This window comes from Schistocerca americana, chromosome 6 (genome assembly GCF_021461395.2).
Source record: "Schistocerca americana isolate TAMUIC-IGC-003095 chromosome 6, iqSchAmer2.1, whole genome shotgun sequence".
Classification (NCBI taxonomy): Eukaryota; Metazoa; Arthropoda; class Insecta; order Orthoptera; family Acrididae; genus Schistocerca; species Schistocerca americana.
This window is the reverse complement of record NC_060124.1, coordinates 197,175,595-197,297,490: the sequence shown is the minus strand read 5'-3', so window position 1 is coordinate 197,297,490 and position 121,896 is coordinate 197,175,595. Positions and strand designations below refer to the sequence as shown.

At 40.1% G+C, this 121,896-nt stretch overlaps 2 protein-coding genes across 2 annotated transcripts; one reads left to right on the top strand and one right to left on the bottom strand.

Annotated features, from left to right (window-relative positions):
* Nucleotides 1–707: 707 nt before the first annotated feature.
* LOC124620369 (transmembrane protein 62-like) lies at nucleotides 708–71,907 on the bottom strand. The gene is made up of 14 exons (XM_047147039.1): nucleotides 71,599–71,907; nucleotides 71,404–71,515; nucleotides 71,190–71,327; nucleotides 61,848–62,062; nucleotides 61,276–61,514; nucleotides 47,940–48,095; nucleotides 47,711–47,858; nucleotides 32,441–32,563; nucleotides 32,257–32,338; nucleotides 24,357–24,485; nucleotides 7,466–7,584; nucleotides 7,312–7,367; nucleotides 7,006–7,227; nucleotides 708–2,382 (listed from the first exon to the last, which is right to left on the bottom strand). Exons 1-14 carry the CDS (start codon nucleotides 71,821–71,823, stop codon nucleotides 2,316–2,318), a joined length of 2,031 nt encoding a protein of 676 aa, XP_047002995.1. The 5' UTR covers nucleotides 71,824–71,907; the 3' UTR covers nucleotides 708–2,315.
* Nucleotides 71,908–72,015: 108 nt separating this feature from the next.
* On the top strand, nucleotides 72,016–73,303 carry LOC124620368 (gem-associated protein 6-like). The gene is made up of 2 exons (XM_047147038.1): nucleotides 72,016–72,400; nucleotides 72,475–73,303. Exons 1-2 carry the CDS (start codon nucleotides 72,249–72,251, stop codon nucleotides 72,830–72,832), a joined length of 510 nt encoding a protein of 169 aa, XP_047002994.1. The 5' UTR covers nucleotides 72,016–72,248; the 3' UTR covers nucleotides 72,833–73,303.
* The last annotated feature ends 48,593 nt before the right edge of the window (nucleotides 73,304–121,896 follow it).

The window sequence follows — 121,896 nt, the reverse complement described above, 5'->3', positions numbered from 1 at the left end:
TAAAACTGGCCAAAAATGGTTCACAGTCCATGTAACCAAAATGATTGGAAATGCTAAAAGAACACAGCCAGGACAGTCAAATTTTGTTCTTATTGAGAAAACTTTCCCCCAAGATGTTTGGAACAAAGATAAACTTTCAACAGCAAGTCAAGATGTTAGCAACAGGTTACATGGGCTAGGTTGAATTATAAATTACCAAGACTTTTGTCCAACATAAAACTATGAAATCTGGAAGTTCATGAAAACTGTGTCTTGCATAAGTGTGTGAATGTAGATGTTCCAACACAGATACATGGCTGGGAATTTTTACTGAAGACAAAGTAATTTAGTAAATTGTTTGATACTACAGCTTTTAATTTTTTGATCTGTTATTCAATAATAATTTTTCTCGTGTTTACTACATACGAACTAAACAATGAAGTATATAAAGAGGAAGGGAATAGAGCAAAAGATGGTAGTTTGGCATTGTTGGGTACTTGCTAAAAAATCTTAAGTACTCAGTACAGTCACAATCAGGTTCCCTCATGTTCAAGCATATTGTAAAGTGAAGTTTCCTTCCCTCACCTGTTTCTAAGAATGAACATTTCTTGTAAATATGTCAGGACTCCTGCTGTTACTAATTTCAAAATTAATCACCTTACAACTTCTGTAGTATTATGCTGAATTTCCACTGGTTTAAGATGAATGTTGCACAAATGACCAGAATGTCAAAAATATATACATATATAATTGTTACCAGCCAACACCCATGTACATAACATTTTAGTTCAATGACATTCAGTTTATGGAAACAGACAAAATATGATGAATTACAAACAGAAGTTATGTACAGCTACAATACATGCTCTCAGTAAAAGCACAATTTCCGCATGTGTCACGAGATAAGATGCACAGGCACTCATTTCACTGTCTACAATACTGATACAGTTCTCAGGATTTTATCTTCAAATGTACTTGGATTACATGTAAAATCTGATTTCATATACTTATGACTAATAACACACATTGAAAGCACAACAGTTTCATCACAGATAAGTACAACTACCATCAGTTTCACAATTATGAACAGCAGTAGCATTTGTTCAAATTTCTTAAAAAACAATTTGCAACTGAAGACAGTTCTCTGACTGAAGTCATGGTGTACACACAAAAAGTTAATATTTCACTGACATACCTGTCTGCTGTGTTCATGTAATTTGCAGTATGGAAAACACAATAACAAATAGTTAGATGGAGAAACCTAAAAACTCAGTTAACAAAGTGTAGTTGTTTGCAGAAGGTATATTTTTGGATGCTCAGCCAGGTTGAGACTCCATTTTTGTGCATAATAAAACGGATTACCTAATAATCTTTGAAAGGTGTTTCTGACTATGGTCTTACACACACCCTCTTTTTGACCTCGGATCAGATTGCACAATAATGGTATTGTCAACCTGGCTTGACATCAAGAAAAATATTGTCTATTAATTATACCATGGAACACCTCAAAAATCACTCAAAAGAGTTCTGTTATTAGAGTAACCAGAATACGATGAATGATAGTTACATAAAAACAAACAAGTACATTTAAGTGAATGCACAAAGCAGATGACATAAATATAGGTTAATGTTAGATAAGGATATACAAGACAGATACAATCCCACTAAATCATTAAAAATCAAAATTCTTCTATTTAATGTTGTAATATCTATCCTTTCTACTTCAACTAATGTAACTGGTGATGTCTTCCATTGCAATATGTGATCTGCTGATTGATCAACTGTCTTATGCAAATGAACAAATGTCACCAATTTAAGGTACATAGTTAGATATTATTTAGGGATACAAACAGTTTTCTACAAGAAGAGTACATTTGAAATGTGGTCCAACAAGTTTTCAAACAAAATAGACTTTATATATTCAGTACTTAGCGCAGTAAGACAGAACAGCAATAAATGTTTGGCACAAGTAGGAATGGAATCACTTTATAAATATAGTACTACATATTTCATTATTTTGTTAGAAAATATTTCATTATCCACAACATGCAGGAAAAAAATTAATAAAAATACAAAAATACATTCTTTCTTTAAATGCTATTCTTTGGAAGTACACAGAGCATCTATAGTGGATATAAACTACTTGTACAACACGGGAATGGATACAGATATACTTATTTCTTTTAAACAATTACTATAAAGGAACTTTTTAAAATGCATCTACTGTATACTCACTAAAAGCTTAACAATCACAGTCAGAAGTCTACACGGAGGAATAAATTAAACATTCTGGAGTGAACAGGTACATTTGCATGCAGTACAAGTAGTAACTAACTTCAGGTAGCACTTATTTCCCCAACTCCACTATGAATATTTCTTATATTCCACACTGAAGCAGCTTCCCTGCAAGATTTCAATGGATAAAAATTAATGCTTTGTTAAGAACTTCACCTTGAATTAACATGAGAGTGATTAGATTTAAATTAATTGTTTTTGTTTACAACTGAATATACACATGAAAGTGAGACAAAAGGTCAACAAACAAGCTAAAATAAAAATAATGAAACATTTAGTAAATGTACTGTCACAACTAAGAAGATTTATAAATATATGAAAAGCAATAAAAACACCTTTCCATTTTTACAACATATTACATGAAAAAAGGAAAATTATTACACAAGACAGTAACATTTATAGCAGACAATGATAATAGCTGGCAAAAGGTTTTCTTAACAAACTACCTACATGAATGAACGAAACCAATTAAACATTTTTTTTAAGTTACTCAGAGAGAAATATATATACAGTATAAACGAGTAGTTAAAATGAAACTAGTCACCACATAGTGGAGATGCTGAGTCGCAGATAGGCACAACAAAAAGACTCTCACAATTATAGCTTTCGGCCGTTAAGGCCTTTGTCTATAATACACACACACACACACACACACACACACACACGCACGCGCGCACGTGCATGCTCGCGTGAGCGCGCGCACGCACACACACACACACACAGGCACGCGCGCGTGCGCCCACACCCACCCACCCACCCACACACACACACACACACACACACACACACACACACACACACACACACAAACGACTGCAGTCTCAGAAAACTGAAACCACACTGCCAGTGGCAGAGTTGCCTGAGCCTGCAGTCGTGTGTGTGAGTTGCATTTGAGTGAGTGAGTGAGTGTGTGTGTGTGTGTGTGTGTGTGTGTATTGTAGACAAAGGCCTTAATGGCCGAAAGCTATAATTGTGAGAGTCTTTTTGTTGTGCCTATCTGCAACTCAGCATCTCTACTATATGGTGAGTTACATTCCATCCTGGATATTCCATTGTTTAATACGAAAGTAGATGTCAGGTGTTACATTGTAACAGAAAATGTGTAATAAACTCTTTACGTGTAGTCCTGTTTTCTTTTATTGCTCATATATAAATCCTTGAAGTAATCTTACATTTGTCTGCACATAAAACTGTATGGTGGACTCAATACTCACAGCTGAAAATTATCACCTAGAGTCCATGAGCAAAGAATAAATATGGAAATAAATGGAGCATAAAATATTTTGCAGAAGAAAAAAAATGTATGTAAGAAGAATAGTTCTTATGTACAGCCACAGTAAGTAATAAACAATGACACTATAAAATTTGTAGCGACCTGTGTAAGATACTGCAACCACCATATTCAGACAGCTGTATGGCACACCACAGAAGTCACAAACGCTAGTGATGGCAGAGGCATCCACTTTTGATTGCGAGCACAGCATTCTGTAGTGCACACTCTACAGGCCGGCCAAAGGCTTATAGAGTCGGGCCCGGCCCGCCTCCCTCTTAGTCATACGTTGGCATTTAGTCTGCGTGTCTCGGACTAGTAGTGCAGCCACTCCATAGCAAGTGTTTTCCTGTAGCAGTCTTCTTGAAGTAATGAACTGTTCTGTTTGACGTTACGTGTGTGCTCTTGTAGTCAGAACAAAATTCTTTCTGTTTTTTCATCATCAGGTGAGGGGATTCTTCTACTTTAGAATCAAATACTGTGTGATGAATGAAGCAAGGAAGATAAACACTGGTACGCAAAACTCAAGGACGAAAGTAACTTTTGCACACTTTGTCACTGCCAAGTAACAAAGCTCAGTGAAACTTGGACCACACTTAGAAAGAACTGCTACGGTATAGTACAGAATGTAACTGAAAGAAATACGCAATAAGACAAACAGAAATGACACTTTTACTCAAAGACAATAATTACCCTGAAGTCACTGTGATTTATGATGGTCCTCTGGACGATGATGAAGGTGGGACATGCTTCTTAATAATGTGTGTGATCATCACTAATGGTAACTTATTCTCTGCAGAGTCCTACCACACTGGCCAGAGGTTGGTAAGAAGGTCTTCTGGTAGGACATTCTATTCCTCCAAAAGGGTGGTTAACAAATGCTGGGTGGTTGCTGGTGCATGTGGCCGTGTTGCAGTACATCTCCCCAACACATCCCACATATGCTCGGTGGGATTTAAGTCAAGGGTAAGGGCAGGCCAGTCCATTTCCCAAATATCCCTCTTGCTCCAAGAGCTCCTCCATCTGTGCTGCTTGATGTGGTTGCACAAAGTCATACATAAAAATGAAGTCAGTGCTGAAACTATCTCTGAAAAGATACACACTGGGAAGGAGTATAGTGTCATAATAATGTTGACTGGTGAGTGTACTGTGTTCCAAGATTTGGATGTCAGTTTGTCCACACTGTAACACCTGGACCACCAAATCTATCGTGTACAAGGATGTTCCCCAGTGCATTGTGTGTTCCACCTCTCAACATGAAGGTACGTCCAGCATTGTTGAACATGATTGTTTTTGGTGGTCCAGGTGTTACGATGTGAAGAGACATTATGTTGCAATGATGTACTGACTTCTAAATCTTTGAACATGGTGCATTCACCAGACAACATTATTATGACACTACACTACTCCTCAGATGCGTCTTTTCAGGAGTGCATTTGGTCCACAGTTCATTTTTATGGATGACAAAGTGCAACCACATCAAACAGTAAAGGTAGAGCAGCTCTTGAAACTAGAGAATATACAGTGAATGGTCTGACCTGCCTCTTCCCCCAACTTAAATCCCATCGGGCATGTGCGGGTTGCATTCGGGAGAAATACCGCAGCATGTCCACATGCACCAATCACCATCCAACAGTTGTTAGCCATGTTCGTGGAGGATGGAATGCCCTAGCATAACAATTCCTTACCAATCTTGAGGCCAGCACAGGAGCACGTTGCAGAGCATGCACTGCTGTCACTGGTGATCACACATTCTATTAAAAACCATGTCCTACCTTTTACATTGTCCTGTGAACCATCAAGAATTCTGGAGACTTCAATGTAATTATTGTCCTTGAATAAAAGTCTCATATTTGTTCATCTCATTGCATATTTCTTTTATGCAGACTAGCACATACAAAAAGAGCATTTATCACATTTTTTTAAATTTTTATTCTATTTATTTGTTTATTTTTTTGGTAAAGGAAGTTTGCTATTATCAAATATAAGCCTTGAAAAAATTTGTGAGTACATTCAAATGGAGCACAGCATTGCATGGAAGTGAATCATGGACTGTAGGAAAGAAGAGAAACGAAGCATTTGAGATGTGGTGTTACAGAAGCATGCTGAGAATTATGTTGACTGACAAGGTACGAAATGGGGAAGTTCCCTGCAGAATGAACAAGGAAAGTAATATGTGGAAAATACTGGCTACAAGAAGGCGAGAGACGATAGGAGATGCATTAAGATATCCATAAATAACTTCCATTGTACTAGAGGGAGCCGTAGAGAAAAAACACTAAAGATTTTGGTTCCTGAAATGATCTATGGAACATGACTGATTGTGTAAATGAATGAATGTTAACACTTTCACACGAGCAAGCATGCCTCACACACACAGCCGCTATCTCTGGCTGCTCAGGCCTAAGCAGCCAGAGATAGTGGTCGTGTGGGTGAGGCATGCTTGCTTGGACGAATGAGTGTGTGTTTCTCTTTTCCAATGAAGGCTTTGGCCAATAGCTTAATATGTACATCTTTTTGTTCTGCCTGATTGCAACTCAGCATGTCATCTTTACAGTTAGTAGCAATCTATCCTTTCCATAATTGTTGATAATCCAACCTCGACTATCCATTGTTTGAATGAATGTTAATAAGGATAGATACATTTTATTACTTCTCTTAAAAATGGGCTGAACAATGATTGATTTTAATATTTTTGGAAAAAAATCGCTAAGACTGTAATGCATTACATATTTCAAAACTAATGTTTGTTACTACTTCTCAACACAACACTTTGGTATTCTAAAAATAACAGCAACACCAAATGAAAAGGAGAAAGGTACACCCTTTTTATGGACAAAATTGACTGACTCACTTATTTTTATCAAACTTATTTTTATTTTAAATAAAGTCATATTTATAACATGATGACAATCATACTGAATATGACAATGCTTTGTCTACCAAGTGCCATCCAAACTATAACATATAGAATAAACTATCTCTAATCTACAGCTGAAATTGGTAATGACTATTATCATATTATAAATGTGATTCGGACTAAAATTTAAAGAAGTGCACAACTTCACATGAGCTTTTATTTTTGAAAGAGTTGATTGTTTCAGGACTTATGATGAGGTACATTACTTTCAGCTCTTTCTTTCAAAAATCTGTAAAGCAGCAGAAATTTTCTACGTCTGTACAAAAGTGGTTCGTCCTCAGTACATGGAATTATTCCTTACCTAAAATTTCCACCTTTGCACTTCTCTTTCACCATGTGCTTAATCAAATAAATGACTTTTGTGATGACTTTTCTGCTATTACAAGTATTGTTTCATATATTGACATTGAAAATTTCCATATGGTTTATGACTTTTTTTGTCTGCTCTTAGGTTTATCACTAAACCAAGAGAAAAAACTGTAAACATCTCTTTTATCTCAGTTAAATATAAATTTCTTATATGAACTATGAATACACTTACCTTAGACAGTTGTCTGGAAGTTTTACAGCTAAACACCACAAAATTAGAGCCAAAATCACGGACCAAGTACGTAAAGGGCCCAAGAGAAAAGCCATTGTTCCATAGGCAAGCCAAAAGAAATATGCAAACATCATCTGCAATGTCGCTATCACAGCAAATGGGAAATGATGAAGAAATGTATGCATTATTGTGCACGATTTGTTTGCGACTTTATGATAAAGCCTGGAAATATAAAGAGCAGAAATTAAGGACTATCAACATGTGTATTACTCTCATCAATGAGAAGAACTCTTTTTAAAAATGTACCTTCTTTCCAGATAATGTGCAAGGAAGAGGGTAAGTGGAAGCTGAAAACTACACATCTGAAACATTAAAAAAGAAAAAAACAGTCTTCAGAACACAAGAAATTGTACACAGGCATTAAGAATATTGCCTTAATTAATTACAATGAGAAAAATACCTGCAAAAATCCATAAGCATAAGTGAAAGAGCCAGGGAGATAGCTCTTATTGATGAATATACCCCATGCAAAAATTACGCCAGTGTAGCCTTCTATCACTTCACCCACTGACCACGGACCTACACATTAGAAATAGAAAAAAATATTATGAGAACAGTAAGTCCTGGAGGGGCAAAAACACTTTCATCGTAAAGTATGGAGTAACTGCAAGTGTCTGGGGGGAGGGGGGAGGGGGAGGGAGCAGGGTTGAGATGGCTGCTGGGTCTTACAGGGTCTTTTCCTACATCTACATCTACATCCATACTCCGCAAGCCATCTGACGGTGTGTGGCGGGGGGTACTTTGAGTACTATCTCAACTAATCTTAAAGTCTCATTTTATTTAATGCCTTGTGGCATCTATATTAGCCACCCTAGAGAGAGAAAGCCATGTAATATCTAAAAGAGTAATTCAGAAATTTTTCATGTGATTATTTTTATTAGCAAAGTGGTGAAATTGGGGGAGAGGGGGACAATGGAATTAGTACAAATGAGTAAGTAAAGGATTGTTAAGTAATAGTTTAGTATTGATTTGCAATAATTATGTGTTGGTTGTTTTGTGTGGCAACCTTGAGAGTGGGTGCAGCAACAGACGGCTGTGGGAGAACTGTGTTCTGTTGAAGAGATGTAATGACTGAACTGCATCTGCCAGGCCAAAAGAGATGACAGGTTTGCAAAGGAGCTGAATTACAGGTAGTGGAAAAAGAGAGAGAGAGAGAGAAGGAAGAGGAAGAAGAAGAAGAAGAAAGAAAGAAATACCAGAAAGTAGTTGTTCGGTTATTCTCTTTTAGCCATACTGGAAGTTTCAAAGGTGTCAGCCAGTACATGCTCCATTAAAGAATATTCTATGGCACATAAAGCTTTATTAAATGTTAAGCTAAATATAAAGACTTAACTGGCCAAGTTGATCCCAGGTTCTGGGAGTCAGGCTTGTGCTGAGATTACTGTGGGTATAAATGTGCTGAGGTTTAATACCATTCATATGACTAGCCAAATACACAGAACACTGGAAGGATAGTGTACCACAGGTATGGTTGTCAGAGGCACTAAGTGATCCAAAGACATCAATATCTTGGCCTTGGTGTTTTTAAATCAAATCTTTGTTATTTTAAATCAAATCTTTATTATTATATCACACGCCCCACACAATCACAGATAGTGACATAGATTACTTGTCAATCCTAACACTATATAGAGACTAATAAAATTAATCTAGCGGTATATGATGTTTGATAATAAAAGTGAAGCATCCAGAAGAGGAGCAGGAAACTAAATGAAACTTTACACGGTTTCAGAGGGTAAATGATGTTATTTCAGTAATTATAAAATTAAGTCATATTTACAAAGAATTCAGCAGTACGAGGCCACGTATCAGTAAGAAGTAGCATCCACTTTCGCCTGTACGCTACACTGCTTCATTTGGAAAGGGTGTCACATAGCCGTTGGATCATCTCCTGAGACAAGCTGGCCCACAACTGCAGTAACTGGTCCTCAGTACATCATCTACTGGCACTGGGACAGAGTTGACGTATGAGCTGGTCCCACACATATCCTATCTGGGAAAGAGCTGGGGATCTCGCTAGCCACAAGAATACCTCAACATCATACAGACAGTTCATAGCGACACATGCCAAATGTGTACTAGCACTGTCCTGCCCCCAACACTTCTTGGAATGTACACTACCGCATTTTCAACAGTAAGGCTCTCCGTGATGTGCAACACCTCTCTCATAGCAACTGCCATTGGAGCTGGACATTTCCATAACTTTCAAGCCAACTAAATGATCACGTAACATAATGCACAGCTCTAACTGTTTGATTAATCCAACTTAGTAAGAGCCCTGGAATGATGAGCAATACTTAAGCAACCACTTTTTGAACAGTCACCTCGATTTTGTTTTTTTTTTTTTTTCCTTTGAAAATCTGTGTGAGGTCAGTGAGAAAAAAAGTGACTACTTTCACCAAGAAGTCAGAAGTGATGGAAATATGATACCAGAGCTGCTAGAATGCCAATATCATAAGATACTGATCACTCAAAGAGATATACAATTGGCAGTTTATTGAAGCAAAGGCTATATTAAATGTTTTTAGGGGAAGAGAGAAAAGAAGTATGAAACAATGGACACACAATTCCTTTGTAATAAAGAGGTGTTTTCACACTTATACCTCAAAAGTACCCACACCCGCAGAACCCAGCAGGAGCAGAGTTTTTCTACTTATACATAGGATTAAGTTTACTTTTTGTTCTCACATGCCTCCACTACGAAGTGAATTGTGTCTGCTTCTTGACTAGTACATACTACCGTATTCTAACTTTCTGAATGAATTTTAATGCATTTGCATTGTGTGAGCTAACTTTTTAGTGTGACTTTATATGCCGCCATTAGCACTACTGTCATCTGATCCACTTTGAGTCTCACGATCAATTAATACAATGGTTGCATAGTCAGTGTAGCCACAGCAGTGGAGCCCAGTGGACGCATTAGCAGCACAGTAGTTCCTGTTTATGCAAAGAATTTAATTTAGTTATTGGTCTTTGAATTGTATCTATGTTGCTTACTATGTTGAAATGTGTATACTAACTTACTCTAAATTTTTGCATAAATTTTAGAGCATTTGCACTATGTGAGCTAACTTTTGAGAGCAGTAGAAATTAGAAGTACTGTAGCAGCAATACTTTACATTGTGTCCAACAACTGCTTGGGTTAGTGTTGTATTCTCTGTGGTATAAAAAAAGTGATTAATCTGATTAATGACTGATGGGGAGTGTGCCTGTTGTTTACAGATGCAGGTGGAATTGGCCATGGACTGTAAACAGGTGGAAGCTGTGTTAGTTACAAAAAGCAAGATTCAGGCTGCTGCCCTGGAGTGCGGTGGCACTGGGACATCTGAGGCAAATACTTTGGCACCTCCAGAGCCTATACCACTGCCTGAGATTCCTGACTGTACAGTGCATTCCAGTTCACTCATCTTGGATGGTCAACATTAACTGGTGCTGAATGGTGAACAATGGTGGCCTGTGTACCAGGCAAAAGTGGGTACTAGGTCATATGGCTGTCCCCTACACCTCAAAAACAGGTTTGAGGTACTGCTCACTGTTGAAAGTACATCTGAGTGAGTATGAGATGCCTCGTCTATTGGAGCTGGGGCCGATCTCACTGAAAGATCTAAACGAGTGCACAGGGTGGGACAGTTTTTCATTGGGAGCTTCAAAATTAGGCGAATGGTGGATCCCCTTAGAGAAATAGAGGACAGGTCAGGAAAGTAGCCCAGTGTACACGATGTTTGCTTGCTAAGAGACACATGCAATCTATGGAGGAGGCTCTTCCAGCAGGAACTGAGTTCGTTGTGTGCACCTAGCTGCAAATCATGGCTAATGTCAGCACGAATGATACCTGCCATTTGTGTTCAGAGGCCTTCCTTGGTTCCTACACGTGGCTGCCTGCATTGGTAAAGACAACTAGCCTTACTCTTGGGGTGGAAGCAGAACTTGAATTTTGCAGCATTGTTCCCAGAACCAATCATGATCCTCTGGTTTGGACCAGGGTGGAGGGCTTAAACCAGGGCTCAAAAGGTCCTGTGATGATTTTAGATGTGTATTTCTCGGCTTCCGTTATCAGTTGGCAAATTGTAGAACCCTGCCTACTCTACCCCCCCCCCCCCCCGCCCCTCCTCCCTTCAATAGGTCAGGCATGCCCTACACCAAGGAAGAGGCTACAATGACAGCAACATACACGTAGCACTATATTGAGAAATCAGTCCACAGGCATGGTAAGATACATTCTGATTTTAGACAGGGACGAATACTATCCCTATTAATTAAAGAAAGCAGCATTCATGATGGAAGATGGGATAAAGAAAACCTTTATGTAGTATTAATTAGTTAATTGCTGGAGCATCTACAGAAAGGTTCCAGAACTAGTCTCACTTCTAATCAATAACAACGCCCGTACTGAGGACAGAAAGCTGGCTGAAATCAGACAGTAAAAGTAATGAAATTCTAAATTCTGACTGGAATATATGATAGTGTTGCCCACCAACAAAGGAGGTAGTTTATAAATCTCCCATTTGGCCAGTACTTGAATACTGCTTGTCTGTCTGGGATTCGTATCAGATAGGATTGATAGACGAAATTACCAAAGATCCGAAGGAGAGCAGCATCTTGTCACAGCTTTGTTTAGAAAGCATAAGAGCATCGTAAAGATACTCAACTCCAGTGGCAGACACTAAAATAGAGGCACTGTGCATCACAATGTGGTTTAATATTAAAATTCTTAGTGTGAATATTCCTAGAAGACTCAACCGATATATTACTTCCTCCTATGTATATCTCATGGAAAGACTTTGAAGGCGAAACTCAAGCTCTCACAGAGGCTTATCAAAAATTCTTCCCATGACTAACAGGAAAGTGTGGAAGTGATATTGGTACATAAAGTACCCGGTGTCACACATCATAACATGGCTTGTGGAAAATAGATATAGATGTAGAAAGAAACCTCTTTTCATACAGAATAAATCAATTACTTTCCATTCTGATTACATATGTTTGCCAATTTTCTAATCTATAATGAAATCACATTGTGACAAAAACTGTGAGTGATAGAAAAAAAAATTAAATCATCTATGGATTCAGTGACCATGAAATTGTAGCATCAAACAATTACCAAACAAAAATAGTGAACACATATTTTCTGTTAACTAGTGTTACTAATGAATATCGCTCCACCACGTCTAGCCCTCTTCCTACCGAGTTTCTCAGTTTTGCAGAGCCTTAGTACAATGACACACATAGATGGTGTAGAGGAAACTGTAGATGGAGCAATTGTTGCATGTGCATTTGCACATACAGGTGCACAAGCCACCATTAGGTGGTAAGGTTGGGTTGATGCATATTTTATATTGTCATCTAACCACCTTGCATTAGGTCATCACAATCCTTTCTTATCTCTTGGTTGATTTTCATTATAGTCATAATTACATCTTTCATCCCAGTCTATTCCCTAATCCACTGGTTTGTTTTCCTACAACTCCTAATAATTTTCAGCATGCATCCCTCCACTGAGTTTTGAATGTTTTCATATTAAAAATCTATGCATCACTGCCAGTAGTCAAAATTGGTAATACTCAGTGATTATCAGCTTTCCATTTCAGACACATCAGAATATTTGTTTTGGAAAACCTATTTTGCTTATTATATGCAGTCCATATTGTTCTTACCTGATTGTTTACTTACTTACATATTAATTTTCTGCTGCCAATCTAGTCTATAACTGACCTTAACAGAAACACACTACTATTGGTTCTATGTTAATTATAATTTTCTTTTTGAGGTGCTGATTGTACACTACTGTAGTTTAATTATAACTGATTTTCAAGCATGCTTTTTACAACAACTTTGTTAAATTCTTCCATGAATTGTAATGGTTTATCTGTGCTAGAGGCAATAGTACAATTTCAACAGAAAAACAAAGGTGTTGCAGATATGTCTCACTGACATGTACTTATTCTCCAGTTTCCCAGCTAAGGTTCCTCAAGTCTACCCTGAAACAAAAAGTCTCCACTCAGCAAAGTGACTTTTATCCACCTAATTAATCTCTGCAATACTGGAAAGTTCTCACTGCATGCTATTCACTCACTTTCTAACTGAGGTTTTGGGTGGCTGACAGGCACATAAAGAAGACTGACCTTCCTCAGAGCTAGCTAACAAAAGCACTAGGATAGAGATTGTGTCAAGTGAAGTTAGTGAGAGGAACAAGAAGAAAGATAGCAGAAGGGATGCAGACAACTGGGAAGGAGAGGCAACCAGGGAATGTTTGTTTCTTTTGTTTCAGGGCATAAAAACAACTGAGGTCGTATGTGCCCATGTCAGAACCGCAGAACACAAAGACAAAAAAAAAAAGGAGTTAAAAATGACTACACATTAAGCCCAATCAATGGATAGGAGGACAGCTAAAATCAGGCACTTAAGAGAAAGATGCGTATAATATGCCATAGAGAAACGGATGCCCTGGACTAAAGATTAAATGTCCTTCACCATATTGCTACGATGGATAAAAAGAAAAATGTGGTCAACAGCCCACAGGTTGTTCACTAAAACGGCCAATAATTCAGACGGCAAACATAAATGAGAATGTAAGTGGTTAAAAGAAGGGCATTCCGTCAGGAAATGGTGAACTGTCAAAGGTTGATGACAATAAGCACAAAGTGGTGGGGGAACACTACTTAACAGATGGGGGAGGGCAGGGAGGGGGGGAGGGGGAAGGTGAAAGCAGATCGGGAAGAAATGAGAGAGCTCGAAATTGTCACGAGGATGCAATTTTGTTTCCTAGGCGTAAAGAAAAAGATGGACGCTGCAATTCCAAGAGCAGCCGTAAGTCCTCTTTGTTGGACTGAATGTTGCAAGTGTTCCATTGGAGGAGAGTCACGATGAAGAAAGGGGAGGAGGGAAAAAATGAAGGGGTGTAATGGAGAGGATCCTCCAGCTTCTGCGCCAGCCTTTGAAGGCTCACTGTTACAAGTCACAGAGGCTGGAGGATCCTGGTCCATGAGATCTACAGAGGCATCGGTTTTCTCCTTCTGTTGATCTGTGGAGTACAGGGCAGAAAAATGGTTGGCGGTGTGCCCTAGTGACATGGAAGTTGTCCAGACGAGGGTATCACATAGTGACACCGTCAAAGAGGATCTCCCAGTCAGCAAAGGAGATGACCATTTGGCATTGTTGGATTTCTCCGGGCCTTGGCAGAAGAAGACTCACATGTTTGTTGGCTGGAGGGACATAAGAAGTATTTACGGGAGAGTTCCTTCTGTCCTTTCCTGCCTGCTGGTTGTGTAGCAGGTGACTTCGTCTCATGAGGCGAAAGTCTGGCGGCTTGTCGGACAGATGGAGGAGGAGACAGGGGTGCTACCATGACAATAGGCAATTTTACAACTGCAGTGCTGAATTTGAAATCACATGTCTGCATGGCTATGTCCTTCGTGAAGCAAGATGTAGCAAGAACAGTACTGTAAGTACTGGTTGGTAGAACACAGGGTTTCCAACTAACCAACAACCGGGTAAGGCACTTTTTCCTTTACCCGGCTCTCTTGGATGCTCATTGAGATACGCAGGACAATTTTGACAGGCGGCAGAATGGTCGCCAAAGCAGTTGATAGAGTGGGGAGAAGGAGGCGGACAATTGCCCTCGTGTGCATCCCTGCCACAGGTTACACATTTGGCTGGGTGTCGACAAGACATTTGAGTGTGGTTGAAACAATGACACTGGTAGCAGCTCATCAGGTTCGGAATGTATGGTCGGACTGTGGCAACATCATAGACTGCTTTGATCTTGAATGGGAGCACCACTCTATCAAAGGCGAGAAAAAGAGTGCGTGTGGGCACTACGGATGCAATGGACAGCAATGACACCCTGATCATGGATCATGTTTGGATTTCTGCCTCAGTCAGACCATCAAGCAGCCTAGAGCAAATAACACCATGAGAAGAATGCAGCATTAGATGGGCCTTGACACGAACACGATAGCAATGAAGGAGCGAAGTATAAGCAGCTGTTGTGCTTGAGAATCAGAAGTAGGCTCCAAAGGCATAGTGCCAGTGTGTAAATGAGGGCAGGATTTCACAGGGCCAGCAATTGTATCAATACCTTTCTGAATAATAAGGGAAGAGCAAAGTTGAACATACAATGGAAGAACATGTTGAGCACAACATGCTTGACTTCAGCCACTGCTTAACACAATTCATATCTCCCTATCCTCTCCACTCCCCTATACCACTATACCAGCTAGTTTGATTTACATAGATGGGGTTTGTTCTTACAGCACATTCTTTGATTCTGCAATCCTCCTGGCCTGAATTTCTGCCAGTTCCTGTTCCACATATATCTCCCCCAGTGTACTCATGATTCTCATTCCACTTGTTTAATCTCTATAACCACAGTCTCTCTCTTTCAAGAAAATCATTCAAGCAAGTTTGTCACAAGTTCTGAATTAAGTGTACCTTTCTTGTACCCTGTTATATTCATGACAGCTCCATAGATTGAGGGACCTTTGCATACACTGTCAACTTATCATTTACAGAAGAAGAGTTCCCAGATAGGTTGAAAATATCAAAACTGAAGTCATTATTAAAAATGGCAAGTATACGGCAGAAAAGTACTGGTTTTCTCCAAAATAGTAGAAAAATTGATGACGCACCAAATCAACAAATCCCTAAATGACCACAAGTTACTACACAGTAATCAGCATTGCTTTCAGACAACACATAAAATGAAAGACAATAGCATAGTAGGAGTTAATTTAGATCTCTCCAAAGCATTAGATACTATCAATCATGGGAGCCTTAAAAAAAAAAAACCAGAAGCACTAGCAAATCAAGGATCTGGCAAAAAGTGCTTTGAATTGCACCAACCAAGCTGAATACAGATTGTAGGACAGATATCACCTTACTACATTCACAAAATCAATTTAGTTTCAGACGGGAAAAAAAAAAGTCGAAACAGGAGCACCTCAATGCAATAGTCTAGGACCAATATTACTTCTTATCTGTAAAATGATGTACAGAGCCACACAGTGCCATCAGTAAAATGATGTACAGAGCCACACAGTGCCATCAATGCCATGCCATTCACATATGCTTGTGCCCCTGGATCGCACTCATCCTTACAAATTTTATTTTATATTTCAAATTATTTTCTGGGAAATATATACATAAGCTACTATTGACTATATCTTAATTAAACTGGCTCCAAAATTAATATTATGTAGCAGAAAGAGAGTTGACTTTTTCACTACATGGTTTGTGAGTATTAAGCAAAGTGTTTGAAGCACAAATAAGGTTTCTACTTTCTATTAAATATTTTTAGATTTCCATGAAACTTTTAGTTTCTGTATCTCGAAGCTGGTTTGATGCGGCTTTTTACTACAGCTGTCCAGCCCCTCTAATTACAGAAACATTTATGCTGATATGCTGGAGCAATTCCTGGAACCACAGATTCAACAAGAAGACACTGCTGACACTGATGTGTTGCATCAAGGTGGAGCACCCTCTCATTTTGCTCTCATATTAAGGGAGTATCTAATGGAAGATTCACAGACAGATGGACAGGCAGAGGTTTAGCAAAGACCAAGGCCATTGCATTCATCACTTGATTTAACATCCTAAAATTTCTTCACTTGAGTACATAAAGGCAATGGTGTGAAAAACAGAGGTAAGGCATTTCCTGGATCTAAGAGCTTCAATCTGGGATTCATTGTTGCCAATTTGACAAGATATACTACAGAATTAAATCAGTGCTTTTAAGTGATGGGGACAACAGTTTGAAATGAAGTTAGGCCATACTGAATTGTGATACAAATATATATACAGTGTAAACAGAAATTCATGCATATTGCATAAATGCATCAATTATTTCATAGAAATGGATCAATACTTTATGTCCATCCTGTACAACAGCAGCTTCCAATGTTATGAACAATCTTTTAATTTAAGCTTGATTCAGTAATTAACGAGTAAAAGTGAGCTGCAAATTATAATCTACTTGTGTGAACTATGTTATTTGATCATATTTAAATAATTTATCCAGAACATTTCAACTACATATTTTAGAGAAAGTTTTATAAGACATACAGGCTAATATATAGTACAAACAGCGAGTGTGACAAGACTGAAACCTGACCCTTATGACAGAGTAGTATAAAAAAGTTATAACTACATGTCATGTTCTATTTACTTTAATAATATTGTGTAAATTTTCTCCGTTTTGTACAAAATACAATTTATGGATTCTATTCAACAAGTAAATAATAATACACCTAAAGTAAAGGAGGACAAACATATACATCTAAGGCCAGAAACTGAAAAAGATGCTGGCATTACAGGTGTACTGCTGTACAGACTCCTAATACTGTGGCAGCTTCCAACATTAGGAACCATTTTGTAATCTTAGTTGGAATCAGTAATACATAATGGTGAGCTGTAATTTCATGATTGTATTTAATAAACTCTTCTGAACTTCCTGTGTATAGAATTTAAATGAAATATTATCTTTGACCTACCTACAGATGGAAGGAAAGAAGTTTATTTTACTGCCCTTCTTGTTATGTAATTTAATTAGAGATGGTGCACAAACTTGGATGAAACATGATGGGGCACTCACTAAATTGAAGGTTGGTTTAAAAAGAAACCATTCTAGCATTTACCTAAAAACATTTAGAACCACAGAGAATGTTAACCTGGATAGTCGGATTCACATTTGAACTCTCATCCTTCCCAATACAACTCCAGACCCATAGCCATTGCATTATTTTGACCGGTCATTTGACATTAGATGTAGTAATATTACTAGTACTACCACAATGTGAGGAATACATATGTCAATTAGTTCCAATTTGCTTTTCAATGTTTAGTCATCCATACTATTTTAGTGTCAGTACTTGTGGAGAAATCTTATTCCGAGACATTCTGATGTTTATTATAGGCCTGATGGAATGTTAGGTCACTATATTTGTGTCTAACTTTGAAGTAAAGGTGCCTGTGGACTTTTTTCGTTTATATAGCAGAGAGAAGGTCCTTGGATTTACAGGGTAATGATATACATTCTTAAATACAAAAGTATGAGGCGGAATGGTTGACAAGTATGAGGGGTACTCAAAGTATTAATCAACAATTTGAAACAATATAGTTACAAAATTAATTTTTTGTTTGTTTGCAGGTAAATGTCAGTAAACCAGGCACACACTGAAATCCCCATGCCACAGTACCACAGCATGAGGTAATTCGTTTTTGGCAGCAGCAGAAATCTTGTGGTTGTGTTACGCCATTCCCAACAGCTAAAAAAGTTATCTAGATTGATCTGATATAGTTTCCACATTTTCGGTATTGACAAGAAAGAATTGCCAAACAATACTCCACCTTACGAGTGGACTACGCCATTTTGTTTGACTTCTTTAGTGATATTCTGTGGTACTGTGGTACAGGAATTTCAGTCTGTTAGGACTGCAGACACATACCTGCACACAAACAAACAAATATAACATAACTAATGTGTTGAGATGATAATTGCAACTACAAATTGTACCTACCCCTCATACTTACATTCAGGGGGTCAAATTCTTAGTACTGCCAACAGATATACCGAAAAATGCAAGAAACTTGGATGCATTTTCACTCTGCAGCAGACTGTGTGCAGATTTGAAACTTCCTGACTGATTAAAATTGTGTGCAGGGCCAGGACTCAAACTAGGGACCTCTGCCTTTGAGAGCAAGTGTTCAACTGACTGAGCTACCCAAGCACAACTCATGACCCACACTCATAGTTTCAGTTCCACGAGTACGTCTCTCATTCCTTCCAAACTTCACGGTTATCTAGCGTACCTTGCAGTCCTGTATGAAAAAAGGGAAGTTTGAAAGGTAGGAAAGGTGTACTAGTGGAAGTAAACATGTGAAGCCAGGCTATAAATTGTACTTTGATAACTCAGTTGGATAAGCACTTGCTCACACAAAAGTCCCAAGTTCAAGTCCCAGTGCGGCACACAGTTGTAATCTGCCATGACATTAAGAAACTATCTTAGCATTCAGAACTATTAGTTCTTTCTTTGGAGATGAAAGAGGGAGTAGTCTGTGGAAGTTATGGAAGGAAGGGGAAGTCACTTAGATGCAGGATAAGGGATCGTGATTTTCCATTTTGCTGCTATCATCATCACAATGTTGGTTACTGTTTCTAGTATGCACAGGGTTGACGAATATGCGAAAAGTGCAAGACTTCATATTTCATACAAGCTGTGGCATATTTGCACTGGTGAGCAGGAGTGTCAGAACATGTACACAGATCATCCACTCTGTACTGTCACATCAATTTACTTCACACCTGCAGATAGGCAACTCAAAGAACAGACTGTCCAAATATTTTATTTATTTTGTTAGGTCCATTTTTTTCACCTGCTGAACAAAGAGTGCTCTGGCTGCTCTGTAAGATTGTCTGTTGTGAATGCTTATTGCTGAATGGCATGTGTTCACAAGAATGGTGACAAACAATGATGAAATTTAAGCTTTGGGTGCAATAAATCAGTCTGTGGTAGCGCAGAGAGATGATAAATACACCTTTTGTCTCAATGCTTCATATGCTGGGGTTGTGTTATCAGATTTAGTGTTTGGAGAGAACTTGGGCCACTTAATATGGCACTGTACATGAAAAGTAATTGTATCAGACTGCATGACATGTGCAACATAAAAATGATATTTTGGACAGACGTGAACTGGTGTCAGATTTTTGTAATATTATCAACATTTCAGAGGAAGTAGCTTCTGTGAACTTTGTCTTTGTATTCTTTCTCATTTTGTTGTGTGCTGCCCATTTACTGAAATAAATATTACATACCAAATGAAATACTGGCAAAAAGGTTCAATTTTACGGAAAGTAAACTACACTGCTACAAAGAATTAGGGGAATATGACTTTGGGCGTCTGCCATCCTACATTGAGCAATAATTGAGGACTGGATATGTTACCAACTTAGACCTTCATCTTTCACAAAGTAACTACACAATGGAACACCATTACATCCTCAATAGTTTATATAAATATGTCTGAAATGTCAGACAGGCGTCAAAAACAAAGTGCAATCAGTCATACCGTCACCCTGGGTGCTCTTCATTGAACATTGAAAGCTGCAATAATGTGTATGCTGTCTGTGAGTGTTTATCACTGCCTGACACCTACATGGCATGCTCCTTATAAGTATACAGAAGTCATCCTTTGGTATCCATTACCATTCTTCAATGAGAGCCCATGAGAGTTCGTGGAGAATCTGTGGTGGAACAGGACGACCACAAACATGTCTGTCACACATGTGCAAAATATGCACAGCGGAGTTTAGGTAGGGACTCACCACCATGCATTCCACTACTTCAATGTCCAGGCTTTGCAAGACATCCCTGCTGGCACCCACCACCTAGACTCTGGCATCAGAAGGAATTCAGGGCCATCACCACATGCAGTAGCCACCACATAGCCCACAAGGATCTGTTTATTGTACTGTCTGATGGTAAGGCGACCACAGACAACATGATCCATATGGCTGTCAACACTGGAGCCTCCCCACAATATCACAGAACCTTGGGAATATGTTGACTTCCTGGACAACGTTTGGCAGTTACTGCTCACTGTGGGCTTCCGCACATGAGCATGGCCATCACTTTGCATCCGAGGATATTGGGACCTGTCTGTAAATAATATGTTTCGCTAGTGATGAAGAAGCTGGCAGGTGACATGAAAACAGCAGAACTGAAGGTGAGCTGCAAGACATTTCTGTGTCGAGCAAGATCTTAAGATACTTTCTCATAATCTGTTCATTATAGGCTGATTGGATACATCTGCTCCAGTGGCCCTTCTGAGATTGCCTTTCAGTGCTCTGGTGGTATCTGTGCAACGCCAAAATGCAGAGATGGTTAGATATTGGTCTTCACATGGGATTTTAATGCATCGGCAACCTTGTCCAACTCGCACTGTGTTCTGACCTGTCTTCTGTAGCACGCCCACAGCCTATGGATGACACATAGGGAGGCATTGGCATTTGCAGCAAAATTACTGATAGTCCATCCTTTTTGGATCAAAAAGACTGCTCTTGCAACTTACACTGCATTAAGATATTGCCTTCCATGTGTTTGGCTTAATACAATGTCTGCAAACAACAACTGCCATCTGCCTACATCATTACAAGACACTAGGACACTGGTACTCACTTCCTCCCACCTGACAATGTAATGCAAAGTACAGCCAATAGATGGCAAATGATTTTAATTGTTCTCTACATTGAAAGCAGAGATCTCAAGCTGCTCCTGTACCAAAATAGATTAAACATAAAGGATGTTGCTACAAGTGTTCCCCTAATTGTTTTGAACTGTACAGTAACATGTGTTGGAATACGTGCCTACTGAATGTGAATAGACTTTGCTTGGGAAAATTTGTTGCTACAAGTGTTCCCCTAATTGTTTTGAACTGTACAGTAACATGTGTTGGAATACGTGCCTACTGAATGTGAATAGACTTTGCTTGGGAAAATTTGTGCCGACTGTTAATGAGGTTGAGAACTGTGGAAATTGTAGTGTGTTAAGGGACTATCACTCTATTTTGTGCAAGAATTTTCATAATGCATCAACATTATTTCCAATATTAGACTGGTTTCATTCATAGTAATATTTGCACTTTGCTGTTTCACATTTCCAAAGTTTTCAGTTTGATGAGATGGTACATGTTATTTAATTTTTCAGTATTGACTAACTTCATTACAAGGTAGTTAGCTTCTGTTGAGTGGCTTCTGACATGTTTAGTACAAGAACTGTTCAGAATATTAACATTTCTTATTACTGACATAAAATAATTACACTAGCCAACAATGTAAATGTTTCGGGCTCAAAAATAGTTAATTCTTATGTAGTTCCATCTACTGAATTAAAAAATCACCATAAAAACAACAGATTAGCTCTTGCTTTGGAGATAAAGTGACATTTCATTTTTATAGTCAACATTTTCAGTTTGGAAGAAAATTTGTTTTCGGAGTTGGTACACCTGTCTAATAACAAAACACAAATGCTCTTAAGCTGTTCGTAAGTCATCAACATAGATACTGTTGCTGTGACTGTGAGTTTCATATAGTTTCTGCTGCAATTAAAGCAGAATTTCTGGTTTGAGAGTGCTTTTGTAGTGGAAAATACATAAAAATGCCACGAAAATGTGTAAATAAGGTGAGTAATTTTTGTTACATTTGTGGTGAAGTAACATTTTCCTCACAGAAACACAACCTGGCGTCTCTTGTGAAGACTGCCTATCAGCATTATTTTGGTAAGGAAACAGGGGACCAGGATGAATCTTGGGCTCCACATATATGTTGCAACACATGTTCAGTTAGAGAATGGCTCAAAAATTAGAAACAATCTATGGCTTTTGTTGTGCCTATGGTTTGGCATAAGCCTACAAACCATACAGCTGACTGCTGTTTCTGCTTGATTCCACCTATAAAGGCAGGATTGTCTATGAAGACAAGAAGAACAGTTCAGTACTCCGATCTTTGATCTGCTAATCGAGCCATTCTGCTTTCGGATAGTTTACCAGTTCCTACTCCACCTGAAAATTGTGTGTTTGAAGTAGAAAATGAAGACAGTGTGGAACAAGAAGAAGAAGAACCAAACAAGCCTTCCAAATCCCATGACCCTGATTTTGAGGGCAAAAATGGTAAACCTCACAAACTGAGTCAAGCGGAATTGAGTGATTTAATTAGAGATCTGTCAAATGGAATCTTCTCAAAAGTGATGTCACAGTCACACAGTACAGAAAACGTCACATGGAACTGCTTCCCTTTTTGGAGAAGAAAAACAATCTTGTTGTTTGCTGCCACATTAATGGCTTGATAAAATCTTTGAGGATGAACCACGATCCAACTGAATGGAGGCTATTCATAGACTTCTCCAAGTTTACTTTGAAAGCTGTGTTACTTCACAATGGCAACCGTATTGCTTCTATTCCGGCTGGTCATGCAGTTCACATGAAGGAGACGTCTGCAAATATGACAATCCCCCTTGACTCAATCAAATATCATGAACACAAATGGAAAATGTGTGGTGATCCAAAAGTCACTGCCATACTATTAGGAATGCACCAGGGGCATGCAAAAAATTGCTGCTTCTTATGTTTGTGAGACAGTAGGGATAGGAAACCACATTACATTAAGCACAACGGCCTGCAAGAAATCTTAGCCCGAGTGAGAAAATGTCATTGTCGAGCCTCTCGTGGACTCAAAAGATGTTCTTCTTCTACCCCTGTATATCAAGCTGGATTTGATGAAAAATTTTGTCAAAGGTACAAACCAAGGAGGGCAAGCCTTTAAGTACACAAGGGAGAAATTTCTGAAATTAAGTGATGCAAAAGTTAAGGAAGCTATTTTTATCGGGCCACAAATTCGAGAACTTGTAAAGGATTCTGCATTGGATCAAGTTTTGGAGGGGAAAGAAAAGGAAGCTTGGGAAGCCTTCAAGGGAGTTGGTTCAAATGTCTCTGAGCACTATGGGACTTAACATCTGAGGTCGTTAGTTTCAAGAGAGTTGTTCGTGGGTTTTTTGGCGACAAAGGAGATGATAACTATGCTCAGATGCTGACAATGCTCCTGCAAAAATACCACAACGTTGGATGCAACATGTCCCTTAAAATCCATTTTCTCCACTCCCACCTAGACTTTTTCCCTTCTTGTTGTGGAGCTGTCAGTGATGAAGATGAACATGGAGAAAGATTCCATCAGGACATTTCTGTTATGGAAGAAAGATATCAGAGCCACTGCGACAAACCAATGATTGTAGATTACTGTTGGTCTTTCTGCAGGGATGCTCCAGGACTCCATTACAAGAGGCAAGCTAAAAGATGACGATCTCATTCAGCCACTACATGATTCTCTTCAGACCCAACTGTCTCTGAGGTATTCTTCCAGCAATTTAGAACTCTTAAAATGTAACTACCATTTTAAAAAAAATCAAATACACTTTCAAAGTTGTTACAATTTGTAATTAAAATCTATCTTTTTCTCTTAATCCATTAATAGTACTTCCACCTGGTGTGTAACACAGAAACTAGAGCTAAGGAAAATTTTTCATTGTCATATTCATTTTTCTCAACTCAAAATTAGTAGGAATTGACTCATGAAGTGTAGGAAACATTTAAAAAAAAAAAACTTTTTTTTGGCCAGTTTTATCATTATTAAATAATTACACTGCATCACTACAATGTACAGCAATAATGTTGTCTATTATATTTACAGAAAAAAATCTCATGAATCTATTGGCTTTTCCTACTTCAAGAAAAATACATGGACTTACCAACAGTTAAATACAGAGGATAAATCACCAAAGGATAGAATATTCGGTCTACAGTCGATAAAACCCATAACTTCTGTACCCATATACGCAAACACCATGCATTCCATGTGGGTTTACGCATTCTGCGAGCTGGAAAAGGTAAGCACACCATAAATACAGTTTGTGCTAATATTAAACAAAACACTGGAAATGTTAAAGGTTGGTTGGTTGGTTCGGGGAAGGAGACCAGACAACGTGGTCATTGGTCTCATCGGATTAGGGAAGGATGGGGAAGGAAGTCGGCCGTGCCCTCTCAGAGGAACCATCCCGGCATTTGCCTGGATTGATTTAGGGAAATCACGGAAAACCTAAATCAGGATGGCCGAACGCGGGGAAATGTTAAAGGGTATCAAGATTATCAATATTCTCACAGAAATTCCAGCCCTATAAACAAAATGATCACGAAGAAAGCAAAATATGAGGACTAAATAAACAAAAAGACTGACTCACTTGTTGTTAAAACTATTACCACGGTACCAGCACTTGGAGAAGAAGCTGATACAATACTACATAAAGTCAAGAAGTATAGATTTTTTTCACTGTATAAAGTAACAATACTAAGGATCATGGATTATGGGGTTTTAAGAGGAGCATAATAATAAGCACATTGTGCAAAATTATACGATCTACTCTGGCATTATCATCTTGGACTTTGGGGAGTGACTGGACATCTGCGAAGATCACTGCATAGCAGTGTAGGTGTGGTACTTCCACAAGATGTGGGCAACTGTCATGATGCCACAGGATGTATCTGTGAATCAGATTGGTGTGACCGATACAGAGGCAGAAACTGATTGTGGATTCATTTTGAGACACTCTAAGGGAAGACTGCCACTGATTGCACAACACCACTCAGGTTTGATGTATATGTATACTTTAGGTAATGGCAAGGTATTCAAAATGAGACATTAATAATGGAAGCGTACAGGCCACAGTCAGACTGGATTGTAACAATAGCAATGAAATCACTAATGACAAATAGTAGAATATCAGATTCAGTGTTAAACTGCAACATTTAACTTTTCAATACAATAACAGAACAGGGTCCAAGAGAAATGAAATATAAGAAAGACTAAAAAGAACGAAAGAGATATCACCAAAATGCATAAAATAAAATAAAAAAAGACTCATTGAGTAAGATAGGAATAAATAAGAGAAAGTGATGAAATGTAACAAAGAAAAATAGCGAAAGATATTACAAGAAAATAAATGATTTGAGTATGTGCAACAAGAACTGAGGTTGTGGAAGCAGGAAAGAAATATCCCATCCTATGCAGATTAGTTTGTATTGCCCTTCCTTTATTGGGAAGTTATCTATTTCTTTTCTCTTTTAATTTATATTTCTGTGCTATACATTATTGGTGTGTTTCTGATGTCTGGACAGCAGTACCTTAAAACTACAGTTTTATTCTGTAAATACTCTGCAATAAAATCACCTTGATGATTACATGTTTATGGAATTAAACAATGGGGTCCCTCCTTATCATGAGAGAAACATGTCAAAAGGTAAAAAGTGAAAACGATGGTGACTAGGCTGCTCAAACTATATAAGCAAGTCAAAAAGTTTAAAAGGGCATAACAGCAGTTGTACAACAGGTAAAAGAAAAGAGAGAAACAGTCAGCATCTTGCACAAAGGTGGCTAAAAGCACAACACAGTGAGAGGGGAAGACAGGAATCAGTGGTTGCTTGGTGGATACCTGCCACAGAGGAAGACTCTTGCCCCTCAACCACCCCTAATACTGGAAGTGGAAGAGTATTATAGGTCAGAGTAAAATACGCTCTTCCTCAAGAAATGCAACACTTTGGTAGTGGCTGTCATGTCATCAGCAAGCATCTGAGGTAGTGAGGTAGGGAAGCTGAGAGCGTGCTGCAGATAAACCAGGAGGGGACACTCGATAAGAACACGTGCTACAGTCAGTAGACTATTGCAGCTGCAGTGAGGAGGATCCTCCCGAGGAAGAAGAAATTCATGGCCAAGTCTCGTGTGGCCAATGAGTAGTCAGCACAACACAATGGCATCTTTCCGACAGGACTGCAAAGATGTGTGCCACACCTTAGTGGACCCTTTAATCACTCTCAACTTGTTTTGGGTCATAGTAGCCTACCATTACAATTCCCAGAGCTTCAAAATATTGTGTCGGAGTTGTAATCTTACGTCTGCGCCCGGTATTCCCACGTCAAGTTGATCTCCTGTAGTTGCGCCTTTATCTAGACAATCGGTGAGTTCATTTCCTGGAATGCCTATGTGGCTCTGTGTCAGATGAAGCTCACTGTCTTCCCAGAGCTGTAAAGGTCAGCAAGGTCCTAGATGTTTGCAGCCAAAAGATTTTTGGGATGGCACAGGATTGTGCCCTTTAAGCAACTCACCGAATCACTACAGATCAGAAAGTTTGTCTTGGCCTGGATTTGACATACTGCACAACCAATTCAGCAATGTATACATTGTAGGCAGCTGACAGAGAGTGCTTCTCATGTACCCTTGCATGTGCAAAAGCGTAACAGACCCTGATGTTGACTTTCAATCCATCCGTGTAGATGCATACCAAATTAGAATAACTGTGGAGGATTGAAAGAAATAGGTGTCAGAGAGGGTCCAAAAGAGGTCCATCCAGCGTACAGGGGAAGAGGAGAGGGAGCTCTAGGAATACAGACTAACGGAGGCTGTTAGAAGTCTTTCAGTATAAAACAGAGTCGGATCCCAGCTGGTCTTCCCAGTTTTGGGCAATGTGCAGCAGTCTGAACTGCTGGTTGTGTTGAATGACATGGGTGGGTAGGCATCTGATAGACTGTGACTGCATAAATTGCCAGGAGCTGCTGTTGTCTGACCTGCAGCGGTGGGACACCGGCTTCTGCCTGGCTACATCTTCAGACCACCATGGTACTGGCGGTCACTGGAATGAGCCAGAGGAGTAGGGTATCGTCGCTGCTGCTGCTGCATGAGTAATAGTATCAACGGTATCCTGTATCAATTTGTCGATATCTGTCACATGACGAGTTGCAAAAGTGGCTGCAGAGGAGAAAGCCTGCCAATCAGCTTTCTGAAGCGAGCAACGTGGAGCATGTTCTAGATATCTGTGAGTGGAGAGGGAGAGAACGATAGGAAAATGGTCACTGTCACAAAGATCCCCATGGACATGCCATTGAATCAGGGGTAAGATACTCGGGTTGCAAACTGTGAGATCAATAGCTGAAAATATTCCGTGGGCCACACTGAAATGGGCTGCAGCTCAAGTGTTGATCAAGCAGACATCCAATTCTGAAAGGTGTTCTAGTGCTTGGCCTCTGTGAGATATAGCGTTGCTGCCCCACAAAGGATTATGGGCATTAAAGTCCACCAATAAGAGGAAGAAGGCAGGGAGCCACTAACTCTAACAGCTCGTGATAATCTACTCTGGGGCTAGATAAACATTACACATTGTCATCTGAACTGACAGTTAGGTCACGTCTTCTAGAACAGTGGTTAAGGGGCACCTGCTCACTGAATATATCAGAGCTTATGAAGGCACAGACCCCACTGGACAGTCTCTCAACATTAACATGATTGGTACACTAGTGGTGGTGGTTTTCCAGAGCAGGGAGGTGTGTTGCCGTAAATCATGTTTCCTGAGGCGCTATGCCAATTACAGAATAAGCAACCATTAGATGACTGAGGTCATTCAAATGTCGATAGTAGCCATTACAGTTCCATTGAAGGAGCATTAGTGTCAGGTCTGAGAAATTGGCAAATGGAAAATATGGGTGTGATTATTTTGCTCCCAGATCGTGGTCCAGGATTTCTGGCCATACCAATGGTGCGGGAACCACCAGTGCTATAGGTGTAGGGGATGAAGGAGCTGATACTACCTCCCCCAACTTGAGGGCAGGCCCTGGAACACAACCAGGGTGTGGAGGTGTCTTGCGAGATGTTGGCATTGCGTGAGGTGTGGACTGTGACATGACAGTCGCAAAATTAGAGACCATAATAGTTGGAAGAAAGTCTTTCAAACTTTTTCCTTGCATCTTGGTAAGACAGACGGTCAAGAATCTTATACTCTTGAATTTTCTTTTCCCTCCTGAACATTGAGCATCATGGTGAATGAGGATGGTGCAGTTCTTGACAGCTGACACGCTGAGGGGGTGGGTCACAAGGGCTGCCCTCTCGGGATGCCCGTCCACATGCCCTACAGATAGCCTCATTAGAAAAGTGGCAGGACATGTGTCCAAACCTTTGGCACCTAAAACATCGCATTGGAGGAGGAAAGTAAGGCCTTAGGTCACACCTATAAATCATTCTCAGGCAAAATATTACCATCAAAGGCTAGGATAAGAGCTCCAATGTTCACTCTATTATCCTTGGGTCCCTTCTCGATGGAGCAAACGAAATGGACTCCACACCATGCCAGATTAGTATCCACCTCTTCATCAGTTTGAAGTGTTGTGTCCCAATGGAATTCTATCGAGCTTGTTATGAGGAGAAATGTTAACTGACAAATCACCTAACTTGGCATATGCCTGAAGTGCCCATGATTGGTCGGTGTGTGATGTTTTGATCAGCAAAGGTCCATTTCTCATCTTCCCTATTACCGCAACCTCCCCAAACTGATCTTCAATATTTTCAACGAAAAACATATGCTGCGTTGAGGCTAAAGAGCCACTGTCAGTACAGGAACAAAGCAAGATCTCGACAAACTGACTACTTTCATTTCTCCTTGCCTGGTTCTCATCTTGTGTGTGGTTATTGATGGAAATACCGTATGATTGTAAACTTGTGTATTAAAATCACTGTTCCTGACTGATGAGATGGCCATGTTGGTTCAGCCACCATTAAATTAGATCCGTTCTATTGCAGATGATCCATCCCGATGCCACACACTCTGATCGGAGGCTCTCCCCATGCCCCCTCCCCTTGCAGTCAACAGGCACCTACTCCTTGGCTGACATGGGGAGGTCACAACTTAGGCTTTGGCAGTGTGTGTTGTCTTGTGAGAGTACGGCATTGGTGGCCGGGAGACGCCTCGTGGGGCGGTTCGGCCGCCGCACAAGTTCTTCAACGACACTACGGCAACTTGCGAGTGAATGAGGATAAAATAATGATGGAAGACACACAACACCCAGTCATCTGGAGGCAGAGAAGATCCCCGACCCCGCCGGGAATCAAACCCGGGACCCCGTGCGCGGGAAGCGAGAACGCTACTGCAAGACCACGAGCTGCGGACTGCTTTGGCAGTGCAATCCCTGCATTGTCAGGGGGCTACCACCGAGAGGGTACATGAAAACATCCACCATGACAGACTGGCTACCATGCTGGATTTTGGATGCAGATGTAGATCCACTTCACTGGTAGCTGCAATAGGTAACAGCGCACATGGAGAGGTAGTACACCATAGTAAGGTGTCCTTCCCCAGACCGCCCACAATCGGTAAAATTTGGAAAGTGGAGATCAGAGCCAAAAAGGGGACCACAATTTAAAAAGTCAAAAAATGTGAGGAAAAAAGTGTTAAAAATAAAAAAGTCCAAAAGCAGTCACAAGACCAAGGTAAAAACTTGACCCAATAAAAGACTCCTATTAGCCGCCTCTTACAACAGGCAAGGAAGGCCCCAACACTGTAGGGGATAATAAAATCATCTTATCTTTATTATTTTCTCTTTATTCTAATTTAAGTTCATGTGTTACTTGCTCATTTTTCTTTATTTTCATATGTACATATTTTTTGACACTTATGTTGAATGAGGATGATTTCCACTATTAGTAAATATGACTACTTTTATTAAATACTCATGTTAACAAAAATGCACTAATAAAACAACATTCACAATAGAAACTATTTATTTCCAGGTGGGAGGTGATTTAAAGGAATAAAAACTTACAGATATAGCAAACTTTACACCTTGCAATTTATAAACGTTGAAAAGGGAAGAAGTTTTTAGGTACATATGGCTGTTGGATAATCAATTAATTTAAAACTTCCCCAGGACTTGTGTTTTATGGAACACTGTAGATGAGAGGGAAATCAATAGATGCTACAAATAATTAGATTTGGCAAGGAGGGTGAGATGTAATTGATGTGAAATAATGCAATCTTTCATACCAAAGTAATGTTTAGACTGAGTGAGAGTGTGTGTGTGTGTGATTTAAACATTTCTTTTACTTACGGTGTGAACCAAAGAAATTAAATTATATCATTAGATAATAATTACCAGACCATTCACATGTATGTCTGGTTTGGGATCTGAAAAAATATTTTTTTTTTATGCAGAAATCGCACATGCGCAATGATTTGCAGATAGATGGTGCCATATGCAAACACCCTCTGCCAAATATCGCACAGCAGCTCTCTTGCAAGTGCATTGTATGCTGTGTTTGCTAATAGTGCAGCCAGACGTTACTCACCAAAGACCATACTAGACTAATGTTATGATGGGTCTGTCATCGAAGAATCTTGATTTTCACATCATGATTTAATAGCAGCCAATGCTGGGTTTCAGGCCAATTCCTTGTCAATGTGGGGCAGCATATATAGGCCAGGCATGTCACACAGTACAAGAACACTGCAATGGACATCAGTGTCATACATGTCTTCGTCAACCACAAAAGTCAGCAATTGTGGAACAATGTCTGAATACAGACAGGATTTCATGATTTATGAAAAGAGGGAAGTTTTATCCGCAGCATTGCATCATTAAGGAAGCAATACATACCGTACAGCCAATAATCTCATCAACAGGGATGTGGAATTTCAACTGAGCACAGCCTGGAACCCTGCATTGGCTGCTATAAAATCACGATGCGAAAATCAAGATTCTTCGATAACAGACCCCTTCATAACATTGGTCTAGTATGGTCTTTGGTGAGTAACGTCTGGCTGCACTGTTTGCATACGCAGCATACAGTGCACGGACAAGAGAGCCGCTCTGCGATTTTTGGCAGAGGGCATTTACATATGGCACCATCTATCTGCAAATCATTGCACATGCACCATTTTCACACCTGCACATTCTTCGCTCACCTGTTCTAGAAACAGGGCGTCAACGTGCAGATACCATCCGTCGTACCTACCCACCAGCAATGCTGAACCACCTGAAGATGTCAGACAGTTGCTCCGAGGAAATATTGTGGAATTTGCACAACATGATCTGGCGGCAAACCCATGAAGACTATTTACAACAATGACATGATTCGCTAATGACATTACTATCCTCAGTGAAAGTGAGGAAGAATTACAGGATCTGTTAAATGGGATGAACACTGTAATGAGAACACACTATGGACTGAAAGTATATGGCAGTCAATTGTGTGGGAAAACCTGAAAAGAAGAGAATCATAGCATTTGACATGTGTTGCTATAGAAGGACGCTGAAAATTAGGTGGACAGATAAGATCAGAAATTAGGAGTTTGTTGCAGAATCACGAGGAGATGAACATGTGGAAAGCACTGCAAAAAAGGTACAGGGCATGTGCTAAGACACAGAGGAATAACCTCAGTGGTACTATAGAGAGCTGTGTAGGGTAAAAGCCGTAGGGAAAGACAGAGTCTGGCATGTATCCAACAAATAAAAGAGGACTCTGGGTGTAAGTGTTCCTGTGAGATGAAGAAGTTGGAAAAAAATTTAAAAAAATGAGGATGATGGACATAACCTTAATTCCTCTCCTGCACAATTGCACCAGAAAGAGTCTCTGAAAGGCTTTCAAGAAACAAAGTTCTTTAACTGACATAGTTTTGCAGACTTAATTCCTGTGTAGTCCTCATTTTCTGTAAGTAGGAACACACAATAGTCATATACACAATAGTCATATACACAATAGTCATATACACAATAGTCATATGTCTCAACAGCAACAGCAATAGCAATAGCATACTTTTTTGGCAAAAAGAAACTCACCTTTGACTAGAACATGTAAGATTTTCACAGCGCAGAGGGGAACAATACAAATCACTAGGCTGACTCCAAACAAGAACTGAAACTGAAGCAAAATCAAAACTCTGTTATCTTGTAATCTCACAGTCAATGAATTTTAAATTGCTTGTATCAACAACGCAACTATGCACAATGAAGTCAGTCTTACCACAACACTGACATTGCACATTAATGCTATTCTTGGAAGAAGTCTGAAACTGATGCGGGACCCATCCAATGAGAATGGCTGAGTTATCACTTTTTCTCTTCCTTCTGTGTCTCTAACGAAAACCTGGAGCAGAAAAATTGTAACTATAGTATGCAAAAAATAGCAACAAATTCTAGTTCACATGGCTTATGGGAGACACAGTGAACATCAGAAGCACACAATACAATGCTGTAAAATCTGGACCCAAGTAATACTTGTTCAACAAAATAATTTTAAAAGATGAGCTTCACTATCTTAAAGAATGCACTCTCTTTCTTCCAGGAATTATGAAAAGGCTGCTAATCTGTCCTTGTACCTCTCTAAACTAATGGAGATTGCAGATCACAATTGAGATAAGACTGCAATTAACTTCTAAACAGAACTGTTGGCCATTGCTTGTAGTCCAGGTTAGGTGCTCTCTAGCCTACTCTAAGCCCTATGTCATCTGAAACTGTGTAAATGGTTTGTATCCCACTGCCTGTTAACATACATCAAGACGCTTGAGAACCGTACCTGGAGATCCAGAATAGCTAATGTAAACCACATTTGTCTAATGTGGCATATCTCTCTCTCTCTCTCTCTCTCTCTCTCTCTCTCTCTCTCTCTCCCTCCCTCTCCCACTCCAATTCATGTGTATTAAGTACATACATAAATCAGGGCTTTTGGAACAGGTTTAATCTCATAGAATGTAGTGATTTTGCATCTCTCTCACCTAAAATAAAGTTCATGTAGCAAACATACAGTTCAGTACTGAACATCAACTACAGTGCGACTGGGCTTACCGAGCGACGTGGTGCAGTGCTTAGCATACTGGATCCGCATTCAAGAGGATGATGGTTCAAACCTGCGTCTGGCCATCCTGATTTAGGTTTTCCATGATTTCCCTAAATCACTTCAGACAAATGCTAGGATGGTTCCTTTGAAAGGGCGCAGCCAACTTCCTCCCCCATCCTTCCCTAATCCAATGGGACCGATGACATCGCTGTTTGGTTCCTTCCCCCAAATCAACCAACCAACCATGATTGGGCTTAGCATTTTCCCCAACGTATATTAAGAACAACACAGGCTGTCACTAATATTCAGCCAGGCACTGTTTTCAATAATTATCAAAGTCACCTCTGTGATTATATGTTCAACACACACAAATGTGATCCCAATCATTACAGAGAGTGTTTTTAAATAACAAAGTGTCACCGATTTCCTGTAAAAAGTTGACAAACATAGACATAAGACTTATTTGGGTACCTACATCACCTGTAGAAGTTACCTACCAAGAACAAGTGCTAATTTAGCACAGTGAAGAAAGGAAAGTCAAACCCATGGATAAATGAGAAACAACATTTTGTTAAACAAAAATAGATGTTACCTGAAACAACCAGTAAACATGACACAAAAATTGAGACAAATTTAGATTTTAAGTACCTAAAAGTAAGTTAACTGAATAAAAAGAATTAAAAATGATTCACCATAAAAACACCGAAGCATGTAGGAAGCTTTGCAATTGCTTACAGAAAACTGTTCAATCAGTATCTGTTTTGTATCGAAAGTAATATGTGGGAACTTTCATTAACTTATATTCTGGAAAAGTTAAAAAGGAAGTGAATGGCATCCATCTAGAAGCTGTTAGCTTTCATCCATATTCTTCTTTCAGCTTTCAAAGTTTAATTTCACCAAATGTCAGACATTTGATGAAGATTACCATTTTATGATAACAACATCACAGAAAGAAGATGAGCACCTACCAACCACCCACCGAAATAAGTCTTATTAGATAAGAGTGTGATTTGAAAAACATGATGAAATCTTGTCATTTATGACTCTCTTCTTGCACCTTCTGTCTCTCCTAATCTAGGATTTGAGGTGATCTCCCTCTTAATTCTTATTTTCTTTTTCTTCTTTACCTATGCAATGAAAGAACTATATACAGGTGGGCCATCAGTCAGTAGTCACTAGCAAGCCTTATACTTCGTTTAGTCTAGTGTAATGGTAGTCAGTTGTAAACTTGATTGATTTGCAATATCCATAAGTCAGTTGACTCCGTGTATTTGTTTTGCAAATACTGTGGAAACATGACTAACTATAGTGATACTTGTGATTCATTTGTGGAATATTTTCCAGACATCTATCCTCCATTTTGACATGGTCTCTGCAAATTAAATTTAAGATTTAAAGTGACTGGGTTGGTAGCGGAGCTTCATCGCCCAGGCAGACCAAAGTCTGTTACTCCAAGAGAGAATCTTAATGTTGTCACACAATGTTTTAGGCAGTCGCTGACTAAATCTCAAAGAAAAGTGTCCAGGGTGTATGGAATAGCAAGAACAAGCTCACAAAGGATTCAGAAAAAGCTGAAACTGAGACAATGTATGCCTACTTTACTTCAAGACCCAAATGGAGATGATCCAGACATGCATATGGAATGCTGCACATTGTACACAATCTGACAAGAAGCTTTTCAAAAGTTCTACAAAAACATTCTTCGGAATGATTAAATGACTATTAAGGCAAATGACAGGGTGAATATGCACATATGGGCAGGAATTTTCAGTGGTGGGCTAATCAGGCCTTATTTTTCAATGGGATTGTCAATTTTATAAATGACCTAGATAGGCTTCAAGAAGTGTTGTCAGAACTGGAAAACAGTCCACTTTTTTAACATATTCAGTCAGCTCAGGAAAAGTTGATACAACAACAAGATGGAGTTCCCCCACCATATGGCGTTATCAGCAGACAGGGCACTATTGAATGGTCTCCATAATCTTCAGATATCACACCCATGGATTTTTCACAGTTCAGCAGAGAAATTTAGCATCAGAATTTTAAAAAAATAATAATAATAAATCTTTGCTACTCAAGAAAGCAAATCATCAGCTGTATTGGGTGAAGTTCATGATGGCTAGAGATGACAAAGAACACTGTGAGAGCTGATGACGGCAGCATACATTCTGAGAGAGAGAGAGAGAGAGAGAGAGAGAGAGAGAGAGAGAGAGATTGTATATCAGACTTAGCAGCAAAAGTGTCACAGTTGTCACTGAAAAATAAATAAAGTTAGAGAAGTTAGTCTAAAAATCTGTGCACTATTCACTAAAATAAAATTACTAACCCTTAACTCATGAGGAGTGGTCTTTCAGACGGTAATGGAATTCCTTCTATAACCCCCTCCCCCACCTACCCTCCTTAAATCACCACCCCTACACATTTTTGCTGTCAGTTCCTCATGAACTACACAGCTGTTCTTCAATATACTACAGAAAGTGTTCGCAGGAATGTGTCAATTTTAATGATCCTAAATTTGATGAAATTATTCTTCGGTGGGAGGAGGAAGATGTCAGTGATATAGATCAAGAAATACACAAAAAAGATGGTGATTTTGCAGTAGCTGGTGATCACTAGCATGCAGCGGAAGAACTGAAGGACAATGGTGATGGGCACATTTCTGGTTCTCCAAGAAAACATTTAATGTCTTGGTTAAAATCAAATGTGCTTTGAATGGTTGTAAAGAAAAATGTAGACCTCATCACTGAAAGTCAGTTTTTCAGACTATCTTTTGTGGTCACGAGGCAGCCCTGACGCCAGCTACGAGCGCTTTTCACTTGCTGTATTACAAAATAAGTAATTCAGCTAGTAATTAATTATTTTTGCTGTCTATTCTATAGTATTTACATGCTTTAGTGTTAGACACACGTGATAAAGGTTTCAGTTTTTATTTGCGTCTGAATAAGATAAGCGAAGTTTCTATTTAGAATAGTTCCGGGAGTACGCAAACGTTTGTTTACATTCTTAACTGATGTTAAATACGCAGGATTATCAATTAATTCAGTGCACAATACCCAGTATTTGCGATTATTAGTGTCATTTAGGCTCGATACATTGAAGGCAGCAGTTTTTATACGTTTTATTAGGTTATTTTTCACATGAACATAAACGTTTATTTACATTATCAATACGAGGGTTAACCAGCTTAAGTTAGTGTACAATACTCAGTATTCACGTTTATTAGCATCATTTAGACTTGATACACTGAAGGTAGCAGTTTTTACACATTTTATTATGAATAGTGATACTGACAGTGATTTCTAACCTCACTTGTATACGTTTGACTAGCGCAACCCGCGATCGTTAACAGTTAAGGAAATGTAAAATACGTGGTAAATTAGTATTACACTACAATATCTGAGTAAATCAGTGTTACAATACAACTTCTGAGCCCTTCTTTAATACAGGTTAGTTAGCAGAAAGCTAAGACTCACTTTGCCATCTGCTTAAATACCTTAGCTTGTTGTGGGCTTTAGTGATCATGTACTGTAAGCCCATCGGTTCCTATAAAGTAGAATTCGTATTTGTGCTTTCATTCTGAACTCTTATTGTTAGCTAAAGGTTTTGTTTTGGACCTGCATCTGTCAGTGTACAATGCCCAGTGTTTATGTTTATTAGTATCATTCAGACACGGAACAGTTAAGGTAGCAGTTTTTGTAGTTTTATTAGGTCACTTTCGCGTGTATGTAAACGCATGTTTAAATTACAAATACGGCGGATAATCAGTAGGTGCAGCTTACCGTAGGTCACTGTTTAATTCGTTTATAATAATCACTAGATAGCCCCTAGCAGATTACTGTAGGTCACTGTCTTATTCTTTAGTATTCACTAAGTAGCCCCTAGCAGAAAAATAAGCATCAGATCTCGCTTCAACCATATATTTTTATTTTCATTATTGAGTGTCCTTTCTGCCAACTAGAGTGCAGCTGTTAACCTTGTGTGGCAGTAGGTTTCCTTAAGTTTTTTTATAGTAATCAGTTATTAGCTAGATGGATAGGGACTGTGTCTGTTGTGTGCGGATGCAGGAGGAGTTGGTCACAGTCCAAACACAGCTGGAAGCTTTGTTGGCCACAATCAATAAGCTCCTTGAGGTGCGGAGGGGATGGGGTGCTTGGGGCGGCCTCTGCTGTACTAGATGTGCAGGGGGGGATGTCACAGATCTCTGTCACTGAGCCGACCTCAGGAGCGACTGAGCCGGCCAGCCCACTCTCACCTCAGTGTGGGTGGCAGACTGTGTCGAGGTCTCGAGCCTCAAGGCGAAGGCTGCACGGGGTACGCAGGCTCCTGCCAAATCCCATGCACTTTGCTAATAGATTCAGTGTGCTGTATGATGCTGGGGGAGGGGGGGGGGGAGGGGGGGAGGGGGGGGGGGGAGGCTGAGCCAGATCAGAATGCACCTTCTGCCAGGATAGTGGCCACTCCTTCAGCAAGGTCCGGCCAGGCACGTGGGGGTAGGGGTTTGTTATAGTGCGCGTCATTTTTGATGGCGGCCGAGTTTAGGTTCGTTCTGCGCATCTGACGTCACAAAACACAGTCAGCCAATGAACAGAGAGCTTCGTTGCCAGAGCTCGACTGCAGTGCAGAGCACGGACGAGTGTCTTCAGTTTTAGAAATGTTCAGTCATAAATTAAGTAATAGAACAAAAGCAATGTCTTGATAGCAGACTTTCTTTTATAGAAAGTTTGGAAAAGCATTCTTTATACCAATTGCTTTATATTCTATTAATTAATTAAACTAAACAAGCAATAAGCTTCCTAATTCAGGCGATAGCGAGGAAAGGTGTTTGTTTCATTCTCACGAACCGTTTTTTCGCCATAAAGAACAGCGGTAATTGTTTATTTCCTATTGTACTTCGACAAAACATGAGTAATTCATAGTCATACCAACAGTGTTTGTCGGTATTTTGTGTGATATTTTAGAGTCGTCAAGGAGTTGTGTTGAACAATGAGCTCTGACGGTGTAATGGTTAAGGTGTTTGGCTGCTAAGTGAAAAGTTCTAAGTTCAAACCTTGTTCGGTGCTTAGAATTTTCTTTATTTAAAAACAATGCCGAAGTGTCTTACTTCATGAATTTTATTCGTTTGAATGTAAGTTTTTGAAATTTCTAGTGCTTTGTCTCAATCATAATAAGTTTTCGGTTCTTCTAATTTTGTCCTCCAATATTTCTTTTCACAGCAATTAACAACAATGAAAAGGCACACATACAATATTCATGTTATCTGTTTTGTTTGTATATCTTCTCTTCCATAGTCGCTGTTTTACTATTCATATTGAGATATATTCTTTTGCGACAGTATTAAAAGTGTTATTTAGATAAGAATTTCGGCTCGTACGTTGCCGAGCTACTTGATTGTCTGACGCAATTCTTTGCTTCGCTGCTTTGGCAACATCACCATATTCAGTGTTTTCGTTGACTGATCTATGTTTTAGCAAGTATTTGCTGTCCATTGTGACAAACACAAATTGTTTGCGCCATGCGCCTCACCAGGGTGTACATGTGGACGAAGGAAAAAAAATTCCGGATTTCCCGGTTAAAAATACACTTTCTCCCGGATGAAAATACACTTTTTCCGTGTTAAGTAACAGTCTACTTTTCCTCGGAACTGTAAAACTTATCAATCCTTTCAATGGTTGTGGTTTTATACACCGGTGTAGAATTTCCCAACACTTTAGAAAACTAAACTCAGGGGGAAAAAAAAACACATTTTGGAAAGATGTCTGATGTGCAGCAACATGTGCGCTGCATATTTTCGTATTACGAAAGTATACATTGGAATTCTACCAAACACCCCATGTTACTTTCCGAGGGATTGAGATCAAGATTGCGATGTGCTTTTGTAAGCCGGTCGTAGCTCATCTCAAGCGATCTCGCCAGCCGATGACAGCAGATATTCAGACCACAGGACACGCGATGTAGTCAGCCAATAACAACATCACTGTTAAGTAGCGCGAACACACAAGCTGGAAAAGTTAATGGTTTAAATTAATATACATAGTGTTTGCTACAAGAAAAGAAAAGCTTTGGTCTCTAAGATTAATAAGCTGCAAGAGAAACTAGGCTTTGACACGTAATGTTGATCTTTTTGCATGTGTTACACTTCAAGATACATCACAGAAATGTGCCAGCAAATTTTTTAACAATGACATAAATGTCTGATCTTCTGGGCTCGAAAATATTCTAAATGGTCATTCTCAAAGATTTTTGAATGAGAGTCAAACGCTCTGCGAGTTAAGAAATTCATCGGACATTCGCGCACAGATCTCATCTTGTGTAAAAGGAAATTTGCTTTACTTGAAAGTAACGCTTTTCAAACAATCATTCGGAATATTTTCCCGTGACCTTTCGTTTTAGCAGTTGCGCCAGATGACAGGCGTCGCTGTGCTTGCGCAGCTATGACGACGCAGGAAGCCCGTACGTTTGTACGTGTAAAACATTAAAAGATCTTACATTATGTCATAAAAGAAACAAAGACGTTAGGGGATACTCCAAGAGCATGGGAATTTTGTGAACCCTACTGAATGCATAATTCGGCTTAAAGTGCACATTCGTATGTCCAGATTCAGATGTACCAGTACCGCATTATCTCGTGTTTGGTTCTTTATTATGGCATAATGCCATATGTGCTAGACGATGAAAACTTGCACTTGAAATGTAGCGAGCAGTTGAAACTAGGCAATAGTGTGGAATTAAGCACTTCGTTTCAAGTAAATTGACTGCCTCAGCAGAAAAGATTAATATAAGTCAAATTTATTTAACAAACCGACAAAGATAACTTCATTGTTCTGCAAGGCGATTAATGCTTGACTGTCAGAAAGGTAGAAACAAACTAAAATCTGAAACTAATAACTTATTTTAGCCTTCCATAATTATGAGCATGTATTTTAATTCACTTGATAGCTCCTGACCACAGAAATCCATTTTGTTTTCATTTGACGTGAGAGCAATAAATGAAGAGGAAACAGCAAAATTACTTAACGTAAACACGGGTCATGTGGAGGCTACCACCTCCTCACTACAATTTAGACTGCTCTTTGCACCAGGTCTGGATCTACAATATTTCCGAACCGGGCCAATATTAGATAGTGGCACTCCCCCATCCCTCGAGCGTTTGAGGTATGACGCAAAAAATTTAAAAAATCGACTTTTCAAAAATATCTACATACTGTAGCGCACGTCTTTCTGAAGTGTCTGCTACATAAAACATATGATCGAGGCAATGTAAGACATGTTATTTGGTCGTTAGTGTGCTGAAGTGCAGTGCCATGCCTCTTCACATAGCGTTCTTCCATCACATGCCTCTCTATTTTGCTCTGTGGAAATCAAACGTGTAATATTTTGCAATGGGTGCCATCAAACTGTATTCAGGACAGTGGAAATTAAAATGTCCTGTGGTGCCTCTCCTGCAGTCGGCCGTTTTGTCATCCTGCCCCGCTTAAAAAAAATCTTGCGATTAATAGTGGATGGGATTATTTGTAACTGGGAGAACAAGAACTCTTGAGAAAATTTGCAGTCTCTACTGCCTATTAGCTAATAACTTGCTGTTCTGTGTGACATAAAATTATATACACATAAAACGAGTAAAGACAAGAGACAAGCAAGACAGCACACATTTCTTCAATCCTGAAGTCCCAGCTTTTTTCTCTCTCTAATCTTGCCACAGTTTTATATAGCGTACTTCCCTTTCTGGGAAAGACTCTATTACGCCATCAAAGTTCGTCAACGTTTTGCTACATGAAAAAACGAAATGTTGTCGTCTAATACCAGAAAAGCTGTTAACACAAATACTCCCCAAGACTGGTGTGGTTTCTCGATCTGATTACATGTATTTTGTCACTGTCTGCTAGATAAAATGAAATAGGCCTGCCTAATACTGCAGCAGTTGTTATACACACCTAATAAACGAGACTGTTTTGGCACAAATGGTCATTTTTATAACACGACAGAATATAATTCAGGAAGTACCAATATCAAAAGCCCATTAGACCTACTACAAACAAAAAGTTTTATGTTAGGAAATAGTTTCACATTTCATTCATACTTTCTAGCTTCTGAAGCATGAGATCGAAAAGTAGTAGTATGTAATTTTTATATAAATTTTAAATCGTCATATACTTCCGTAATTTGTGACAGTCTCCGTTTCTTCTCCTTCCTCATTCTAACAAACAATCTTGTCATCACTAATTCTGTAACTATTCCTGCCAGTGTCAAAATTTATTCTCTGGTTAACCTCACTAATCCTGCCACAATCACCGGTTTAGTTGTCCCGCATTTGTTTTCCGGTTAGGCGATATTAAGTGCTCGTACAACGCATTTTCCGCACTACTCCCAGAATAGAACTTTAGTGGCTGCTAGCTGGGGACTGTAGTGTACTGGTCTGGTCAAAAATTTTCTGTCAAAATTTCATTTTCTTGGATACACGGAGAAGACAACATGTAATCTTAGTTGCCCGTTATTCCTGTTAATCGTTTATGTCCTCTCTGGTAGCCTGAATCTATGGAATTCGCTAGTAATTATAACAACGCTGATGATTTGAAAACCCAGTCAACCACATAAAACAGTGATTGTCATTCACCCTTTCGGCTTTATTCAGGTGCACCCGTAAAATTTTTCCGGATATCATCTGGCTGTTTGCTGCTATTGCTTATACAGCTAACTGCCACACTTCTGTAGCCAGAAGTGGGATAAGGTACTACTCATACACGACTCAATTGCATGTGCGCATAAACTTGCCTGCAACCGCTCAAACGAATCTAATGTAAACAGTTGTGATGTCACACTCATCGGAGGCAATTTGTTGTTATAAAACATTGCATAGTCTTCCTAAAGCCTTGACACATTTTGCTGTTGGCAGACGCTCGTATAAGCATTGTGTTTTGTTCCTGTATATGGCGCATTTCCTTTGCAACTTAGGTTTTATTTTCGTTTTTTCTCTCGTTTGTGTTTTATTGCTGCAGTATTATTCTGCAGTAGCGAGATACAGTAATATTCTTTGTCAGAGTATTGGTCCTTACTAGTCAAAATTACAAAAATGTAACCAAAAACTAAAACAATGAAAAATTCCCGGAACTCTAAAAATTTCCCGGGTTTTTCCCGATTTTCTCCCGGATGAAAAAATTCCCGGGTTTTTCCCGGATCTCCTGGTTGTCCCGGGTCATATACACCCTGCTCACTGACAACATATTTTAGTTTCTATGTTTTATTACATCCACAATTCAGTTTTGTGTACTTCGCCAACTTTGTTTTAATCAGAACTTTTAGAAAAAAGCGAAATGACTCTGGTATAAATAAAACTTTTATTACAGTCGCGAAAGACGGAATATTTCTGAATATTACATATGACACCTATCTGGTACTTAAATGAGATATTGTTATACAGAAAATTGTATATGAAATTTAGGTATCTTGTCCACATTTCGTTCTCAACATTGTGGCAACTAAAATCGAAATTACGGAAAGTATATGCTATGGACTTTTACCTCTGCAAACTCTTCAAAATTTCGTGCAATGGTTTACTACATTTAATGCTGCACAATAACTGCATTGAACATCGAAACAAAATTAAGTCATTTATAGGGGGAAGGTATCAGTCAAGAAGACGTGTAAAAATCAAATTTTTGGGCCAAATAGTTTTTGTGAAATCGAATGATAAGCATGTCAAAGTAGTTGGAACACCATGTGTCTGCACAGGCGAGTGGGGCAGTGAATGCAGGGAGCACGTCTCTGTAGTAGCGAAAGGGTTAATGCGGCCATGGTGGCTTTACTTCATAAACTGCGTGCTCCCCCTAAACGTAAGTTTGCGAACTTACTATACCATGGCGCTGCTTCTCTTGGCGCGTGCGGCGTTTGAAACTGGCAACGCAGCAATCTCCCATGTCTGGGCGGGCATGCGCGAGCCGCCAAGATAAAAGAATTGAACTACAGTTATTGAGAGCTCCAATGTTAGGCGGGTCATGGAGCCCCTCAGGAACATAGGGGCTAGGGCGGGAAAGAAGTCCAACGTTCACTAGGTGTGCTTGCTGGGGGGACTTGTCCGGGATGTGGAAGAGGTTGGCGGCTATGAAGTGTGCAGGCTACAGCCAGCTGCAGATTGTCGCACATGTCGGCACCAACAATGCCTGTCGTCGAGGTTCCGAGGAAATACTTGGGTCCTTTAGACGGCTGGCTAAATTGGTGAAAGGGCCTCCATCTCTCAAGGAGTGGAAGCCAAGCTGAAGATCTGCAGCATCGTACCCAGGGTGGACCAGGGTCCTCTGGTTTAGAGTCAAGTGGAGAATATAAACCAGAGGCTACATCGACTGTGGTGAAAATGGTTGTAGATTCCTTGACCTACGCTATGGGGTGGAAGGTTGTAGGATGCTCCTTGATAGATCAGGGGTGCACTACACACAGGAAGCAGCTACATGGGTAGCACAGTACTTGTGGCATGCAAAAGGGGTTTTTTTTTTAGATTAGGTCCCTCCCCACGGGGAACAAACCGCTGGCCTGAAAAATTACCAGTTCATGGCACTGATGTGGGTGTGCCAACTGTAAAAATTGTTAGTTTGCCTAAACAGGTCAGTCCAAAGGATGAAGGGTCTGTAGCAAAATCCCAGAGTTAATCTCCAAAATAAAGAGTAGCAATGCCAATACTGTATTAGGTACCAAAAGCTGGTTGAAACCAGACATAAAAAGCAGTGAAATTTTGACTCAGATTGGACAATTTTTAGGAAGGATAGGACTAATGCTATGGGAGATGGTGTGTTCATTACAGTTAAAAGCTGTTTAAACACAGTTGAGATCGATACTGGGTCAGACTGTGAAATAGTCTGGATAAAGCTGTCAATCAGACAAGGACTGACAATTGTATTAGGATGTTTTTATAAACCACCAGCACCCACAACAAACATCGCAGAATGTTTCAGGGAAAGTCTTGAGTACATAGGAAGTAAATATCCAAATTATCCATTAGTTATAGGTGGAGACTTTAATCTAGCATCCATTGACTGGGAAAATTACACATTTATCACAGATGGCAGAAGCAAAGATCCGTGTGAAGTTATTCTAGGAGCACTCTCAACGTACAACCTTGGGCAATTGGTTAGAAAAACAACTTGGGATTGGACCATATTAGATATCTTGGTGACAAACAGACCTGATCTTTTTGAGGAAGTTAATCTAGAAGAAAGGATTAGTGACCATAATGTCATTGTGGCTTCTATGTCAGTGGAAGTTGCAAAAAAACAGCGTAAAGTTTTCTTGTTTGGGAAAGCAAATAAAAGTGTAATTAATGAATGTCTTCATAGTCAGCTCCAAGCATTCACTGCGGGACACAAAGATATTGAGCATCTTTGGTTGGAATCTAAAGGTATTGTCCACCACGTACTAGAGAAATGTGTGCCTAGCAAAAGTACCTTGGTACAACAAACATATTAGGAAGTTGCTGAGAAAGCAGAAAATTTCGCAGTCGTTTTAAATGTAGTCACTGCCCCGCTGACAAACAGAAATTGTGCAAAATGAAAGCAGCTGTCAGAAGGACAATGAGAGATTCTTTCAACGAATTTGAAAGCAATATTTTATCTGAAGTTTCTAAAAGTAACCCCAAAAATTTTGGTCGTACGTAAAATCTATAAACGCTACAAATAATTTAATACCTTCTCTTGCTGACAGTATGGGTAATGTAACTGATGATGATAAACAGAAGGCCGAAATTCTAAACCTAGCTTTCAAAAACTCGTTTACGGTAGTATGGTTGAGGACTGCAGAACCATTCCACCTTTCAATTATCGAACAAATGAAATGATGGCTGACATAGTGTTTAGTGTATCTGGGATTGTAAAACAGTTAAGATCCTTAGATGCCAGGAAGGCATCTGGTCCAGACGGTATACCCGTAAGATTTTATGTTGACTATGCTACAAATATAGCACCATTCTTATACATCACCTATCAGAGACCACTGGAACAGTTCCACGGGATGGGAAGAAGGCCCAGGTAATAGCAATCTATAAAAAGGGTAGAAAATCAGATGCACACAATTACCGGCCAATTTCACTGACATCGATTTGTTGTAGAATCATGGAACATATTTAGTGTTCAGACATAAAGGCCTTTCTAGACTCGGAGAAGCTCATCTGCAGAAACCAGCACGGTTTTAGGAAACAGCGGTCATGCGAGACACAGCTGTCCCTCTTTGTGCATGATATACAACAGGCTCTAGATACCGGCTCCCAGGTTGATGCCATATTTCTCGACTTTCAAAAGGCGTTCGACTCAGTTCTTTCACTTTCGCTTGCTACAAAAAGTGTGCGCTTACGGTCTATCCGATGACATATGCAGTTGAACAGAAAGTTTTCTAACAGACAGGGAGCAGTATGTCGTCCTGAATGGGGTGACTTCAACAGAAACAAGTGTAACTTCAGGTGTGCCCCAGGGCAGCGTAATAGGTCCTCTGCTTTTTACGATTTACATAAATGATCTGGTTGATGGTATTGACAGCGGCCTTAGACTGTTTGCCATTGATACTGTAGTCTACAGGAAAGTAGATTCACATGAAAGTTGTGAACAAATCAATAGAGGATTTGCAGAAAATAAATGCGTGGTGTAATGACTGGCAGTTATATCTCAATATTAGTAAGTGTAACCTACTGCATATAACAAGGCAAAAGTCCCCATTAATGTACAAGTACAAAATAAATGCCCAATCTTTGGAAGCAGTACTGTCCGTCAAGTATCTGGGTGTGACTATTCGAAATGATCTCAAAGGGAATGATCAGATTACAAAAGTAACAGGTAAGGCGAACTCTAGATTGCGGTTTATTGGTAGAATCCTGAAGCGATGCAGTCCTTCAACAAAAGTAATAGCTTACTATACGTTAGTTCGTCCAGTCTTGGAGTATTGTTCGTCTGTATGGGACCCTTACCAGTTGGGTCTGATTCAAGAGACTGAGTAGGTAGAGAGTGGCAAGATTCGTGACTGGTAGATTTAGCCATTGCGAGAGCATTACAAATCTCATAGAAAGTTTGAAGTGGGACACACTTGCAGATAGATGGTGCACTAAACGGAAGGGGCTGTTCACTAAATTCCGATATCTGATCTTCACCGAGGATGTAGAGCATATATTATTACCACCAACTTTCAAATCGCGCAATGATCACCATTCAAAGATAGGGGAAATAAGAGATCGTACTGAGGTGTTCAGACACTCGTTTTTCCCTCGCGAGATCTGCGAGTGGAACAGAAGGGGGGAAATATGACTTTGACGCGAATTGTGCCCTCCGCCACACACCGCTTGGTGGCTACTGAAGTATATATGTAGATGTAGATGTACTTAGGAGGTGCAAGTTTTATTTACATGTTTAATGTCTGGAATTCAGTTGTGCGTGAACATTTACTTGCTACAGAGCTAATACAATTTCTCTGAATGTAAAATTCGCTTGTAACAGTATGTTTAGTATGATATTCAAGAAACCACACAAAAACATATTATATACTGCACAAATTATTTAGTGCAATAAAATCAACAATGAAGCCACAGCATTCATCAGCAAAACACACACACGTGCGAGCGCGCGCGCACGCGCACACACACACACACACACACACACACACACACACGACCGCCAATGCCTGTGCCAGGCCCGAGGTGCTGGAGTTGGCGGTCGTGTGAAGGTGATGTGTACTTGCTTCCTTGCAAGTGTGTGTGTGTGTGTGTGTGTGTGTGTGTGTGTGTGTGTGTGTGTGTGTGTGTGTGTGCGTGTGTGAATGGTGCATATGTGTGTGTCTTTTACTGATGAAGGCTGTGGCTGAAAGCTATAAGTGAGTGTCTTTTTATCGTGCCTGTCTACAACTTGATGTGTTTTCTTTACGATAAGTAGCTATCTGTCTTTTCCTACATTGTTGATATTCCTACCTCGAGTTTCCATTGTTTGATAACTTAAATTAAAATTTTCAAATGATGTATACTTTAAATCTCAGTTTAAACATAGACATCCCAGAGACCACACCTCGTAGAATACTTTACAGAAGAGTCACCACATGAGTTAAGAGCTAACTGTCTCTATAACTAGAAAAATTCCTGTCCAGGGAGGAGATTTGACAGTGATAACTGCACAAAGAGGAAATGAGACAAGAGCCCCGTGTTGGACTAACACAGTATCCCCAACAGCAAGAGGGGTGAAATGGTTGCTAGTTTTTCATCTCCCGATTAACTGCAACAATCATATTTTTACAATTAACAATATCTACAGAGCCTTGCTCATTTAACTCTGTTTTTATTTCTTTATATTTATCCAGTGTTTGCAGTTGATAGATACACTTGGCAGTAAAAGTTCAAAACATTTGTTTTAAAGAGCCAAACTTATTACAAACTTACAGTTTGTTATAACAGTAATAATAAATCCAGTCTATACTTCAGAAACATTTAGTTTACATCTGACTTACTGTTATCTCATATATTCCAGAGTTAAATTTGTCAGGACTCCAGTTGGCAACAAACAATGGGCCCTCTATGTGTACACAGTCTTGCCAAATTTCTTTGTCCAATGTAACTTGTACTTTTTCAAGAGGTGCCAAAGAAAATGCTAATATTCTGAAATAACAAAATGCATTATAGTTATAATGTGACAACAAAATTATTAAGCATCATAATTTCTAGGTATAAATGTCTTGCCTTATATGGGTTGAAGTGTGTATCCTTTCTAATGGTTCTCTTCCTGGTAGTGTGTATAAGAGATGTTTTGGATTGGTAACCAACACAACAGGCCAGTCTCGATGCACAACATCAACAAAAGAAAACAACCCATGATCCATAACACCTAAACGATATCTGCAACATTGTAGTGAAATTATTTCAAACTTTCAGGAAAGAATCCTGACAACGAGTTAACAAAAACATGTGAAAGTAATCAAAAAGTCTACTTACTGCGATCCGTGAAGTTGCAAATAACAAGATGGACGTCAAATTATTTTTTAAAAAAAGCGGAGTGACAACTTGTAAGTGAAATAATACTATAAAGGAATGAAAATGTGGATTTTTTTTTGGTAATGATTAATACGAAATAATTCAGTCTAATTTCACTCTTTTCATTACCCACACACATATTATGAAATACATGTATTGGCACTTATGTGTAAGAATCCTCAAGTTCCTCATGAGACTAAGCAAGATTTCAGTTATCAACTTTATAGAATATTATTATTGTATCAGCTGTACAGAATATTATTACTGTTATTACTTTACACTTCTGTAGAATAACTATTTTTTTTTATCTTAGCTGCACTGCCCCAGAAGATTATGCCACAGTACAATATTGAGTGTAAGTATGCAAAGTACGCTAGCAGATTCATATAAAAGTCAGCTGGAGCACTTAGTTTACCTTATTCATATGCTGGTGCTATCTCTGTTTGTTATCCATCTAGATGACTAAGAACATCAGACATGGAGCCTCATCCAGCGTGTTCCTGTTGATCTCCAATTCTAGCACATCTTGTTGTTTTTGTTTGTATGGAATTATATTATTTCTAATCATTGTAATATTTATGTTAACCTGTCTGCTGAGAACCAGTTTTAAGCATTATTCTCCTGTGTCTGATATGGATGTGTCTGGCCTTTTTGTCAGTATATGTGCATCATCAGCAAACATCACAATTTTTAAAGATCCTCCAATGTTCCAAGTAAATCATTTGTGCAAGCCAAGAACAGGATTACACCAAGCACCAAACCAAGCATGGCACCATATTTGATGTTTCTCTACTTCGAATTCAGTTTTACTCCTGTTGTATCATTCGTTAATGTGACACGATGTTTTCTACTATTAATATATGACTCCATCCTTGCTTTTAAAACCACACCATTTTAGTCCCCCTAGTAGAATTGATGTGGGTTTTAACGGGGAGGGTAAGGAGTCATTCCAATCCCGGAAGCGGAAAGACTTACCTTACGGGGAAAAAAGGACAGGTATACACTCACATACACACACATATCCATCCGCACATACACAGACACAAGCAGACATTTGTAAAGGCAAAGAGTTTGGGCAGAGATGTCAGTCGAGGCGGAAGCAAAGAGGCACAGATGTTGTTGAAAGACAGGTGAGGTATGAGTGGCGGCAACTTGAAATTAGCGGAGGTTGAGGCCTGGCGGATAACGAGAAGAAAGGATATACTGAAGGGCAAGTTCCCATCTCCGGAGTTCTGACAGGTTGGTGTTAGTGGGAAGTATCCAGATAACTTGGACGGTGTAACACTGTGCCAAGATGTGCTGGCCATGCACCAAGGCATGTTTAGCCACAGGGTGATCCTCATTACCAAAAAACACTGTCTGCCTGTGTCCATTCATGCGAATGGACAGTTTGTTGCTGGTCATTCCCACATAGAAAGCTTCACAGTGTAGGCAGGTCAGTTGGTAAATCACGTGGGTGCTTTCACACGTGGCTCTGACTTTGATCGTGTACACTTTCCGGGTTACAGGACTGGAGTAGGTGGTAGTGGGAGGGTGCATGGGACAGGTTTTACACCGGGGGCGGTTACAAGGATAGGAGCCAGAGGGTAGGGAAGGTGGTTTGGGGATTTCATAGGGATGAACTAAGAGGTTACGAAGGTTAGGTGGACGGCGGAAAGACACTCTTGGTGGAGTGGGGAGGATTTCATGAAGGATGGATCTCATTTCAGGGCAGGATTTGAGGAAGTCGTATCCCTGCTGGAGAGCCACATTCAGAGTCTGATCCAGTCCCGGAAAGTATCCTGTCACAAGTGGGGCACTTTTGGGGTTCTTCTGTGGGAGGTTCTGGGTTTGAGGAGATGAGGAAGTGGCTCTGGTGATTTGCTTCTGTACCAGGTCGGGAGGGTAGTTGCAGGATGAGAAAGCTGTTTTCAGGTTGTTGGTGTAATGGTTCAGGGATTCCGGACTGGAGCAGATTCGTTTGCCGCGAAGACCTAGGCTGTAGGGAAGGGACCGTTTGATGTGGAATGGGTGGCAGCTGTCATAATGGAGGTACTGTTGCTTGTTGGTGGGTTTGATGTGGACGGACGTGTGGAGCTGGCCATTGGACAGGTGGAGGTCAACGTCAAGGAAAGTGGCATGGGATTTGGAGTAGGACCAGGTGAATCTGATGGAACCAAAGGAGTTGAGGTTGGACAGGAAATTCTGGAGTTGTTCTTCGCTGTGAGTCCAGATCATGAAGATGTCATCAATAAATATGTACCAAACTTTGGGTTGGCAGGCCTGGGTAACCATGAAGGCTTCCTCTAAGCGACCCATGAATAGGTTGGCATACGAGGGGGCCATCCTGGTGCCCATGGCTGTTCCCTTTAATTGTTGGTATGTCTGGCCTTCGAAAGTGAAGAAGTTGTGGGTCAGGACGAAGCTGGCTAAGGTGATGAGGAAAGAGGTTTTTGGTAGGGTGGCAGGTGATCGGCGTGAAAGGAAGTGCTCCATCGCAGCGAGGCCCTGGACGTGCGGAATATTTGTGTATAAGGAAGTGGCATCAATGGTTACAAGGATGGTTTCCGGGGGTAACAGACTGGGTAGGGATTCCAGGCGTTCGAGAAAGTGGTTGGTGTCTTTGATGAAGGATGGGAGACTGCATGTAATGGGTTGAAGGTGTTGATCTACGTAGGCAGAGATACGTTCTGTGGGGGCTTGGTAGCCAGCTACAATGGGACGGCCGGGATGATTGGGTTTGTGAATTTTAGGAAGAAGGTAGAAGGTAGGGGTGCGGGGTGTTGGTGGGGTCAGGAGGTTGATGGAGTCAGGTGAAAGGTTTTGTAGGGGGCCTGAGGTTCTGAGGATTCCTTGAAGCTCTGCCTGGACATCAGGAATGGGATTACCTTGGCAAACTTTGTATGTAGTGTCGTCTGAAAGCTGACGCAGTCCCTCAGCCACATACTCCCGATGATCAAGTACCACGGTTGTGGAACCCTTGTCCGCCGGAAGAATGACGATGGATCGGTCAGCCTTCAGATCACGGATAGCCTGGGCTTCAGCAGTGGTGATGTTGGGAGTAGGATTAAGGTTTTTCAAGAAGGATTGAGAAGCAAGGCTGGAAGTCAGAAATTCCTGGAAAGTTTGGAGAGGGTGATTTTGAGGAAGAGGAGGTGGGTCCCGCTGTGACGGAGGACGGAATTGTTCCAGGCAGGGTTCAATTTGGATAGTGTCTTGGGGAGTTGGACCATTAGGAGTAGGATTAGATCATTTTTCTTCGTGGCAAAGTGATATTTCCGGCAGAGAGTACGAGTGTAGGACAGTAAATCTTTGACAAGGGTTGTTTGGTTGAATCTGGGAGTGGGGCTGAAGGTGAGGCCTTTGGATAAGACAGAGGTTTCGGATTGGGAGAGAGATTTGGAGGAAAGTTTAACTACTGAATTAGGGTGTTGTGGTTCCAGATTGTGTTGATTGGAATTTTAAGGTTTTGGGGGGAGTGGAGCTGGAAGTGGGAGATTGAGTAGATGGGAGAGACTGGGTCTGTGTGCAATGAGAGGAGGTTGAGGTTTGCTGGAAAGGTTGTGAAGGGTGAGTGAGTTGCCTTTCCGGAGGTGGGAAACCAGGAGATTGGATAGTTTTTTTGAGGTGGAGGGTGGCATGCTGTTCTAATTTGCGATTGGTCTGTAGGAGGATGCTCTGAACAGCCGGTGTGGATGTGGGAGAGAAAAGATTGAGGACTTTTAATAAGGATAGGAGTTGACGGGTGTGTTCATTGGCTGAGTTGATGTGTGGTGAAGGATTAGGTGGGTGAGGGCAATGGATTGTTCAGTTTGGAACTGGTATAGGGACTGATGGAAAGAAGGATTACAGCCCTTTGGGGGTAATGCCAAATGTCAGACAAGCCTGAGAAAATAAAATATGGGAGTGTAATCTGGCTAGGGCGAAGGCATGTTTGCGGAGGGAATGTAAATAAAACTTAATGGGGTCGTTGTGGGGATGTTGTGAGGGTGACATGGTATTAGAAGGTGGAAAGTGTAACATGAGGCTGAAATGAAAATGAAAATAAAAATATATGGCGAGAGATAAGGTGAACTAGAAAACAACTGGAGATCTGGTGTGAAAAAAGGCAAAAAGGTGTTGGTTATAGCTGGGCTATGTTGATCCTGTGGTGAACTTGGGTTGGTAGACAAGGATGTGCACAAAGGTTATGTGGTTGTGTTGCCGCCAAAACACGTTAAAGGGTGGAGCAATTCAGGAAAATTTCAAAAAAACTGCGTGTAAATGTATTAAAAGGAGTGGTTTTGTGGTGGCAGATTGTGAAAACGATGCTAACAATTGTCTGACGAAGAAATAATGACGTTAAAACCTGTGGGAAGCGGCTGAAAAAGATCAGTGATGTGGGAAAAACGGAAATGGGAAAAAAAAAGAAAGCGAAAGTTATTGGAACTAGCCGAAATGGCTGTTTAATAGCTGAAAGGAACTGTTTGTGAACTGGAAACGGTGGATTTTGTAGCAGCAGTATTGTTGAAAGCGAATGTGGGTTTTAAGGGAGAGGGTAAGGAGTCATTCCAATCCCGGGAGCAGAAAGACTTACCCTAGAGGGAAAAAAGGACAGGTACACACTCGCGCACACACACACACATATCCATCCGCACACACACAGACACAAGCAGACATTTGTAAAGGCAAAAGCAAAGGCAAAATTTTGCAACTGCCGACAGCTTAAGAAAAACATCTGTCTCAAAATTTTCAGCCTGGCCTAAGGTATTCTTACACAGCAGGCCATAGGACAGCAGTAAGGACTCTAAATCATGAAAAGGAAGTGGACTGATGCATTAAATGCACTCCAATTACAATCTGAAAGCAGAAAACAGAAAAAGCACTGACTGCAAAGAAATTTTGTACCAATGGTGAATTGACCACTAACAAAGCAAGTTGTTGCTCCACATTTTTGTAACACATAGAGATGGAAAATCATCCTTGCAAGAGAATGCACTTTTTACTGTAAGACTTAACCAACAGAATGACCATTGCAACTCCAGATACCCCAAGGTCCTGTCCGTATCCAAATTAATGAGGTTCACTGAGGCTCCTAGATCGATTTGAAATTTGACCAGCCACCCATCCACAATCAATGTCAGAAAAATATGGTAGGGCAACATGCACGGGGTGTCAGAAACAGTCCCAGAGTCTAGTGAGAACACTGAGGCATCCAAGGACTGACTCACGGCCCATTGACTGTCACAAACAGTTACAAAATGGTCTATTACCACACACATGGCCTCCATGTGCTGGCAGTCACAGTGAACTTAATTACAAATGACAATGGGGGCAGGATAACTGGCTCGCCCAACGAATGATGGGCGAATGATGTTGAGGACCCAAAAAACACCACTGGCATAACTACATTGTGAGTGGCATGAATTCACCAAGCTCACTATGGATGAAGACAGGCCATGCCACAATGCCTCTCCAAAAGCATCATCAATGGCAGCAATACAAGGTGACTCGGAAGGAGGCGAGGCACCTTGGGTATCCCTCTGGGCACTGATGGCTGTTTACCACACTCACCTCATTCATCCACCTGCCAATTATCAGAAAGGATGTCCCTCGCCACTGCCATAATCTCATGTGATTGCGCAATTTGGGAAATGTGGGCTAAAGGAAGGTCACACAAGGTCAATGTCTTGCTCTGAAGTTCACGATTAGGAGCTAACCTGACAATTACATCCGGAATTAGTGAGCCTGCATAAGCGGTAGCACATTTGGAATGCTCAAAATGACACTTGTACCAGAGACCTTGTAAACATGTAATCCACACTGCATACGACTGCCCAGAGCACTCGGTGCTACTTAAGCCGTAACCATATGATACCACATAGGTTCAATGGCTGAAATACAGCATAAGCAACCGACAAAGCTCATCAAAGGAAATCTTCTCTGGCTAAGTGCAAGGCTTCAAATTTTGGACAACTTCAAATAAATCTACACTGCTGAATGACAACAACATGGCCCTATCAGCTGGATAGACAATACGGTTTACTTGACAGTTCAGCAAGATAATTCTCCCACATTTCCATAGGCTCTCCAAAGCTGGCAAATGGCCTCAGAGGCAGAAAGCTGGGCCACCAACCACCTCCCCCCTCCCCATGGGGCAAGGGCATGAAGCAAGTCTACATTCTGGGTAATTGTAGCCTGCATCTGCTGCTACTGCTGCTGCTTCTTCTGTAGGCACACTGTTCCTGTCAGCATTGCAGAAATGCCAGGTTGAAGGTTGGCTATCGTGAACTCTATGGGGGGGGGGGGGGGGGGGGGGGGGGGGGAAGGGGGGGCAGGGAACAGGGGCATCACACACGTAAGATTGTCCTCTATCGCCACTTTAGTATCTGCAGAAAACACGACAATGCTGCAACTTGACACCTAGGTGACAACTGGGGAACAGAACCCTGTGAATGGAACCAACTCACAGTATGAATTTAACTATGGGAAGTAGAGTGCCTATATGCACACTCAGCACCTGGCTGGCATGGATGGCCAGTGACTGAACACGACACCTCTCAGCACGAGCACCAGGCTAGGTCTGCGATGGCCTAACTCTGCAGGACCACCGGACTGCTCCACTTACTGCAACTTGACATCAGCAGGTCTACCCATATGACACAACATGTGCCCTGCATGGCAGGTGCTACTTAAGCTGTAACCGTCTGATACCACATAGGTTCAATGGCTGAAATACAGCATAAGCAACCGACAAAGCTCATCAAAGTAAATCTTCTCAGGCTAAGTGCAAGGCTTCAAATTTTGGACAACTTCAAATAAATCTACACTACTGAACGACAACAACATGGCCCTATCAGCTGGATAGACAATACGGTTTACTTGACAGTTCAGCAAGATAATTCTCCCACATTTCCGCTGTTCTACCCATGCCAGTTCATCTGCTTCTATTGAGACATCCACTGGCAGAGATTCGGAATTGTGAATCCAAGGTAAACTATTCCCACTGACTGCTGAGTAAAGTCTCCCTCAATAGTGTTACTGAGTCAGTATTATACTATACCTAATTGCTAAATTAAGTTTAAAATATTTCCTGTTGTGGCATCTGTATGCAGCCAGATCATAATACTGTATATTTTTAAATCTGTACCGAAGTACTGCACTCAAAGAGCAGTTCATGCAATTTACATTAAGGGCTCTGCCCTGAGACATCATTCCACATTTTCTGTAAATATAGCCTCCCTTATATTATGTCTACAGTAATGGGACAATAACTTTTATCAATGAAGATGCATCTGTTCAATTTCTGTGCCTTCTGAATGATATATTGTTATGCATAGCTAATCTGTAAGAATACCTCTACATTTTTCTGCTTGCTTTTGTTATATAAGAAGCTCATCTTTCTTACTTAACAGGCTTTTTATGTATTTCTGGGAAAGTTCAAATGTATTTTGTTTTCACCCATTGTGCTGTAGAAGCTGCCTTTCCATTTTTTTTCAGTGTGTATAATAATCCAAAAAAAAATTTTTTTTTTTTTGAATCGTGGCACATTTTGAGGTTAATGAAGCACTTTTAAGTCTTATGCAAATTTTCTCTTACTCCTTGCGTTGAATTTGTGAAATGGATGGAGGTTGAAAAAGTGGAATACATTATTTACAGCAAATTTCATTAAGAAAATTACCGTGTTTGTATTCTTTAGTGATATGGATTACATATAAGTACTAATATATAATCTGATATAATTTGTTGAGTACTATTTTTATGCATAATTTGTGGAAATACACTTGGTTGAATAATACATTAGGCAAAGTAATATATAGCCAGCCAGTTGCGCATGCCACAGGAAATTAGTGAGCCAGAAAACCAGAAAATGAAATGAAAAGTTCATTAGTTTTGATTACTATAACAGATGTCATAAGAATGTGGCCAACTGAAAATTTAAAAATGGAAGTTGTTTTCAAACAAGAAACCAGGAAGTGAAGCATCTGATACTGCACAAAATGTGTTTATAATCAACTAGTTTTTAGGAGAGGTCATTTTTTGCAGTAAGTATATAAATATTCATTTCATAAATACAAACAACATTTTCTGACTGCAATTCAGTATTTATTTATGCTCCAGACTTACTTCTTCTTGTAATTTAAGGGGTCTTCAGTGGATTTTTTTCTGGTGTAATGCAGTATTGATTAAATTCAAACAGCTGGGGTTCACAGCCACATAAAATTTTGTGGATGACATCATGGTCACCTCTGACAGTAAATTTCTTTATTTATGTAAAAAGCCACAATTGTTATTTCAGCTGTGTGGATATTATTAAGTGGAATACTGTAAGACTGTGCTTTAGCACATGTCAAAACCTAAAAAAATGTCCGACTTGTACACATGTCCATATGCACATACGTCAGACATTATTTTGGTTTTGACGTGTGCTAAAGCACAATTTTGCAGTATTACACTTGATAATGGCCACACATCCAAAATTACAATACTGGCTTTTATAAACAAATAAATTTACAGCCAAAGGCAGCCACAATATCATTTGCAAAAAAACACTACTTTGCTTTTAAAAATGGTACTTCACTTTTCTTCATATACAAAGGCCACTCCAAAACTTCTGCACAAAGTGCACGAGCATCTGTAACTGTGGAACTATTGAATGATACCCATGTGAAAAATGTAAGCTGTGAGGCACATTTTCAGCTACCACCATGTATATTTAGTAATAATTCTTGTTTTGAGTGAGATATTCTAATTTGAAATGGAGGGAAGAAATGACTCAAGTCAAATCTTAGCTAGTGACCAGCAATCTTATATCAAAACTGAAATTTGAAGGGATAACACCTACCAAAACTCACAACGCTCCAGGCGAAGTGTGCAGGAATAGTGTACTGGATCAAAGTATAGTGTTATAGTGGACTTCCCATAAATGCAAAGGCCACTCAAGCACTGAAGACAAACCATAGATTGAGTGGCCAGTAACTGTAACAGACAATGCTTCCACTTTTTTTTTTTTTTTTTTTGGGTGGGAGGGGGTGGGGGGGGGGGGGGGGGGAGGGGGTGCAATCAGTTTTCTGACTGGTTTGATGTGGCCCGCCACGTATTCCTCTCCTGTGCTAACCTCTTCATCTCAGAGAAGCACTTGCAACTTACATCCTCTATTATTTGCTGGATGTATTCCAATCTCTGTCTTCCTCTACAGTTTTTGCCTTATACAGCTCCCTCTAGTACCATGGAAGTCATTCCCTTATGTCTTAATAGATGTCTTATCATCCCGTCCCTTCTCCTTATCAGTGTTATCCACATATTCCTTTCCTCTCCGATTCTGCACAGAACCTCCTCATTCCTTACCTTATCAGTCCACCTAATTTTCAACATTCGTCTGTAACACCACATCTCAAATGCTTCAATTCTTTTCTGTTCTGGTTTTCCCACAGTCCATGTTTCACTACCATATAATGCTGTACTCCAGATGTACATTTTCAGAAATTTCTTTCTCATATTAAGGTCGATATTTGATATTAGTAGACTACTCTTGGGCAGGAATGCCCTTTTTGTCATTGCTAGTTTGCTTATGATGTCCTCCTTGCTCCGTCCGTCACTTCTTGTTATTTTACTGTCTAGGTAACAGAATTCCTTAACTTCATCTACTTCATGACCATTGATCCTAATATTAAGTTTCTCGCTGTTCTTGTTTCTACTTCTTCTCATTACCTTCGTCTTTCTTCGATTTACTATCAATCCATACTCTGTTCTCATTAGACTGTTCATTCTGTTCAGCAGATCGTGTGATTCTTCTTCACTTTCACTCAGGATAGCAATGTCATCAGTGAATCATATCATTGATATCCTTTCACCTTGAATTTTAATTACACTCCTGAACCTTTCTTTTATTTTCATCACTGCTTCCTTTATGCACAGATTGGACAGTAGGGGTGAAAGACTACATGCTTGTCTTACACTCTTTTTAATATGAGCACTTAGTTCTTGGTCGTCCACTCTTATTATTCCCTCTTGGCTGTTGTACATATTGTATATGACCCGTCTCTCCCTATAGCTTACCCCTGTTTTTCTCAGAATTTTGAACATCTTGCACCATTTTACATTGTCGAACGCTTTTTCCAGGTTGACAAATCCTATGAACATGTCTTGATTTTTCTTTAGTCTTGCTTCCATTATTAACCGCAATGTCAGAATTGCCTCTCTCATGACTTTACCTTTCCTAAAGCCAAACTGATCATCATCTAGCGTATCCTCAACTTTCTTTTCCATTCTTCTGTATATTATTTTTGTCAGCAACTTGGATGCATGAGCTGTTAAACTGATTGTGTAATATGTCTCGCACTTGTCGGCTCTTGCCATCATCGGCATTGTGTGGATGATGTTTTTCCAAAAGTCAGATGGTATGTCACCAGACTCATACAATCTACACACCAAAGTGAATAATAGTTTTGTTGCCACTTCCCTCAACGATTTTAGAAATTCTGGCGGAATGTTATCTATCCCTTCTGCCTTATTTGATCTTAAGTCCTCCAAAGCTCTTTTAAATTCTGATTCTAATACCAGGTCCCCCATCTCTTCTAAATCAACTTCTTTTCTTCTTCTATCACATCAAACAAATCTTCCCCCTCATAGAGGCTTTCAATGTATTCTTTCCACCTATCCACTCTTTTGTTTGCATTTAACAGTGGAATTCCCACTGCACTCTTAATGTTATCACCCTTGCTTTTAATGTCACCAAAGGCTGTTTTGACTTTCCTGTATGCTGAGTCAGTCCTACCGACAATCATTTCTTTTTCGATTTCTTCACATTTTTCATGCAGCCATTTTGTCTTAACTTACCTGCTCTTCCTATTTATTTCATTCCTCATCATTACTGACCATGTTTTGCAAGGAGACTGACAAAAAATGTGAAGAAATTACAAATGAAGCAAATGTGTGTTTGATGTTCAGAATCTTAACTGAGAAACTACAGAAAAGAAAAGTCACTGCAAAATGGCTTCCTTATCATCTGAGTGAAGAGTAAAAAGCAAATTGCACAAGAATCACACAATTGCTTCAATGCTATGAGACAGAGGAAGATCAGTTGTTAAATTGGACAGTTGCCAGGGATGAAAACAGGATCTGAGACTTTGAGCAAGAATTGAAAACATTCTGATTCTCTTCAGCCCAAAAAATGCCATCACCATCAGAGAAAGACAAGATGGTGATAACTGTGATATACAATGAGAATAGAGTGATAGCAACAGATAAAGTGTCCCAGGGCACCACTGTAACGGAATAATACTATGTGGATTTTCTGTGAAATGTTTTGCACCACAAGAAGGTCCTACACTTTCCAGTTGGAGTGCTGATTCTTCATTACCACACACAAATGCGTGTTGCTTAGGAAATATGCACAGTTTCACAGAATTATGGATGAGAAAACCTTCCCCATCCATCCTACAGTCCTGAAATGGCCCAACTAGACTTTGATTTGTTTCCAAACTCAAGAAACCACTCCAAGGGAAATTTATCAAATGACTGAAGAGGCTTCTGATGCAGTGACCAACACAATCAAAGATATCAATGAACATGCATCCTAATGGGAATAAAAGACATGCTGAAATGATGAGACGCTATTAATGAGAACATTGGAGATTACACTGAAGACCTGTAAAGTCATTTTGAGAAATAAAAAAAATAAAAAAAAAATTTAATCATAATTTTACATTGTGCAGAATTTTTGAAATGACCCTCTTTACATGAACAAAACATTGCTTACGGCTATTCACTTGCCCTTCCAAACTCTGTGTTTCCTTCCACCTTTATTGTTTTTACACTCTTGTTTCAATAGTGCATGATATGGAAACACTCACTGCATATCTGGCAAGTAGATACGATAGGAACGTGGTAGAGATAAGCTCGCTCTTGAGCTGGGCAGGGGGAGCTGCATGCTCACAGTTAAGTGAGTTGGGAAGGAGACAGAACGGGGGAAGAGGGCGAACATAGAGAGGAAAATGTGAATGGACAATGTGTAGACTGGTGGTGGTGGGGGGGGGGGGGGGCATATGGACAGAAGTGGAGGTCAGTGTGAGACAAGGTCTAGCTCAGATTGGAGTTGAGTCCTGTAAGACTGTGGGGTTGACAGATGTGTCACGAGGTGCAATTCTCCTGGCGTAAATCTCTCTCAGCCCTTGACCTGCCCCTCCACCCCCACCCTTCCCCACACCCCAAACGTCACTTCTCTACATTCTCTCTCTCTCTCTCTCTCTCTCTCTCTCTCTCTCTCTCTCTCTCTCTCTATCTCGCTCTCCCTCCCTCCCTGTTTCTAAATCATCCTTACAATCCACTCCTCCACTCCACTGTACACAGTGTGATACATACAACTCCTTAGCTGCTCCAGGGTTGACTTACTGATGCCACATTCGTATTCCATCCGCTTGCTGTGTCTCCCTTCACGTTGCCAGCCACCCTTTCCTCTCTCCGTGACACCTTTCTTCCCACTCAACCCAACACAATCTCTCACCTTAGTTGAGGTACAACGCCAGTATAATGTAGTAGCTTGGAGTTGCATAGCATGAAAATTCAAGGCTGCATGTAAGATAGTTTCTTAAGCAGAAAATGTGAGAAAAAATATTTACCTGTTTTTATGAGTAACTCCCAGGTCATAGGAACCTCTAAAATTCTGTATGTAAAATTTACTATCTTAAAAAATATCAAACTAGGTTTTGACATGGCAGGTAAGACCATTTGTTTATGAGCAACAAAATTCTTGCAGTCATTGTTCATGTGCTTGAAAGTTAAAAACAAGGATAAGTGAAACAAACAGAATTCACAAACAAGTTTCTTTTCTACACTTGTATTTAATATTTTATCATATGATTTTTGGATTGCTGTTGCTTGTTATAAACCAACTCTTGTGCTAACATAAACAAATGTATACCAGCATGGAGGTGAGTGCCACACTATAGCAACAATACATTTCACTAAATTCTTTACACTTAATGAACTATGAACAAATATTATAGTTTAAGTAGTACGAGAGGTACTACAAATATTGTACAAATGACTCCGCGCACAATATTTCTCAGTACTTTGGGATACCTACATGCGATTATCTTTCCAGTCAGCTAGTTCAAGTTCTAGAAAGCCATCATTTTGTATTGTGTACATATTTGGAACAACACCTCCCAACATATGGAAATGACCACAGAGGTATGCCACAGATTGAGGTGGTCCACCAATCAATGCTCGTGCACCTGGCGATGGTGCTAAAATGCAGGATGTTGGATAGTGACCAAACCATATCACCGCATCACTAGTAGCGGATGCTTCCTCTGCCAAACCCTGTTGCAGTGGAATGTGAAATGAGAAATATGTAAAGATATGATCAGAAAGTTTCCTGAAATTAAAAATGTAATGCCAATCTACCACTTTAAATTCTTTTCTGACTATTAATAACAAACATGCAATACATATAATATTATTTCAATACAGATGTAGCACCCCAGTTAATTTTATATGTCATTAATGTTTCCATAAACACATGAGTTTTTCAGATAGCTGTTCTGAAAGATCTTTTACTCACAATACTTGAAACGAAGAATGAAAAATGGTTCTGATCCAAAATGAAACAGTTATATGTTTAAAATGCAATTTTACAAAAAAACCACAGCTAACCTTAACATGTGATATCTCCTCGGCAGACAGCACACCGATGAAGTTGAAAGGACGTCGGGGACCAGGATCGAGGCATGCATCCATTGCAATAAATGAATATGTGTCTCCGTTGTGCCTCAGTCGGTATAAGTAAGACTTTGGGTGTGCTGGTCCTTGTACTGAATAGTTCCGATAGTAATTTCTAGCTGACTGTATGCCTGGGACATTAAAATTATCTGTAACAGACGTATATTATTTGAAATATGAAACTCATAGCTCTGAAAGAACTATACTGAGGTGACTATTTAAGTAACAGACGTAGTTGATGTATGTAACATTCTTAAGTGAAATGTGGCAAATATGTTAAGTGCTCTGAAATTAGGCCAAGATCTCTTCATTAAAATAAAATAAATAAAATAAGAAACAAAAGCATTCCACAATCAAACTCACAGGACTGCACAACGTTGACCAGACACTTTGTCATCCTCTGCCATACGAAGTCATTTTCAGGTTACCTTCCATTCAGAAAGCTGTTGCACTTAGTGCTATATTGACTTGTACATTATAGATTGCAGCGATAAGTCGTCCGTTTTAAATTTTATTGTGCAGATCTAGATTTCGGCTAGAGGCTAGCTGAAATCTAGATCTGCTCAATAAAATTTAAAAAGGACCACTGATTGCTCCAATCTATAATTCACAAGTGAAGTAATTTTGATGCAATATTGGGGGAGGGGGGAGGCAGGAGGGGCAAGGGGGGGCTTTCTCAGCAAATGTTGGCTTTTTAGACCTCAGAGCCACTAGTTCTCATTCAAGCAGCTCCTCAATCAGGATCACAAAGCTGAGTAGACCCTGTTCCAGTCCTCCCATCAAGGAAAAATGCCTGGCATTACCAGGAATCAAACTTGGGTCCTCTGTATGGTTGTACATCACACTGACTAATCAAGTATGAGGCAGACCTTTATACAGCACATACGCTTAAAAATAGTAGTAATAATTCATGGCGTGAACTACTTTGCAATTTTATTATACTTCTAGTGGGCCAAAATCAAGATAGGAAAATGTACACAAGACGGACATCCATCATGATTTAGTTGGCGAAGCATTAGTAAATTGCATTTGGGCATGAATAGTTCACTAAAACTACACTACTTCCCCACGAATTAAAAACAAATATGAAGAAGCCAGTGTATATGGAGATAGCAAAAAGAATGGTTAAAAATAAGAAGTTTCTCTGAATGAGAGAAAGATATAAACCAGTGGGGCATGAAACTAAACACCACTATACAGGAGCAGTGAATTTATTCTGATTCCAAATTAGACAACACTGGCAAATGGCTGAGTCACGCTGCTGGTTCACAGTGATTTTGTGACAGTGAAATCTTCTCAATAAACGGCTAAGATTACGACTGAGGAGGAATCAGTTAATTCGGCCACTAATGTTATTCATATTTGTCTAAAGAAAACTGAAAAGGAAAATACAGAAAATGTCGCTTTCGGCTAGAAGGAAGCTGAGTCACTTCAACTTGGTTCGAGAACTCTTACTCACACCTGCTGATTGGCGAAAGTATTTACAAATGGATGAGAATAAGTACATTACATTGCTCCAAACTGCCACCCCTAATCATCAGGGCAAAGGATACAAATACAAGATAAGCCATTACCCTACTTGAGAGACAGACTGCCACATTTTGGTAGATCACACATGAATGTACCTATGATGAACCGAAATTCCCTACAGGTATTTCACCTCAGGTTTTTATTAGATAATTCCTGACATCTGCCAATTGATTCTGTGTTGTTTACAACACCACATAAATGTAGGCATATATCGAAAAACCTGCAATAAAACTTTAAATTATTTAAATATTAAAAAAGGTTTGCAAGAAATTATTAAAAAATCATAAACAATGTATATAAAATGTTCTTGCTTCTCACAATTATTCCTTTCAATCATTATTGTTGTTAACTGAACTGACAGAAATGTAAATTGCTGCCACAACTGTTTTCTCATTTATAGTTGACAGAGCAGTAATGGTATGCTCAGTAACTGTGCATTGCTTAAGTTAAGAGTTTGTGTCACTAAAGCTGTTTGCCAACAGAATCATGTAGTAATTTTTGTTTATCCACATACGGTGTGGGGATGGAGATAGGTTGTTTTATTCCTCTGGCTATTTTTCTGACACTTGGTATGCTTACACTTGAGGTTATTTGAAAGTTGTTGACCTGTACAAGAAGGAATGGGTGTTGACTATGCTCACCAGATGATCATCGAATGGGTCAATCTCTGAAAACAAGAATAAAAGTAAAATATCACCCATAATAAAGTGTGTTTCAAAAAATTCATCCAGTTTCATAAGACTACATAATTTACATTAACAAGGATAGAAATTTGGAGTAAATTTTAACTTACGACCACAACTAAAAGCTTACATCGGCAGCAGTTGTTAAGTTGCCTTCCATTTTACTGCCATTAGAGATCTACATGGTGCAGCTGGATCCCTATTTCTTAGCCCAATGTGCACTGAAGTGGGACAATGACAACAGCACAAGAAAATGAGAGTTGCATTCTCCATGTCAACAAGTGCAATTCAGTTACAACTGTGTGCTGCGATTTTTCCTCCTGAGATCAAAGTATTTGACGGCAGCAACAGTAGTTTATAGACACTGGTTGCTTTTATACGAGGAATTTTACAGGTTTCCCAAATATGCTTGTTCAAGAAACAGAGCACATTCAATGAAGTTTTAGTCATCGTGCCAGCCGAGAGAGCCATCCCTCACATGTCTATCTGGTGTGTTTTCAGGAAATGTTTTTATTTCCAACCATACAAGATTCAACAGCTACAAGTCCTTCATGATGGTGATAAAAATAAGTGCAGTTTTGCACATGCATTCTGGGTGTGGAGATAGGACATAACAATTGCCTTTCATTTTTGGTGTTCACTGATATGGCTATGTTTCATTAAAGAGGAAAAGTGAACAGCCACAAACTAAACTCAGACTATGGGGAACGCAACACCCATATATCATAGTTGAGCACGAGAGAGACTTTCCATAGCTTCGTGTGTTTAGAGCCATTTTCTGAGAAAATATTTATGGCCTTTTCTTTTGTGGAGAAGAAACAGTTACATGAATAGCATACCAAGTAAAGTTGTAGATCTGGCTTCTTCCACAATGGCAAGATGATGCAAAAAATTTCATTTTTCAACACGATTATGTACCATCGCACTGATACCTGCATGAAAACACATCTTAACAATTACGTCCTTCAGTGCTGGATCAGCTATAAGAGGCCTAAAGACCTCTTACTCCAAAATAGGCCTCTAAGACTGTCTGATATGATGGCAAGGTTTTTCTTTTAAGAATTCACCTACGTGCCTCCCCTTCTGACAATCTTGGGTGGACTGCAATGGAATATAACAACAGCACTGAATGCAGTAACTTCACACTTGTACAAGTAAGGGACAAGTTTTACTACACTATCTGGATGACTGTTATGCTCATTGAGTGTTTGTGGAAGATTAATCAAAACATTGATCCTAAATGAAAAAAAGTATTCCAAAGATTATACGTGCATGCATTTAAAAGATGTACCTTCACAAAACTGGAAGGGTCCTTTATAAGTAGAAACTCTGTAGTCCTGTGCATAAGTTAAAATCCACACCAAGTTTCTATTTTCATTCTTGTGCAATACATGCTCTTAGGAAAACTAATGAATCTTTTTGAAATGCCAGGTATATAAAATGTCTTCATTATTAATAGGCAGGCAGCTGTACTGTTACTTTAGGAGAAAGTAATTTAACAACTGAACACACTAGCGATCTAGCAGCCCTTAATTCACTGTGTGTTGGGAAACTCAGATGGATTTGTGAGGCTTGGTAATGTGGATTTTGGATGTACAAAAAAATCCAATTGGATCAGACATGCTATGCCACTCCATCCAAGTTTCCGTACACACAGTGAGTACTGTCTCAGTTTTAGGCCATTTGGGCTTGCTTGTGTAGAAAGAATGCAAAGAACACTATATAGATGCTACAGACATAAATGATGAGCATTAAGACAGAGGGCAAGAAAGCTAACTGAATAATAACACACATACTTGAAACCAAAGTGGAAATGTAACTACGCAAGCAGATGTGAGTTTAAGCAATAAGTAATAAAATGGTTTCCATAAATTACAGAAAAATCACAAAAACTGCAACAGCTTAGGAAAACATTTGGCAATAGGTTTTATTGTGATAGAGCTGCAGAAACCTATCACATGAAAATCAGTGCTACTGTGATAAATTTGTGTTCTCTGTACACGGCAGATATCTGCAATTTGGAAGATCATGCAGAGTGAGGGAAGGCAGTCTGACTTGATTTGGATTGAATTTTCTGGATGGTGTGTGATGGTAGTGGACTGCAAATAAGAGAGTGATCAGACTGCATTGGCGAAATGTTTAAACATTCATTCTCAGTCTGAAGACACATTTGGTGCAGTTCTCCTCACTAGCCTATCCTGTGCAAGCTTCTACATCTGTACATAACTACTGCAACCAAATCCAGAAGAACCTGTTTAGTGCTGTGAAGCATTGGTCTTCTTTTACAGTTTTTGTCCCCCACATTTCCCTATATTACCAAATTAACTATTTTTCTATTCCTCACAGTGTGCCCCAGCAACCTACAATTTTTTTTAGTCCAGTTGCCACAAAAAAAGCTTTAGCTTCACTGGCAGAAATATTGTCACAGGCAGATTTTACAGTTTTTATTTCTTCTCTCTGAACTTGCCTTGTGCAAAAGGTTTGCCAATAGTATGTATGTAAGGTGGCAACCACATGTGAAGTTTCATCTGCTCAGTTCAGGAGCATGCTGAACAACATACCAACTGAAGTGAGATTTTATCTTGTAAAGTGATGGCAGGTATGCTTTGATTTGAGAAGAAGCCAGTACCAATCATCATCCATTAGTCAGGATGATAATGCCTGCAGAAGAGGCAGTGTCTGTGAGTTGCATTGTATGTCCCAATGGATGCAGACCTTCATATACCTCTGCACAGAACTGTGGCTACACATATCTAGATTGATGACACACTTTATGTATATGGTCATCCTTATGCTAATGGAACAAGTGGTGACCTTGTCCCGGAAGATGATGAAAATTGCAAGTACAGGACTCATTTAAGACTGCATTAAATACTGCACCACATTGCTGACAACTAACCAAGACACAATCATACAGAGTATCTTGACAGATACGATAGGCTTGATGAAAGATTGAGTAATAGAACCCAGTATGTTATATAGGATGGCAAATGTTGGAACAGAAATAAAAGTATCACTGAGTGTGTGTAAAAGAAGCACAATAGGAATTCCACTGCTCTCAATATACAGGGTGAGCACCAAGTCTTGCCCTGATTATAAAAATTTATAACAGAATAACCGTTTGACATAATAATTTACATTTTATGCCGTTACAAGGGTTAGTGTTATTAGTTTTTTAAGACCTCTTACATTAGTAAACCTCAACATGTGCTGCCTTGGTAGCTCAGAGAAAGTCGAGGCGGTATTCCAGTTCCTGCCAGGTGTTTCGTAACATGTGTTCTGTCACAGTACCCACAGCAGCTTGTATCCTAGCCTTCAGTTCGTCGACATCAGCAACTAGTGTGATGAAGACTCTGTGCTTGATACAGTCCAGAAAAAAAGTCAAGGGGCATAATGTCTGGAGAGCGGGGTGGCCAGAGTGTTGGACCGTTCCTTCCAATCCACCGATCTGGACATTACTCCCCTCTCCAGACATTACGTCCCTTGACTCTTTTTCTGGGGCTATATCAAGGACAAAGTCTTCACCACACCAGTTGCTGACATCGACAAACTGAAGGCTAGGATACAAGCTGCTGTGGATACTGTGACAGAACAAATGTTATGAAACACCTAGCAGGAACTGGAATACCGCCTCTACATTCTCGGAGCTACCAAGGGAGCACATGTTGAGGTTTACTAACATAAGTGTTCTTTAAAAAAGTAGTAACACTATTCATGTAATGGCATCAAATGTAAATTATTATTTCAAACGGTTATTCTGTAATAAATTGTTATAATCAGGGCAATACTTAGTGCTCACCGTGTATATAAATGTTGTATCAGATAAAATCAGCAGCACTACAAGACTATTCACTGACCATATTGTTATTTGCAGGAAAGTATCATTGTCATACGACTGTATGGAAATGCAGAAAGTCTTTGACCAAAATTTCCACTCTGTGTAATGATTGGTAGTTGTCTTTATATGTGGATAAATGCAAGACAATACAGTAAGAGAAAGAACCCTGACAGTACAGACTTAAATTTGTCAGAAGAGTGCAGTGTATCTGTAAAGAAAACTGCATACAAGCCACTAGTGCGACCAAGACATTATCAAGTAAGCACAATAATAGACATTGAACAAATTGAGAGATGCGCAACAAAGATCTTAAAATGGTGGTATAGCCCCTATGAAAGAGTGAGAGAAATGTACGGGGAACATAAATGTGAACCCTTGGAAGAAAGATGGCTTGATTCTCACAAACCCTGTTGGATAAGTACTTGGACTTGACACAGACTGTATGCTCTTTCTGTTGTCATCACTGTATATCTTAGCTACGGGATGGTGAGAATAAGATAAGAGAGATTAGGGCATGTACAGAAGCACACTGTATTGGCACCAGCTGATGTTACCATGGAAACATAGTAGCTGCTGCAACATTACTGTTGACCACTGTGGTGCCACTACTCAGATGGCGCTGATCCTCAAGCACACATTCTGATGGGAACATGCCAGACTTTGCCATATAACCCAGTCCAAAGCCAGACTAAGCCAGTTTTGTTTTAGGGTTCAAGAACAACTAAGATCACACCAACCCATGTCAGAACCTTAGAACACTAATACAGAAAAGGAGCCCAACTGATGGAAGGAAAGAGCGCTAAGAACAAGGAATTCCTCATGGAGAAAAGCCCACAAAATATGCCATAAAGAAAATGGAGGTCTCAAACTAAAGATTAAATGTCTTTTGTCACATTGCTATACTGCATAAAAAGTGAAATGCAATCGACAGCCTGTGTGTCATTTGCTAAAATGGGCGATAACTCAGACGGCAAACATATATTAGATTATAAGTGGTAAAAAAGGGCATTCAGTCAGGAAATGGTGAACCATCAAAGACTGATAACAATGAGCACAAAATGGTGGGTATCACCACTTAACAAATGGTGATGGCTAAAATGACAGTGTCGAATACGCAACCTAGCTAAAATGATCTCCTCGTGGCGAGAGGGCCAAGAGGTGGTTGGCCAGGTCGCTGGAGAGGTATAAATCTCTGGAGTTTGTTCCCATGAAGGGTAGAGCAGTGGTGTTGCCAAAGTGACACCACCTGCTGACAGACGGCAACATGGAGACCATTGGAAGAAATGGAAGAACTAACAGGCTGAGGCAGGAGGACTGCAGCCTTGGCAGCAGCGTCAGCATCCTCGTTTCTTGTCAGACCAACATGAGCAGGAACTCATATAAACATTACAGTGGCTCTCTCAAGAGTGAGCTAGTGGAAGGTTTCTTGGACCTGTTGCTCTAAGGGATGGATGGTGTACAGCACACAGAGACTCTGAAGGGCATTAAGAGAATCAGAGCAGATGACACATTTGAAAAGCCTGTGTCGCTGGATGTACTGGGTGGCCTTGTAGAAGGTGAAGAGCTCTGCTGTAAATACTGAGCAGTGTTCTGGAAGCCAATACCGCAAATCATCAGTGCCAATGAAACACCCAACACCATGGTCAGTCTGAGAATCATCAGTGTACACAAATGTGCTACTGCTAAGTTCTGTGCGAAGATCGAGAGTAGTTTCCTTAGGAGGTGAATGAAGTCCAAGGTGAACACGGGCCACTGACGCATGAAGCCAAGATGGTGAAAGGTTCACACTCATTGGTAAAGTGGCAGGTAGTGTGAAGTTAAGCTGCCGGAACAAGAGCCGAAGGCAACTCCTGGAGGTAGCACAGAAGAGGGACGCAGTCCATACTGGCGGTCCAAGGAATCATTGAAGACAGAGGCGTAGGATGGGTGGCCAGGTATGGCAGACAAACGGCATGAGTATACACTGAGGATAACATCACACCAGTATGACAACAGTAGTTCAGCAGCTTCTGCATAGAGACTCTCAACTGGGCTACTGTAAAACGCACCAGTTTCGAAACGAATGCCACGGTGGCGGATTGTATTTAGATGGCATAAGGAGGACAGACACACAGATGCATAAATGAAACACAGCATAGTCCAGTTTCGAACGGCCAAGGGATCGGTACAATCAGAGGTGGGTGGTGCAATCTGTTCCCCAGGAAGTACTGCTTAGGACACGTGGGACACTGAGGGCCCGGGTCCAGCAGGCAGCCACGTAAGACACATTCGAGAACCAAATATTTGAATAGTCCCACAATAATCTGTGCGAATAGCTAAATTAATTAGTGCAGCATATTCTTTTTCCTCTAGAGGATTGCTTAGTGGTTTTAGATTAAAGTGTTGTACATAAAGAACAAAACCCATTCTTTCTCAAATTCCATGGATACTGTTAAGTATCTGATAGGTCATTATACAAATGATTGGTTTTGGTTTGTCTCTATTAAATGTGTTGCCTGCCTGCTGTATTCTCATTAGCTAGGCCTGCTTAAGATCAGCTGTCAACACAATGTCTTGGATCCCCACATAATTTTGAGCACTGCCAACAAACCAATCTAACATGTAAATAGCAGCACCTACCCTATTCTTAAGTTTTACTTAATTACAATTGGCTTCTTACATACATTTAAATACACAAATTTCATTTTTATCTTCTTATTTGTAACCTATACAGCTGATATTAATAACTAGTCATTTTCAAGGGAATTAAATAGCAGCTTAGCCTTTATGAACTACATGGAGCAATTTCTGACAAATCGAACATCAACCAGTGGCAGAATACCACCTCACTATTAAGGCAAGAAAAGAAATGTGTAAGGTAAACAGTGAACAACTACAGTTCAGAGTCTAGCAATGGAAAAATAAGTGTTAAACCATACCACTTTGTTAGGAACTGTTCTCATATCATGAGAAAGAAGCTAAAAAACAACTCTAAAATGTGACATCATATACTGACTCTCTGATGACTACTACACCAAATGCAAAGTGATGGTCACAAAAACATACGTGCACCAAGACCGAAGGAACATCATAAGCCAGATAACTGCTTATTAAAACTGGTTAAGTTCATTGTGCTGAGAAGCAGCATGCAGCAAACACAGATAGGCAAGGAATTCAATACGAGTAGATACGCTATTTAGGCATCTGGAACTAAGAGTCAAATGATATAGAAATCTATAAACCAACCATGATTGCCTCTGATATCTAACCACACCGTCTTTTCGTTTATTTTAGTTTCATCTAAAACATTTTTGTATACCATCCATTCCTTTACATACTGGCGTGATCCCATGTTGTCTTCCGATTTGGCATCTGTTAGATCACCTTCAACAAAAATCATTCGTAAAAGTCTAGATACGAAGCGTAGTCCCAACTACATGTCGCCATTAACTATACAAACCTGATGCCAATACAAGTGATGGCCTAATGGCATCAACTGTAATATCACAAAACTCTTTAAATTCCGTGACCCGCGTCTCATCGTGGAAAATACTAATGTGTATGTCTGACACCTGTAATCGTTCAAGTCATTGACCTTCTCAGTTAAAATTAAGAAAGTAAATTACTTTCCCATATTAACGTTCCTAATACAGACCTGCAAAAACCACATCAAATTTTCGGACGAGTTCCCTATTATTACAGTGTCAGTATCCGTGCCACCTCTTTCCTTGTCTTTCAGCCGCCTGGACTTGAATGAGAATTTGTTGTTTTCGAGAACTTGGTCAATATCTACAGTTATGACACTAACAAGATTAGAAAGGAATATAGAAAAAATTAGGACCATTACAACTGCCACTAAAGCTTTCCGTAACACGGGCATGTTTCCTTGTGAGTTCTGAGTTTCCTACGTATTCTATGTTTTATTTACAACAGTACACACAGAAACTGAAACAATCTCCGTCACCACCAGGTTGACCAACATCTGTATAGTGTATACGAATGATACCGAGCATGTCCGCAGTCTTAATGTTGTCATCCTGCAAGTAGTTGTTTTGTTTCATTTATCGTAGGTAGCTTCTATGAAATTATGCTTGGCTTAAAATATCTTGAATTTCGTGGTAGTGATATGATATTGTGTCTAAGTGTTTGCTAATGTGTCAGTAATTAATCTGTCAATACTTGTATCATTATTTAAAATTATCAGTACAAATCTCACAACCACGACTTCAATACTTCTGAAGCCTTACACGCCTTTACATGTTGGTTAACCTGAGTTTTTGTAGCATTTAACGAGTTGGCGCGATTATGGGTGAAAACAAGTGTGATTTTTCTCACGCAGTATTCGTAAACAATCCGATTCAGTTCCGGTCTTACGTCCATAAATATGTGGAAGTGGAAACCATAGAAGGCGACTTACATAAAGGAACACTGTATACCATTGATCCTGTTTCCGAGAGGTATGATAACTCCAGTTACTTTTCGTTGTAATTATTATCTATGTTGAAAGTAATCTCAGTTTTATTTCCTTCAGCGTTGTTCTCGTAAATAAAAATGAAGACAAACTGAGTATGGATATCATAATGGGACATGCTGTGAAGTCTTTGCAAATAAAAAAAAGTTGTGAGGAAGCACCAGTTGACGTGTTCTTAAAGAAGGATGAAGAAATGCCATCAGGTGAAATCGAGCGACGTAAGGGAAGATTGGCGGGTTGGTTAGCAAAGAACAGGACACCAGTCGAAGAAGACGGCCAGATTTTACGAATTGGGAGTGTTGTAGAAATACACCCACCGTACGGAGTGGATAACTGTTTAAGCAGTAATGAAATTATATTGGACCGCATACAGAAACTGATGTTATCTATGCCAGATAATTACGATCTGGGAACATGAACGCTCTTTTTAGTATGAACAGCGAAACAGGTGTAAAAGATGAGATGTTGTCATTAAATTATTTTTACTGTAGACTGTGAAAGAGATTTTAAAATATGTGTTTATTCAATGTTCTAATGTCTCAAGTTTTGAAGTAACTTCACTGGGATGCATTACTTGTAGCCCCAGTGTGGTTCTTGATATTACTGTACGCATGCTATTAGAAAACTCTGAATATGCTCAGCCATTGTAACTTGTTGGAAATTACTCTTTGGTTAATACTCATAGTGAATACACACAATTTGGATTGTGCAAGGTTAGCATGTTGATTGCCATATGCGTAGTGATGAATGTTTCATTGGCAAGCCACTGCACCTAGTGTAAGGTCTGCTGGCAGCATTGTGGCAGTCGACTTGTGAAGTTAATTTGCTGTAGAGCTTCTTGTTACTGTAGATATTGAACTATTAAATATTTATTATGTGTTTCCTCTTACTACTTGTGTGTCCTTGTGGGTTGACGATAATTTAATAACTGTACCTCCTTTTTCCTTGATTGTTGACTAACTTTCAAAGTAAAAAGAATATACTGTTGGTTGTTCAAAATGTATCAGATTTGGTTATGCTATTGTGGTACACATAATTTTCTTTTGTAGAGCAAATGTTCTGTATGATGAAATAGAAGTTGCTGTTTTCTAGCAAATGGCTTTGTTTTACCCTATATCTTATCAGATAGATTGGTGCGCAACTGCTAAGAGTATACTTTACATCTCACGTGTGCTTGTAGCAGTTTGACTGACTTGATTAATATCATCATCACCACCATCATTTAAGACTGATTATGACTTTCAGCGTTCAGTCTGGAGCATAGCCCCCCTTATAAAATTCCTCCATGATCCCCTATTCAGTGCTAACATTGGTGCCTCTTCTGATGTTAAACCTATTACTTCAAAATCATTCTTAACCAAATCCAGGTACCTTCTCCTTGGTCTGCCCCGACTCCTCCTACCCTCTACTGCTGAACCCATGAGTCTCTTGGGTAACCTTGCTTCTCCCATGCCTGTAACATGACCCCACCATCTAAGCCTGTTCGCCCTGACTGCTACATCTATAGAGTTCATTCCCAGTTTTTCTTTGATTTCCTCATTGTGGACACCCTCCTGCCATTGTTCCCATCTACTAGTACCTGCAATCATCCTAGCTACTTTCGTATCCGTAACCTCAACCTTATTGATAAGGTAACCTGAATCCACCCAGCTTTCGCTCCCATACAACAAAGTTGGTCGAAAGATTGAACGGTGCACAGAAAACTTAGTCTTGGTACTGACTTCCTTCTTGCAGAAGAGAGTAGATCGTAACTGAGCACTCACTGCATTAGCCTTGCTACACCTCGCTTCCAGTTCTTTCACTATGTTGCCATCCTGTGAGAATATGCATCCTAAGTACTTGAAACCGTCCACCTGTTCTAACTTTGTTCCTCCTATTTGGCACTCAATCTGTTTATATTTCTTTCCCACTGACATTACTTTCGTTTTGGAGATGCTAATCTTCATACCATAGTCCTTACATTTCTGATCTAGCTCTGAAATATTACTCCAGAGTAATGCAAACTTTCAATCGAATCTGCCATCACAACTAAGTCATCCGCATATGCAAGACTGCTTATTTTATGTTCACATATCTTAATCTCACCCAGCCAGTCTATTGTTTTCAACATATGATCCATAAATAATATGAACAACAGTGGAGACAGGTTGCAGCCTTGTCTTACCCCTGAAACTACTCTGAACCATGAACTCAATTTACCGTCAACTCTAACTGCTGCCTGACTATCCGTGTAAAGACCTTTAATTGCTTGCAAAAGTTTGCCTCCTATTCCATAATCTCGTAGAACAGACAATAACTTCCTCCTAGGAACCCGGTCATATGCCTTTTCTAGATCTATAAAGCATAGATACAATTCCCTGTTCCACTCATAACACTTCTCCATTATTGGTCGTAAGCTAAAGATCTGGTCGTGACAACCTCTAAGAGGCCTAAACCCATACTGATTTTCATCCAATCGCTCCTCAACTAATACTCGCACTTTCCTTTCAACAATACCTGCGAAGATTTTACCCACAACGCTGATTAAAGAGATACCTCTGTAGTTGTTACAATCTTTTCTGTTTCCATGTTTAAAGATTGGTGTGATTACTGCTTTTGTCCAGTCTGATGGAACCTGTCCCGACTCCCAGGCCATTTCAATTATCCTGTGTAGCCATTTAAGACCTGACATTCCACTGTACTTGATGAGTTCCGACTTAATTTCATCCACCCCAGCTGCTTTATTGCACTGCAGTCTATTGACCATTTTCTCCACTTCCTCAAACGTGATCCTATTTCCATCATCATTCCTATCCCATTCTACCTCGAAATCTGAAACATTACTGATCGTATTTTCACCTACATTGAGCAACTCTTCAAAATATTCCCTCCATCTGCCCAAGGCATCCACAGGATTCACCAGCAGTTTTCCTGACCTGTCCAAAATACTTGTCATTTCCTTCTTACCTCCCTTTCGAAGACTGCTAATTACACTCCAGAATGGTTTTCCAGCAGCTTGATCCATAGTCTCCAACCTGTTTCCAGAGTCCTCCCAAGATTTCTTCTTGGATGCTGCAATTGTCTGTTTGGCTTTGTTTCTTTCTTCAACATAACTTTCTCTGTCTACCTGAGTTCTAGTATGTAGCCATTTTTTATACGCCTTCTTTTTCCTTTTACAGGCTGCCTTGACTGTGTCATTCCACCAAGCTGTTTGCTTCATCCTACTTTTACACACTACTGTTCCAAGACATTCTTTAGCCACTTCTAGTACTGTGTCCCTGTACCTTGTCCATTCCTTTTCCAATGACTGTAATTGACTACATTCAACTAACTGGTACCTTTCTGAGATTGCTGTTATGTACTTGTGTCTGATTTCCTTATCCTGAAGTTTCTCCACTCTTATCCCCCTACATATGGACCTGACCTCCTGCACTTTCGGCCTCGCAATCCCAATTTCACTGCAGATTAAATAATGATCAGTGTCATCAAAGAATCCCCTGAATACACTTGTCCCCCTCACAGCCTTCCTGAATTCCTGATCTGTTATTATATAGTCAATGACAGATCTGGTTCCCCTGCTTTCCCAAGTATACCGGTGAATGTTCTTATGTTTAAAAAAGGAGTTTGTGATTACTAAGCCCATACTGGCACAGAAATCCAAGAGTTGCTGCCCGTTCCTGTTGGCCTCCATATCCTCTCCAAATTTACCCATAATCTTTTCATACCCTTCTGTTCGATTTCCAATCCTGGCGTTAAAATCACCCATGAGCAGAACACTGTCCTTGTCCTTTACTCTTAACAACTACATCACTGAATGCCTCATAAAAACTATCCATCTTATCTTGATCAATCCCTTCACAATGCGAATATACTGACACAATCCTAATTTTCTTGCTAGACACTGTCAAATCTATCCACATCAGTCGTTCGTTTACATACCTTATTGCAACTACGCTGGGTTCCATTTCTTTCCTGATGTAAAGCCCTACACCCCATTGTGCTATTCCTGCTTTGACTCCTGACAAGTAGACCTTGTATTCTCCCACTACTTCTTCTTTCTCACCCCTTACCCGAATGTCACTAACAGCTAAAACGTCCAGCCCCATCTTACTTGCAGCCTCTGCCAGCTCTACCTTCTTCCAAGAGTAGCCCCCATTGATATTAATAGCTCCCCATCTCATTACCATTTGTTTGCCAAGTCGTATCTTAGGAGTCCCTGGTTTGTCAGTTAGAGGTGGGACTCCGTCACCTCCAAAGGTCCGAGGCATTTTGCTCTGATTGTTGCCAGTATCATATTTATAGTACCAGGGAAGCAGGTTGCTAGCCTTACTTGCCTCAAGTCCCATTGGGTTTTACCCCTAACGGCTGAGGGACTAACCGGTGGATTTGGTAGTCTTTGCCGTATGAGCACAAAGGTGACCATGACTCAGAATATGTCCGAGATGCCCAGCCTTATTCCAAAGTAACTGGTATCCCGACTGTCGGGACCACTTACTTGGCCACTCATACGTTGCCCGTGGTTCATGAACTAGGACATGACTACAGGAACCCACACCATGAACCACACTTGATTAATAATAATAAGAAATTAATACAGTAAAAGCCTTCACAGCCAGTGCTTACTTCTATTCAAACTTCCAGCCTGTGTGGTGTGGTCAGTGTAAAAACTATTTGTTGTTGTTACTGTTATTGTCGTCTTCAGTCCAAAGACTAGTTTGATGCAGCTTTTCATGCTACTGTATCTTTTGCAAGGCTCTTCATCTGTGAAAAACTACAACAACCTACATCCTTCTGAATCTGATTACTATATTCATCTGTTAGTTTCTATGATTTTTACACCCACACTTCCCCCCAATACTAACTTGACAATCCCTCGGTGTCTTGGAATGTATCCTATCAACCGATGCCTTCTTTTAGTTAAGTTGTGCCACAAATTTCTCTTCTTGTCATTCTTTTCAGAGCCTCTTTGTTCATATGCAATCTACTCATCTAATCTTCAGTGTTCTTTTGTAGCACTACGTTTCAAAAGCTGCTATTCTTTTCTGTCTATTCTGTTTATCATCCATATTTCGCTTCCGTACATATGGATACTTTAGCCCTGTTTGCAGGAGACATCTTTAGGGACAAGCAATCAAAATTTATGTCACTTATCAGAGATGCACTAGCATCACATGATCAATAATAATACCCTGGGTACAGCTCATAATGGCCCATAAAGCTGGGACCTTTTGAGGTTTTTCCACTGTACAGTGTTTCTCTGCAGATATCTCCTGCAGAGTGTGAAATGTCAGTAAATAGTATCTTACATCAACTGCAGCCTCTGAACCCAAAAGCTTACATAGTGTTAATTAGTCTTGTCATTGTTGTATGGAGGTAGAAATAAATAGTTTGCTTTGTTACTATTCAAGCCTAAATTGTGGAGGCAGAAGTCAAACTTTCGACCATAATTTGCGATTTTTCCTTTCCCTTGTTCAGATTAACAACAACAGTTTTGGAATACAACAAATTTTGTACTTATAGAAGAAAAAAAAAAAACTGTAGAAATCACTCTTCAGAATCTAGAAGAGGAAAGTCCTGAACAGAGCCCAATGAAACATCTGTGGTAACTGGCAGGGGTTGTATTTGGCTGACTTTCAGTCACTGTAATTAATTGCTGACTGCTGATTGGACAAAATGTGTTACAACATAAATAACAACATTCAAGCTCGAGAGAGGAGATTTCTGTAAGTGTTCGTATTAACCTATGTGATCATTCCATTTCACATCCCCGCAAATTGTCACATCCAGCTATTTGTATGAGTTGAGTGACTCCAGTTGTGACCCACTGCTATGGTAATAAGATCATTATTATACAACGTGGAAAGTAAGGAAAGGATTCCAACACACTTCCAGGGCATGTCAAGTTACTTCTACCTCTGTTGATGATTCTCCACCCAAAAAAATCCTCAGTGCAGCCACAAATTTCATTTTATACTCCATGTGATTGGTCTTCATAAACAATGGGCTTTGCCAGTGTCATGTGTGCTGCTGTGACACAGATTGATGGACTGTAGGTGTAAGCACAACAGAGGGATCTGTGGAGAAACCGGGCAAACATGGTTCTAGAAGTTGGGCAGCAAACTATTCAGAAGTTGCACAGGCAACAGCTTGGATAATTGACTGATCTGGCCGTCCTGTGGTACCGTGAACAGCTGAAAACACGGGGGAAACTACAGCTGTTACATTTCTCCAAGGACATATAGCTTAATGATGACTTCATCCTCTTGGGTAAATTAGCCCAGAGGCAAAACTGTCCCCAGGCAGCAGACTTGTGACATAGGATTGAGAACTGTAGGGTTCCCATAAATAGGTCAGGTGTGCACTACACATCAGAGGCTGCTACTCACGTACCTGACTGTGCGTGGGTTGCACACAAAGTTTTTGATTAGGCGACTCTCCATCCAGTCAAGATAGGAATAGCTGTAGGAAATGCACAAGCATCAGTGTAAGATCGAAAGAAATGCCTCCCACAGGTGAGAGTATTAAAATCCTAATGGTAAACTGCAGAAGCATTCGCAAAAAAATGTAAGAGTTGGAAGCGGTCAGGAAAAGCAGTGAAGCTCGCATACTACTAAATATGTACAGAAAGCTGGTTGAAACCCGAGATTGATAGTAATGAGGTTATTGGGGAAAATTTAAATGTATATCCAGGGTTGCCACAGGTTCTGGAAATCAGGGTATTTCAAACATGTTGGGGAAATTTGGAAGAGAAACAGTGGAAAAATCTTGGTTTTGTCTCAGTAGGTGAAATGGTTTTTTTACTGAGGTGTCCTGCATCGTTGCTGGTTGGGTGCAGCCGAGTACATGCACTGCTTCCCTACTCCCTCATTCCTACTGCTTCTCCCCTTCTTACCACTCCTCTCAGCTTGCAGTCAGTGCTGCCAACACTTCTTGTTGCTAGCCTACCAGCTGCCAATGAGAGACAGGGTGGCCTGAGGAGTGGTTTGTTTGGATCTGATTCTCAGAGACTGTAGACGCAGCAGCCAGAGATGGTGGTAATGTGTGCATGAGTTTTGTTGCATGGTTGACCATCATGGTCTCAGTCCATCAACATGCTGTCTGTGGCTCGTGAATAGCTGGCCACACGAGTGTATTTCTGCGAAGGGCCAACACTGTAGGCCACTGCTGCGAGTATCTGTTGTGGATCGGGCGTGCTGATTTGAAGCCATACAGTTCCCACTAATGTGCAGGCTCTGCCTGTCGGATCTAGTCTCTCCGATCTGCCCGCAGGCCTGGTCACTTTGTGTGTAGTGTAGTGCAGTGGATTTTCAAGGTTTATCAATGGACCCAGGACTGTAGTGCTCCTCGGCGGGCCGGAGACCATGGGTGATGGATTTCAAGAATTGTGACTGTCTCACCGCAAGTACATTGCACAGTGCCCATATTATAGACATTTTATTTCTTCTAGTGCATTTTGGCACTTCGAAAGTAGTTCGTATATTAGAAAATATGGACTATAAGAAGAAGAAAATTGTGGTGGTTGCTGGCAGTTTGTACGCTATGTACTCGTGTATTTCTTGAAGGAAAAACCACACAATACCTGTAAAATAATAGATATAACACATTGGGTAATAACCGACAACAACGAACATAGCAGAACCAACATTTTATTGACGGTCACCTAAAGTGTTGGTTTACGCAATTCTTCCCCACCTAATACACTTCTGAAATCAGTGAAGGTATTTTTAATCTGTCTTGCGACTCCAAGGAAATGTGTGTTTTTGTCACCCAGTGTGTTTTGTTGTTGTTGTTGTCGTCGTCTTCAGTCCTGAGACTGGTTTGATGCAGCTCTCCATGCTACTCTATCCTGTGCAAGCTTCTTCATCTCCCAGTACTTGCTGCAACCTACATCCTTCTGAATCTGTTTAGTGTATTCATCTCTTGGTCTCCCTCTATGAGTTTTACCCTCCACACTGCCCTCCAATGCTAAATTTGTGATCCCTTGATGCCTCAGAACATGTCCTACCAACCGGTCCCTTCTTCTTTTCAAGTTGTGCCACAAACTCCTCTTTTCACTAATTCTATTCAATACCTCCTCATTAGTTATGTGATCTACCCATCTAATCTTCAGCATTCTTCTGTAGCACAGTATTTCGAAAGTTTCTATTCTCTTCTTGTCCAAACTATTTATCATCCATGTTTCACTTCCATACATGGCTACACTCCATACAAATACTTTCAGAAACGACTTCCTGACACTTAAATCTATACTCAATGTTAACAAATTTCTCTTCTTCAGAAACGCTTTCCTTGCCATTGCCAGTCTACATTTTATACCTTCTCTACTACGACCATCATCAGTTCTTTTGCTCCCCAAATAGCAAAACTCCTTTACTACTTTAAGTGTCTCATTTCCTAATCTAATTCCTTCAGCATCACCCGACTTAATTTGACTACATTCCATTATCCTCGTTTTCCTTTTGTTGATGTTCATCTTATATCTTCCTTTCAAGACACTGTCCATTCCGTTCAACTGCTCTTCCAAGTCCTTTGCTGTCTCTGACAGAATTACAAAGTCATCGGGGAACCTCAACGTTTTTATTTCTTCTCCCTGGACTTTAATACCTACTGCGAATTTTTCTTTTGTTTCCTTTACTGCTTGCTGAATATACAGATTGAATAACATCGGGGACAGGCTACAACCCTGTTCACTCCCTTCCCAACCGCTGCTTCCCTTTCATGCCCCTCGACTCTTATAACTGCCATCTGGTTTCTGTACAAATTGTAAGTAGCCTTTCGCTCCCTGTATTTTACCCCTGCCACCTTTAGAATTTGAAAGAGAGAATTCCAGTCAACATTGTCAAAAGCTTTCTCTAAGTCTACAAATGCTAGAAATGTAGATTTGCCTTTCCTTCATCTATTTTCTAAGATAAGTAGTAGGGTCAGTATTGCCTCACGTGTTCCAACATTTCTGTGGAATCCAAACTGATCTTCGCTGAGGTCGGCTTCTACCAGTTTTTCCATTCGTCTGTAAAGAATTCGCGGTAGTATTTTGCAGCTGTGACTTATTAAACTGATAGTTCGGTAATTTTCAAATCTGTCAACACCTGCTTTCTTTGGGATTGGTATTATTATATTCTTCTTGAAGTCTGAGGGTATTTCGCCTGTCTCATACATCTTGCTCACCAGATGGTAGAGTTTTGTCAGGGCTGGCTCTCCCAAGGTCATCAGTAGTTCCAATGGAATGTTGTCTACTCCCGGAGCCTTGTTTCAACTCAGGTCTTTCAGTGCTCTGTCAAACTCTTCATGCAGTATCGTATCTCCCATTTCATCTTCATCTACATCCTCTTCCATTTCCATAATATTGTCCTCAAGTACATCATCCTTGTATAGACCTTATATATACTCCTTCCACGTTTCTGCTTTCCCTCCTTTGCTTAGAAATGGGTTTCCATCTGAGCTCTTGATATTCATGCAAGTTGCTCTCTTTTCTCCAAAGGTCTCTTTAATTTTCCTGTAGGCAGTATCTATCTTACCCCTGGTGAGATAAGCCTCTACATCCTTACATTTGTCTTCTAGCCATCCCTGCTTAGCCATTTTGCACTTCCTGTCGATCTCATTTCTGAGACGTTTGTATTCCCTTTTGCATGCTTCATTTATTGCGTTTTTATATTTTCTCCTTTAATCAATTAAATTCAATATTTCTTCTGTTACCCAAGGATTTCTACTAGCCCTCGTCTTTTTACCTACTTGATCCTCTGCTGCCTTCACTACTTCATCCCTCAGAGCTACCCATTCTTCTTCTACTGTATTTCTTTCCCCCATTCCTGTCAATTGTTCCCTTATGCTCTCCCTGAAACTCCGTACAACATCTGGTTTAGTCAGTGTATCCAGGTCCCATCTCCTTAAATTCCCACTTTTTTGCCGTTTCTTCAGTTTTAATCTACAGTTCATAACCGATAGATTGTGATCAGAATCCACATCTGCCCCTGGAAATGTCTTACAATTTAAAACCTGGTTCCTAAATCCCTGTCTTAGCATTATATAATCTATCTGATACCTTCTAGTGTCTCCAGGATTCTTCCATGTATAAAACCTTTTATGATTCTTGAACCAAGTGTTAGCTATGATTAAGTTATGCTCTGTGCAAAATTCTACCAGACGGCTTCCTCTTTCATTTCTCTCCCCCAATCCATATTCACCCACTGTTTCCTTCTCTCCCATTTCCTACTCTCGAATTGTAGTCACCCATGACTATTAAATTTTCGTCTCCCTTCACTACCTGAATAATATCTTTTATCTCATCATACATTTCATCAATTTCTTCATCATCTGCAGAGCCAGTTGGCGTATCAACTTGTACTACTGTAGTAGGCAGGGGCTTCATGTCTATCTTGGCCACAATAATGCATTCACTATGCTGTTGGTAGTAGCTTACCCACACTCCTATTTTTTTATTCATTATTAAACCTACTCCTGCATTACCCCTATTTGATTTTGTATTTATAACCCTGTATTCACCTGACCAAAAGTCTTGTTCCTCCTGCCACCAAACTTCACTAATTCCCACTATATCTAACTTCAACCTATCCATTTCCCTTTTTAAATTTTCTAACCTACCTGCCCGATTAAGGGATCTGACATTCCACGCTCCGATCCGTAGAACACCAGTTTTCTTTCTCCTGATAACGACGCCCTCTTGAGTAGTCCCCACCCGGAGATCCGAATGGGGGACTATTTTACCTCCGGAATATTTTACCCAAGAGGACGCCATCATCATTTAACCATACAGTAAAGCTGCATGCCCTCGGGAAAAATTACGACTGTAGTTTCCCCTTGCTTTCAGCCGTTCGCAGTACCAGCACAGCAAGGCCGTTTTGGTTAGTGTTGCAAGGCCAGATCAGTCAATCATCCAGACTGTTGCCCCTGCATCTACTGAAAAGGCTGCTGCCCCTCTTCAGGAACTACACGTTTGTCTGGCCTCTCAACAGATACCCCTCCGTTGTGGTAGCACCTATGGTATGGCTATCTGTATCGCTGAGGCACACAAGCCTCCCCACCAACGGCAAGGTCCATGGTTCATGGGGGTAGGGTTTTGTTTTACTGAAATAAAATAACATCATTGGTCTTAATGAAATATACTATTTGGCTTGCTTTCTCCATCTAAAAACAGTTCATTACAAAAGATGTTGATGAAGATTTTTGCTCACATCAGGAAACGCCATCTGCTTGGACGTTTATGTCCTCGGTTGCAATATTGTTTCTTGTACCATAGCTGCAAAGACACATGGTCAACTTACATCTTAACTTATCCCTGAGATCTCAAAATCTGTCAGGGAGAAATACTAAAACTTGTCTGGAAATCAGGAAATTTCATGTGGGGAAACTTGTGGCAACCCTGGATGAAAGAATAGGCAAATGGGAAATGGAAGTGGTGTGTTTGTCATAAGAAACTAAAATGCACCCAGACAGAAATTGAAGCTGCATGTGAGATTGATTGGGCAAACTCAGTATCAGGGGTGTTCCTAAAATAATAATTGGATCTTACTATTACCCACCAGATTCATCTGGAGAAAAACTCACTTCAGTTGTACTTAAGTCCCCCAATCATATTGTAATCATCAGTGGAGACTTTAATAATCCAACAAATAATGGGGAAAATTACATTGTTGTTAGTGGTGGGTGTAAGACATCCTGTGAAAATTTATGAAGTGCCATCTCTGAAACTATCTAGAACAGACAGTTAGGAACCCCACTCATGATGTAAATATGTTGGATTTAATGGCAACAAATAGACCTGACCTCTCTGAGGATGTCTACATCAAAACTAGTATCAGTAAGCGTGATTTGGTTGAGGCAATGATGATTATCAAAGGACAATTAAAACGAGCAGAAAGACACATCTATGTTAAATGATCAGACAATTGAAACTTCAGGTAGGAATATTAACAATGTAGGAAAAGATAGATTGCTATTTACCGTAAGGAGGACACGTGAAGTTGCAGACAGGCACAATTAAAACACACAGCTTTCGGCCACGGCCTTCGTCAGTGAAAGATACGCCCCCCCCCCCCCCCCCCCCACACACACTCACACACAGAGAGAGAGAGAGTCTCTCTCTCTCTTTCCCTTTCCCTTTATAATTATGCCTGTCTGCGACTTCACCTGTGTCGTCTTTATGGCAAGTAGCACTCAGTCTTTTCCTATATGTTCAGTAAACTAGATAAAAAAATCAGTAGTGTTATATCTCGGTGAGGAACTTGAAACTTTCAGCATAGGGCAGGAGCATGTAGAGCAACTCTGGCTCAAGTTTAAAAGAATAGTTGACCATGCACTGAATAGTTATGTACCTAGTTCATAATGAGAGGAAACCTCCATGGTATAGCGACTGTAAAGAAATTGAGATTACTGCATAATACATGTAAAATAAAGCATAGGGATATAGATAGAGAAATGAATGAAACATGTTTGGCTGTCCACAGGACAATGGGTGATGCCCTCAATGACTACTGTAGTAGAATGTTGTTAAGTGATCTTTCACAGACCCCAAAGAAATTCCGGTCATGTGTATAGGCTGTTAGTGACACCAATGTTAATGTTCAGCGAACAAGGCAGGACCTGAAATTGAGTGTAGCAAAGCAGAAGCTGAAATGCTTAACTCAGTTTTCAAATGTTCCTTTACAAAGGAAAACCCTGTAGAACTGCTCAAATTTAATCCTCATACCACTCAAAACATGAATGAAATAAGTTTTGGTGTTGAGAAACAACTGAAACTGCTAAAACTGAACAAAGCTCCAAGACCCAATGGAATTCCTGTCAGTTTCCATACTGAAATTGTGGCTGAGTTAGCCCCTCTTCTAACTATAATCTATCGTAGATCCCTCAAACAAAAAACTGTGCCCAGTTCTTGGAAAAAGGTACAGGTCACACCCATCTACAAGAAAGATAGTATAAGTGATACACAAAACTACTATCTAATATCCTTGACATCAGTTTGTTGTAGAAACTTAGAACATATTCTGAGCTCAAAGATAATGAGTTGTCTTGAACAGAATGACCACCTCAAAGCCAACCAGCATGGATTTTAAAAACATCAATCGTGAAGCCCAACTCGCACTTCTCTCACATGGCATTCTGAAAGCTTTGGATCAAGGCAGTCAGGTACAAGCAAGAAGAATCTATCTTAACAGAAGCTAATTCAACAGTCATAAGTTGCTGCATCCATTGTAGCCACGACCTTCCTTTCTTTTCCTTCTTGTCTTCTAAACACATTCAATCCATGACGCCAAGTAACAAGTGGTCGCAACCAGTAGGTGGAGATGCTCGCTCATTGTCCCACCTTGTAGATGTGATTGATTCAAGATGATAATATCTTCCACAGTGGGCTGCCCCAACACTTGCTACTGAACGTCACAAAAATCTTTCATTGTCACAGAAGCCTGTCTTTCATCATCACAGAAGTCTGGAAGTAGGATGAGTCATTTTATAAAAATGTCATGTCACACTTTGTGTGTCCCTATTGAGATGACAGATGTTCTGTAAACTGTCTGAATCACTTAATTACAAAAGCTTGGAATATGGTGATTTTAATTACCATAATATTATTTACAACTAATATCCATGAGGACCCACTCAAACTTTTACTTCATAACTATGAAAGTAGGTAAGAGCCTAGATCTTATCTTTCATTCCCTATTGTAACAACTAAAACAGCTTCTGACGCCCAAATGTAACAGTTGTGTTACTAAATGTGACACTTCTGTCACTCAATGTAACTGGGTTTTCTCTTTTGATGCTGTCAATTGTCCGGATGAGCATTCTAAAGCATTCTGTCAGGTTGAAAATATTAAATAAACTAACTTTTCTCTCTTAATAACATGTGGGCAGGGTGGGTTCTTCCTTGGCTCGGGTATGAGGTCGAATGAAACATCATTTTTACATAAGATAACTTTTATTGAAGATTTGTACAACTGTATCTTATGGGATGTTCTGGTTCGGAGAGCGGCAGCTGTGTCGTTTGTGAAGTCTTCTGCTGCGGCGGCGTCTGATTACGCGTAGCGGTGTGTATCTCGTGTCGCCGTCTCGCCCAGTTGACTGGAGACGCGCAGCGCGAGGTGGCCCGTTTAATTTTTGCGAGCTAAATCGTGCATCGGATGATACCTTGGGTGCGGCGTCCCAGTGTTTCTCTTCTCTAAGCGGCCGCGTGTGTTCTGCGTCGGCCAGCAGAGCGGTGCGGCGGGAGAAGGCCAGTGTGGCGGACTCGAACCACGGACTCCCGCTTGCCAGTCTTCGGCTGTCAGCTCCTCATCCCAGCTCACAGGTGACTACTGATTTGAGCCCGTCTCCTTCCCGTCCTCACGAGTCACCCGGGTATGTAAAAACGAGACTTCTAATACCTTTTAACTTCTGTCTTCTGGCGCCGCAGCTGCTGCTTGCTATTCCATTACAGCGGCGGACTTGGTGCGTCTGTGCATGAAGCAGTCTCTTCTTGCATGACGGTCTTCAGCACCGAAACTGACTGAAAACTACTGCTGCTCTTCTTTTCTTCCTTCGTCTCTCGTCTTCGTCTCCGTCCCCGTCTCCGTCTTCGTCTTCGTCCCCGTCTTCATCCGTCTTCATCTGTCGGGCCCACCGCGTCTCGCGTATTTATTCACTTCAGTTCACTGGAGGGTAACGACTTCACGGCCATTGCCTCTTCTGTCACGTTGAAAAGCTTCTCGAAGAATCTTCTTGACCTCGGTCATTGGCTCTTGGAATGTAGGCGGGGGCCTCTGATCGCATGTGACGACTGAGAAACACGTGAGCCGGTCATTGCCTCTTCCGTCACGTTGAAAAGCTTCTCGAAGAATCTTCTTAACGTCGGTCATTGGCTCTTGGAATGTAGGCGAGGGCCTTTGCTCACATGCGACAACTGAGAAACACGTGAGCCGGTCGGGCGATGCCCTGACGGCTGAATCGACAGCGCCCGCTTATGTGGAACTTGCTGACTTCACGGTCATTGTCTCTTCTGTTCTGCCCGCTGAATGCCAGTATGTAACTCTCTAAACTAAACCAAGTTTTTCATTTATATTCTAATTTATAGTTCACTTTGATTTCACTAATTTATTTACCTAAGTACCACTCAACATTCCTCCACCCTTCGGAGAAATTCGCCCTCGAATTTACCACTCCACATTCCTCCACTCTTCACACGGAAAAAGCACAAGCACTGAAAACTTTCGACTTAGAAGATTACACACGCTTCACATTAAGTACGTGGAAAATACTTTATCACTTTACAAAAGCACTGTACGGTCAGGAATCACATAGTTCTTACATAAATGGTTGTAATAAGTGTAACAAATCTTGATGACAATGAATAAACAAAAAATAGATTTTGCACTTAGAAAATTACATAGCAACAGCTGTTTAATCTACCCTATACTAATGCAAGAATATCTATTCTACAGTAATGTTTATGTTAACAAGGAACTGTTTAATAAAGAATGAAGTACAATAAACAAAATTAATACACTAATGCTCAAAAGTAACTGCTGAAGTACGCCAGTTAAGAGTGTGGTATCCAGTTAACAGGGATTTGATGAAGTGTCATATTATGATTTGGCTTATTTTTTCGTCTTAAATAAAAGGAAACTGTACAAAGCAGAAACACCAACACAAAGGTTGCAGATATACCCGTTTCTAGCATTATAATTTTAGTTTTGTTCAGCTTTTAATTGTAAGACATGTTGCATCATAACATTGGCATCAATTTTGCCTTGCTGCGAGTTTATGGACATATCTAATGACTTCAGAAGGGAACTGTCAAGGGAGTAATTGAGGTAGGATAGATTTTATGTAGGAAATGCTTGCATGGCGTTTTCTGAAAAAAGCAAACAACATGGTTATGAACCTACCAACCTAGTAAAAACAAAAATAAAGAAAAGAGGAAATACATTGTTAACTACAAGATCTACATGTTTCTACGTTCAACTTTTTTTTCTTAAAAAAATAAACCATTATCATTTATTAATTATTTACATTTGTATACTACAGTCTACTAAGATTCAACTAGGACATTCGCACTCTTGGTCGAAGATTGTATGGTGCCATGTCTGTATGTTGTGCTGGCGTGGCCACTCTTCTTCCTCTTCGGGAACTTCCTCCACCCTTCGGAAAAGCAGATACTATTGTTGAAGGAATTACATCTGGAGCGCCCTTAAAAGGTTTTAAACGACTTGCATGGACAATGGTAGTTTGGGTGGGCAGTTGCAATTTAACGTTGATTGGTGACGTGATCTCAATAATTTGATAAGGACCTCTGTAGTTTGTTACAAATGTCTTCGTTTTTCCTTTCGCTATGTAAGGAGTTGAAAGCATAACCCACTGACCGATTTTGTAATTTGGATATTTAGCTTGGGTATTACCTAATCTTTCCTGTCGCTCCAAAGCCTTTGTATTAGATTTTTGAACCTTTTTCCATACATCCTGCATCATTCGACTGAAATCTCTTACTGTTTCTCCGACTTTTCCGTTTTTCTGCCTGATTACATCAAAAGGGGACGGCATTTTTTTCCCATAGACCACTTCATAAGGTGACATGCCAGTTGCTTCATGCGTTTTGGCGTTGTATACCGACATGATTATTGGTAAATACGTATCCCGATTAGAATGTTGTTCGTTAATATAATAACTAAGCATCTTGCCAATTGTCCGATGAACTCTTTCTGTGCGCCCGTTGCACTGAGGGTGTAACGGAGTTGTGCGTAATTTGCGTATTTTTAATAAGTGGCATAGCTGTTTCATTAATTCAGACATAAAATTAGATCCCTGATCTGTGATAATAGCTTCAGGTACTCCAAATTTAAGTATCCAGTTGTTAACTAAAGCTTGGGCAACTGTATTTGCTTGCTGATCTGGGAGACTCACCATAGCTAGATAGCGTGAAAAGTGATCGATAATTGTAAGAACATACTTATTACCAGCAGGTGTTTTATGAAATGGCCCGTAGAGATCCAGTCCACAGATTTGAAATGGACATGAAGCCTCGGGGAGCCTCTGTAAGGGTATTTTTGAACGAGAAAGTTCAGCTCGTTGTGCACACGCAATGCAATTACGAACGTACTGCGCAACATCCTGCTTTCTGGTTTGCCACCAAAATCGCTCTGCTACACGTCTTTCGGTTGTCCGCTGTCCACCATGTCCTGCAAGGATATGATCGTGGGCCTCTGCCATTATTTCTTGTCTAAGGTGTTGGGGAACAACAATTCGCGGTCCTAGTTTTGTTTTACGGCATAATACACCATCTTCAAAGCAAAATTGTTTTTGAGTTGCGTATTTTTTACATTCTGTATCCTTATCTTGTGCCTTTCTCCAGTCCTCAGTATCTCGGCCTGTTGCTTCCAAAAGTGCTATTTTCCGACTTAGGCAATCTGCATTCGTGTGTTTTTTGCCTGGTTTATGGATAACTTCGAAATCCATTTCGGAAAGACATAGGGCCCAACGGGTAAGACGACTAGATGGATCCTTTAATCCAAGCAACCATTTTAAAGCTGTGTGGTCTGTAATGACCTTGAATTTCCTACCATACAAGTAGCATTTAAAGTATTTGATACCATAAATAACACTTAACAATTCTTTCTCCGTTGTGGAATAATTTCTTTCTGCCGTTGTTAGTTGTCTCGAAGCATAGGCTATGGGGTGTTCCGCGACATTAATATTCTGACTCAAAACAACTCCTACTGAATGACCACTTGCGTCACAGGATAAAATAAATTCTTTATTATAATCTGGGTAGGCTAATACAGGACTGTGTGTTAACTTATCTTTAAGGGTTTGAAATGCTGATTCACAATCTTCAGACCAATGAAATTTTGCACCCTTTTTCAACAATTGGGTTAAGGGTCGGGCAATTTCAGCAAAATTTTGAACATATTTTCGGTAATACGATGCGAGACCAATGAAACTTTGTACCACCTTAACGCGTTGTGGTGTTGGGAAGTCCTTAACTGCCGAAATTAATCGAGGATCTGTTTTAATTCCTTTTTCACTAATGACATGCCCTAGGTATGTAACCTCTGTCAATGCAAAACTACATTTTTGCATATTTAATGTTAATTTAGCTTTTCTAAGTCTCTGAAAAACATTATGCAGACGCACAGCATGTTCATTAATGTCTCTGGAGAATACAATAATATCGTCTAGATATACACAACATTGCTGAGTTTTGAGTCCTCGCAATACTCCATCGAGTAGTCTTTGAAAAGTTGCTGGTGCATTTTTCAAACCGAAAGGCATTCTTTTAAATTGCCAGTGGCCTCCAGGGGTAGAAAATGCTGTTTTATGCCTATCTTCAGGAGCAACTTCCAATTGATGATATCGGCTACGTAAATCGATTGTTGAAAAGTATTTACTGTTACCCAAACTGTCAATGATATCTGTAATGTTTGGAAGAGGATAAACATCTGAGATAGTTTGTTTGTTAAGGTGTCTGTAGTCACAACATAATCTATATCGTTTCGTACCGTCGGGAGACTTCTTTGGAATAATTACAATATTTGAATTATAAGGCGAATCAGAATATTCTATAATTCCATCTTTTAGATGCTGTTCCAAAAATTCATCCAGTACTGGCTGTAAGTGATGCGGAACTCTATAAGGCTTCCTATAAACTGGGGGCTATTTCCTGTTGGGATCCTATGCTGCGTGATGTCTGTTGCTGGCAATGGACCTTCTGCATTGAATAAATCTTGGAGCTCAACTAAAACTGCTTCTATCGTGTCTCTATCCTTTCCTTTCAAATGCTCAATCTTCTGGCGCAATGCGGTTTTATAGGCGTCTGGTTTCTGACCATCAGTAATATCTGACCAAGTGAAATCTTCTTCTCCAAAAGTACTGACTGTAGCTACTAATATTCCCTTATGCAACTCTTTGTCCTCCACTCCGAAATTGTCAATATGTACCGGTACTTTTCTTTCTCCCTCAACGTCTTGAACCCGTACAACACTCCTACGTACAAAACAATGTGATACATCTAATTCCTCATTTTCCTCTAAAGGCTCTATTAGACACACTGTATCTGTAGGTACTTCGTGGTCAACGGTCATCCAGAGAAGCTTTCCTGAGCCAGATGGTATCTGATCCCGCGAATCAACCTTCAAGGACGTTGCACGCAGTATAGTTGATTTCGCCTTCCGGTTAGGGAAATCTTGCGGCAGAGGGCCCTTTGCAGCGCTGTCACCTAGCTGAAACACTATTCCGCTAAGTTCTACAGTTTGCTGTCTGAGGTCGATTTTAGCGTGATGTTTATTCAGGAAATCCAACCCTAGGATCGCGTCGTACCCGTCAGTTACTGTTGATACCACTTCTACATCTTCCTGAAATTGTACACCGTGAATATAGAAAATCAATGATGTACATCCTAATGACTTATCTGTACCTCCTCCTACTCCACTCAATCTATACCTTGGAGGGTCATATTTCTTTTCTCCAATACATTTATTACTTACTATTGATACGTTTGCGCCTGTATCCACCAGTATCCTTGCCTCTTTATCCTGTATGGTAGCAGATAACCAGCATTCCGCCTTCACATTCGCCTTAATGGCATGAAATTTTATTGGAAACGCCTGGCGGCGGCTCCGACATTCCCGTCCTCACGAGTCACCCGGGTATGTAAAAACCAGACTTCAAATACCTTTTAACTTCTGTCTTCTGGCGCCGCAGCTGCTGCTTGCTATTCCATTACAGCGGCGGACTTCAAATGTAACAACTAAAACAGCTTCTGACGCCCAAATGTAACAGTTGTGTTACTAAATGTGACACTTCTGTCACTCAATGTAACTGGGTTTTCTCTTTTGATGCTGTCAATTGTCCGGATGAGCATTCTAAAGCATTCTGTCAGGGTGAAAATATTAAATAAACTAACTTTTCTCTCTTAATAACATGTGGGCAGGGTGGGTTCTTCCTTGGCTCGGGTATGAGGTCGAATGAAACATCATTTTTACATAAGATAACTTTTATTGAAGATTTGTACAACTGTATCTTATGGGATGTTCTGGTTCGGAGAGCGGCAGCTGTGTCGTTTGTGAAGTCTTCTGCTGCGGCGGCGGCGGTGTCTGATTACGCGTAGCGGTGTGTATCTCGTGTCGCCGTCTCGCCCAGTTGACTGGAGATGCGCAGCGCGAGGTGGCCTGTTTAATTATTGCGAGCTAAATCGTGCATCGGATGATACCTTGGGTGCGGCGTCCCAGTGTTTCTCTTCTCTAAGCGGCCGCGTGTGTTCTGCGTCGGCCAGCGGAGCGGTGCGGCGGGAGAAGGCCAGTGTGGCGGACTCGAACCACAGACTCCCACTTGCCAGTCTTCGGCTGTCAGCTCTTCATCCCAGCTCACAGGTGACTACTGATTTGAGCCCGTCTCCTTCCCGTCCTCACGAGTCACCCGGGTATGTAAAAACCAGACTTCAAATACCTTTTAACTTCTGTTTTCTGGTGCCGCAGCTGCTGCTTGCTATTCCATTACAGCGGCGGACTTGGTGCGTATGTGCATGAAGCAGTCTCTTCTTGCATGACAGTCTTCAGCACTGAAACTGACTGAAAACTACTGCTGCTCTTCTTTTCTTCCTTCGTCTCTCGTCTTCGTCTCCGTCTCCGTCTTCGTCCCCGTCTTCATCCGTCTTCATCTGTCGGGCCCACCGCGTCTCGCGTATTTATTCACTTCAGTTCACTGGAGGTGAACGACTTCACGGCCATTGCCTCTTCTGTCACGTTGAAAAGCTTCTCGAAGAATCTTCTTGACCTCGGTCATTGGCTCTTGGAATGTAGGCGGGGGCCTCTGATTGCATGTGACGACTGAGAAACACGTGAGCCGGTCATTGCCTCTTCCGTCACGTTGAAAAGCTTCTCGAAGAATCTTCTTAACGTCGGTCATTGGCTCTTGGAATGTAGGCGAGGGCCTTTGCTCACATGCGACAACTGTGAAACACGTGAGCCGGTCGGGCGATGCCCTGACGGCTGAATCGACAGCGCCCGCTTATGTGGAACTTGCTGACTTCACGGTCATTGTCTCTTCTGTTCTGCCCGCTGAATGCCAGTATGTAACTCTCTAAACTAAACCAAGTTTTTCATTTATATTCTAATTTCTAGTTCACTTTGATTTCACTGATTTATTTACCTAAGTACCATTCAATACTATCTCTGTAACTTTTGCTTCTGTCTTTATTAATTGGGATCTGGTTTACTGAAAACCCTTTTTTTTGTATTTACCATACGCATTGTCTTTGATAGCCTTATTTCATATAAATCACAACTACTACGATCTCAATTAACATTTCTCTGTATACATGATTGTAATCATTGCAATATTCTTAAACTTTCTTTTCGAGTATCAACGAGAGCTTCGCTCTCCACGTCAATCCTTTTATCTTAAATTTACCTTCTACTTTACTTTATATCTTTCTATCTGCATAATATTTCACTATGCTAATGGACTGTTCTTACTAAATCATTGCACTCCTAAAGTATCTACCATTTCATGTTTACTTTTTGCTTAGCCAATTATCTGTACAGTTCACATGTGGGCACCATAATCAGTTTCAAAATGTATTACCATTTTAAAATGAACGTAAACAGTCTCAACTGCAAGAAACCTTTATTTTTGTGGTTATTGGTTTCAGTCAGTTTCTGACCACTTCATGGGATCTGAAGATTGTCAGAAACTGGTAACCACAAAAATAAAGGTTTCTTGTGGCCGAGACTGTTTATGTACATTTTATAACACTAAGAAAAACTGATGCTCTCCTTGAGAAATGTTCTCAAATATTACATAATCATTTCATTAACTTACTCCCATATAATGTTTATGGATTATTTCCATTTCACTTTAGGTAATCTCTCCATTTTACATAATATCTTCATGTAACAAGAGGGTTTATATGCATAATAGTTTGCATGCTTCCTTTTGTCTTGTCACTTTATATTCAGGACCGCCTCTCTTAGGCAACCAAGGTAGCCAATGTTACTCCGCTCTAACTCGCCAAATCTTAAGCATAGGATGGTTACATTCCTCCTTTTATGCACTCAAGGAGCTGCATGCTGATGTGCCACACACTTCATCCACGATTGCTAAATGCAAATCCTAGACAGTTCTGAAGTGAAGCATGCACGGAAACACTGCTGTTTTATTCCGTCACTAATCGGGTAAATCTCTCTACATGGTACTAGTTTGGAGAACCCTTCGTAAATGGGAACAACAATTATTTGCTTCTACAGTACCTTCTATGGGTAGATACTTCTTAATTACCTTTCAATTTAAGACCAGTGTCCCTTTACAAGTCCACCCGCCTTAATTCGGTTCAGGCCATTCTGTCTGTGGATTCATCTGACCTACGTATAGGGCATCCCTTCTATGGGTCCGCATACCCTTTACCCTACAACACATTCATTATATCGGGTACACCGTATCACAAACAACTGCCAATATGTGAGGCATCATAACCCTTTCCCTATTCATTTAAATGAAGACACTGTTCTGTAATCTTTCAAATCTTCCTCGTCGCTATATACTTGCGTTTCAACACGTCTCTAAATTAACATTCATGCCTGTACTTCTTTTTGTTTGTTACATCAGTACTGATATCACAAACAGTTTACTACCTTTTATATTACCATATTTCAGATCACTGATCATTATACTGGAGTGCAGTAACATCTGTAAAATCTTCACTCCTATGTGCTATCTTAAAATACTGTTGCCAATAATTTGGATATTTTAACCTCTCCTAGCATGTTAAGGAGCAAACAAAGCAAGTAATAAAAATAAATAAAATTGTAAAAGTTCAGTCTACAGCTTTGAAATAAACCCTAGGCCTTTCTCCAGTTTGATGACTTTAACTTGCATCCGTAATGGTCTTTAGGTTCCCTCAACTTAGTATATGATAGCCTCCTCCAGGGCCAGGAGAATAGATACACCAAGTCTTTACTTTCAACCTTTCTGTTAAATAATATATTTCTTATTAGGAAATACAGTGCATCTACATAATGTAGTATGTCTGACGCAGCACAGAGTCCACTACTAACAAATGTTGCTCTCCCAACAGACAGTAAATGACAAGACAACTTACGTAATGTGCATTCATAACTTAGTACTCCATTCATATATCCATCCACGTTCATATGCTTACTACAAAACACAAAATCATTATATACTTTAGTATCTCCACTCAAAGTCAAACTTTCGTGATACAAACTGCATTCAAAGCCGAAATCGTCATCAGAGTACTCTCATTATATTGGGTTGGCGCATAAGTTTGTAACACTTTTCCATAAGCTTAATAAACACAGCAGATATGCATAACAGAGACTTTAATCATCAATAAGACATTCTTCTTCACTATTCACAATAATCTGTCAATGCTGGGGTAACTTTTCAATTCTGGAATCATAGAAATCACATGGTTTTGAGGCGAAGAAATTGTTGAGGCATGTTTGGTGTGCGTATTTACTGGAAAGGATGTTCCTTGGAGGTTGTTCAATAGAGAGTGGAAAAGGTGAAAATCTGAAGGCACAAGGAAAGGTGAAGAAGATGGGTGCAGAATGATTTCTCAACCCAACTCCTGCATAGCTTTTTTTGTCAATCTAGAAGAATGCGGGGGGGGGGGGGGGGGGGGGCGCATTATCTTGGTGTAGCGTTACTTCACACATCTTCCTGATTGTTGCTCTTGAATTGTGCATACAAAATGTCTCAGTTGTCAACAGCATATGCCAGCAGTGATGGTTACACCTTGGGCAAGCAATTCGTAGTACACCCTTACTGTTCCACCAGATGCATAACATTATCTTTTGTGGATGGATGCATGTCTTTGTACTAGGAGTTTCTGTTTTGTTTGGACTCAGCCCTTTCTTTCCTTTCCTTGTGTTAGCATAAAGATACCATTTCTCATCACCAGAAATGACACGGGATAGGACTGGTTGGTGTTGTCCATGAGCCAGTTCATGATGAACAAGCAGAGATGCACATGTGGCCATCTGCTGATTTTTGTGATTTTTGGCTTAGAGCATGTGGTACCTCTATACCAAATTTTTGAAATTTTCCCACTGTATGCAGATTTTGTACAATGGTGGAATGATCACAGTTCATCACTTATGCCATTTCTCGAGTGCACTGATGTGGATTATTGTGGATTCATGTGTATAACCAATCTTCGCGAAAGCCCAAAGGTCTTCCTGAATGTAGAGTGTCACTAATGTCAAAATGATCCTCATTAAAATGAGAAAAATATTTTCTTGCTGTGCTGTGTCCAATGGCATTATCCCCAAACATGGCACAAATGTTTCTGGTTGCCCCTACTGCCATCACACCTCTACTGAACTCAAACAGAAAAATATGTTGGAAACGTTCTGATTTCTCCACTTGGCACTCCATTTTCTAGCGTCCACAGTTCCACTCACTATCTCCAAATGACAAAATGAAAATATGTAAACTCAAATAGCAACAAAAAGCTACAAATAAAAACTGATGATCAACAAATAAAGCCTTAGCAGCTGGAATACCAACATGCAGAACAAAAACACTATTTACTTATGTACCAACCTATTAGATGAGATATTTTTCATAGTTGGAGTTACTATCATTCTATACTCATTAGAGTATCTAAATTCTCTCTTATAGGTTCCATTAAAGTGACACATGTGCAAAATTGTTTTATTTGGAATCTTATTCTAGTTCTTCCCAAAACTTCTGAAGCACTTTTTGGTTTTCTTCTGTTGGTTGTCATGGGCCGACAAGAACATATTTTAATAAGTAAAGTGATTACAGTTTGTGATTTTAACTCAAGCATAACATTCATCGTAGATGATGGTATTTTTATCGATTGATGACGATTTTTTGTCAATTGAGGAGGGCTAAGAGTTTTGCCTAACCATGTCAACAGTTGCTCTGTCGCATTCTGTAACTGCTCCCCACACCCTATGACAAAGCATTTATATACACCAGACATGCAACTTAAAAGTTGTGAAACTGGTCGTGTAGGTCCATAATGACTTGAATAAATATAGCTACAGTGGACTATTGTACTTTTCATTCAGTTTTATATTTAATAATTTTAACACCTGTTTTAAAATGTTTATTGTATGAATTATCAATCAATCAGTAAAGGAAACAAAAGAAAAATTCGCAGTAGGTATTAAAGTCCATGGAGAAGAAATAAAAATGTTGAGGTTCGCCGATGACTTTGTAATTCTGTCAGAGACAGCAAAGGACTTGGAAGAGCAGTTGAATGGAATGGACAGTGTCTTGAAAGGAGGATATAAGATGAACATCAACAAAAGCAAAACGAGGATAATGGAATGTAGTCGAATTAAGTCGGGTGATGCTGAGGGAATTAGATTAGGAAATGAGACACTTAAAGTAGTAAAGGAGTTTTGCTATTTGGGGAGCAAAAGAACTGATGATGGTCGAAGTAGAGAGGATATAAATTGTAGACTGACAATGGCAAGGAAAGTGTTTCTGAAGAAGAGAAATTTTTTAACATAGAGTATAGATTTAAGTGTCAGGAAGTCGTTTCTGAAAGTATTCGTATGGAGTGTAGCCATGTATGGAAGTGAAACATGGACGATAAATAGTTTGGACAAGAAGAGAATAGAAACTTTCGAAATATTGTGCTACAGAAGAATGCTGAAGATTAGATGGGTAGATCACATAGCTAATGAGGTGGTATTGAATAGAATTAGGGAAAAGAGGAGTTTGTGGCACAACTTGACAAGAAGAAGGGACCGGTTGGTGGGACACATTCTGAGGCATCAAGGGATCACAAATTTAGCATTGGAGGGCAGCGTGGAGGGTAAAAATGGTAGAGGGAGACCAAGAGATGAATACACTAAGCAGATTCAGAAGGATGTAGGTTGCAGCAAGTACTGGGAGAAGAAGCAGCTTGCACAGGATAGAGTAGCATGGAGAGCTGCATCAAACCAGTCTCAGGACTGAGGACAACAACAACAACAACAACAACAACAACAACATGTTCTTTTATATCAGCCACAATATTAGGTGTAGTGCAGGAAGATTCTATTTTTACTTGTGCGAACTTCGCATATGGTGCCCTTGCAGGTGAGGCCTATTTATGTGGGCATAGTAAACTAGGACTAGCAAACTTTGACAGTGAATTCAAGTGGTTTACAGTAAAGTGATATTAATGAAGGAGATGCAACAGCCAATCAGCGCTTCAGTTTCATGGCCACAGTATGACAGCAGCCAATCAGTGAGCATTTTCTATGGAAGCTGCCATCGAGTACAGGAGCAGCCAATCAGCATACAGGTGGACACATCCAAACAAGACACCTCGTCGGGAAAAGTACAACTTGCAGCAGGCATGCAGATGATGAATTGAGATGACAACTGCAGCAGCATGTGAATTAATGAGCATTTTGCTCTCATTTAAGTATATGGCTGGAAGAGTCAGCCTTCAGGAATTGTGAAACGAACCCTGTCGTCCAGGACCGTGCGTCACAAAGAGCGCAGATTTGCCACAAGATGGGGAAATTCACAGGCGTCTATTGTACTGAATGAGATCTAAGCGCTGTAGTGTGTGAGTAAGACGGATGAGAACCTACGTCATAGGGAAACCCCATAGAAGTTGTTTGTGGCCAGAGGGATGCAGCAATGTTAGATATGGTGGACCTAAGATTGGCCATAAAGAGAAACATTTATGAAAACTATTTAATTCTGTAGTAATTCAGGCAATGAAGCCATGAAGACACAGTACCATCCTTCATAAATTTTCATGGTGAACCCAATAAAACTGGAATAGTGGTCATATCTATAATAGTTTAGGATTTACCGTTAAAGTGAAATTAACAAGTTTTGTAACAAAGACCTGAGTGCTAAAATCTGAACGCTTTGGTTGATCGTAACAATCGACATTTCATATAGGTGCGCATCATTAAAATGACAAATGTTGTAAATATCAACTCTGTAACTTTATTTGTTTAAAAGATATAGTAAATTTAAATTATCAGTATTTTCAGTTAAGCATCAGATCATAATTTCCTCCACACAAACCACACTGAACGATGACAGCACGACACCTTATTGACTCATTAGGTAATAGAATATTTGTTGTAAAGTTGAGTGCATAATAGTTACTTTTGTTCTTTATTTATTTATTAGAAAGCACATTGGTGCACGGCTACTGGCCATGGCATTCAAAGCTAAGAAGAAAATTATATTGGTTTTATGTAAAAGAATTTGATGTTTATTATGTAATGGATATTATTGTTACTTTATTTAGAATGTGAAAGTGGTCAAGCTTTGATTATTTAAATATGTTAAAAGGTAAAATAATGTAGAATAAGCTGTAGCTAATCAGATGGGCAGCTTCAGGAAAGAGAACTGCCCTAATCAGTTGAGCGAGGATGTTCGGTGCACGGGAAATGTGGCCGGGGACGGGCAGAGGGACAGTGCTGGTGGAGATGCAAAAGCAGACGGTTAGTCTTTAGGTTGCTAGGAAGTGAAACGACTTAGAAAATTTCGCGTTGTGTAGTATCGTAGGACTTAGTCTCTGAGTGGTGAGCAGCCATGCACCTGGTGTGAACTCTAACTTCTTGCGTAGTTAACAAGATGTCAAATGAATATGCGCTCGAGTATAATAGTAATTCTAAATACGACCACTTTCGCTATTAGTTTGCTTTCTGAATAAACATTATTGTAACCAAATCTTGTATGTTCCTATAATCACTCAACTTTGGCACCTTCTCATACACCATACCATCGTCAGCAAACAGTCACAGATTTCTGCCCACCCTGTCCGCTAGAACATTTATGAATATAGAAAATAACTGCATTCCTGTCACACTTTCCTGGGCACTCCTGACGATACCCTTGTCTGTGATGAACACTCACTATCGAGGACAATGTACTTGGTTCTATCACTTATTAAGTCTATGAGCCAGCCACATATCTGGTTACCTATACTGTATGCTTGTACCTCCATTAACAGTCTGCAGTGGGGCATCGTGTCAAATAGTTTCTGAAAACCTAGTAATTGCTGCCACACCTGCCTTATTCATCCGATATGGCTCTGTCAGACTTCTATCTCTTCCCAAAACTGAAAATTTTTCTTGGTGGATGAAGATTCACTTCAAATGAAGAATTGATAGCTGGAGTTGACAACTATTTTGCAGGCCTGGAGGAAACTCATTTTCAAGATGGGATCAAGGCACTGGAACATTGTTGGACCAATTGCATTAATTTACAAGGAGACTACATTGAAAAATAAAAAAGTTTCAGTGAAGTAAGTACTTCTTTTCTATTCCATTCTGATAACTTTTCAAACCGCCCACGTATAATGTACAACGCAGGCAAAATATCTTCAAACTTCAAGAAGTATATAACAATTCCACAGAAGGCTGGTAAGAACATTACTAAACCACCAGTTTAATAAGTTAAGGTTGCAAATTACTGACAGGAATTGTTTGTAAAAGACTGATGGAGGCTGACCCCAGGGAAGATCATTTTGGGTTCCAAAGTAATTTACAAACACAGGAGGCACTATAACTCTATGATATATCTTAGACAACAGATTGAAGAAAGGCAAACCTACACTTTACACTTATAGCATTTGTAGATTCGGACAATCAGACAATGTTTTTGACAATGTTGAAAAACACTTGCTGAAGTTGGAAAGGTAGCAGGTGGTTTTTTTTTTTAAGAATTATCTGCAAATTGTACAAACCAGACTGCAGGTGTGAGGTGAAGAGTCTGAAAGGTGAGCAGTGGCTGAGAATTGTGAGGTTATAGCCTATCCCTGATGCTGTTCAGTCTGTACATTGAGCAAACAGTAAGGGAACCAAGGAGAAATTTGGGAATGGAATTAAACTTCAATTTGAGGTTTTTTGATGACATAATCCTCTCTGAGACAGCAAAGGACTTAGAGCAGCTGTTGAAAAGAGGTTATAAGATGAACATCAAGTAAATTAAAGCAAGGGTAACAAAACATAGTTGAATTAAATGCTGATAGCATTACATCAAGAAATGAGGCACTAAAAGTAGCTCATGTGTTTTTTGTTTGGGCAACAAAATTAACTGAAAAGAAACTGCGAGGTCATTGGTCTCATCGGATTACGGAAGGACGGGGAAGGAAGTCGGCCATGCCCTTTCAAAGGAACCATCCCGGCATCTGTCTGGAGTGATTTAGGGAAATCACAGAAAACCTAATCAGGATGGCTGGATGTGGGATTGAACCATCATCGTCCCCGAATGCGAGTCCCGTGTGCTAACCACTGCACCACCTCGCTCAATGGGACTTCAGTTTCAAAGGGTTCAGGTCAAACACTGGACAAGGGTAGATCTAGGAACAATGCGTATTATGGTACTAAATTGTTGTTGCTGTGTTGAGAAAAAACCAGAGCTCCAAATGCTAATAGTAAGCACTGAAGCTCAAATTGTTGTACAGAAAGCTGGCTAAAGCTAGAGATAAGTTCAGCTGACATTTTTACAAAAAACATAACCGTGTTCAGAAAGGATGGATTAAATACAGTTGGTGGTGCAGTGTGTATTGCTGTCAGAGGTAGTATACCTTGCAGTGAAATTGAAGTAGATAAAATTATTCTGAGCAAATAGGGAACATCATGATGGATACAGGAATTAATGACCACAAGGTTGTTGCAGTAAGACTGATTACTGCAACATCCAAATCCACCAAAAATAAATGCAAAATATATATATTTAAAAAAGCATATAAAAATTCGCTTGATGCCTTCCTAAGAGACAATCTCCACTCCTTCAAATATGACTATGTAAACACAGACCAGATGTGATTTCAATGCAAAGAAATAGTACTGATGGTAATTGAGAGATATATACCAAATAAATTAATAAGAGATGATACTGATCCCCCATAGCACAAAAATAGATCAGAACACTGTTGCAGAAGCCTCGAAAAAAGCACGGCAAATTTAAAAGAGATTGCAAAATCCCCAAGACTGACGAAGTTTTACAGAAGATCGAAATTCAGCATGATCTTTAACTTGAGATGCCTTTAATAGTTTCCACAATGAAACTCTGTCAAAATCTTGCAGAAAACCCAGAGAGATTCTGGTTGTGTGTAAAGTACACACTAGCAGCAAAAGACAGTCAATACCTTTACTTTACAATAGCAATGATAATGTTGCTAATGGCAGTGTCACTAAAGAAGGGCTACTAAACATGGTTTTCAACTGCCAACATGAGTAACTTAAACATATTTATCCTTGGTGTAGTGAAGCAACTTAAATCAGTTAATAAAGGCAAGGGCTTCAGTCAGACAGTACACATACTCCTTTCAGAGTATGCTGATACAATAGCTCCATACTTAGCAGTCATATAAAAAGCTGCTCGCTCGTCAAAAGGTCTGCACGTGGAGACTGGAAATTTGCGCATGTCCACCAATACACAAGAAAGGAAATAGGAGTAATCCACTTAATTACAGACCTGTATCACTAATGTCAATTTGCAGTAGGATTTTGGAACATGAATTGTGTTTGAACATTATGAATTACTGTGAAGAAAATGATTTATTGACAAATAGGCAACATGGATTGAGAAAATATAATGCTTGTGAAACACAACTGGCTCTCTATTCTCACACAGTAATGAGTGCTATTGACACGCAATGTCAAATTGATTCCATATAGTTATGTTTCCAGAAGGCTTTGATCATCATTCTTCTCAAAACTTCTAATCAAATTGCGTACCTATGAACTGTCATCTCAGCTGAGTGAATGGATTTGTGATTTCCTATCAGAAAGGTCACAGTTCATAGTAATTGATGAAAAGTCATCGAGTAAAACAGAAGCAGTAACTGACATTCTCCAAAGAAGTATTATAGGCTCTCTGCTGTTCCTGAACTTTATGAATGATTTAAGAGACAATTTGAGCAGCCCTTTTAAGACTGTTTGCAGATGATGCTCTCATTTACCACATACTAATGTCATCAGAAAATCAAAACTAAATGCAAAATGATTTAGACAATATATCTGTATGGTGCAAAAAGTGGCAATTGACCCTAAATAATGAAAAGCTGTGAATTCAACAAAGTACATAGGGATTACAATTACAAATAACTTCAATTGGAACTATCACATGGATAATGTAGTGAGGAAAGTGAACCATAGACAGTGATTTCTTGGCAGAATACTTAGAAAATGCAAGAGGTCTACTAAAAAGGCTGCCTACGTTAACCTTATCTGTCCTCTTCTGGAGAATCGCTGCACAGTGTGGGATACACATCAGAAAGGATTGATGGAGGACATCGAAAAAGTCCAAAGGAGGGCACCAATTTTGTATTATTGCGAAATAGGGGAGAAAGTGCAATTGACATGACATACGAACTGGGGAGGCAATTGTCAAAAGTGTTTTTCACTGTGGCAGGATCTTCTCAGGAAATTTCAATCACCAACTCTCTCCTCCAAATGCAAAAATATTTTGTTGGCACCCACCTAAATAGGAAGAAATGATCATCATAATAAAATAAGAGAAATCAGAGCTCAAGCAGAAGGATTTAAGTGTTTAATTTTCCTGCGTACTGTTCAAGGGTGAAGCTTTGAGGCCAGATGTTGTCTTAAAGGTTACCAATGATATCTACATCTACATGATTATTCTACAACTCACAATTAAATGCCTGGAAGAGGCTTCATTGAACCACCTTCTAGTTATTCATGTGATGTGGGGCTGCTGTAGTGGCAGTTACAGAAAAGTGCAAACATTCACCATAGCTTCTACCACAGTGAGGCGAGAGGTATAAGGCAGCAGAATGTCCAGCTGGCACCGCTATCTTGCTGTCGTTTAAAAACTGGACAGTAGCAAACCACAAGTATGAGGTGGGGGGCCAGGGTCCATGGTGTCATGCAGCATGCTGCTGTGTGTGTGGTGGTGGAAGAGAAATTGAAGGAAGGGTAGCAGCAGCACATTCTTACACAGCTGTGCTTTTCACAAATATGACAGCGGTGTGCGAGACCTTGAATTTTCAGTGTCCGGTCTGCATAATGACTCAGAACTTTACTATATTATTAGAAACTTACTACTATGTAAGACAAGTTACTCAAACAATGTGTTGCTGCCCCCTTGAGGTAACAGTGGCAAATCAATACAAGTGCACCTCATCTAAGCATTATTAATCATATTATCCTCAGGATACATCACATACATGATCACATTAACACTGCTGTATCCAACACAGATGACACTGCAGTTACAAAACAAAACATTTCTCATTTCCAACCACAGAAGAAATGAAAAGTACTAAGAAGGGCGAAAGGCAAAAATTTAACCCTTTCATTCCACAAATAACCATTTTGTTCTGTAATCTGGTAGGTCACGCAGAGCCTTAATATCTCAGCAACTGCAGGTACTTGTCATGGTTTCGTGTATGTATGCTGCTGAGGCCTAACAGTCACCTACTTCCACTAATATTCTCATTGACACTACCAGGATTGCAAAATCTATTACTATGCAGCTGGTGTTGCATCTGTACGAGCCTTGAAATGTAAACTTACTCCCATGAAGGTTCATGCGATCAGACCAATTCCCTAGTGTACAGATGGTTTTGGTTTCATGTAAAATGCAATGTCAACCAGGAAAGGACTGTAAAGCCCATAATGCTCTCTATTCTGTGACACACTGTGTCTTTAAGGTGCAAATCAATTCTTCAGGGTGCACTGAAATTGTACCATAGTCATAAAAACTTAATTTTGGTCTGCAATTTTCTTTCCAGAACCTGGGAGTAGGAGGAGATGGTAACGAATCTGTTCAGGTGTCAATAGAAAAGATGAAAGAAGGTAGAATAAATGGGGCGTGGAAGCAAAACTGAATAAAATGCCATGACCAGTTTGGATTCTCTGCAGTTGCTAATCCACAACTCATAAGTGATGAGGTCCTGGAGGGCATCAGAAACTACGAACAGTGAAATCTTCCTGACTTGGCCTGATTGCTTCATCGTCAGTGACAATCAACACAACAGTGACCAATTCCTTTATAATGAGTGCAACAGGGGCATATGTTCTCACTGCAAGTGCTGCCCACAGTTTGTCACATTCGTGAACACTCGCAGGGGTCATTGTTGTATGAAGGCAGCAAAACAAACTGCCTGACTTCCTCACATAATAGTGCAAGTTGAACTGCCTCTTGCAAGGATTAAGTCAAAGCCACTTTGACCTCACCTCCCACTTGTAGGCTGATGCTGCTAACGAATGTATCTATTGCTCTTGTGACATTCGCCTGCTTTATTTCTTTGTTGATGTTCCTCGGTGTCGATGTACAGCATTGTTGTACTGGCTGAAAAATGGTGGATGGAAGTTCAATACTGACCACCATAAATGATGTAGCCAACAGTTGCACAGTAGCATTTCATAGTCCTTTGCTTTCAGTTCACAACCCCCAAATATTAAACTGTTATATGACCAGTTCGCTATTGGTTAACCTTTGATAAGCCTCATTAATAGTTTGCAGGCAAACATCAGCATACTGCTACAATAGTTTGCTGTTGAACAAACATCTGTGAGCAGCAGAAACCTAACCACACAGTTCACTATTTCTCAAATATATTGAATAGACACTGTCATTGTTTTAACACACGGCCTATTGGTGTTACACTAGTTCCACTGCATTATTGTTACTCTAACTGATACAGATTTCTCATCTGAAAATCAGCCACGGACTGACTGTCTCAGGGCCAAAAATCGTGCCTTTATATATCCTCACAATAATAGGTACTGAAACTATACATTGGTCAATGTTGAAGTTACAGAAATTACAATTAAAACATAACTCATTCAATTCAGTGAATCTATTGAAAAAATCCTTCTTTTTAATGGTTCCTTCTAGCACAAAGTTTAGGCCGAATTATTTGTTTAAATAATGAAATTAACAGATATAGTTAACAAACAATACTTTTGACAAACCTGGTAATTATTTTGGAATTAATTAAGGGCTGGCTTTGCTAATATGTTTTCGAATAGAGCCAAATAAATATAAGAATCCTTGTAGTTCTTCTTCCAAATGTTTATAATTATTATAGAATTTATATTTGTTTATAAGTCAACAATAGAATCTAAGTCATGAAACAGTTTCTAATTTCACTCTATAACAAAAGTAATAACTAGGAATGGTCAAAATAAATTAGGAAATTGATGACATACACAAAACTAAGCACAAAATTAGATCTGGTGCTATATTTCTTAAGACTGAGGGCCAACCTTTCTCTCTTATGAAAATGCATATTATGCTCATGTATGTTAATGGTAACTAGTCAAAAATGAAAATAAAATGAATGGAGGCAGATGGCAAAACAAGAGAGGAAGAAAAAAGATCCCAGCTTGCTTTGTCACACTCTCACCTCAGCCTCATCTCATAAAGCATGATTTCGTACTTGACTCAACAGCAAGATGTACATATGGCACGAAACTGTGCATATACAATCAGTAAAAGGCTATAAATCCTCTCCAGACTCTGCTTAAGGATGGGCAATTTGTCCCTGTATTAACTCACACTTCTCTTGTCCAAGTATAGCTCTGTTAATTCTTTAGTAGATACCTCAAGCATGTTGGCATTTTGTACTTTCCATCGATTGCACATATGTACAGATGTCTCCCGACAGTTTCAACCATGAAATATTTAAGTGAAAATTGTCTGGCCATGAACACATTGACCCAATGTCATGAACCTGTTGTAAAAAGGTGTTCACATTTTCAGAGGGTTTCCCTGAGAAAGAGGGAATGAAAGTGACTGCTGGAAAGGTATTTATTATATTAGACCATGGGGTGGCAGCAGCATTAATGTTAAGTTCCCTTGGCCACTCAGGGAGTCTATGACACAGACAGCTGTGCTTGTGCTCACTCCCACTTATCTCTTAACTAAAAATTCTTAAGAGCCTCAGTGTTCACCTTTTCCAGCAAAGTCTTGATGAGATCCTCACTACTGCCTGCTGCTCCATCCTCTACTGGGAGCATGTGGTAGACACATTATGCACATCCATTTATCTCTAATCAAGAGATGAAATTAAGCAACTTTACATTTATCTCAATCTTGCTACACTTATATTACAGTCCATACTTTTACCATCACTAAATATTACAATTGAGAGGAAAGACTGAGGATGTTGTCCATCCAAAACAATGATACTACATTAACATATAACTTGGCATTTTTTTTTCTTTTGTTCCAAGCAACAGGCACTAGATTTTATAATTGCTTCCTAGTTGCTATTCACTCTCACTAGTCAAAAACTTCAAATATACTTATTGAGGTTCGCTGTGATGTGTGAAGGGTGATAGTGCAGGCTACAGGCACTTAGTACCTGATTAGAGGCATCACTGGCACACTGATAGCTTGCTACAGCACCCAGCATGGCATGGTCTGCACAGCTGGAAGTTGGGGTGAGATGGTACTGTCCCATCAAGGGCAGCACGATGGTGGGCAGCAGGTGGGCTGAGGTGTGACAGCAGTAGGCACAAAGCATGGCTGGCAGGCCAGGTCATGTGGCTATAGGTGAAGCAGCACTACTGGCTGGCGGGACGGTTGTGATGGTGGTAGATAGTGTGCTCATGTATATGGGTCATCACAGGCAGACACCGGAAAGTTCACAGTTGCAGCATGGTTACACTGCTTGATTTGCGTACCATACACTAGTGGACAGCACTGACTATTCTGCACGGGCTTGGTGTTAGTACATGGTGACAGGATAGCTCCATCCATAGCTGGTTGGCCAGCCACTACAATACTGCAGCCTGGATCTTGCCACATTGCACGATGGAATGTGCAAGTGCAGCACACTCCAGGTACCAGTACCGACACACTGCAGTACTTGTGACACATTAACAATGGTGGCATGGTGCTCAAACTTCTCATTCAACATTCAGCATCAGATGTGGAATGCAATTTAACAGCCTTGCTTCATGCAGAGTGGTAGACTACCCCAACTTCTCACACCAATTTGTCAAAGTGGAGCCTGGACAGGATGGATAACGATGGGTGTCGGAAGGGAATTTTTTGAAATAAAAGAGTTGAACAAACTAAATTATGGTATATTCTAGATACAGGGGGGCTTGCCTACAATATATTGAGAGTCTGCCTGTTAGTCTAGGTGTGGCATCATGGGTATAGAAATAGGAACAGGGAGAGAAGATGATTCACATTTAAATGAAATGGCAGCTGATCAAGAACAAAGTCAGATGCAGGTGGCACTGCTTTGTAAGAAGGCTGGCATAGAACAGAGACAGAAGCACAGCATAAAACCACTGCTCTGATAGATGAACAGATCAGTGAAAACAGTGGTATGAAGCTGATTCCATGGTTATAACCACGGGATCAGCTTCACGCCACTGTTTCCATTACTTTGCTGCCAAAACCAGCCACTTGCGTCTGTAGATTAACTGAAAGGAGCATGAGAAAGGAGTCATGTGGTGACCGCTGGCCTCATCGTGGAGTACAGAGCACAGGCTGGTCATTCTCTTGTGATCGGGTCACCTAGCAGAGCACTTTGGGACTTCACAATGGTAGTATGTGGCAGCTTCAACCATGAAAGAAAATTTACATTGTCAATAAAGTATTAATGAATTACTCTCAATAATTCAGACTGGCTAGGCATCCTGTACAGTGCAATGAATTCTGTGACAGTAGTATTCATCCGCGTGATCAGTTAAAGGGCCATCGTGCAGTTATAATTTGGTAGATGGAGATATGTATTACTACATTTAAGATTTGTTATTGCTGATTTAATTTTATTTAGTTTTAGTATTGGGAATTGCTCTGAAATTAAATAATTGTAACAATATCACAGATTCAACAAAATGTTAATGTTAAAATTTGGTGAAAACTAAGCCTCATCCTAGGATGGGGACTGGTGGATACAGAGGCTCTAGGGATTGTGAAACCAAAGGTTGTATTGGAGGCACAGTTCCTACAGGGCACTATGAAAGGCTGGTCATGGGTTGGGGATCCAGATGACACAGGCTGTGAATTACCTACTTGATTAACATGACAATACTGGACATATGAGTGGGATCGCAAGTCCCAGGTTTGCTTGCTGCACCAGGATGGACATATCCATGTGTGGAGGCTCCAAGTAGAGCAAACATTGCTACATCGCATTCACCGTCAGTATCATCGTCATACAAGTGCATTACCTGGTGTGATGAATGGGGTACAATACTGTACAAAAAACAATCTCCTCTGGTCCACAAGGTCGTTAATTTCAACAGGAACCATTACATTCTGATGCATTACGGCCAGTGGCTGTGCCCTGTCTTCTAGGTCTCCTTGGTGTAATCTTTCAACAAGATAATGCAATATCACATGTTGCCTGCACTGCCCCGATCTACACTACTGGTCAAAAGTTTTTGATCACCCAGAATAAAAATTATATGCTTTATTTCATGGTGCACACACACAGTAAAATTTAAATAAACCAACAAAATAAATATTTTCTCTCTCTCTTATTAACCCTTGAGTGGATGTGCCTATGTGTAAAGTGTGCCAATCATACATAACATTGTCTTGTACCATTCCATTGTTTCTTTGCAATTGTAAGCCCATGCCTATTCCTTCATTATTGCTTCAGCTAACACATTAAGATTCTTGTGATACTGTACTAAATGCATTTTTCAAAAATTACCACGAGCAGATGATAAAACAACTAAGCTGTGATAAAATTTATTATGTTTGTTGAGAATAAAAATGCCTGAATTGTCCAATAAAGTGAGTATAGACATAATAATCAATAACCACAAGGTCATTGTTGCACTGTACATTACTAGTGTTGAATGAGAAATGAAGAACAGTAGTAAGTCTTTCTGCTTAAAAGAGGCAACAAAATAATGGTTTGAACTACTTGAGGAGCCTACAACAAACATTCAGCTATGGGGTAGAGGAATGTGGATGATCTATGACACAAATTTAGAAGCACTGTATGTCATATGCTGGATACATCTGTGTTACAGAAGCAGACCAATCAATCATTCGGACCATTACCCCTGCAACTACTGGAAAGGCTCCTGCCAATCTTCATGAAATATATCTTAGCCAGGACTCACCACTGACCCCCTCCAATGTGGTAGCACCTGTGTCACAGCAATCTGCATCATTGAGGCACATAAGCCACCCAACTGTGGCAAGGTTTGTATAATGATGTATCAAATTAAGATGTAAAAACCTCCTAACAATATTCTGACCATGAGGCCCAACTGTAAAAGTGGGATATTAAAACTGCCAGGTGCCCGCTTCTCAAGATTTTCCATAAATAGATTCACCATCACAGGAGACTAAGCGATTTCATACTGGTAATTATCTGTAGGTCACCATATGCCACTGGTAATAGGTATTCTCAAGATGTTGATTCATTTAGCCCATAGCATGTTTCCAGCCAGATACCACACGAAATCGTATCATCAGAGCTACTATTCTTGTTCAAAGAATGAAGGTGGTTGATCAACATACATCAAAAAAAGTTTTGCATCACTTTGGTTTCGAAAGTTACAGAAAACTGGAATAGAGAACAACATAAACATCATTTCCGCCCTTTTTATTGCTCCTGAAAACCACACATTGCATGTTGTACCACCATACAGTGAGACCTTCAGAGGTGGTGGTCCAGACTGCTGTACACACCAGTACCTCTAATACCCAGTAGCACGTCCTCTTTCATTGATGCATGCCTGTGTCTGTCATGGCATACTATTCACAAGTTCATCAAGGCAGTGTTGGTCCAGATTGTCGCACTCCTCAACAGCAATTCGGCGTAAATCCCTCAGAGTGGTTGGTGGGCCATATTGTCCGTAAATAGCCCTTTTCAATCTATACAAGGCATGTTCAATAGGGCTCATGTTTGGAGAACATCCTGGGCACTCTAGTCAAGTGATGTTGTTATCCTGAAGGAAGTCATTCACAAGATGTGCACAATGGGGACGCGAATTGTCTTCCATGAAGATGAATGCCTCGCCAATAAGATGCAGATATGGTTACACTATCGGTGGGAGGGTGGCATTCACGTATCGTACAGCCGTTATGGCACCTTCCATGACCACCAGCAGCGTACATCGGCCCCGCATAATGCCAGCCCAAAACAGCAGGAAACCTCCACCTTGCTGCACTCACTGGACAGTGTGTCTAAGTCGTTCAAACTGACCGGGTTACCTCCAAACACATCTCCAACAAGTGTCAGGTTGAAGGCAGATGTGGCATTCATCGATGAAGAGCGGTCCATTCGGCATGTTGTTGGGCGCACAGTTTGACATCCTGTGGCTGCATGAAAAGCATTATTCATCATGGTGGCATTGCTGTCAGGGTTCCTCCGAGCCATAATCCATAGGCAGCGGTCATCCACTGCAGTAGTAGCCCTTGGGCGGCCTGAGCAAGGCATGTCATTGACAGTTCCTGAGTCTCTGTATCTTCTCCATGTCCAAACATCACTTTGGTTCCATCTGAGACAACTGGACACTTCCCTTGTTGAGAGCACAAAGTGTGTGGGGAGGGCTCTCAACAAGGGAAGTGTCCAGTTGTCTCAGATGGAACCAAAGTGATGTTTGGACATGGAGAAGATACAGAGACACAGGAACTGTCAATGACATGCCTTGCTCAGGCCGCCCAAGGGCTACTACTGCAGTGGATGACCGCTGCCTATGGATTATGGCTTGGAGGAACCCTGACAGCAATGCCACCATGATGAATAATGCTTTTTCGCACAAAGTAACAATGCAGACGCGAACCAACCGCAGTATTGACTGTGTAGGTATGGTTGAACTACAGATAACATGAGCCGTGTACCTCCTTCCTGGTGGAATGACTGGAACTGATCGGCTGTCAGACCCCCTCTGTCTAATAGGCGCTGCTCACGCATGGTTGTTTACATCTTTGGGTGGCTTTAATGACATCTCTGAACAGTCAAAGGGACTGTGTCTGTGATACAATATCCACAGTCAATGTCGTTCTTCAGGAGTTCTGAAAACCTTTTTGATGTGTGTTGTATTAGAAAGTCAAGGTGACAGTATAGAGCACTTGGCACAACATACCAACTTGCCAATAAAAGTGCATGCAGACAACCAACACTTTCACCACTTTTGGGCAGCTGGAAAGTGGGGGATGGTGATGTCTCAAATGAGGAACTCAGTATATTTTGACCATCTCATGCCAGTAAAAGGTCAGCAGGTTCTGGACTGAAATAACACAGTAGCATGTGGAAGACATCCAGTAGTTTTCCCAAACTTTTATGAAACAATAACCCAGGAAACACTCTAATTAAATTTATTTCACAGCCTTGGCTCCTGTTTATATGAATTTGATATTTTTATTTGTTGTGAAGATGGTTTTTAACTCATAAGCACTGAATCTGGCACGGATGAAAAGTACAAAGAGTGAAGAAAAATCATATCTTCATGGTATTTGTAGACATAAAGATATATTTTATAATGAAAGGCAGAATAAATATTTAAAATACTGACAAGAATAGGAATTGAGTACTGATGTCTAAAAAGCTGTAAACAAGAGCTGAAAGTGGACACTACTCATTATCATGTGCAATGAATGATTATCATGTGCAATGAATGCTTTCTTCACGGAATAGTTCTTCCAGAACATTATCCTGTAAGCCAATACACTGATGAGCCAAAACATTATGACCACTGCCCACCACAATGTTGGATGGCACCTGGTGGCATTGCGGGTGTGTGACCCAGTAACAAAAGTACACAAGTGATGCAGACACGGTCAGGCGATCACTCTAGCGAAGATATGGGCTCCGAATGGGGAAATCCATAGAGACAAGTGACTTTGACAAAGGGCAGATTATTATTACGCACAGTCTGTGAACGAGTATCTCGAAAATGGCAAAGCTGGTCGAATGTTCATGTGCTACTATTGTGAGCTTCTATGGAAAGAGGTTGGCAATGAAACTACCACTAGGTGCCAGATTGTTGGACATCTATCATTCTTCACAGGATGTGGGGTCCGGAGGCTTGTGCACTCTATAAAGGAGGATAAATGGTGATCTATGGCACCTCTGCTAGAAGAGCACAATGCTGGTGCACATATAAGTGTTTTCATTGCACACCGTTCATTGTACATGGTTAAATATGGAGCTCCACAGCAGACTACACCTGTGTGTTCACATATTGACCCAATAACACCATCAATTACAATTGCAGTGGACATGGAACCATCAGGATTCGACTGTTGATCAATGGAAACATGTAAGCTTTTCTGCTGAATTACATTTTTGCTACGCTACATTGATACTCATCTCCACAAATGCCGTCATCGAGGTGAACAGTGGCTCGAAATGAGCAGTGCACCACGGGTGCAGGCTGGTGGGAACATTATTATGCTATGGGAGACATTCTCCTGCATTTGCATGCGACATGTGGTAGTGATCAAAGACACACTGACAACTGTAAATCACTTGCATTCCTCCATGCTTAATGTCTTCCCCAATGGTGATGTCACCCTTCAGCAGCGTAATTGTCTGTATCTCAGAGCCATTAACCAAGCTGCAGTAGTTTGAGGACCATAGTAGTGAACTCATGTTGATGTCTTGGCGACCCGATTTGACTAATGTAAATAGAGCATTATTTTAAATGATGGACCCATTTTCAAAAATTCATATGTATTCAAGTACAAATCCAAAATGAACAAGCTTTTTTACAAATGAAAAGAGGAAGTTTAAAAGTTTTTGATGGGTGGTGGTGGTGGTGGAAGCTGCTTATGTCCCGCCACTACCAACCACTCTGAAAAATCTGCGGAACTGGATCACTGTTGCCATGCACTCAGTAACAGCAGATGTGCTTTCGCGTGTGTGGGACGAGTTTGCTACCACGTCGATGTTTGCCATGTAGCCAGTGATGGCCACATTGAACATTTATCACATGTATAATTATTAAATAATTATTAAAAACTAATTAATTACAAATTATTAAATTGATATCAAACATTATGGAAAAAAAACTTTGAAACGTTCTCTTTTCATTGGTATAAAGCTTGTTCATTTTGGATTTGTACTTGAATAAATACAAAGTTTTGAAAATGGGTCCATCATTTAAAATAACCCTATACACGGAACCCATCTGGGTCACTATCGGGCACCATCAGTACCTATGCAAATCAGCGAATTACATGACCTGTGTGTAGACATCTAATGCCACATACCTCCACAAACATACCAACAGACTCTTGGATCCCTGACATGGAGAATCAGTAAAGTGTTTCACTCCAAAGACAGACAAACAAGCTATTGAGCAGTTGGTGATAATGTTTAGTGGGATTGGGTTGTTTGGGGGAGGAGATCAGACGGTGAGGTCATCAGTCTCATCGGGCTAGTGAAGGACGGGGAAGGAAGTCAGCTGTCCCCTTTCAAAGGAACCATCCTGGCATTTGCCTGGAGCAATTTGGGGAAATCACGGAAAACGTAAATCAGGATGGCCAGACACAAGATTGAAGCGTCGTCCTCCTGAATGTGAGTCCAGTCTGCTAGCCAATGCGTCATCTCACTCGGTTAATGTTTAGGCTCATCAGTAAAATATGTAAATAGGTAAAATGTATTGACTTTCTGATGTGTAAATCTAAAAATTTTCACCCTGCTTGGTAACAATCATCCCCCCTCCACCACAAGAATGAGCAGTAAAAATCATCAACATATTTGCAGATATTTGAAATTCACCACTTTCTACTGGTAGATCACAAATGATAAAAGTTAAGCTGCTCGAAAGCATGAAAAGCAACAAATAAGAATATCAGCCTACAGCATTCTAAAATGATATTATATAAAGATGCTACAGAAAAAATAAATCACATATTACTGTTTCATGAAATTAAAATTGCAGTCACTGAATTCACAAACAAAGCCGTGTCATCAGTAAACTCTAACAAATGCATGCCATATTTTTGTACATCAGAAATGTTTTTAGTGGCATGAAGTACAAACTATTATTATCAAAGTACAAATATACAGGGAACTGCACACTAAATCAAATGGATACAATAAAACTTACAAAAAAGACAACATTGAAGTGATGTTCACATCACCAATAGATATTCCCCAAACTTAGCACAGCCTGAATGCAGCAAATGAATGAGAGCATGGCTAAATCGGTGTTGTGCCTTGTTTGAATAAGATTTTGAGCTACTGCTGACACTCCTCTTGTCCCATCATTAACTGCTCTAGCACTGTAAAACACATTATTCCAGCTATTGAGGTGACCCAGTTACAAAATATGTAACATTGAAGGACATATCAGCTCACAGGCCACTTGTCAAATGAGAAAAAAAAATTCCAACTGTAACTGCATCCAAAGTCAGTAGTTTTTTAGCCATAGGTTGTTTGTCCAGTAACATGCATACATAACGGAGCATTCATTTGAAATGCAGAACAAGGTGGTGATCCACTTAAGATAATCTGTAGGTCACGAAATTACTGCATGTGATTCTTCAGCTGAGGTGGACACCACATGGAGGACTACAGTATAGTTGGAGGCATAAGCAGTGTCTGTTTTTAGTAGGCTATCTAAATTAATATCACCTTCTTGCTGGCACACAAGATTTGTGTGCCAGACTAATTGAATAATTAGAAGACGTTGATGTAGTGGTAAGGGTAGTTGTGTTTTCATGTAAGAGATCAGTATATATCATCAAAATATTGTTGCAATATCATAAACGCAACCATTAAACTGGAACACATAACTAATGCATGCCAGAGGATGAAGTTTAAGCCTTGAAATGCTTACTAAACTTGCACCATAAAGTGTGTGAGAACAATTAGAACATATTTTAATGTCATGTGTCATACAACTTTATTTGGACAGAATGTAGATATCATGGAAGTTACATAACATCTTTCATTAGCGAAGCAGAGGTACAGTAAATTCAGAAGTGTCATTTAGTGATTCTCCACATCCTCTCCACCATGGTCTACCTCCGGAGACATGGCCAACTGGACAAGTCTGGTCAGATGTCTTCCATCAGCAGATACAAGGATGGCTGCATGGGGGACTCCAGCTCTGCCTTTTTTTCAGCTCCTGTGCTCGTCTTCTTCCACATGTGCTGTGGGAGAAACTTTTCTTGCAGAAGAATGACATAACTGACTCGGATCCTTACTGATCCTCCATTTGGGCATTTGACTTGGTGGAAGTTGAGCAAGATCATGAGGTACTCCTTACTACAATGCTTCCAAAAATCTGCTGCTGTTTTTTGCTGGAGTCTGAACGCTCTTGTCATGTCTGTTACAGTCAGTGGGTCGGGCTCTATTGGCAATGTCGTAAGTCTCTCATTTGTGAGGAAGTGTGCTGAAGTCAGCACTTCAAGTTCAATTTGAGAGATGGGTTCCAAGTTCAGGACAGCTTCAATATTCATGAGCACAGTCTGTAGCTCTTCTTCATTCATACTGAAGCATCCGAGTACTTTTCAGAGAAATCTCTCAGTTGAGCTGACTGTTCTCTCCCAGAATCCTCCCCACCAAACAACATGTGGAGCTATAAACTGCCATGTTATGTCTTGTTCAGTGAGGTATTGGTATGTTTCACCAGTAAAGATGGCTGTCCACAGTTCTGTTATCTCTTTATTGGTTGCACGGAAATTTTCGGACATTGTCACTGTATATGCTAAATGGAATGCCCCGTCTGTCAACAAATCTTTGTAGTGCCAATAAAAATCAATCTGCTGATGCACTGTGGACTAGCTCTAGTCACAGCACAAGTAAACAGTACATTATAGCATTTAGTTGTGATTCTTCCCACTTTGGCATACAATGGCCCTGCAAAATCAATATCAGTCACCTAGAAGGGTCTGTGCAGTATTACCCAGTCAGCTGGCTTGGAGTTTCTATTTGTTGACAACTAACATTGCACACTCTTTTATATGGAATGACATGATAAATAACCTTCTTTATCCTGCGACAAGTCTAGTATCCAGAAGGAGGAATGGAGCTCTGAAAGCACAATTCTAACTCCAAGATGATGTAAATGGACATGAGTATGCAGGATTAAAGGCTTTGTGAAGTTATTGCTTCCATCCACAATAAGCGGGTGTTGTTCTTCTATGGTTAATTTGGTGTAATGCTGTCGACCACCTAGATGCAATAAATCCTCATAAAAAAAAGGGATTGAGACTTTATTTTTGATTCATTCGGTAGTGATGTGCAGGAGAATCGTACAAACATGCCATTGTTTGACCATCGCACGGAGTCTTGTAAGGATGGCATAGTAATAAACATTCCTGGCATAGAAAAACAACTGAAACAGTTGAAAACAAATAAGTCAACAGGTCTGGTTGGAATCCCAATTCAAATTTATAAAGAGCACTCTACATCATTGGCTCCTTGCTTAGTTTGCATTTATTGTGAATCTCTCAGCCAGCACAAAGTGCCAAGTGACTGGAAAAAGTGCAGGTCACTCCTTTATATAAGAAGGGTAAAAGAACGGACCTGCAAAATTACAGACCAATATCCTTAACATCAGTTTGCTGCAGAATTCTAGAGCATATTCTGAGTTTGAATATAATAAATCTTCTAGAGACCAAAAAGCTCATGTCCACAAATCAGTATGGCTTTAGGAAGCATTGCTGGTGCAAAATCCAGCTTTCTGTTTTCTCACATGATATACTGCAGACTATGGATGAAGGGCAACAAGCTGATTCCACATTTCTAGATTCCTGAAAAGCATTTGGTATGGTAACCCACTGCAGACTGTTAACGAAGGTATGTGCTTACAGAATAGGCTCCCAGATATGTGACTGGCTCGAAGACTTCTTACGTAACAGAACCCAGTATGTTATCCTTGACGGCGAGTGTCCATTGGAGACTGGGGTAATATCAGGAGTGCCTTAGGAAAGTGTGATAGGACCATTGCTATTTTGTATATACATAAATGATCTGGCAGACAGGGTGGGCAGCAATCTGCACTTGTTCGCTGATGATGCTGTTGTGAACAGGAAGGTGTTGAAGATAAGTGACCGTAGGTTGATATAAGATGACATAGACAAAATTTCGAGTTAGTGTGATGAATGGTAGCTGGCACTTAATATAGAAAAATGTTAAGTTAAAGCAGATGAGTAGGAAAAGCAAAGCCATAATGTTCAGATATAGCATTAGTAGTGTCCTCCTTGACACAGTCACTTCATTTAAATATTTGTGTGTAATGTTGCGAAGCAATATGAAATGGAATGAGCATTTGAGGATTATGACAGGGAAGGTGAATGCTCGACTTCCGTTTATTGGGAGAATTTTAGGAAAGTGTGGTTCATCTGTAAAGGAGACCTGCACATAGGATGCTAGTGCAACCTATTCTTGAGTACTGCTTGAGTGTATGGGGTCTGATGTGGTCTGCACCAGGTCAGATTAAAAGAAGACATCAAAGCAATTCAGAGGTGAGCCGCTAGATTTGTTAATGTACAGCATGCAAGTGTTACAGATATGCTCTGGGAGCTCAAGTGGGAATCCCTGGAGGAAGAAGACATTCATTTTGAATAACACTACTGATAAAGTTTAGAGAACTGGCATTTGAAGCTGACTGCAGAATGATCCTACAGCTGCCAATATACATTCTGCATAGGGACCATAACAATAAGGTATGAGAAATTAGGGCTCATACCGAAGCATATCTGTGGGAGGAACAGGAAAGGAAATGACTATTTGTGGCACAGGACACCCTCTGCCTCATACTGTACAGTGGCTTGCACAGTATGTATGTAGATGCAGATGTAGATGTGTTTTCCATCAGAGAATGGATTTCTTGGAAAAAAAGGGGGGGGGGGGGTGGTTGTTCCCTCAATGCAATTGAAAGTAGGGACAGACTACATTTAAGTACAAAGGGAAGTCGCCTGAATTGATTAGTAACTCTTCTTTGCATACTGCTTGTTTCATTTGCTCCACAGTTATGGTCACTATACTAGAACAATCTCATCAGGTTTCTCTCTTCTGGATGGAGAACTAACTGCAAAAGGCCTGAGTGATATCAGCAACAGTGGCAATATGACACATTAGAAAATGCAAGAGTACTCCAGTTAGTTTGAGAAGGTTATGCCCTGTTTCCAAGACATCATTAAGTGAAGGACAGCCCTTTTCATGAGAAGGCACATCAAATATGAGTCGCCATTTGGTGCTTTCATGTCTCTTTCTCGTCACTATTTGACGAGGCAAATAAAAGATGTTGATACAAATTTTGTGGTGAGGCCAGTTCGATGTGTTCATTTTGGATATGAGACACTGAAGATATCGTTCTTCTCTAGATGCCTCTGCAAAGTGAGGAAGCATTTTTCAGCATAACAGATGCCATTTGGAAGAACATGTGCCAATTTTTGTGGGAAAAAAGAACAAGAAGCATGAAATTCCTGAATCCCTCTCACTCATTGGTTGATCCTTTCCATCACATATTCTTATTGTCTTAAATCCCACAAGTTTCAGATTGCATTGCCAAATGCTTGAACAAATGACAGGTTAATGAGGTTAACAACAGCTTGATTTATGGAAATCTTTGGGTGGCTTCTCCTAAGGATCCATCTGAATTTCAAGGGCAGTGAAGCCAGTGATGGGGACATACATATTGGCTCAGTGTTCTTAGCAATTTTCCAGTAGTGATCCAGTTCAACTAGTAGCTCAATGGGAAGATCACTGTATCCCACTCCAGAAGTGGCCAGTTGTTAATTACTAATGTGTTTCCTTTTGAACTCTTGAGGTACTGACACACATCTTGAAAATGAGTAAAAACTCTTGACTGTGGTAAACTACATGAGAATTGTTCCACGTACTTCTCAATGTCAGGCAGACCAGGCAGCAAAAGAGTGATGTCATAAATGAAGACGGAAGGGCACTGACTGTCAGTGGATGACTTGCAACAACGTCTAGTTTCAAATTGTTGTCCACTGATCTGCTGATGAAGCTAGGTTGGTTGGCATTATCTAAAACACAGCATGGAAATCAACGTACACCTGTGGGCCCTGTTACATACATGTGGTCCATCTGGGGATAAGAGAATCCTAAACATCCAGTATTGCCTACTGAAATGTGTTCAGTAGGAGTAACTGATGAAGTAAAATGTTTCAAATTCCTTCAGATTTACTTGTGACAGCTTTTCCAGCAAAAGAGACAAAATGATTTTCCTGATCATTCTTCATTTTCTCACAGTCTTGTGCCCAGTGACCATGCTGTTCACAAAATACACAGCAGGCTTCTACGTTCCATACGAGCTAGCTTGCTGTACATTCTGATTTGGACTGAATGTTGAGAGCTGCTACAGGTGGTACAGTGTTAGTTAATCTGCAAGTTTCCCCATGAATTTCTTGAGCCGTCAGTGCCCCAACTATCTCTCCTGACAAGAATTCCATCAATTTCAGGATGCTCCTTTCTGAAAATTGTACTCTCTTCATACGAATTATCCAGTGCCGACATGCATCTACCGGAAAGGCACACGAAGTATTTTTGGAACTAAAATTCAACGATAAGCTTCTATGTTCTCCCCTAGCACGTTGAACGTGCTTATTACATTCAATAAATGTTAAATTAAGAGGTTATGGGGAGTCAAATAGAACAAGTGTGACATCTTCCAGATAGTCATGATGCGCCTGGATAGTTCTACTCCTCTCACCATACTAGTATGTAAAATTTCCTTGGTTTGTTTAAAAGCTGTTGCAGTTACATCTATGCCTTGTACCAAACTCTTGGGTCCCCCCTAGGTAGTATTGAAAAAATACAGGTTTGTTACCAGCTGACAGGTATGAGTCTGTATCTATCTGTATCTATATAGGATTCAAATTATATTAAAAAATGAGTCCAATGCTCAATATCACTGGAAAATGTTTCTAACTTGATTGGTGGTAGTAGAGCACTGACTGTACAACTGTGTAGAAATCCCAGAAGTTGTCCTGTTGGCCATGGCATCTGAAAGTCTTACCTACATACTGTATTGTGCCTTCAGGATCACCCACTATACACAGTTTGTATAATCTTCACATGTTAACATACACACTTAGTATTCTACGTCAGCAAGGAAGTCTTGGATTGCATTGTCCACGGTCATTAAACTAGCCAACATTTCCCGCAGTCGTATTCTACCATATTTTTGGGCGGGGATTTGTCAAACAAATTTATTTGATTAATGAAACTTGTACCATCAGAATTCTGCACTCCTAATTAGAAAGACAATCAGTACAGCGAAACCACATTCGTACATTTCTTGCACTTGTAGGTTGCATATTGTGCACTTTTTCGATTTTGAATGCAAAGTTGCCCCTCTTTCATGTTTTCCATTTACACGTTTTCACACTTTTATACTATTATTTTTACTCCTTCACAGTTATTTTTGCTGCACTTATACAATACAGAGACTAAGAAATTGTCTCAAAATGTTTCGTATATGGTGCGACCAGTGAGTGTCGGTTTGCTATCTGCATGCAAAGTCGCAGTTATTATTGTGGGTCTTAGCTACAGTACACATGGTGACACTATTGTTATTGATCTTGTGGCAGTTGGTTTCAGATTGTATAACTTGGGAGAACATCCTTCCAATTGTGGCCTTCACAGGATGCCACTCAGGGGTGCTGCTGATT

Excerpts from the sequence above, each read along its gene's own strand:
- LOC124620369 (XM_047147039.1), bottom strand. The coding sequence starts at position 71,823 with ATGCCCGTGTTACGGAAAGCTTTAGTGGCAGTTGTAATGGTCCTAATT. Across the intron at positions 24,486-32,256 it reads CTTACATGTTCTAGTCAAAG|CTCGCAGAATGCGTAAACCC; the intron begins GTGAGTTTCTTT and ends TACCTTTTCCAG. Across the intron at positions 7,228-7,311 it reads GCACATTATCTGGAAAGAAG|GCTTTATCATAAAGTCGCAA; the intron begins GTACATTTTTAA and ends TTATATTTCCAG.
- LOC124620368 (XM_047147038.1), top strand. The coding sequence starts at position 72,249 with ATGGGTGAAAACAAGTGTGATTTTTCTCACGCAGTATTCGTAAACAAT. Across the intron at positions 72,401-72,474 it reads ATTGATCCTGTTTCCGAGAG|CGTTGTTCTCGTAAATAAAA; the intron begins GTATGATAACTC and ends TATTTCCTTCAG.